The 144,179-nt window shown below is 41.7% G+C and overlaps 2 protein-coding genes across 9 annotated transcripts; one reads left to right on the plus strand and one right to left on the minus strand.

Annotated features, from left to right (window-relative positions):
- Nucleotides 1–4,836: 4,836 nt before the first annotated feature.
- spg11 (SPG11 vesicle trafficking associated, spatacsin) lies at nt 4,837–81,555 on the minus strand. Of its 8 annotated transcripts, none has more exons than XM_065022704.1 (41): nt 81,134–81,555; nt 80,789–80,976; nt 80,328–80,555; nt 79,946–80,144; nt 79,480–79,617; nt 78,919–79,301; nt 74,223–74,368; nt 73,994–74,126; nt 68,548–68,703; nt 67,130–67,308; nt 66,616–66,789; nt 64,060–64,131; nt 63,709–63,836; nt 63,189–63,364; nt 54,048–54,261; nt 43,665–43,868; nt 41,290–41,396; nt 40,622–40,767; nt 32,408–32,578; nt 31,528–31,594; nt 31,177–31,342; nt 29,837–30,045; nt 27,988–28,096; nt 27,556–27,715; nt 26,408–26,689; nt 25,959–26,159; nt 24,342–24,449; nt 22,617–22,782; nt 21,759–21,973; nt 20,032–20,764; nt 17,301–17,446; nt 16,694–16,898; nt 16,240–16,377; nt 12,774–12,907; nt 12,429–12,536; nt 11,571–11,639; nt 11,310–11,478; nt 10,762–10,838; nt 5,647–5,802; nt 5,268–5,419; nt 4,837–5,191 (listed from the first exon to the last, which is right to left on the minus strand). In XM_065022704.1, the coding sequence occupies exons 1-41, from the start codon at nt 81,361–81,363 to the stop codon at nt 5,008–5,010; spliced, it is 7,326 nt and encodes a 2,441-aa protein (XP_064878776.1). In that variant the 5' UTR covers nt 81,364–81,555; the 3' UTR covers nt 4,837–5,007. The 8 variants fall into 8 exon arrangements, with proteins under 8 accessions (XP_064878776.1, XP_064878778.1, XP_064878775.1 ...); XM_065022706.1 differs by having other exon boundaries at nt 16,240–16,374; nt 54,048–54,258; nt 66,616–66,792; XM_065022703.1 differs by having other exon boundaries at nt 54,048–54,258; nt 66,616–66,792.
- Nucleotides 81,556–82,111: 556 nt separating this feature from the next.
- ciao2a (cytosolic iron-sulfur assembly component 2A) lies at nt 82,112–86,854 on the plus strand. The gene is made up of 5 exons (XM_029668647.2): nt 82,112–82,628; nt 83,744–83,908; nt 85,315–85,364; nt 85,842–85,887; nt 86,197–86,854. The coding sequence occupies exons 1-5, from the start codon at nt 82,601–82,603 to the stop codon at nt 86,295–86,297; spliced, it is 390 nt and encodes a 129-aa protein (XP_029524507.1). The 5' UTR covers nt 82,112–82,600; the 3' UTR covers nt 86,298–86,854.
- Nucleotides 86,855–144,179: the final 57,325 nt, after the last annotated feature.

Here is a 144,179-nt window from a genome sequence, read left to right on the forward strand (position 1 = left end):
AATCAGAACCATGGACAGCTCTTAAAGTCTCCCCCAGAGATCAGCTTGTAGAACCTTTCTCTCACAGAGAAGATTCTACAACCTTTGAAGATAGGCCTGGTTCAATCTTCTCTGTACCAGAGGGACCATTTTCCAGATAATCAAACCAAGTGCGTTTGATAATTGGAAGTAGGGGGTATCCGGTTTGTTAGTCTACCCAGCAGCAGTATCCCGCTGGTTGCGAACACAGTTTCATCCTAAAAACTGAAAATTAAAACATGCTTTGAAACACTAGATCACTCTAAACTATAATACATTGTTTGCATTACTTTACATCTATTAACTGTGTTACAGCAGCATTATGAAAGCATGTTATCATACAGGTACATGTCTGAAATGATCTTATGACTGTGGTAGCTACTCTAAAATCAAACAATTAGATGGGGAACAGGTGAAATACTCTCTACTTCTGAGATAGTGGTAGCTCCAGAAGTGTTATACACTAATCCAGTATCCAGTAACAAAAAGAAAAACATCTGGATAGTTACAATCCAAATATAAATACCTTATTTATGTGCAGTTATATACTTAATATATTAAAGGTGCAAATAGATTGGTCAATGTGACTGATTTATAATTCATTAATTTACTGTCATTATTTGTATTCTAGTGAGAATGAGAAATGTGTAGCATGAAAATTTGTGAGAAAGAGTCAAGCTGATATTGTATCTACAGCCTTGCTATTGGTATTGTTGAGTTAATGCACTCAAACACATTGATAGGAACTGCAGAAAAAAATACAACATAGCTTTGGGGTATTCAAGCAATGTGTGTGATGAAAAAAGACATATGCATGGGGTTAGTGGACATGTGGGTTAATTGATCTTGAGCAGCCAAGATGATCTATAGCGTACTTAATGCATGTTTGAGGTGGTCTCACTTCTATTGCAGGGAAAGAGCCAAGAGCCTTCTGAAACACAAAGAGAAAACAGAATATCTTGCCACAATGCAAGGCTCTTCAACAAATCTGCATAGGAAAGTTTAACTTCAGGCTTCAGCAATGGCATGCACTGTCACTGACATGTCAAAATGTTACTAAGTAACAGATTAAAAAGGTTGGAATGAATGGGTGCTGTTGTTGACAACCATATTAATACAAGTGGGATTAATAACGTGGGATCCTTGGGAATGTAAAATGGCTAGGTAAGGGCTATGGTAAGGTTAGGGTTTAGGGTAGGGACATCTCAATGATCCCATATAGCATGAACCATAACATAATCATTGTCAAATAATGGGATCATCTTCTCAATGACTAATCATCACCTCAACGTCGTTAACTCACAACGCCAAAAAAATAAGCTCTTCATAGAGCGACAGATCAACACCGAACAAAATGCTCCTTTTATCTCTTCTCCATCTCGGGCTCAAGTTCACTTTTGATTCCCACCAGTCTTCCGTTCAACACATCATCAGGGGAATTTCTATAAATGTAGAGGTTCTGCAAACGTACACACATCTATACATACATACTTTGACGACTCAGCACACTGAATTATGCAGTAAGCATTGATGTAATGAGCAAATTAATTCATGAGAAAAACTTAAGTCTGAAATCGGAGCCTATTATCAATAAACCCACAGAATGCAAAGTCATTCTTTATTAAAGGAGTAACAAAAGGGTATTTTCAAATGTGAATACTGATAGCAGCTAACCTATCAGTGCATGTGGCCTAGGGTGGTCTAGCAGTCTAGGCCGCTGCCTCCAGATCACCGACAACGCTGCAGTATGGGTTCAAATCCTCCCCACTGCTAGTTCAGCACTCTCTCTCCTCCATCTTTAATCCTATCCAATAAACAAAAAATATGCTAAGTGAAAAAAATCTAGGAGCAACAATGGCTCAGCCGCGAAGTGCTAGGCAAACACAAGCTCGGGACCGCCAAGTGCTGGAGCGCATAAAAATTGTCTGTCCTCGGTTGCAACACTCACTACCTGCCTCCGGAAGCATCGTCAGCACAAGAACACACACAAGCCTAAGATCACCATGCACAATGCCAAGCATCGGCTGGGGCGGTGCAAAGCTCACGCACAATTGGACTGATGAATCTGGAGTGATGAATCGCGCTTCACCATCTGGCAGTCCGACAGAGGAACTATAAAGTTTGTTGGAGGAGGAATAATGGTCTGGGGATGTTTTTCATAGTTCGGGCTAGGCCCTTTAAATTCCATTGAAATCTTAACGCTATAGCATACAATTACATTGTAGACGATTCTGCGCTTCCAACTTTGTGGCAACAGTTTGGGGAAGACCCTTTCCTGTTTCATTATGACAATGCCCTCGTGCACAAAGTGAGGTCCATACAGAAATGGTTTGTCGAGATTGGTGTGGAAGAACATGACTGGCCTGAACAGAGCTCTGACCTCAATCCCATTGAACACCTTTGGGATGAACTGGAACGACGACTGCGAGTCAGGCCTAAATCACCCAACATCAGTGTCCGACCTCACTAATGCGCTTGTGGCTGAATGGAAGCAGGTCCCCGCAGCAATGTTCCAGCATCTAGTGGAAAGCATTCCCAGAAGAGTGCAGGATGTTAGAGCAGCAAAGGCGGGACCAACTCCATATTAATGCCCATGATTTTGGAAAGAGATGTCTGACAAGCAGGTGTCCACATACTTTTGATCATGTAGTGTATGACTTATAAGCACCATAGAGTGGCATCTAGTGAGTATGGCCAGTACTGCAACATCCATCCCCTCTCCTGGTGAATCCTGTAATTATTAATCAAACCAGACAAGGTCATTATCCAACCTTGCAGGATTTGTTGCTGGCGGCCCATTGATTCTAGTAGTTCATCAAAGCCATGCTATCGCAGTGTCTGGAGAGGACTCAGCATGTTTATTCATGAGGGGTCTTCCCCTCAGGGACCCAGACCCCAAACACTACAAACAAGGAGGGGAATTAACCCTGTATCACTGTTGGAGATTAGGGCTTCATCCCAAATGGTACACTGTGGGCCCTGGTCAAGAGTTGTGCACTGTATAGGGAATAGGGTGTCATTTGGAATGCAAACTGGAAAATCCTCTGTGGACGTTGCCGAACACAGTTTGATGACTAACATTAACTGAGTGTACAAAATATTAGGAACACCTGCTCTTTCCATGACATAGAGTGACCAGGTGAATGCTATGCCCCCTTATTGATGTCAATTGTTAAATCAACTTCAATAAGTGTAGATAAAAGGGAGGAGACAGGTTAAAGAAGGATTTTTAAGCATTAAGACATGTATTGTGTATGTGTGCCATTCAGAGGGTGAATGGGAAAAATAAAACACTTAAATGCCTTTGAACAACGTATGGTAGTAGGTGCCAGGCGCACCGGTTTGTGTCAAGAACTGCAACACTGCTGGGTTTTCACGCTCAACAGTTTTCCATGTGTATTAGGAATAGTCCACCACCCAAAGGACATCCAGCCAACTTGACAACTGTGGGAAGCATTGGAGCCAACCATGGGCCAGCATCCCTGCGGAAGGCTTTCAAGTCCAGGCCCCGACGAATTCAGGCTGAAACTGAATATTAGGAAGGTGTTCTTAATGTTTTATACACTCAGTGTACATTCCTTGATACATCCCAGATATATCGTGATATGCTTTATTGCTTTGTAAGGGCACCAAAGAGAGTCAAGTCAGAGGGAATCATGGTCATTGAAACTGACAATCTGCATTTCAGTGCGTTCTTCCCAAGTCTACGATTTGTGTACGAAAGGCTGTGAAGAAATAGTAGTTCATCATATTAGAGCTGTAGCTCTGGCTACTAGTGAAGTGGAGCAGAGCATTCAGGGTGATCTCCAGCTCAGAGTCAGCGAAAAACAAAGCTAAGGGTGTGTTCGTAAATTGCCTCCAGTGTCTCAGTGTGCACTCTGGGCCATTCGTGAATTCAGAGCTGTTCACTCTCGGAGCGTTCAGAGATCACGCTGGACGCTCTGGCCAAGGAGTAGGGCTGATCCGAGCATTCTGACCTCTCAACCGCATTCAAGCAACTAAGCTAACTGGCTAAAGTTGGCTAGTTTGCTAGCTATTTCCAGAAATAAATGAGAGAACACCTCACTCGTACCATTTCAAGTTCATGCAGTTGTGGCATTGCACTGAAGATGGCAGTGCTTTGCTTTATAGTACGTGTGCAGCGGCACGCTTTTGGTCTCTCATTATTGCAGGCACGGTCATGTTGTATACCGCTGCATAGTCTTGAATAGCATCAAGATGTTATAGCCATGTTGTTACATTCTTATTGTTTAGTATAGTGAATTGGAGATTGTCTTCAGTTTATATCTATGATTCACTATTGTGTCTTTATTTCCCCCTTGTATTTTCAGGCCACACACAACCAAGTTGGTTAATACTCAAGCTGTCAATCAAGCCATTAACATCCTACACTGTGCTGTGCTTTGCCCTATACTATGTGAATCCTCATCTTTAGTAAACCCACCACAACTGTAATCCACTTTACTGTCATCTGTGCCCCGATCAGCACCTGGGAGTGAACATATTAAGAAATACCAAACCTAAGAATATACAGTCCACCAAGTCCTCCACTTAGGGTTGCACCTTTCCGGTATCTTTCGTAAAATTCCCAGGTTTTCCAGAAATCCTGGTTAAAAGATTATTGGAATCATGTGGGGGAAAAAATGAAAGTCCTGAATACTCCAGCATTCCCAGGAATTTTGGGAATGTTACTATCATTTTGCAACCCTAACTCTATTTACTTTGTCTACCTCGGTTAGGTAGACGGATAGACATCATAATAACAGCCTCTGTGTATGACCACACAATCGTGTTTAAGTAAAGACAGAAGTCTGTAGCTTCAACCAGGGCGAGATTTATTCAGTTAGTCAGTGATTTTGCATGGAGAAAATAAAACATTATTTCGTGAAGCTATTAATCTCCATGAAAGATATTATAGAAAATAGTTTGTAAAAAATTCCACATGCGTATTTGGAGGTATTTGACAGGGGCAGTGCCGTTTCTAATCCGCTACCTAGTACCTAGCCTGTCGTTTAGGTAACTGCTTGTTTTGGAGTCCTGAAGTAACATGTTGGCCACGTCGAAGAACTTGTGTTCATACGCAAGCTTGTAGTAGGTGTAAACGTCATCACAGTGTTGCAATAGTCTCTTCAGGTTCTGGCCCGCACTGCTCGGAGGCGTGTTGTGAGTCAATCTGAAAGGTAGGACCAGACCAATGATTAATACCAGCAAGAAGATATTCCCTCCTAATTCTGGAAATCTGAAATTACTTTTGGGATATGTCTTCAAACAGGCAGGCGGGGAGTGGCCTGTGAAGTCGGAACTCCTCTAGGTAAGCAAAGTCTCCACTGAGGATGACCTTCTGGTAGAGAACCTCCGCCCAGTCTGGACTGTAGTCGTAGGCCTCCGACAACACAAAAGCCTAGAGACACGAGAAACAACACAGTTTAAAATAATAGCTTAAAAGAAGCTTAGCTACATCTCATTATGACATACTACTTGGAATCTATCTACATTTCAGTACATACTTCCCAAGTCTAGGATTGAGATAATAGATTTTTCCTCCCACTATTACAATAGCGCCGGTACCACAAGTCTAGCATTTGGATAACTGATTTAGTATACCACGGTTACATTTAGTGCCATTACCTGGTAACAGCGGGGCAGTGCCACTATGGCACCAAGGAGATCTGATTGGCGCAGGTTGATGACACGTTGGTCTTGACCGTGGTTCAGGAAGTGGAGCTGGAGTGTGGTCAGCTTTGCCATTTTGACACAACGTGATGCCTGGCGTACACACGAGTCCTGAGGGAGAACACACACGCGCATGCATATATACATGTACGCGTACGTTCAATTAACACTAGAAAGACCCAGTTAATAATGACGTGAAACGAATTTAAATGTTTTATTACTCTACTATTTCTTAAGTGATCCTTGACTTTTCCTAAATAAGTCTATATAAAAATTCTAACAACGACTGTGTGTTATATCACAAATAGAACTGGAGTCACTTTACCCATACGTATATATATGTACATCGCTAACTCAATTACCTTGTATACCTGCACATCAACTCGGTACTAGTACTCCCTGTATATAGCCATGTTATTTTTTACTCGTTATTGTTATTCATTATTCACTGTGTATTTATTCCTCCTGTCACTATTTCTATTTTATTTTTTGATCTTCAACTCTGCATTGTTGGAAAAGGACCCGTGAGTAAGCAATTCACTGTTAGTCTACACCTGTTTTCATATGACAAAAAAACATTTGATTTGAGTTATAACCAGTTTTAGGCGGACATATCATTTTTTTAAATGGCTTTCCCGACTGTTGAAGGTGCCATGACCAGTTGATAATCACCCCGATAATTGCTTCAAAACTGAACCTAAACTATACCGAAACAATTATTATTATTATTATATACATTTTACATATAACATTAAATAAATGAAGTAAAGTATGATAAAAGGGGGAGAATGGGAGAGTTTATGAGCGAGGGGAAGCGAACAATGCACAAAAAACAAGCCTGGTAGGCACCATGAACAAAGCGAGATGGGAGCTCCCTTCCTCCCTCTGCCCAAAATATGGAACCCACACAGGTCCAAACCTCATGTTCAAAAGTTATTGGAATATTTACCCTTGTAGGGTGGCCAAAATTAAGGTGACTAAATCAATGTGGGCCAGAGAAAAAAAGTTGTCAAAATAATACAAATTGCACAGCATCGCGTCAGCTAGGCTGGATGACGTGAGAGAACGATTGCTACCTCACAGGTTCACATTTCCCGCTGAAATCGTCATCTTTCTACTCGAATCCGCAGGACATAAAACAATATGTTTTGGGATAGTATTTTCACATTTTAGTATAAGCTTTTCTAATTAATGAGAAATTCCTGTTTAGAAGATTTTCTCACAAAAACAAGCGTCTCTCTGTGAAATGTCAACGGAGCACTGAACGTACCGCAATCTTTTTTTATCATCAAAGCCTTTCACAATTAATTCAGCTTGTGCCATGCTAATTTAGCTTTTGCGACTCGTCGAAACAACTTTGAAGATGACCAACACAGCATGTGCAATCCTCAAAAGTTGCTGCGAGTAAGCTGCACCGCTCGTCAACAGAATGTGTAGGTAGGTAGGAAATCAGTGTAGGTGTAGGTGGGAAATCCGATTATTTGGACCTACTGTTAGTTTGGCCCTGTCCGGGGGTGTCCTCGGATAGGGCCACAGTGTCTCCTGACCCCTCCTGTCTCAGCCTTCAGTATTTATGCTGCAGTAGTTTATGTGTCGGTGGGCTAGGGTCAGTTTGTTATATCTGGAGTACTTCTCCTGTCCTATCCGGTGTCCTGTGTGAATTTAAGTATGCCTTCTCTAATTCTCTCTTTCTCTTTTCTTTCTCTCTCTCGGAGGACCTGAGCCCTAGGACCATGCCTCAGGACTACCTGACATCATGACTCCTTGCTGTCCCCAGTCCACCTGGCCGTGCTGCTGCTCCAGTTTCAACTGTTCTGCCTGTGATTATTATTATTTGACCATGCTGGTCATTTATGAACATTTGAACATCTTGGCCATGTTCTGTTATAATCTCCACCCGGCACAGCCAGAAGAGGACTGCCCACCCCACATAGCCTGGTTCCTCTCTAGGTTTCTTCCTAGGATTTGGCCTTTCTAGGGAGTTTTTCCTAGCCACCGTGCTTCTACACATGCATTGCTTGCTGTTTGGGGTTTTAGGCTGGGTTTCTGTACAGCACTTTGAGATATCAGCTGATGTACGAAGGGCTATATAAATACATTTGATTTGTTAATGAAATGTTAGTGAAAGACCCCACTGAATGACGTAGAACATGAATCATCTTGGTCAAATGTATTTTATAACATAAAGAAGTGAAATTTCATCACCAAAGCCTGTTTTCACCCACTCTGTAGATTGGGTGGTAGTACTGAGCCATTAGTGCTTTTTCAGTTCAGTTTTGACACGATTTTTGTATATTTTTTAAATACCACGGTTTTCAATTAATATTAAATGCATTATGAATAATTACATCAAAATGATTAGAACTTTTTAATAGAAATTCCAAAGCCAAAAATAGTGGACATTCAACTGTCAAAACATTGAAAATATTCCATTGGCTCTGTCAGGTCCAAATAGAAAAATAGGAAATAATAAAATATTGCAATTCTGTAGACTATCATTTTTAATTCCTTAGTCATCATCTCATCTCTGCTCAGGCAGTCGCAGCCAGTCAGACAACCATCTAACGTTATCTCTGTTCTCCTCACACTGTACTGTCTTCGCTCAGTACTAGTGGGTGGACACCCTACTCACAGTGGATTCAGAAAGTATTCTGACCCCTTACCTTTTTCCACATTTTGTTACGTTACAGCCGTATTCTAAAGTTGATTCAATTATTATTTTTCCTCATCAATCTACACACAATATCCCATAATGTCAAAGCTAAAACAGTAAGAATTGTTTTATTTATTTACAAGGGTATTCAGGCCCATTGCTATGAGACTCGAAGTTGAGCTCAGGTGCATTCTGTTTCCATTGATCATCCTTGATGTTTCTACAACTTGATTGGAGTCCGCCTGTGGTAAATTCAATTGATTGGACTTGATTTGGAAAGGCACACACCTGTCTATATTAGAGGTTGACCGATTAATCGGAATGACCGATTAATCAGGGCCGATTTCAAGTTTTCATAACAATTCGTAATCGGTATTTTTGGACACAGATTTTTTTGTATACCTTTATTTAACTAGGCAAGTCAGTTAAGAACACATTCTTATTTTCAATGACGGCCTAGGAACGGTGGGTTATCTGCCTTGTTCAGGGGCAGAACGACAGATTTTTACCTTGTCAGCTCGGGGATTCGTTTTTGCAACCTTCCGGTTACTAGTGCAACGCTCCAACCACCTGCCTTACATTGCACTCCATGAGGAACCTGAGTGGCAGGCTGACTACCTGTTACGCGAGGGCAGCAAGAAGCTAAGGTAAGTTGCTAGCTAGCATTAAACTTATCTTATAAAAAACAATCAATCTTAACATAATCACTAGTTAACTACACACTAAGACTCTCTGGTCTGATGAAACCAAGATTGAACTCTTTGGCCTGAATGCCAAGCTTTACGTCTGGAGGAATCCTGGTACAATCCCTATGGTGAAGCATGGTAGTGGCAGCATCATGCTGTGGGGTTGTTTTTCTGAAAATAGCTGTGCAGTGACGCTCCCTATCCAACCTGACAGAGCTTGAGAGGATCTGCAGAGAAGAATGGGAGAAACTCCCAAAATACAGGTGTGCCAAGCTTCTAGCGTCATACCCAAGACTCGTGGCTGTAATCGCTGCCTAAGGTGCTTCCATTTTTTTTTAAATCATACATTTGCAATAAACATTTTTAAATACTGTTTTTGCTTTGTCATTATGGGGTATTGTGTGTGTAGATTCATGACAAAACAAAAATGTAATGTTGAAAAGTACAGTAACATAAAGTAATGAAATATTATGTTCCCTGTTAGGGAAGTTGCGAATTTTCGCAGCTTTTTGTTAAAAATCGCGCAACATTTCAGCGCCCTGCTATTCATGCCAGGAATATAGTATATGCATATGATTAGTATGTGTGGATAGAAAACACTCAGACGTTTCTAAAAACTGGTTAAATCACGGCTGTGACTATAACAGAACGTGCGTTTCATCGAAAAGTGCAGTAAAATCTGATCACTGAAAATGGAAATAAATATCCATGCACGACTTCAAGGAATTGTTCAAAGTGAATCGGATTAAATGAGGCCGAGGTTGCAGTGCATACAGCTTCCACACGATGTCTAGAGTCTTGTCATTTGATTCGGCTTTGATTCTTGGTCAAACCGACACAAGGGAACCGATTCCCTCCGGTCTCCGACCGGATGTTTTGGTTGAGATTTCACCTGACAATATTTTCCGACGGAGACCTATAGAATTTACATCGCCTCCTGATGATTTTTATCGCTTATTAACGTGTACTAATACCTAAAGTTGCATTACAAAAGTATTTCGAAGTGTTTTGTGAAAGTTTATCGTCGACTTTTTTAATTTAAAAAAATGACGTTACGTTAGAAAAAGCTATTTTTTTCCGTTGTTCACACAGTATTCTTATATCGATATCTAGGCTATATATGGACCGATTTAATCGAAAAAAGACCCTAAATGATGTTTATGGGACATCTAGGAGTGCCAAGAAAGAAGCTCGTCAAAGGTAATGAATGTTTTATATTTTATTTCTGCGTTTTGGTTTGCGCCGGCAAACGCAAAATCTGTCATGTTAGGTGACGTTGCAGTATTTTGAGGGTGCATGCTATCAGATAATAGCTTCTCATGCTTTCGCCGAAAAGCATTTTACAAATCTGACTTGGTGGATAGATTCACAACGAGTGTAGCTTTAATTCAGTACATTGTATGTCCATTTTAATGAAAGTTTGAGGTTTATCAACCACTATAGGTGGCGCACATTTCCGCTGATTGATGTTCCCACCACGGGACCATGGCCCTAACAAGAACGTGAAATCGTATTTCAAAAATCGTATTCTAATGTTAGGTAAGACCTTCATAATCACAACCAAATGATAAATTTTCGGATAGTATATATTCAATCTACGTATTAGACTGTTCGAATGTTGATGTCCAAAACATGTGTCATTGGCACAAAGGGGAGACCAAGGTGACCTTTCTAGTATTAACAAACACTAAACAGAGGACCTGTGTTTGATAGTTGGAGGGATAACAATACCTTAGAATAGCTCTCTGCAGCATCCTTCAGGAGAGTAAGAACCTTTATCAAGGCACTTCTGAGTTCAGGGGTCACTGCTGTTATGGGATGAGCAGGGAGTGAGTGAAAAACACTGTCTGCATGCCCTGTAGCTCTTCACTGAGTTTGTGTCAATGACTCATACACAGGCTACATTCATGTGCAAATAAAGTAAAAACAACAGAAAAACTTCACAACAGTCTATTTTAAGAAGTTTGCCCTCTATACAACAGGAAAGATACTACAATATTGAAAAACACATCCCTTGACACCAGGGTTGGGGTCAGTTCAGTTTTTTGACTCAAGTGATTTGACAATCAATTCATAAAATGAAAATCGTCTACTGTTTTCTATGAGGACGTTTCAATTCATGAATTGAATTTCAATTCACTTGCATAATTGAAAACTTAATTGACCTCAGCCACTATACCATGTTCTTTATATGCGTCACAAATATGTAATATGTCTGACTTCATACTGTAACTGTAGTGATCCTCATACTATAAATTGTAGGCCTTGTCATAGCTCACCCCAAGGCTGGGACTCGATCAGTTTGAGTTGGGTGCGGGCGGCTCCCTCGTGGTTCTCTCCTATCTCTCTGCACATGCTGAAGCACAGGGCCACCATGTTGTACTTCTCACTGTCACCCGGCAAACACCGCTTGATGTAGTCCAGCAGGGCCGTCTTCAGCCGGAAGTTCTGCAACACACACCGTTTAGATACTAGCGTACTATACAGTGGGGCAAAAAAGTATTTAGTCAGCCACCAATTGTGCAAGTTCTCCCACTTACAAAGATGAGAGGCCTGTAAGTCCGTGTTGCCCAGCAACAGCCCCAAAACATCACTGCTCTAGAGGAGATCTACATGGAGGAATGGGCCAAAATACCAGCAACAGTGTGTGAAAACCTTGTGAAGACTTACAGAAAACGTGACCTCTGTCATTGCCAACAAAGGGTATATAACAAAGTATTGAGATAAACTTTTGTTATTGACCAAATACTTATTTTCCACCATAATTTGCAAATAAATTCATAAAAAATCCTACAATGTGATTTTCTGGATTGTTTTTCCTAATTTTGTCTGTCATAGTTGAATTGTACCTATGATAAAAATTACAGGCCTCTCTCATCTTTTTAAGTGGGAGAACTTGCACAATTAGTGGCTGACTAAATACTTTTTAGCCCCACTGTACGTATAAACAAGTGCACTACAAAACACAAACTTTAATACCCCTTTCACATTACTGAACTGACCCAAGCAGAGCTGTACTGGGCTGGCTTGGTTATGCATCCAACAGTTGCTGGAGCTGTGCTGGAAAGGACAATGTGAAAGTAAAATATCCTTTCCTATTGTTCTAATTCTGGTACTCCGAGACACTCCTACACATCTAAAGCATGGTGTTCTCAGAAAACAGCATGTACACAACCCCTGTGATATATAGATTTCCTGTCTCAACTAAAATACAATGACTAGATGCCTCTCTCTGTCTGGCAGGTCTGTTGTGTCTCTGTGGGTGTTCTGTCAGACCTCAACGGAAACTGTTTTGGGAAGAGCGATCTCTATCTGTGTTTACACAAACACAGTGTGCAGTTTCTGCGTTTGTGTGTGTGTGTGAGAGAGAGACAGATCTGTGTGCGTGCGCCTCTTACAGACTCTACTTTTTTCCTGAGCAGCATCTCGAAGCGGTGGTTCTGGCTTAGCAGGTCGAAGATGTAGGTCATGTCATTGTATCTGCCGATGCCAGTTAGGAGACGCACCTGAAGGGGTCAACACAAGGTGAGCGCACACACACGCATACGCACGCACAGAGAAAAGAGAAAAACAGTACTCATGAACTGACACCACCATGCTTACAGTACATTCATTCGGAGCAATTAGTTCACAGTAAAAACTCACCAGGTAATCCATTGCAAAGCCTGCAACATATATTACGACGTAATTACGATACAATGACTGGGAAGGAGGCCCATGTGTGACCAGGCAGAGGGATTTACCAGCAGGCCGTAGTGTTCGCTGTGGGCCAGGTGTGCGTGGCTGAGGTGGCGGGCAGCCTGCAGCACCCTCACTATGCCCTCCATGTTACAGGTCAGACTGAAGCAGTCGTGGGCCAGGATCAACAGCTCCACCGCTATACAACAAGAGGGAGAGTTAGATATTATGCATCATTATACATGATATTATCCACCAACGCATTAAACTGCAAATTAATTAGTAACTGGTTGGCATGACTCATTTCCATTGGTAGCTCTTTACATACGTACCCGTATACAGGTAGCAGATTTTGGAAATAGCAGATTTTGGATACTGATAAGCGCCTAAATGGTAACGCAGTCGCTGTACAGTAACATGCTACACATGACGTCAGAGCTCAAGGTCTCAATATTGGTTTTTACTGACAGCGATACTGAACTTGACCACCGCACGCGACAAGATGTTGCCCCCATCCCTCCCACTACTTGGGAAACTTTTGCAAACGTTTTGTTGTCTGAGTGCGGGAAATGCTGTAAATAAAGAGGACTCTATGTATTTTGAAAGATGAGAAGTTGAGGATTATAACAAATACCGCTTTGATGTCTTACAAGCAAGCCAAACACCCGAAAGTCCAAATGTGCACTGAACGTTTCCATATCAGAAAAACTTGTCATATACAGTGTCAACGTTTATGATCACTACTGTATGCTTGATGTACAAGATGACATGGCGTCATCCCCTGGGTTGATCTGAACTGAATAAGCCTATGTTTGCCGTATTGTGAAGAAATTTGGCGGGGAACGCTCACCTGAATGCACTCGTGACTATTATATACGCACCAAAATGATGATCGGCTTCTCCGAATTTCCTTGCGAAAGCCTAACACTGTAAGATCATATTTTGTAACGTAGCTAACCATGCTGGCAATAGAGTGCGCTTTCAAATGACGCCCACCCGACCAGGTTGCGATTGATTATGGAATGTGGACATTTTGGAATGTGTAAACAACAGTAATTGTGAGAAGGTGGGGACGCAGGGCTGTGTTCCAAAGAAAACACCTACAAGTGTGCTCGCTCTAGTTCCTCAACGGCACAGCTAGGAGAGCTCAAAACAGTACCTTATAGTTGAAGACTGTTATTTGAGTCATAAAAGTGCATTGAAATTACAGTTGAAGTTTACATACACTGAGGTTGGATTCATTAAAACTAGTTTTTCAACCACTCCACAAATTCCTTGCTAACAAACTGTAGTTTTGGCAAGTCGGTTAGGGCATCTACTTTGTGCATGACACAAGTCATTTTTCCAACAATTGTTTACAGACAGATTATTTTACTTATAATTCACTGTATCACAATTCCAGTGGGTCAGACGTTTAAATACACTATATTGACTGTGCTTTAAACAGCTTGGAAAATTCCAGAAAATGACATCATGGCTTTAGAAGCTTCTGATAGGCTAACTGACATCATTTGAGTCAATTGAAGGTGTACCTGTGGATGTATTTCAAGGCCTACCTTCAAACTCAGTGCCTGTTTGCTTGACATCATGGGAAAATCTAAAGAAATCAGCCAAGACCCCAGAAAGAAAATTGTAGACCTCCATAAGTCTGGTTCATCCTTGGGAGCAATTTCCAAATGCCTGAAGTTACCACGTTCATCTGTACAAACAATAGTATGCAAGTATAAACACCATGGGACCACGCAGCCGTCATACTGCTCAGGAAGGAGACACATTCCGTTTCCTAGAGATTAACGTACTTTGGTGTGAAAAGTGCAAATCAATCCCAGAACAACAGCAAAGGACCTTGTGAAAATGCTGGAGGAAACAGGTACACAATTTCTATATCCATAGTAAAACGAGTCCTATTTCGACATAACCTGAACGGCTGCTCAGCAAGGAAGAAGCCACTACTCCAAAACCGCCTTAAAAAAGCCAGACTACGATTTGCAACTGCACATGGGGACAAAGATCGTACTTTTTGGAGAAATGTCCTCTGTTCTGATGAAACAAAAATATAACTGTTTGGCCATAATGACCATCGTTATGTTTGAAGGAAAAAGGGAGGCTTGCAAGCCGAAGATCACCATTCCAACCGTGAATCACGGGGTGGCAGCATCATGTTGTGGGGGTGCTTCGCTGCAGGAGGGACTGGTTCACTTCCCAAAATAGATGGCATCACAAGGCAGGTAAATTATATGGATATATTGAAGCAACATCTCAAGACATCAGTCAGGAAATTAAAGATTGGTCGCAAATGGGTCTTCCAAATGGACAATGACCCCAAGCATACTTCCAAAGTTGTGGCAAAATGGTTTAAGGACAACAAAGTCAAGGTATTGGAGTGGCCATCACAAAGCCCTGACCTCAATCCCATAGAAGATTTGTGGGCAGAATTGAAAAAGCGTGTGCGAGCAAGGAGGCCTACAAACCTGACTCAGTTACACCAGTTATGTCAGGAGGAATGGGCCAAAATTCATCCAACTTATTGTGGGAAGCTTGTGGAAGGTTTGACCCATGTTCAACAATTTGAAGGCAATGCTACCAAATACTAATTGAGTGTATGTAAACTTCTGACCCACTGGGAATGTGATGAAAGAAATAAAAGCTGAATTAAATCACTCTCTACTATTATTCTGACATTTCACATTCTTAAAATAAAGTGGTGATTAAATGTCAGGAATTGTGAAAAACTGAGTTTAAATGTATTTGGCTAAGGTGTATGTAAACTTCCGACTTCAACTGTACGTAGGAACTGTGTACACTTTTTGTTTTTTTTGTCTTATGTTGTACCTACCACAAAATGTCCCGTGAATATTCTTATGTTACTGAATGTATCCAGAGTATTTTCATGTTTCATATGTTCCCAACAAATGCGGTGAAAAGTACAGTAAATGTAAAATGCACATAAAATCAACAGTGTTACGTTTGGATTGAGTCAGTGTCAGTAACTGTTTTTAGTCTAATAATTTTCCCATAATCTCCAAACTGTTCCCTTTTGATTGCTACCATGGTTATGCAGATGCTTTTCATATTTCTTCTGTAAGAAACATTTCAAATGTAGGCCAATTCCCACTAGTGCAAGGGGTTTTAAAGAACTATGGCTTGACTAGCTAAATAGAGTGGAATAAATCCATGATAATACTATATTACCATTGTTTACCACTACAGTACTATGACGGAGTGTTTATCTAGTATTTAGTGTCTGAAGTAAGACTCAGCTAATAGACTGGAATGATTTCATTCCCATAAGAGAACAGCCTATGTTACTGTAGTATTGAGTAGGGCCGGGATGATATCAGCATCGCAATGTTGTCATTGTGTTGTCATCCAGAGTCACACTTATTTTCCAAGCTCTAGCACAATCTATTTTACACACAGCAGGTTTTAAAGGAGCAAAGAGTTTGATCTGCTTCGTGTTTTTATTTTTGCCATGGAAAAAAATATTGCGATACTGGTATTGTCACAGCCCTAGTACTGAGTATATCTTACTGCAGCCGAGCTCTCCCAGTGGCACAGTGGGGATGTGGTCCAGCAGTTTGATGCCCACCAGGTTGGGGTCCCCACACAGCTTGGCCAGCTGCAAGAAGGACTCTCTCCCTTCCTCTGGACTGAACATCTGCTTCTCTGCTGTGAACACACACCAATCACTACAGTCGTTGTGTCTGACTCAGGGTTTAATAAGACAGTAATAAAGTCCAATAGCAAGGATAGCGCAGGAGGTGCATATTAAAGCTTTGTAACCATTTATCTGAGCTCTTAGCTACGATTATACATTTCCTGTAACCTTAGGACTAAAAATGAATACGTCTGACTTTAGTAGGTAATAGAACCACAACATATTTAATATACGAGTAGGGATTTAAAAAAGTATGCAAAAAATCTTCTAGAGGGACAATTAGTTGCATTTAAGTAGCCATATCAATCAATCCATCATTCCTCTCACCAGTCTCTCCGTCCTGTGCAGAGGCCAACAGGCCCTGGACCACGGCGGTGGATACAAGCTGGGCCACGGTGTCAGGCTGCAGGCCCTGCACACTGATGAAGGCCTGGGCCTTCTTATAGCGCTCCGGCTGCTGGGACAGTAGCACCTTACACAGCACCGCCTGAGGCTCCTCAGCTGAGATCTCACTGTATGAACACTGCAGCTCCTAGGTAGCGGTATCAAAGGGTCAAAGGTTACCATGATCAAGGTTATGTCCATTGGGCACCAAATGGAAGAACTGATTGAAATAGTGAGCAAATACCTGCACTTGTACAATAAGAAAAGCACATTTTCATTTTACGTTTTAAAACATCTTCCTTTGTCTGCCCTAATGAACACGACATGTAGAAATGGAATACACTAGATAGTGAAATCCCTGATCCTGTATATTAAAATCTAGGGTATTAATAGAGTAAATTATAAAAAATACTACACAACAACAATGCTCTCATGAACACACAGCAATGTACATAACTTCAATTCACTTCACAAAAATAGGCTCAGTCTGTTGTTTAGGTCTGAAAAGGCAGCAACTTCGATGTTAAGGTCGGAAAAGATAGAGGAGTACCTTGGAGAGCTCGTAGAGACTCAGGACCTGCTTGCAGTAGCTCTTTCCGCGGCGACATTCGTCCACCAGCATCTGGAGCTGAGTCACTGTTTGATCCTCTGGGGAGGGCACCATCACAAAGGAGGACAGGCTGCTAAAACTGGTTGCTGGAGTGGGGTCATTCACAGAGAAACAGATGGACAGCGTTCAGAGGGGATATGTCAATAATGCAAAAGGCCATACAGAGTGAGGTCCAAAAGTGTTTTGACGGTTACACATGTTGTCGTTTTGGCTCTGTACTCCAGCACTTTGGATTTTAAATAATACAATGACCATGAGGTTAAAGTGCTGACTGTCAGCATTAATTTCAGGGTATGTAAAAAAAAAAAAAGTTTACCCCCTTTGTCTCCCCAATTTCATGATTACGATCTTGTCTCATCGCTGCAACTCCCCAACGGGCTTGGGAGAGGCGAAGGTCGAGTCACGCATCCTCTGAAACATGACCCGCCAAACCATGCTTCTTAACACCCGCTCGCTTAACCTGGAAGCTGCACCAATGTGTTGGAGGAAACACCGTTCAACTGACGACCGAAGTCAGCCCGCAGGCACCCGGCCCGCCATAAGGAGTCGCTAGAGCGCAATGAGCCAATTAAAGCCCCCCCGGCCATCCCCAAACCTGGATGACGCTGGGCCAATTGTGCTCCACCCTATGGGACTCCCGGTCACGGCCGGTTGTGACACAGCCTGGGATCGAACCCGCTGCAACACAGCGATGCAGACCGCTGCGCCACTCGAGAGGCCAATTTGAGGGTATTTTAATCCATATTGGTTAAACAGTTTAGATATTACAGATGCATTTGCAGTTTGATGTATTCATAAACGTATTCATAAACGTTGATGTATTCATTGCATGCTAGGAATATGGTACCAAATGCTAAACTTTTGACTACTTTAATAGACAGTGAATTGTTCTCTAAAATGGTGGGACTATGTACAAAAAGTGCTGTAATTTCTTAACGGTTCACCCGAGCTATCAGTCTGCACTTTAACCTCACTGTCATTGTATCAATGTGCTGGAGTACAGAGCCAAAATAACCAACAAACTATCATTGTCCAAATACCTTTGTACCTCACTATAAACTATGTAGGCGTTGTGACTGTTACTGACAATCTTTGAATTGTTGTTTGGGTGTATGTGAGTGTTGTTTTGATTCTTCAGAGGGTTGTTGAAATTTTTAGCACTGGTGTTTGGATGTGTCTGAGTGTTTTTTAACTTGTGACCTCTGCACATGAAGACTGGGATATGTTTCGGGTAGCCTCAAAGTAACATCGACGAATACACACGGTGACTGAGTTCATCAGGAAGTGTATAGGAGATTAAACCTGTTAAGAACAACCAAAACCAGAAACTGTGGATAGGCGGCAGCATTAGCGCAAAACTGAAAGCGCAAACCACCACATTTAACCATGGCAAAGTGACTGGGAATATGGCCGAATACAAACAGTGTCGTTATTCCCTCCGTAAGGCAATCACAAACAAAACGTCAGTACAGAGCCAAACACCGACGTTTTGCTCCCGGACAAGATAAACAACTTCGCCCGCTTTGAGGATAACACAGTGCCACTGACACGGCCCGCTACCAAGGACTGTGGGCTCTCCTCCTCTGTGGCCGAAGTGAGTAAGACATTTAAGCGTGTTAACCCTCGCAAGGCTGCCGGCCCAGAGAGCATCCCTAGCCACATGCCCAGAGCATGCGCAAACCAGTTGGCTGGAGTGTTAACAGATTTATTCAATCTCTCCCTATCCCAGTCTGCAGTCCCCACTTGCTTCAAGATGTCCACCATTGTTCCTGTACCCAAGAAAGCAAAGGTAACTGGACTAAATGATTATCGCTCCATAGCTCTCACTTCTGTCATCATGAAGTGCTTTGAGAGGCGAGTTAAGGATCATATCACCTCTACCTCACCTGAAACCCTAGACGCAATTCAATTTGCTTACCGCCCCAATAGATTCACAGAAGATGCAATCGCCATCGCACTGTACACTGCCCTATCCCATCTGGACAAGAGGAATACCTATGTAAGAATGCTGTTCATTGACTATAGCTCAGCATTTAACACCATAGTACCCTCCAAGCTCATCATTAAGCTCGGAGCCCTGGGTCTGAACTCAGCCCTGTGCAACTGGGTTCTGGAATTCCTGACGGGCCGCCCCTGGGTGGTGAAGGTGGGGCCGAGAGACTGAAAAACAGCTTCTATCTCAAGGCTATCAGACTGTTAAATAGCCATCACTTGCCAGCTTCCACCCAGTTTAGCAACCCTGCACCTTAGAGGCTGCTGCCCTACATACATAGACTTGGAATCACTGGCCACTTTAATAATGGAACACTAGTCACTTCAATAATGTTTAAATCATGTCTACATACGGCTTCACTCATCTCATATGCATATGCTGTATTCTATTCTACAGTATTTTAGTCTATGCCACTCCGACATTGCTCAATCTAATATTTATATATTTCTTAATTCCATTCTTTTACTTTTAGATTGGTGTGTATTGTTGTGAATTGTTAGATACTACTGCACGGATGGGGATAGGAACACAAGAATTAAGCTACACCCACAATAACATCTGCTAAATATGTGTAGGTGACCGATTTGATTTGATTTTGAACAAGTCTGACATGCGCCAAACAGTAGTTTATTGTTTGGGTGTATCTAGTAGGTTAACTGAGGGTCGTGTGGAGCTTACAGCTGGGAATGCTCTTCTTGGGCAGGCCCTCAAAGGTGAGCATGTCCTGCAGGCCAGCCTGGAGCTCGCCTGAGGCCAGGCCTCGGCAGTGCAGCACTACCCACATGTCCCGGGAGCAGAAGGAGAAGTAGCGGCACACACGGCTCGCTTCGTGGATACACCCTTCGTCCAACAGCTGCCCCACCAGGATAGCCAGAGCACCCTGCTCCTCCGACCCAGTCTTCTCCCCACCCTCTTCCTTAGGGGAGACGCTGGGCAGGCCGTCCAAGCTTAGGTACCTGGGCTCGTTGAGCACTGCCATCTTGGAGAAGGAGAACTCCCTGATCAGGGCCTCGTAGGAGTTTTCCTCGGGGGCTATGGTGGGCGCCGGGAGGGCGAACATGCTCTCCTTCTCCATGGCGGTGAGCAGGACTTGCTGGCGCACTCGGCTTGTCCACAGCTGCTTCTCCAGGTCCTCGAGACGTGCCAGGGGAGCTTGGGCGAGCCAGGACAGCCAGTGGCCGGCCAGGCTGAGGAGAAGGCACCTCTCCTGGACACACAGCAGCTCTGTCCCGGCCACGGAGCCCCGGGGAGGCTCAGAGGCACCTGCCTGGGCCAGGAAGAACTCCGAGGCGGCCCCAGGACCAGTGCTGTTAGTCCTGAACTGCTCGTGGCATTTTCTCCAGAAGGACACCCGGGTCTCCCTCCTCTCCCAGTGCCGCTTGCCCTTCAGGGCTCCGAGGTCTTGGAGTAACTTTACCAGAAGAGGGATATCAGAAGGAGCTTTATAGATAATGAAATACAGAAATATCTCATTTACAGTGCCTTTGGAAAGTATTCAGACCCCTTGACTTTTTCCACATTTTGTTACGTTACAGCCTTATTCTACAATGGATTAAATTAATTTGTTTCCTCATCAAATCTACACACAATATCCCATCATGACATAGCGAAAACAGGTTTTTCAAAATTATATTAATAATAAAAAACTGGAATAAGTATTCAGACACTTGAAATTGAGATCAGGTGCATCCTGTTTCCATTGATCATCCTTGTGATGTTTCTACAACTTGATTGGAGTCAACCTATGGTAAATTCAATTGATTGGACATGATTGGGAAAAGCACTCACTTGTCTATATAAGATCCCACAGTTGACAGTGCATGTCAGAGCAAAAAGCAAGCCATGAGGTCGAAGGAATTGTCTGTAGAGATCTGACACAGGTTCACCTTCCAACCAGACAATTACCCTAAGCATACAGCCAAGACAAGGCAGGAGTGGCTACATAATTGTATGTGTGGGGTACAGCGATGAGGTAGCCATTAAAAAAATAAATGTTAAACACTTATTTCACACAGAGTGCAACTTATGTGACTTGTTAAGTCAATTTTTACTCTTGAACTTATTAAGACTTGCCATAACAAACGGTTTGAATACTTATTGACTCAAGTCATTTCAGCTTTTCATTTTTAATTAACTTAAAACACAATTCCACTTAGACATTATGGGGCATTGTATGTAGGTCAGTGACAAAAACATCTAAATGTAATCCATTTTAAAAGCAGGCTGTAACACAACAAAATGTGGAACAAGTCAAGGGATGTGAATACTTTCTGAAGGCACTGTAGCGTCTAGACCAAATCAACTTACATTGAACATACCAAAGGTATAGGGCAGTGAGAGTTGAGTTTACACTGAACAGGCTGCACATGATCTAGTTGATGAGCATTGAGGACCCACGAGCTCACCTCGTTGATGACCAGGCTGTCAATGGGCAGCCCTGCCAGCTCGGCCACCTGGCGGGCCTTGTGGAACAGCCCGCTGTCTTGCAGCTTCTCCAACATGTTCTGGCACTCTCCCTGCAGGATGTCAGGGGAATAGCTCTCAAGCAGCCTGGGAGAGAGAGACACCGAGGTGTCCTGGAGAACCTGGCTGAGGAAGCTGAGCTTCTTGAAGTCCGGGCCTGCTCACAGAGAAAGAGACCGATGCATACATAGAAGCAAAGACTGGTCAAGTCCACGAGTCAACCAGAACATCCTGTTTACAGTATTGCATTCTCAATTCTCAATACCTCACGCAAGCAGAAGACAGTGATTAACAAGCACAGATACAGACTCAAACATGAAGTGCCTGAGTCAGACAATAAGCTACAAAAAAATAATACAGTTTTCTCAACACCTCACACAAGTGGAAGACAGTGATTTAAATCCATGGTGAAAAGGCGTTCTGCCTGCTCTCGCCAACCATACCTGGAGGGTTCCGTGGTAATTATACGGTAAAAATGTCTGTCTTCATAGTTTTAGTCATGTTAAGCGACACTTTGTTTGCACAGTGTTATGAACAGAAGTCAGGCTTAACAATAAACACAGATCGTTGCTCTGGATATAATGCAACACTAAACTCTTATGGACGTCATTTAGGTTAAGTCTCACTTACTTGACAGCTAACTAGCTAAATATGATGATCCAACACAACAGTTGAAGACTCGGTGTTACTACAGTGTTAATACTGTTAATACAATACTTAATACTGTTAATACACCAATTTGTAAGTCGCTCTGGATAAGAGCGTCTGCTAAATGACTTAAATGTAAATGTAAATGTCACCGTTAGACTTGAGCAGGCGCTCCATGTCTGCGAGCAGCTGCAGTAGTCTGCGCAGCTCGTATTGTGTGGAGCACTGTTGCATCATGGTCAACAGGAGGACTGAGGCCTGGCACTCCACCCACTGGAGAGGGATGCCCGCTGGCGCATGAGCACCACTGCTCCTCAGCTGTCAGAGAGAAAGAGAGAGAGGATAAGGGAAAGATGAAAGAATAAAGAGAATTGAGATTGGCCTACATGCAACACACACATACCTCATAGGAAGTATGGCTGTATAACCTCTCGCGTACAGAGAACACATCAAACACTCATGCTAGAAAGTCTTCCTCTCCTCATTTCTTCCATTAACTACAATAGAGGATAATGAAAAGTAACAGAAATGAGGGCATGTACCTTTCACAAGGACAGGAGATCACAGTGAATACAGGAATTAAATAAATAAATAACATCAAAGTTAACTATGGTCATCGAGAGGGAGGACTTGGTGAGACTACGGCCGCAAAAGATTGTTGAGCGCAACAATGTGAATTGGGATGGTGACCATCTCAAAACACGCAGCAAAAGACGGCAAGAGGCCCTGAACACAAGATTACAGCCAAGGTCACCGCTTTGAGGTATGAGTGCTGTTGTGCTTGACACACTAGATAAATTGGCCCTGGCCTTGTGGCTTGGCTGGCATGTGTGGCACCAAATTCATCCCTCTAATGACATCTCCAAACAGTACCGGCAAGGTCAGACACAGGCACCCCTTTAACTCCCCCTGACAACGGAGGGCATCAATTTCCCTCACAACCAACCTGTCAGACTTAAAGGGACATGACACGGACACCCTCTGCTTTTCTAATGGAACGTCATCCGCGCGGACATAGATAATAAAAACAGAACCTTCCGCCCCGGCACGACGCGTTACAGTACATGTACACAGTCCATTTCCTTTTCCATTAAAAAAACTGAATTGGTTTGCAGTCAAATACACTACCATTCAAAAGTTTGGGGTCACTTAGAAATGTCCTTGTTATTGAAAGAAAAGCTAATTAGGCTATATAATTTTGGCAATTTAATTCAATATACTTTAGGGAAAGCTTTCCCTAGCCTTATGGACCTACCGCCTATGCCTTTTAATGTGGCATAAACACAACCAGTCATCTAGACAGAGTCATCTAGACACTCTGTCCAGTGTCTGTGTTCTGTTGCCCATCTTAATCTTTTCTTTTTATTGGCCAGTTTGAGATATGGCTTTTTCTTTGCAACTCTGCCAAGAAGACCAGCGTCCCGGAGTCGCCTTTACTTTAAGACAATGTTTAATTCATCAAAGCGTTCTTGTTTATTAGTGTGCTTTTGGTGCTTCAGCACAAACACTTATGCATTCTTATTCACCGTCATAGATAGACAAATCTTTAAGTTGTACCAAGATAAACTGAACAAGTGTTTTGTATTTACTTTCGTATTTATAGAGGATATCGCTGTTGTTGGTGGTTATCATGTAAACCACAAATAAAATGTTCTTAAATAATGTTAATGTTCATATTTAGTTGAGTTTTTCATTCCGCCCTTAAAAAAAAACATATATCGGCATATTTTGTCTCCCTAAAATCGCTATCGGAACCCGAAAAACCCATTTTGGTCGGGCTCTACTTCAGAGTCAGTTGGTGTCCTTTTCGGGAGAGTTAGACAGTGAGTGTGGGAAATGGGAGTGGAAAGAAGAGGCAGAGGAGTGAAGGAGCTTACCGTGATCAGGCATTTCTGGAACTCAATGAGTTTCTTCTTGGCTTCAGGGTAGTTTTTGTAGTCGTAGCACAGCTCGTACATGAGCAGCATATGGATCAGGGGAGAGTCCTGTCACACACACATAGAGAGAGAAATGTGATAAAAGACCATCCAAACTCATGCAGAACCAGACATGACAGCCATAATACATGAGGCAGACCTCCCATGATGCCTGCTGGGTTAATGAGAGGAGCTGGTCTAAGCCTCGAAGCTGTTTGAAGATCATGCATACAGCGTAAAATTGCCGACGAGGACATATCATTCGGGTCACTTCTGAGGAGGGAAGCTGCCGTGCAGGTAGATTAGTATTCTAATAGAACGCAACACTAATGACTAGGCCTGAAGGAAACCGATAAATGAAATGCAAATAACAACGAGGGATTGGATAGGCAAGCAACCATCTATGTGCTTTCAATTGCTTGAATGAAATTAAAGTTTAAAGCCATTTCTATTGGTTTCATCGGTTAGTGATTGACAGGAAATAGTGGAAAGTACCGCCCATCTTAAGCCTGCTGCAACCTCATTTGCATGTAGTCTATTCAATATGCACTAAGAACATACATTAAGAACACCTGCTCTTTCCATGCCATAGAATGACTAGGTGAATTCAGATGAAAGCTATGACATCTTATTGGTGTCACTCTTTAAATCCACTTAAATCATTGTGGATGAAGGGGATTTTTAATCCTTCAGACAATTGAGACATGGATTGTGTACGTGTGCCATTCAGAATGGGCAAGGCAAAACACTTAAGTGACTTTGAACGTGGTATGGTAGCATGTGCCAGGCGTACCGCTTTTGTGTCAAGAACTGCAACGCTGCAGGGGTTTCACGCTCAACACTTTCCCATGTGTATGAAAAACGGTCCACTACCCAAAGGACACCAAGCCAACTTGACACAACTGTAGGAAGAATTAGAGTCAACATGGGCCAGCATCCCTGTGGAATGCTTTCGACACCTTGTAGAGTCCATGCCCTGACGAATTGAGCCTGTTTTGGGGGCAAAGGGGAAGGAAGTTGCTCTTAATGTTTTGTATACGCAGCGTATAATGGAACAGTTTTTAAAATGTTCACCCGACTGACATTGTTTTCTTCCTTTAGATTCAACACGGCACTACATTTGTGATGTAGTGCCTCGTTTCATTCTCTAGTCTCAGATACACGTCACTCTCAAATGTGCTTGAAAACTAATTATAATTGTTTTGTGACTACAGCGCCAACGATAAAACGCAATAACAAAGACGTGTTCTGATTGAGCGGAGCGTCAAAGGGGACAGAGTATTCACTGCATTACAATGCATTCTAAAATCATTTGTTGAGTTTAGGCCTATAGAATGGTAGTGCTCAGACCGCAAAATGGAATAAGGCCTGTCAGTTCAATTGCTGCCAATGAACTGCCCTTGGGGGGGAAACATTTAGATTTGGGGCAGAATCCTAACTTTATATTTGTGTGCATACTTTCGTCTAAATCATGCATGCGTGTCAATGGGAGATTTGAGATTTGTATTTTTTCCCCAAAAGGGCAGTTCATTTGCAAAACCTACAATGATATGTATCCCATATGTTCTATTGAATTACCCTCTGGAAGAGCTGGAAGCCTCGTATGAGAGGCCTGATCCTGCATTTCCTCAGAAGTGTCTTCCAGATGATTGACAGGTCGTGGAGGTTCCACTCATGACGTTGCGGGCTCTCTTCCAGGTGGGCGGTAGCCTCTGTGGCAATGACCTCACCCACAGAGGTCAGGACCCAGACGCAGAGGCACTGGAGCAGGTCGGCTTCCTGTCAATCAAAATCCACGGCACACACAGCGTACAGAGAAAGACGCACGCAATCAAACACACACACAGTCAGTTAAATAAAGTCCAGATACAAAGTAGATCATGTAAAGTGCAACTTTTATACACCCTCTTACAAAGTTCATGGATGACACAAAATGTCAATGCAAAGTCATTACACTTCAGATTTTTATACCAAGCCTTATAATACAACTTCTCATAGACAGAAAATCCTTACAGACAGAGCCCTACCTGATGACAGGCAGCTAGTATGGTGAGCGTGGGGCAGTGCTGTGCCAGGGCCTCCCCCAGGAGGTGTCTCCAGGGACTGGCCTGCTCCTGGCTCTGCAGCAGCACCTGGAACAGCTCCTTGGGGGGGTCGGAGGCTTCCTCGCTGGGCAGGGTGACTTGACCCTGGGCCTCCCTGTCTTCCACCTCCCCCACCCTCCACTGAGAGCTGAGCTGCAGGTTCTGGAAGGCCAAGGTCAGGTGGGCCTGCAAGGCTGGGCTGAACTGGGTCGCCAGGGACCTCACCTGTCAATCACAAGTAGGGAAAGAGGGAAGAACTGAAAACATACAATCGCTACAGTACCACAGACAAGGGGGTGATTGGAAACCACCAGTCTTTATTTTCCATCTAGAGAACAATTCTTACAGTTTAGGCCCCTGTAAACAATACAATTTAATTCAAATAACATATTTCCCTGATAGGGATCTTCAGAGGGAGAGAACCTGAGGGCAGTTTTCATCCCATTTTAGAGTGAACAAAGAAAGTAGGTGTGGTAGAATCCTTCAGTTGTATGGGTTATTAAAGGCCCAGTGTAGTCAAAAATTATTTTCCTGTGGTTTATATATACATTTCCACTCAACGAGGTTGGAATAATACTGTGAAATTGTGAAAATTATGATAATTGCCTTTTAGTGTAAAAGAGCGCCTGAATTTTTGGCCTGTTTCGGTGGGATGGAGTTTCAGCCTGCCTAGCAACACCACCAGACAGTGCAAGTTAATAGACCAATAATATAGACTTTCATACCGCTCTGCCAATAACAGTTAGTTTTCAGGTTGCATATCCCTCCCATTAGGCTTGTCCAATTAGGCCCCTCACCATTCTAAGAAAGTCCTAGTCAAAATTCTTGCATGAGAAAGTGCTCTTGCTAAAGAGTTATTTTTGTTTTTTGTTTCTTTGTTTTCAATTAAAATTGTCAAAACCACACTAAGGTACTTCATTGTCACCCAGAAATTATTTGAAATTGAGTTAAAAGCGGCTGCTTTGGATCTTTAAAGGGTTTTCTAGTGGGGTGTGGTGTGGTGCTGGAGATAATGAATAGGAGTTGCAAAAGTGTTCGAATGGGCCTTTAAAGATTTAGCATGTGTGTGTTTGGCAGTGGTGGAGATGTACCTGCTGAGGGGGGTAGGTGTGCAGCTGGACAAAGAGCAGGAAGTGTAGCCACTGGCTGTCGGCTGCACAGTCCTGCGGGTACACACTGCTCAGGGGCAAGGCATGTAGCTGGCAAAACTGTATGGGAAGAGCCCACTCCTGACCTGCCTCATAAGATGACCTGGAGAGGGCATTTAGAGTTGAACAGACAACAAATTGTGCATAAAACTATGGGATAAATTTCCTTGTACCAAACTGTGTATAAGAGTGTTTCTTCTTGCCCCTAGACCATATGCAATTGCTGAGACCCGACAGTATTTGACAGGTGTAAGCAATATGGTAACATCTCCACCTTGCCCTGTGACGTGCGAGATGTAAGTTTCACCATATTGCTTTTTACCCATCAAATCGTCACAATGCATAGGTCGATTTGGGATTGGGCCTGTGCCTAACCTGCTGGTGCCCTTCCTCTCCAAAATGTCCTTCACAGCTTCCTCCAAGTCAAAGAGCAGCTCTTCCGCGGTCTCCCTCTCCACCTCCACCAGCTTACTGCCTTTAGCAGCTGAAACACAGAAAAGGTCAAACAAACGTCACAGTATGATGTGTGTGTGTCTTTGCAAATAAAATACAATCGTATTGGTCACATACATACAGTTGAAGTCGGAAGTTTACATACACTTCGGTTGGAGTCATTAAAACTTGTTTTTCAACCAATCCACAAATCTGTTGTTAATAAACTATAGTTTTGGCAAGTCGGTTAGGACATCTACTTTGTGCATGACAAGACATTTTTACAGCAATTGTTTACAGACAGATTATTTCACTTATAATTCACTGTATCACAATTCCAGTGGGTCAGAAGTTTACATACACTAAGCTGACTGTGCCTTTAAACAGCTTGGAAAATTGCAGAAAATAAATGTAATGGCTCTAGAAGCTTCTGATAGGCTAACTGACAACATTTGAGTCAATATGATGTGTACCTGTGGATGTATTTCAAGGCCTACCTTTGCTTGACATCATGGGAAAATCAAAAGAAATCAGCCAAGACCTCAGAAAATAATTATAGACCTCCACAAGTCTGGTTCATCCTTGCGAGCAATTTCCAAATGCCTGAAGGTACCACGTTCATCTGTACAAATAATAGTATGCAAGAATAAACACCATGGGACCAGGCAGCCGTCATACCGCTCAGAAAAGAGACGTGTTCTGTCTCCTAGAGATGAACGTACTTTGGTGCAACAGCAAAGGACCTTGTGAAGATGCTGGAGGAAACAGGTACTAAAGTATCTATATTCACAGTAAAATGAGTCCTATATCGACATAACCTGATTGGCCGCTCAGCAAGGAAGAAGCCACTGCTCCAAAACCGCCTTAAAAAAGCCAGACGACAGTTTGCAACTGGATATGGGGGCAAAGATTGTACTTTTTGGAGAGATGTCCTCTGGTCTGATGAAACAAAAATAGAACTGTTTGGCCACAATGACTAACGTTATGTTTGGAGGAAAAAGGGGGAGGCTTGCAAGCCAAAGAACACCATCCCAACAGTCAAGCACGGGGGTGTTAGTATCATGTTGTGGGGGAGCTTTTCTGCAGGAGGGACTGGTGCACTTCACAAAAAAGATGGATTCATCATGAGGCAGGATAATGATGTGGATATATTGAAGCAACATCTCAAGACATCAGTTAAAGCTTGGTCACAAATGGGTCTTCCAAATGGACAATGACCCCAAGCATACTTCCAAAGATATGGCAAAATGGCTTAAGGACAACAACGTCAAGGTATTGGAGTGGTCATCACAAAGCCCTGACCTCAAACTTTTTTTCCCTCAAAATTCAAGACGGCAGTGCAGTAGGACGTGTATACCTGTCTCTGTCTTATCCCGTGTCTTATCCCTTGTAAATAGCCGTTTTTTTATTGTATATATCTTAATCTCACTTTCTATCTATGAATTAAAAATACTTTCCTGCAACCCGCCTCACCCAATGTGGTACGGATCTGCTATTTTTATTCCTTATAACTGGAACTTCCCTTAGGAGCTAGCCAGCTAACTAGCTACTAGTCTTTCGGTCCTCACCTTTTTTCCCCCACGGAATCAGCTAGCCGTAGCATGGACAATCATCTATTTTGAAATGTCACATTCTTAAAGTAAAGTAGTGATCCTAACTGACCTAAAAGAGGACATTTTTACTAGGATTAAATGTTAGTGATTGTGAAAAACAGAGTTTAAATGTATTTGGCTAAGGTGTTATTGCGGGTGTAGCGAAAAAACCCTACACACGTGTGTATGTGCAGGTTTACTCAGTAAGTCTTTAAGGGAGAATGTGCTGGTCCCTCCAGGCCTCTGGGTCCGGAGTCGGAGGATCAGACTGAGGGCTTTGAGGTCCACCCGCAGCTTTAGGCTACACACACCCAGGAGCTCGCAGAAACACACACATGCAGCTGCCACAGAGGGAACGCTGAAATGCAGCATGGCCAGGCTGTAGGCCTGCTGCGCCGCATGACTGAGCCTGACACAGGGAAAAGACAAACAACACATTACAACACAATGTGCACTGAGTGCACAAAACATTAGGAACACCTTTCCATGACATCGACTGACCAGGTGAATGCCATGATCCCTTATTGATGTCACCTGCTAAATCCACTTCAATCAGTGTAGATAAAAAGGAGAAAAGTTAAAGAAAGATTTTTAAGCCTTGAAACAATTGAGATATGGATTGTGTGGGTGCCATTCAGAGGGTGAATGGGCAAGACAAAATATTTAATTGCCTTTTGAACTGGGTATGGTAGTAGGTGCCAGGCGCACCGGTTTGTGTCGAACTGCAATGCTGCTGGGTTTTTCACACTCAACAGTTTCCCGTGAGTATCAAGAAATGTCCACCACCCAAAGGACATCCAACCAACTTGACACAACTATGGGAAGCATTGGAGTCAACATGGGCCAGCATCCCGGTGGAACGCTTCCGACACATTGTAGAGTCCATTCCCCAATGAATTTAGGCAGCTCTGAGGGGAAAAGTGGGTGCAACTCAATATTAGGAAGGTATTCCAAATGTTTTTTTTACACTCAGTGTACATGACTTGTATACCGGGTCATCCTATATGAACTCAATCGCTTTTTGAACGAAATCTTATATACATGTTTGCCTATGGTAGAAGAATTCAAGAGAATACTGTCTTAACCGACGACAGGCATTAAACACACAAACACCTCAGATGATGTAAAATAGTCAGAGCTACAACATATGCGAAAATGAATATAAAATGACGTGTGCCACCGAAGAGTAACAACGACAACAGAGGGAAAAATAAAACAAGGATAAGTGCTTGCCCAAAAGCCTCTTGTTTTTATGTTAAACAAGTTTCAAATAGTTTGGTTAGTGACGTTAAGGCACTGAGGAGGAAGGCGTCTGACACTTCGAAATGTAGTCCGGCCTGCTTGTCCCTGATAAACCTCAAAGATCATTGTAGACATCTGAGTGCTTCGTTTTTTGGTTCCAGGCATAGTCATCATGTCCTCAGTTAAGATGTTTTTGGGGATGTACTCCGCTTACTGCAAACCATATCGTCTTTGTCGTGTGCCGTCTATGTTACTCTGGTGTCAGTTGAAATTTCCTAACAGAGTCCGATATACTCACTGTGACTTCACTTCGTTGGAGTTGGCTAGCTGTTGGACGAGAAACGTTCCGTAGGCAAACGATGGTCGTCCGTGACGCAGATAGTACAGGAAGTCGAGGTTCTCAATGAGGGCGTATTTACTGACGAGGTGAGGACTAGAGAAATGGGGCAGCTCCACTGAGGTCTCTATTGGGGGAATTAAACATGACATATCACACAATGTTTTGAAGACACAAATTATCACCAAACAATCTACAGCCATAGTTAAACCCTAGGGTACATCATCCTATGCTAGGTGAGTTACAAGAGCATAAATTGATATTCAGAAGTGAGCTTAAAAAACGAACATGTTCTTTCCGTGAAATACCTACCGGTGGAGCCTAGTGTATTGGCAGACTGCCACCCGAACAGTCGAGATGGATCCAATGGATGTAAAGACTAAAAGGAAAGACAAGTAAAATATATTGTCAGCAAAAATACTTCCGCTGCATACAAAGTCTTTATTTTACATTGCACTTAACACCACCATGTACACAGTCCATAACAAGTGCCCGTACAAATATTCCGTTTCGGACAAACAACATTTCCTTTAAAAGCACATTGCTCAGCCTACTCCACAGGTTTCTCCATTTGAATTATGCCCTATTGAAACTGTGGGAGGATGGGCTGACATATCTTAATGTATTTTCCAGCAACATATTAGTGCACTGGTTTCATACCTCATCGGGATAAAAGTGGAGCCATGCATATCCACCACTCATTAAAGTGATTGCTCCCTGCTGTCTGTAGCCTGAGGGGAAGCTAGCTGTCCGAGCGCTGGCTGTTTAGCCTTTAAGCGGTGAAAAGGCAATTACCGTACCACAGCAAAGAAAAGTGCAGGCCAGACCAGACATAAGCTATCTGATGCAGACACATTGATGAGTTTTAAGGATGACGAGTTGCTAATACACACTCAAAGTCAAAGTTTAGCTTCGAAGCTGTGATCGTGTGTTGTGCGCCGTGCTGTGAATGCAGAGTGTGTGTGTAATGTGCTGTGAAGATGCTGTGTGGTTCTCTATAATGCTATGATTAGAGCCTAGGGCCTTTGTTTGCTCAGTGATGAGCTGAATGCTAATGGTGTACTCAGGACCAAACCCTATTATTCAGTTCCTTTATGCATGTGGTAAGTTACTGTATGATTTGTAACACAGCAAACACCCACAAGACATTTAGAAAACAGATGATCTGGACGGTATGGATGTGGCAGAGTACCTGCATGAGGTGGTAGACGGAGATATCGGATGTGGTGGCGGTGGTCCCTCGTGGTCCGCTCACAGGGAAGAGCGCTGCCTTGAGCTTGGGGTAGGGGCTCAGGGCCATCTTCAGTAGCTGGGGGTCCACCCTAGACACAGAGCTCCCAGCCCTCTCCCCCTGACTTACCACCTAAACAACACACAGACAGGAAAACTCAAATTCATATATACCAATCCTGGTGTTTGTGAGTGTGCTCGTTTCGCCCTTGGAAAATCCCTTTGGGCTGGGGTCGGGAGCTGAATTTGTATTTATTAAGGATCCTCATTACTCTTCCTGGGGTACAGATACATTAAGACAGTTATATACAGTCGTGGCCAAAAGTTTTGAGAATGACACAAATATTAATTTTCAAAGTTTGCTGCCTCAGGTTGTATGATGGCAATTTGCATATACTCCAGACCGTTATAAAGAGTGATCAGATGAATTGCAATTAATTGCACAGTCCCTCTTCGCCATGCAAATTAACTGAATCCCCAAAAAACATTCCACTGTATTTCAGCCCTGCCACAAAAAGACCAGCTGACATCATGTCAGTGATTCTCTCGTTAACACAGGTGTGAGTGTTGACGGGGACAAGGCTGGAGATCACTCTGTCATGCTGATTGAGTTTGAATAACAGACTGGAAGCTTCAAAAGGAGGGTGGTGCTTGGAATCATCGTTCTTCCTCTGTCAACCATGGTTACCTGCAAGGAAACACGTGCCGTCATCATTGCTTTGCACAAAAAGGGCTTCACAGGCAAGGATATTGCTGCCAGTAAGATTGCACCTAAATCAACCATCGGATCATCAAGAACTTCAAGGAGAGCGGTTCAATTGTTGTGAATAAGGCTTCAGGGCACCCAAGAAAGTCCAGCAAGCGCCAGGACCGTCTCCCAAAGTTGACTCCGCTGCGGGATCGGGGCACCAACAGTACAGAGCTTGCTCAGGAATGGCAGCAGGCAGGTGTGAGTGCATCTGCACGCACAGTGAGGCGAAGACTTTTGGAGGATGGCCTGGTGTCAAGAAGGGCAGCAAAGAAGCCACTTCCCTCCAGGAAAAAACATCAGGGACAGACTGATATTCTGCAAAAGGTACAGGGATTGGACTGCTGAGGACTGGGGTAAAGTCATTTTCTCTGATGAATCCTGTTTCCAATTGTTTCGGAAAAAAGCTTGTCCGGAGAAGACAAGGTGAGCGCTACCATCAGTCCTGTGTCATGCCAACAGTAAAGCATCCTGAGATCGTTCATGTGTGGGGTTGCTTCCTAGCCAAGGGAGTGGGCTCACTCACAATTTTGCCTAAGAACACAGCCATGAATAAAGAATGGTACCAACACATCCTCTGAGAGCAACTCCTCCCAACCATCCCGAAACAGTTTGGTGATGAACAATGCCTTTTCCAGCATGATGGAGCACCTTGTCATAAGGCAAAAGTGATAACTAAGTGGCTCGGGGAACAAAATATTGATATTTTGGGTCCATGGCCAGGAAACTCCCCAGAGCTTTATCCCATTGAGAACTTGTGGTCAATCCTCAAGAGGCGGGTGACAGAATGCCAGGGCGGATTGCAGAGGTCTTGAAAAAGAAGGGTCAACACTGCAAATATTGACTCTTTGCAACAACTTCAGGTAATTGTCAAGAAAAGCCTTTGACACTTATGAAATGCTTGTAATTATACTTCAGTATTCCATAGTAACATCTGACAAAAAATATCTGAAGACACCGAAGCAGCAAACTTTGTGAAAATTAATAGTGGTGTCATTCTCAAACTTTTGGCCACGACTGTACACAATAAAATTTTAAAAAGACATTACATTCCATAACACTTTTCACAACACATTAAGTGCACTCTACTACCGCATACAGGTATCTACAATACAAAATCAATGTGTATTTGTATGCGTGTGTCTGTGTGTCTCGGAGTGGGTGGGCTCAAGGAACCTACGGACAACAGTAGGCGAATGATACACTGTTTTGTTTGCACATTAATGTGCTATCTATGTGCCTGTCCGTTCTCAGGACAAAAAAACACCATGAGGTTTACTTCCGTGTCGGTTTATCTTCCTCATAACACTGGATGTTTGTTTTGTTGTTTTATAAGGGAAGAGATAAATATCAGTCAAGTGGCCAACACATAAATAGGCATTACTCTCTCCCTTTTTCCACACAGTTTTTGCTTCTTTAATTTTTTTAAATTATTAAATTAATTTAGTATACATTTTCTTTGTAAATTTAACCCATTTTGATTTTCTTTAGGAGGGGAGCGGGAACCAGGCAAACCCCAGCTACAGAGCATATGGGGTGAGAAATGCTGTTTTCATATTGTACATGGGGAGCTGTGGGTCAGGAAGTGCACAGATAGGGCTCTACCTGTGCAGAGCACAAGCCCCTTTGCTTTTCCAGTATCTAAAGTGCCCTTTTGGGTGGTGGCAGTGCTTCATTTGGTGCCAGATCCTGTTCGGCACCTCAGTTTTGGATTGTTTCGTTCTGGAATCCATTAGCCAGGATCCGGTACCTCTCATAACATAAAACATTATTTTTACTGTTTGCAAAGTAAAAATTATAATAATTATAAAAGCAATCAAAAGTTAATTCAAGTTGATCCTGTGTAATTCTCCTGGCTGCCCCCTAAAAAAACGCAATGTGAAAACAGTGCCTGATATTCTAAGAATTGATCAGTGTTGGGCTGGCCCGGGTTTATGTTTTGCACAACATTGTAGCCTATTTTGACCAACGCATGGCCATTGCTGTGGTGCGAGAGAGAAGTGTGCCTGTATTTCTCACCGAACCAGAATGAGATTCACTTTCTGTGATGTCTCTCCCTGCTCTGATAGAAATTAGCATGTAACTCTCACCTCTCCAGCGTTGCACTTCATTTATTTCCTTACAGAATCACAGCCGTGGTGAGGGTGCTGGAGCTATCACAGCACCACTGATACATTTAAATACATTTGCCAAAGTTATGGAATTACTGCTGTCAACCAATACAGGGCCTTTCGCAACATTTCATATACAACAGCAGGAAAACACAGATCCTGCTGAAAAGAGAAGACTAATCTGTCTGTAGGCTGCCAAGTTATCAACTTTCAAATAGACCTATTGAGCCGAACAGCATTGTTTTACAAAGTAAAACGAGAGAGAGATGAGCTTTTGGCATGAGCGCATTGGCCATCGCCGGTGAGTGAGCTGCGCAACATTGGGTGAGTCAGTGAAACTGGATAGCTTTTTTAGGACTATAAAATCCTCCTCATATTGTACAATGTGTGTGTCTCCATAGGCTATTGACGCATTTAAGACAAGGTTTTTTTCATTGATCTCAGATTCTCAATTTGTCCGTGTCAAAGTATAACCTGTCATTTTGTTCCTTTGTTCTAAAGTCTCTAGTCATCTAAAATTATGTAGAATTGTATGAAATGCTTTCCTAAAAGTGACCCATGACCACTAAAAATGTTCCTTTTTCCACAGTCTGAAAACCTGCTCCAGGACCTCAGACTGGGGAGAAGGTTCACCTTCCAACAGGACAACGACCCTAAGCACACACTCAAAACAGCGCAGGAGTGGCTTCGGGACAAGTCTCAGAATGTCATTGAGTGGCCCAGCCAGAGCCCGGACTTGAACCAGATCGAACATCTCTGGAAAGACGCTCCCCATCCAACCTGACAGAGCTTGAGAGGATCTGCAGAAAGAATGGGAGAAACTCCCCAAATAAAATAACCGTTTATTTCCCGTATCACTTATTTTCCTGCCTAGCAATGAAGATACAATGTTTAGCGAGGAGACGACTCCACCCAAAGTGGGGTACAAATACCACCACTAATGTAAACATGTTTTTGTCTGTTCAGCTGTTCGATCCTTTGGGAAGAATACACTTGGTTTAAGCTTTCATAGTGCCAGTCGAGTTCTTACTCTGATAATTAGAACCTAACACTACTCAACCTTTAACCAGCCGCATATGTTTAAACTTTATAAAGCCTGAATTAATGTAATAATTAACTGAATTATTGTAAACAAATACCTGCTTGCACTTTTGCAGGCTGTCCAACTACCAGGCTGTTGTCTTCCTTGTCCACAATGACAACAAAGTGAATGAATGAATCCAATGAATTCTTCCAAATTGGGGATTTCACTTGCTGTTTCCACGATGGTGTAATCCACCATCATAACCTTTCTTTTTATTTCTCTTGTTATGTTGGCTATTTTCGCATGAGCTAGGTGGCTGGTAGTCTCGGCTATTTCTGCATTATCGCTCACATAATAGAATCCGCAACACTTTTCAACACAACAAGCTCCTGGGTTTGTAAAAAATATATTATTTTAATTTAAAGGTAAATTTCACCTTTTTTCAACTTCATATTCATCATCTCCAGCACCAACATACCGTATGTGAAAATGGCGCGTTTCTATGTTTTGTAGTAAAAAAGATAAGTGTTTCCAATGGCATTATTAACCAATTAGTAGACAATTAGTAGGCAATGCCTATTCATAATTGGTTAAAATCACATGATGCACACCGATGACGTCATTCGTCTGCCTCACTCTTCACATAATAGAGCGCGCAACACTATTCAACCCAACAAGCTCCTGGGTTCATAAAAAAAAAAAGTATAATATTTAGATTTAAAATGTTTCTAAATGGCAATATAATGTTTTAGAACTGCAAGCCGACACGCTGGTTGAAATTCTTTTTTATTCCACCTGCCAGCTGATTTGTTTGCGGGTCAACCTCAAGGAAACGTAAGTATCAGAACCGATGCAAGACTAATGTGTACTGACTTTTTTCTACTTTGATATATTTTTGCTTTATACCTACGCTGAACCAGCATAGGGCCATGTACCACAAGGCGACCACAAACAATATTGAAAGCAAAGATAGCATTCCTTCAAGAGATTCATCTCTGACCATCAGGCTACACCCGTTTAAACAGTTCATGGAAAGGGCAGGGTTTCTGCCCAGGTTACCAAAGTAGGGCTTGTGGGACAGCAATTTTGATTAAGAGTAATGTCTCCTCACATGTTATTTCCGATCCAGATGGCAGGCATGTTATTGTTACGGGATAACTTTAATAATAGGCCTGTAGTGCTGGCGAATGTGTATGCTATGAATAAGGATGACAGCAACTTAATCAAAATCATTATTTACCTTATTACCAGATTTGAACTCCCGTTATGTGATTCTGTGTGGGGACTTTAATTGTTTTTTGAATCCGGTACTCCACCGTTTAACAAATAAGAATATGCCATTATCCCACAGAGCTCAGGATATTATGTCTTCTTAAGTTTGGTGTCTTTGATTTGTGGCAGCAGTTAAATCCCACAGAATCCCTACTATTTTTTTTTCCTCCCGTCCACCACTATTTTTCACATATTGACTACTTCGTTGTTGATGATAAAACTGCATCTAGTCATATCCGATCACGCCCCCCTAGTACTACCGTCAGTACTACCATGAAAAATAAGCCTCATAAAACATGGTGTTCTGTGCTGCTCCCTGAGCAGAATTTCATTAACTTTGTCTCAGAGCAGGTGGAGCTTTTCTTAGAAGTAAAAAAAAAAATCAGAAGACACTTCACCCAGCCATTTATGGGAAACATTGAAAGTGTATATTAGAGGGCAATCATTTATGTAGCCAACAGTAATAAAAAGCGATCCAAGGACTTCAAAATGGATATCAAAAGGGATACCTTTCTGACAGACCAACAGTACGTTGAGCACCCCTCACCAGAGCTACAGAACAAGAAGCTTAAATTCAAAAATGGACTTTGATCTCTTATCAACAAATCAGTTCGAGATTATGCTTCTGAAGATCTGTCATTTGGTTAACAAGCAAACAAACTTTAAGCCTGTCAACTGTGTCAAACTACTGCATCTCGATTAATTTCACAAATCTGCACGCAATCTGATGGTATATAGAGTGATCATACAGAGATGAACAATGCATTTAAGAATTTGGACTTTTTACCAATCTGAATCCAGTGGGAATGGTTCTGAAACAGATTTTTTTTCAAGATCTGACAATGTTGACTTCGGACCAAACTGTAAAATCAGGATTAGATGCTCAACAGGCAATCGCCTGTCTTAAAATGGGTCTACTAAGATAACATATGGTGTTTGTTAAAGATGGTCATATTTTTTTAAATAAAATATTGAATTTGGCCATCACTACTATTGCCCATAGAAACGCATTGAATAACACATGAAATAATAAAGAATACGGTTTTGAAGTGTCTCTCCTATATCTAGGCAATATAAGAAAGCTCAGAAACATATCTATATATTTTTAGGCACATTTAACCCCTTTTTCTGTTGGCACAAAACTAATTCCAAACATGAAAACAAAAAAGGGTACCTTCAGACGAGTCCTGTTACACTGATCGGGGTCGTAGGACAAAACGGAGAACACCATCGTGTTCGTGAGACTCATCTTTCATTTCAGTTTGTATATTAGTTTGTGCTCATATTTTGGAGGCCAAACCGTTCAGACGTTTTCAGGATGTCTCCTGGTCTGACAAACGACGCTGTAGCTCTGCCACTTTCCACCACATGTGGAAGGCCGACATAGGCGGATGAGGTGGATTGAGACACAGCCCATATATATAAAAAATTTTTTTATCTAGTTTAAACAGACAGATTTTGATGGGGATTTTTGTATTATGTTAACTTGATTGAGGCATGTGAGTGTCAATCGACTCTTAAGGATGAATCATATTGTAATAGAAGAACCGCTCTATTACGCAATACCTTTTTACAGAGACTCAAACGTAAGGGTGGCCTTGCATTGCTGAAATATCAATATTAATATTGGGCTGCAAACATCATGTCATAGTGGCTACTCTATCACTGCCAGCAGCAGTATATAACTAGGTTAAACAATGAGATTGTCACATACATACTGTCACATTCACACAGAGTAGACTATTGTATAATTACTGAGATATTACATTTACCTACAGAAATACATGTGGAGATACTGATATTAACATAGGGCAAATGCATGCTGATATTTACTCCTGCAGTTACGATAGATACCATAATAAGCAAAAAAAAAATCCACTTTAGAGAGATTCGAGGGACGCAATCTTTGGAGAGTGCTGCAAACCAGATTAGTGGAGCACAGATATGCTGTAGATCCAGACGTGGCAGAGTTGCTGAGGGAGGATGACGTTGCGGTCATAGATGAATGTCTATTGTTTGATGGCACTTGGCACAAGAGAGGATTCACTTCCAACTAATATGATTTCAGCATATTGCACCTTTAACTGACTTAATTTGATTTCAATGCACTGTTGAGTCTTCACATAGGAATGAATGGTGTCACGTTATACACGCCATATCTAGTCATTGGGCATGGTGTTATGGGATTTGTATTAATAATGACTAAATTATGTATACATTTAGCTTAGAATTATAACTAAACAGAATACTACTCTGTTACTGTACGAATGTATGAATTTTATTATAATCATAATACTGAATATAAGGTGTGTAGTTTTAGACAAGAATTAGAACAAGGACTTTCTGTTCCTTGGTAGAAACGAATGGAGCTATCGTCAGACCGCCTGGAATACTGTGTTCCTTACAGGACATTCTGTCCCTACCAAGGGAGGGGAGAGACCTTGGGCTTGTAGTAGATTGTTTAACAGGTGGCAGACAATGTGAGGAGGCTTGTGAACTATAATGCCATTGTATCTGAGAGAAGGAGGGACATTTATGACGAAATTTGAGGTATATAAACCAATGTACATGGTATTATAACCGGAGCTCTCGGGAATAAACGCTATTGATTCATTTTGAGACTGATCTTTGTCTATTTTATGCAAATAAGAACCTTACAAATGATTAGAAACAGACAAAGTGTTTTGCTTTGTTATAATTGAATTGGTTAATGAACATATAGGAATTAAATTCCTCTAACACATACCCAATAAAAACATGAGCATTGAAAGTTGGTTGTTTTGTTGTGATCATTTTACTATACTGTATGAGTCAATAGATTAGGTTTTGTCTTGCACTGATGGAGCTGTTCACCTTTGGCCAATAGCCTGGTGGAACCAGCCTGATCACCGCATTCCAAAAATGGCTTATGCATGAAATTCCTGAAGGCAGAATTATAAGGTGAGATACCCTCGTGCAGTTATCACATAGCATCACGCGGTTACCAAATATAATGCTTTTGAGGAGAGAAAAGGTCCAGACCTGGTCGATGCCACCCGGGGCAAACATGATGGTAGCGAGGGCCAGAAGACTGTGCCCTTCCAGGAGCATGCTGCTAACCATGGCCTGGCTGCCTGGGATGAGGACCTGGGCACTGGTCAGACTGGCCTGGAACACACGTTCTGGATCTACAGGACAGAGACACACAATTATTTAATGGTTATTAATGACTCGTCAAACTACATGTCAAAAACAAATACGCCTGCATGACATCAGCAGCCTGGTGTTCCAAATAGCATACCTGCTCTATACAAATAAACCCATCAGTTTAAAAAAGTATTTAGGATATGCTAATCTAGCAAGCCAGGAAACTGAAAGCAACTTTCCAACAGTGTTTTAGTTCGCTGTTTGCTTGCTAGACAGTTCAAATGATGACCGAACATATCTGTTTAGACTGGAAACTTTTATTTTAACAGAAATGTAGAACTTCTTGATGCTGTCAAAATCAGGCTATCATGGCTGTCATGGTGACTGGTACCCGACTGTCTCTTCTCCTCCCATAGGATCCCTGATGGCTAACAATAACATATCCTGACATAATGTAAACGTTATGCATTACCTCTCTCCCTCAGTGAAATTAATAAGTATATTTCAAGATTCCAAAGGTTAAGAAATCAGAACCCATCACCACATAACTAAAACTGCCATACCTGAGAGGTCTCTGGTAATCTCTTGCATTTTCACCAGCATTTCAAACCACGGGTGACTTTCATATAGACCATTATCAGCTAGAGCAGGGCAATTCCTGGGTGTCAACCTGATACAAGGAAAGAAAACAAAGATGGAGCACGAGCTATAAAAACATACAGTATATTTCACAAATGCAGTGTCATCTGAGCCACAAATAGCATCAAATGGAGATTGTTTGTTTGACAATTGAAAATACTTTCAAAACCAAGATCAGTAAGCTCCTAATACAAGAAATACAATACATTAGCTGAATCTCAAACCGAACACAAGTCAATCTCAACGGTTAGTTGTCGAGTGATCGAGGGCTCCACTGTGTCTTTCAGCAGCCTCTCTACCAAGTGGGCATCCTGTGCCAACTCGGCTCCCGAGGCAGCAAGTTCTAACCACAAATCTTAGCGTGTTACCTAGCAACAACAAAGCCACTACTAAAGAAAAATATATTTGTTTTATTGTCACATACATTGGAGCAAATTGTTTTTCCAGGGTGAGCCAAAGTAGTACGGCACCCCTGGAGCAAATTAGGGTGAAGTGCCTTGCTCAAGGGCACAAAGACAGATTTTTCACCTTGTTAGCTTGGGAATTTGAACCAGAGACCTTTTGGTTATTGGCCCAATGCTCAAACCGCTGGGCTACCTGCCGCCCCCAAAATAGTCAATGAATCATCAAGAAATCTGTAATTAATTTGAACGTTTTTGCATCATGAGGATGCTCAATACCACGCTGTCTCGCGAAAACTACGATGTGACCACATGAACAGATTGTTAACGTAGCTAGAACGAGCTGTGGCTCAAAGCTGCCTCTGCCATACAGAGATGAAATATCTAGCCAATACAATTTGAATTTAATAACAGTGCTTGTGAACTTCAGAGCTGTAACAGTTTTACAATTTGGCTTCTAAAAGTATAAACGGATTCTAGTAGTCATCGCTCCTGCTCGACAGTCTACACATTCTGGGTGATGCAAAGTCATCATCTTACTGGCGAGCTCACTGGCCATTTCCGATCACCGTTCTCAAAACTTGTCATACGTTGCACATCTCACACTACAAGAGCATTGTGCCGACGAAGACGGGATGGCTAGCCCTAAGATTGTGTCTCTGATCTGCTCTTATTAAACGAGCGTTGATGATGGCAGAGCGTTGAGTAGGCAACGACATGGGGATTTTGTCTCCGATCTCAAAAACATGTCTGGGACAGCTAAATTGGGGCCAAAAATCGTGCAGTGCACGCCCGGCTTTAGTCGCACAAGTTTACATCTAGCTAAGGAGTTGTGCTTGAAGGTGCAGTATTTCTTAAAAAAGGTATTGTAGCACCAATTTCTCATTTTCAATCAACATGTGGCAAACTTCATAAACAGCGGGATACATCTGTGAGAATGAGGTGGGCGAATTGAGCATCTTACCCTCCAACGGCAGTGTATGCAGCGGGCTATACACTCGTATCCCCCATGTACCGGTTCGTACTGAAAACATCCCCTCCTTAACTCGATTTAATAGCATGGCAGCGATGAGAAAAAACCCAGGGACTCTGATGGCACAGCTGGCGCTGCAGTACAGCGCCCTTAACCACTGCGCCACCTGGGAGGCCCTTCAGTTGTTGAATCTTATGTTCATACAAATATTGACACCTGTTAAGTTTGCTGAAAATAAACACAGTTGACAGTGAGAGGACGTTTCTTTTTTTTGCTGAGTTTATGTTATAGCCTACAATTGTCGTCTTTAAAGCCAAAAACAGGACATGTGTATTTTTGCCTAAACAGCTGACTGGCAAAGCACACTGGCACACTCTGCATTCTAAAAGTGAGAGAAAAGGAGCGATGTTCCCCATGGTCCTAAAGCCAGCCAAGCAATACTCTAAACAGCTATTGCATGTTAAATCGGGATTGGAATGATTTTAGTTCCCACAAAAAATGGCCTACTTTAAATTGTTGGTCTTGAGCTAGGGTATGGCGACTGCCATACTCAACTGACGCCCGCACCTGTGCCGCAGCAAGGCAAATTGGTGCTGTGACTTTGTTGCGGCAATGGCAAAATGTAATCTAGCGACAAATTAAGGAGCCAATAGTGATTCTCAATGAAAAATTGCGCGAATACTGCATTTATAATGGCCTCCTATCCAGACCAGCGTGTCACAGCTCTCCTTCGCTGTGAGTCGAGTGACTCGGATTAGCCAGGCTATCGTAGAAATTCTCACTGAAACATTTTTGGAAACACTGAACACATCAGCAAGTGGCCACTCAAGACAAAGGGCTCTGGGGCCAAGTGTTCGGTTTGAGATTCAGTCATAGCCTCCTCCTAGCAAATAGTCATGAAATATTGATTGTCCTTTTCCCTCACCTGTTGTGCTCCAGGTAGGTGTAGAGCAGGTAGCGAAGGCCATTGTCCAGGCAGTGGTGGATGAAGCGTGTGTGTAAGTCATGTCCTTGAGGGGAGCGGTACTGGGGAATGGGTGGGCTGGCCTGCATCACCCCACCTGCCTGGCCCAGCCTCCACAACAGCTGCTCAAAATCAGCCATCTCGGCCTGGATGAACACTCCTCTCCTGCAAAGAGAGTGGTGGGTGATGGAGGTTAGCAGCTAACATAGCTTTCTTACATATCTAGTGTAATATGCTGTATATGACTATTCATTACATGTATTCAGCAGTGTAGGGTGCAATACCAGTTTGGCAAGTGTCCTTCATTTTTTACTTTAAGGTTGCTTCTCTGCTTCTACTATGGTGGGCTCGCAAGTAAGCCTACTAATCCAGAAAGAAGCACCTCAATATAATACATTTTTTATCTTTATTTTTAAGATTTTGGCTCCAGTATTTCTTCTACTAAACATACAGTGCCTTCAGAAAGTATTCATACCCCTTGACTTATTGCACATTTTGTTGTGTTACAGCCTGAATTCAAAATTGATTATATTTAGTTTTTATCTAACCCATCTACACACAATACCTCATAATGACAAAGTGAAAACACATTTATAGATTTTTTTGCAATTTTATTTAAAAATTAGATAAAGAAATCGAATTTACATAAAGTAGTCACACCCCTGCGACAATACATGTTAGAATGACATTTGGAAGCGATGACAGCTGTGAGTCATTCTGGGTTAAGTCTCTAAAGCCTTGTTCACATTGGCAGTTTGAAGTGACTCAAATCTAAGTTTTTTGCATAACCGATTCAAATCTGTTCTTTTTCCTGCAGTCTGAACAACCAAAAAGCACATGGAATCTGATATTTCAATCGAAAGTCAAAATCTGATATTTCAATCCAAAGTCAAAATCTGATTCCTGGCCATGCGACTTGTATCTGAACAGTAAAATCTGATTTATTTGCCCTGAAGTGTTTTTTTTTTAAGACGGTTTCTTGGCATACGTTGTTGGTTGCTAGGTACTCGGTTGACAGTTTGACAGTTTGACAATAACATGTGGTAGCTAATTAGCTTGTAAATAGTTTGGAAACAAATTAGTGAATGTGCTAGAAAGCTAAACAGCTACCTAGCTAGCTAGTTGACTGTTGTGGCTAGCCAAAAATGACTCAATTTGAAAGTTGGATCATCTTATCCTTTGAGGCTTTAAACGTGTTCTTACCTTATGATTTTGAACATTCAAAACAACTGGCAAACATACATGGCAGGCATTGATGTCACCTAAGCTTGCTACATAACTTCTAAGTGATAGGAAACAGGAGAACCACCACCAATCAATCTAAATCCTTGCACACACACACACCTGTTGTCACTATGACAACTAGGGTAGCCATGTCAGCAAATTACTGCTGTCTGAACATACACAAATCCGATTTGGTCACTTGTAACTTGCTGTTTGGACAGGCAGTATTCCAAAACTGATTTTAAAAACTAAACTGATTTGAGCATTAAGGCCTGCAATGTGAACATGGTTTAAGAGCTTGGCACACCTGTATTGTACAATATTTGCACATTTTAACTCTGTCAAGTTGGTTGTTGATCAGTGCTAGACAGCCATTCAAGGTTTTCCAAAGATTTCCAAGCCGATTTAAGTGAAAACTGTAACTAGGCCACTCAGGAACATTCAATGTCATCTTGGTAAACAACTACAGTGTACAGTCATGGCCAAAAGTTTTGAGAATGACACAAATATTAATTTCCACAAAGTTTGCTGCTTCAGTGTCTTTAGATATTTTTGTCAGATGTTACTATGGAATAATAATTACAAGCATTTCAAAAGTGTCAAGGGCTTTTATTGACAATTACACAAAGTTGATGCATAGTCAATATTTGCAGTGTTGACCCTTCTTTTTCAAGACCTCTGCAATCTGCCCTGGCATGCTGTAAATTAACTTCTGGGCCACATCCGGACTGATGGCAGCTCATTCTTGCATAATCAATGCTTGGAGTTTGACAGAATTTGCGGGTTTTTGTTTGGCCACCCGCCTCTTGAGGGTTGACCACAAGTTCTCAATGGGATTAAGGTCTGTGGAGTTTCCTGGCCATGGACCCAAATATAGATGTTTTGTTTTGTTCCCCGAGCCACTTAGTTGCTTCATGGCAAGGTGCTCCATCATGCTGGAAAAGGCATTGTTCGTCACCAAACTGTTCCTGGATGGTTGGGGGAAGTAGCTCTAGGAGGATGTGTTGGTACCATTCTTTATTCATGGCTGTGTTCTTAGGCAAAATTGTGAGTGAGCCCACTCCCTTTGCTGAGAAGCAACCCCACACATGAATGGTCTAAGGATGCTTTACTGTTGGAATGACACAGGACTGATGGTAGCGTTCACCTTGTCTTCTCCGGATAAGCTTTTTTCCGGATGCCCCAAACAATCGGAAAGGGGATTCAGAGAAAATGACTTTACCCCAGTCCTCAGCAGTCCAATCCCTGTACCTTTTGCAGAATATCAGTCTGTCCCTGATGTTTTTCCTGGAGGGAAGTGGCTTCTTTGCTGCCCTTCTTGACACCAGGCCATCCTCCAAATGTCTTTGCCTCACTGTGCGTGCAGATGCACTCACACCTGCCTGCTGCCGTTCCTGAGCAAGCTCTGTACTGGTGGTGCCCCGATCCCGCAGCTGAATCAATGTTAGGAGACGGTCCTGGCGCTTACTGGACTTTCTTGGGCACCCTGAAGCCTTCTTCACAACAATTGAACCGCTCTCCTTGAAGTTCTTGATGATCCGATAAATGGTTGATTTAGGTGCAATCTTAATGGCAGCAATATCCTTACATGTGAAGCCCTTTTTGTGCAAAGCAATGATGACGGCACGTGTTTCCTTGCAGGTAACCATGGTTGACAGAGGAAGAACGATGATTCCAAGCACCACCCTCCTTTTGAAGCTTCCAGTCTGTTATTCAAACTCAATCAGCATGACAGAGTGATCTCCAGCCTTGTCCTCGTCAACACTCACACCTGTGTTAACGAGAGAATCACTGACATGATGTCAGATGGTCTTTTTGTGGCAGGGATGAAATGCAGTGGAAATATTTGGGGGGGATTCAGTTCATTTGCATGGCAAAGAGGGACTTTGCAATAATTGCAATTCATCTGATCACTCTTCATAACATTCTGGAGTATATGCAAATTGCCATCATACAAACTGAGGCAGCAGTTTAATATTAATATTCAATATTAATTTAATATTTGTGTCATTCTCAAAACCTTTGGCCACGACTGTATATCTGGCCTTCTATTTTAGGTTATTTTCCTGCTGAAAAGTGAATTTGTCTGCCAGTGTCTGTTGGAAAGCAGACTGAACCAGGTTTTCCTCTAGGGTTTACATTTTCTTTAAATGACCCAGTCCTTGCCGATCACAAGCATACCCATAACATGATGCAGCCACCACCATCCTTGAAAATATGAATAGTAGTACTCAGTGATGTGTTGTGTTGGATTTGCCCCAACCATAACACTTTCTATTCAGGACATGAAGTTAATTTATTTGCCAATTATTTTTGCAGTTTTACTTCAGTGCCTTGTTGCAAACAGGATGCATGTTTTGGATCATTTTTATTCTGTAGAGGCTTCCTTCTTTTCACTACCATTTATGTCAGTATTGTGGAGTAACTACAGTGTTGTGGATCCATCCTCAGTTGTTTTCTCATATCACACTCATTAAACTCTGTAAATGTTTTAAAGTCACCATTGGCCTCATGGTGAAATCCCTGAGCTGTTTCATTCCTCTCCTCTCCGCTGTTTCCTTCCTCTCTGGCTGTATTTATATACTATCCAAAGTGTAATTAACCTCTTGGTGACAGGGGGCAGTATTTTCACGTCCGGATGAAATGCATCCCCAAATCTAACCTCCTGCTTCTCATCCCCAGTAGATAAGATATGCATATTATTAGTATATTTGGATAGAAAACACTCTGAAGTTTCTAAAAATGTTTGAATCTGTGAGTATAACAGAACTTATTTAGCAGGCGAAACCCCGAGGACAAACCATTCCGATTGTTATTTTTTTGAGGTCACTCTCTTTTCAATGAGTTTTCATTGGAATCCAGATTTCTAAGGGACCTTCTTGCAGTTCCTACCGCTTTCACTGGATGTCACCAGTCTTTAGAAATTGGTTGACGTTTTTCCTTTGTGTAATGAAGAAGTTGCCCTGTTCAGAACGAGGGTCACTTCAAGTATACTGTTAGAGGCACTTGACCAGAAAGCTAGCTACAGTTTGTTTTCTTCCTGTATTGAACACAGATCATCGCATCTTCAATTGTATCGATTATTTACATTAAATAACTAAAGTTCTATTACAAAAGTATTTTGAAATGTTTTGGCAAAGTTTACAGGTAACTTTTGAGATATTTTGTAGTCACGTTGCGCAAGTTGGAACCGGTGTTTTTCTGGATCAAAGGCGCCAAATAAATTGACATTTTGAATATATATCGACGGAATGAATCGAACAAAAAGGACCATTTGTGATGTTTATGGGACATATTGGAGTGCCAAAAAAAGAAGCTCGTCAAAAGGTAAGGAATGAATTTGTGTCACGCCTGCAGGGTTGAAATATGTTTTTCTCTCTTTGTTTACGGAGGTGCTATCCTCAGATAATAGCATTGTTTGCTTTCGCTAAAAAGCCTTTTTGAAATCTGACATGTTGGCTGGATTCACAAGTGTAGCTTTAATTTGGTATCTTACGTGTGATTTCATGAAAGTTAGATTTTTATAGTAATTTATTTGAATTTGGCGCTCTGCATTTTCAATGGCTTTTGGCCAGATGGGACGCTAGCGTCCCATATATCCCAGAGAGGTTAATAACGTCACAATGCTCAAAGGGATATTTAATGTCTATCCTGGCTTCTGGGCCTGAGTAACAGGGTTTACTTTGGGCACATCAGTCAGGCTGAAATTCAGAAAAAAAGGACCCTAGCCCTAACAAGTTAATAACGTCACAATGCTCAAAGGGATATTTAATGTCTGCTTTTTTTCTTTCTTCCGATCTAGCAATAGGTGCCCTTCTTTGCGAGGCATTAGAAAACCTCTCTGGTCTTTGGATTGAATCTATGTTTGAAATTCACTGCTCGAACGACTGAGTAACCTTACAGATAGAATTGCCAACACGCTCTAGGAGTTACATTATGTAGCTAATTGATTGGGAACATGTGTAATTGCAATAAGACTTTAAACCGGACACATGGTTGTTCTGTCAACAAACAATAGCCACAGATTTTGTTCACTTAAAATGTTAGGTCTTGTTGGTTAGCTAGCTAAAGCTATTCAAAACAGTCAACATATAATATTAATTCCAGACAGCTACCCAGCTAACGTCCTGAGGGAAAATGCTAAGGGACCAACAGGGAACGTTGTAAGGTGCTGGGTAAGCATTTTCTGGAGTGGCAGCACACTTGACCAAAACCAGGCACAGTCATCAAGTTACTTTATGTTAATTGTCAAAATTCCTGAAAGATGTTTGACTGTTCGAATCCACATGCACTTCTTTTCATACATGGAAAGCAGGTATTCAACATTCAGTTCTGGAACATTGTTCTTGAATTTGAAAGACTAGTGATGATTTTTGTCTGTACACACAACTAGAGATTTTGGTCTTTACGTTGGAACATTAGAGGCCTTGGTTCTTTGCACTGGACAGAAAAAACTATGCAAGGTGGATTCCTATCCACATTTGAGACATGAAAGCTCTACCAGCTAACTTTAGCAAGATTCTCAGACTTCCTGGTCTTGCCAAAAACACAAAACAGGTTCTAATGCATGCCACTTGACCAAGCCCATGTGCAAAACAATTAGCTGGTAAAAGGAACAGGGGAAACCCACTAAAAGGAACAAAGAATCCTACTGCCTTCTGGAGATGGATGGTAGTAGCAGGACATACTACTGGTTGATTTTGAATCCCAGCTTTTGAATGTAGTGTCCCCTTTTATTAACACAACACCTTCAACACGAGCAAAGTTCATCACACCAGACATCAGCTTGTGCAACAATCTCAAGTAAGGGGAATCCATTCCTAGATAAATGTCCAGGGCTTCTGGTTTTGGATACATGCAATTGTGCAAGCAAAGATTTCATTACCACTGAGAAACTCGGCACTTCTCAATCTCTCAAGGAAGTCATTGTGGATAGGAACACATCCATCCACCAGAGCAATAAGAGGGAGAATGTACCACTGTTTAAAAATGTTAAGGCAAGGCCAGTCACAAAAGAGAAAAAGCTAACATCAGCATTAAAATGTGATTGTACACTTTCAACTTTACATAGCGAGCAAGTTTCGTGATGGAAACCTGAACACGTTTTTCTCTCATGAGAATAACCCCATGTCCTCCAATCCTTACAACTACCGGAATGCTTAACCTGCTAATCAAAAACTCTGATCTGCTAGGCCTGATTGCTGTAGACTCCTTCCCACCACGCCCTCTTCTTCTGACGTCAAAATCATTGACACATTTGTCGAATATGGCAGTAGTATCTTCCTGCCTTGGGTAGAGCACCAGTTGTAAAACTGCAGTAGAATCAATAGTGTGGAACACTCAACGAGAGAAAAGTGAGGGAAAGGCATCTGATAGAAAGCTTCCATGTAATTTCAGACTTTCCCAGAAATCCTACTAACAAACAGGAGCTTTTCAAAATGTTGACACATTTGGTGTGTGGGAATGAATTTGAAGAAGGAAAAGATCTGTTACAACTGATAAGTCTGTGGTGCTAAAGAGGTCTCTGACATCAATGCCAGAATGTGACCATGAAGAGTGACACTAGAGTAGGGGTGTCCAACCCTATTCCTGGAGAGCTATCATCCTGTAGGTTCACTCCAACCCACCTGATTCTATTAATTAGCTGGTTAATAAGCTGAACCAGTTTAGTTACAACTGGTGTTGGAGTGAAAACATACAGGAAGATAGCTCTCCAGGAACAGGGTTGGACACCCCTCCACTAGAGTATGCCTTCATATTAAAGATTCCCTTCAAAAGGGTGCACAGACCATTATCATTTCAACAGTGGATACAGATCTCATTACTGGGCTGTTCTTTGATCTTACCAAGGATTATCCAACCAAAAAGCTGTGGGTTGCTTTTGGTATGGCTAAAAACTAACAGAAGATTTGCATCAATACCATCTGCGAAAAGATTGGAATGCACAAGAGTTTGGCTTTGCCAGGCTTCCATGCAGTTTCATGAAAAGAGCAAAAGGGCAGCATGGAGAGCATTGAAGTCATTTCCAGAGGTGACTGATGCCTTTGTTTTCATGGCAGCTGAACCATTTAAACCATTTGATCTGGATTCGTTCACTTTCACATTGGTTGACAGATACACCTATGTTCTCTATGACAAGGTCCCATGTGGCTCAGTTGGCAGAGCATGGCGCTAGTTACGCCAGGATTAAAGGTTCGATTCCCATGAGGGACCAGTATGAAAATGTATGCAGTTGCTCTGGAAAGGGGTAAATTACTCAAATGTTTTGATTTATTAGCCAACGGCGACAGCTAGTCTTACTGGGGTCCGACATTACAGACAAAATACTTTACAATTTAAAACAACATGTAGTGCGTGTGTGTGCATCTATCAGTTACACATACATGTCAGTTCATACAGACAACAAGTAGGTCACATGGGGGAGTTGCATTGTGCCGTGAGGTGTTTATTTTGTTTATTTTTTAAAACCAGGATGCTGTTCACTTGCACTATATAAGATGAAAGGGAGTTCCACATACTCATGTCTCTATATAATACAGTACGTTTCCTTGAATTTGTTCTGGACCTGGGGACTGTGAAAAAAAAAGTTTATTTCGTTACTTGTTTTTTTCATGCATGGGTACGAGGGCTTACTGTTCGTTGTGGCATTTCATGCCTAAGTTTGCCAATTACCTAATCATTAAAATACTTGGCAACATCTAATAGTTTTGTGATGAATAAGCCATTTTGTTAGGATACAGCCTTTGCTAAAATGTATCAAGTTGTTTTCCCCCTAATCAATCTACACACAATACCCCATAATGACAAAGCAAAAAGTTTTCAAAAAATTTTGCTAATTTATATATATATATAAAAAATATCACATTTACATAAGTATTCAGTCCCTTTATGCAGTACTTTGTTGAAGCACCTTTGGAAGCAATTACAGCCTCGAGTCTTAGGTATGACGCTACTAGCTTGGCACACCTGTATTTGGGTAGTTTCTCCCATTCTTCTCTGCAGATGCTCTCAAGCGCATCTGGTGGATGGGGAGCGTTGCTGCACAGCTATTTTCAGGTCATTCCAGAGATGTTCGATAGGGTTCAAGTCTGGGCTCTGGCAGGGACACTTAAGGACATTCAGAGACTTGTCTCGAAGCCACTCCTGCATTGTCTTGGCTGTGTGCTTAGGATCGTTGTCCTGTTGGAAGGTGAACCTTCACCCCAGTCTGAGGTCCTGAGTGCTCTGGAGCAGGTTTTCATCAAGGATGCTGCCACCATCATGCTTCACCGTAGGGATGGTGAACTCAGGCCAAAGTGTTCAATCTTGGTTTCATCAGACCATAGAATCTTGTTTCTCATGGTCTGAGAGTCTTTAGGTGCCTTTTGGCAAACTCCAAGCAGGCTGTCATGTGCCTTTTATGGAGGAGTGGCTTCTGTCTGGCCACTCTACCATAAAGGCCTGATTTGTGGAGTGCTGCAGAGATGGTTGTCCTTCTATAAGTTTCTTCCATCTCCACAAAGGAACTCTGCAGCTCTGTCAGAGTGACCATCTGGTTCTTGGTCACCTCCCTGACCAAGGCCCTTCTCCCCCAATTGCTCAGCTTGGCCCAAAGCCAGCTCTAGTAAGAGTCTTGGTTGTTTTTTTATGTCCATTTCAGAATAAGGCTGTAATGTAACAAAATGTGGAAAAAGTCAAGGGGTCTCAATACTTTCTGATAGCACTGTATATCATTGATCTTGGCTTTATAATACAGTTTATTTTTATTGAGTTTAGTCACATAATTTCTCAATTTGCAGTAAGTCAGATGTCCAGCCAGATTCATTAGAAACTCCTTTTGCCCCATCTCTTTCAACTATACAGTTGTTCAATTCCTCATCAATCCATGAAGCCTTCACAGTTTTAACAGTCAGTTTTTTAACAGATGCATGTTTATCAAAAATTGGAAGAAAAAATGTCATATTCATGAAGTGCAGCATCTGGAAGCACTTAATTAATCACATCAGACCTAAAAGTATTTTTAACATCATCCACAGAAGAGTCACAGCAAAATCTTTTGTATGATCTCATACACTATTTAATGCCCAGCTTTTGGAACTTTGTCTTTCCTAGATATAGCTACTATATTGTGATCCCTGCATCCAATGGGTACGGATACAACTTTAGAACAACGTTTTACAGTATTAGTACAAACCTGATCAATACATATGAATGATATTTTTCCTGTAGTGTTTGTAAACCCCCTGGTAGGTTGATTAATAACCTGAAAGAGATTACAGGCACTGGTTCTCACACAGTGAGAAGCTTCCTCTTGAGCGGACAGCATGTTGAAAACCAGTTAATATTCAGGTCCCCAAGAAAGTAGACCTCTCTGTTTACATCACATACACTATCAAGAATTTCACACATATTATTTAGATACTGACTGTTAGCACTTGGTGACCTATATCAAGTGTGTGCAAAGCTGTCATCGAGGCAAAGGGTGGCTATTTGAAGAATCTCAAATATAAAACATTTTGATTTGTTTATTAACACTTTTTGGGTTACTACATGATTCCTTATGTGTTATTTCATAGTTTTGATGTCTTCACTATTATTCCACAATGTAGAAAATAGTAAAAAATAAAGAAAAACCCTTGAATGAGTAGGTGTTGTAAAACCTTTGACCGGTAGTGTACATTCTGTACATGTCTTATGATAAACTTGGGCAAATAAATTTTCAAATAACTTCAATTTTTTTTAGTTGATTTCACAAAAAAATTCTAGTAATGAACCAAGCTTCGGTGTACAGTGCAACACTAGTTGCCTACAAATATCTTAACTCACCATCACTTCGTGTCGACAGAGTTTGTGTCTGGTAAAACGTTTTTACATGAATGCGCATCGGGCACAAAGTTTGCCTAAGAATTTGTTCTTAACTCACTTGCCTTGTTAAATAAAGGCTAAATAAAAATGAATACAAAAAAGTGCACTGTACCCAGTATAAGCCACGCCCACTAAGATGTAACCCTGGCGAAGTGCCGTGTTTTTGAGGAGTCTTACGATACCATCCTATTTTACATGCATCCACGAGAGATGAACAGATAGTAAATACTTTACTGTCCTCAAACAGGACAAAGATGATCCCAGAATAGGGTCTACCTGGCCAACATGTAGAGGATGTGGTTCCTCATGTGGGCGCTGCACCGGGTGTTGTTGTTGACCACCTCTGCCGTGAGGGCGGGCCACTGGGGGGCGCTGGAAGGGTCACCATTCTGGGCGGCTAGGCTCTCAATCCACTCGGTGACCCTCCGCTGGTCGTGGTGGGAGGTGAGGTATGACCACAGGACCCCCGGGTCACAGGAACTGACAGCTGCTGGTCAAACATAAACACAGGTTGAAAAGTGTCAATTGCTCATTTAACTGCTCAATACAGTATTGAATTTGAATAAAAACATAATATTTCTTAAATATCACCCTTCCACACTAAAGTTGTAGTTAATGAGCGGAAGATATGAAAGTAATTAGAGACATAAGTGTACAAGCATGTAAAGTATGATTTGCATGTAAAATTTGTGACCCTTTTCAAGAATTGAGTCGTATGTCGCACGTCACTACTTCACAGGAGGCAATTTTACATTTGATTATTTATTTATTTTTTAAATCAAAATGCATTCTTTGGCAGAAATGCCATCTGGAACATGTGAACTTTCATGTGCCTTAATAAGAAATGTGTATGCCATCTGTAAATATGAATATAATTGTTTAATTATGAGCCTGGTTGGTTTAGCCATGAAAAAAATGAGGAACCTTCCTGCTAGCCATATTTGGCTGAGATAATGGATGGGCTGGACATGCTGAGAGGAGTTCGGACTGCTCTGCCATGTAGAGTGCTTCTGTCTATAACGTGAGCTGCTCAGTATGTGGAGGTAATTCTGGCTACCGCAGGTTTTTTTTAAAGACCTAACGTTGGACTGCTCTCTACAACATGGACTGCTCTCAACAACATTGCTGACCTGAATTTTTGTTGTAATGGACTACAACTACGGTGAGTGTGAACCAGAGTGACTTGACACAACGCAGGCCAAACCAGGTGTAACTACAAACAAAATGGAGTTAAAGGGGTAGCAGTCTGACTGTGATGCGTTCATCCGTGTATACGGGTAAGTGTCTAGCTACATTTTCAGATATTATACGTTTCTAATTTTGTCAGAAAGTCATTTTCATTGCAAGTTAAAGCGTACTGTTAGGTAGCTAGCGAACGTTAGCTTGCTGGTTCTCTAGCTGACTTTACGTGTATGATCTGCGTAGTAATATTATTTGTGTATCAGAAATCCATTTGCATTGCTAATTATTGGGGTGATTACGGCCATCTATTGTATTTCATTAACATGTGTACATGTTTACATGTCTAGACAATAGTGACCCATCCACTTAGCTGGGGGGTTGTTATAGTATTTCTTTCACATGACCCATCAATTTAGACAAGTGCCTGGGTAAGAATAATATACAATTATTGTATGAATATTTTATCATTGTTATCTGGACACTTTCTATTTCAGCAACCATTTAACTGTAGCGTTTACACCTTTGGTATCCTGTGCATGTGACAAATAAACATAGATTTGATTTGATTTAGTGTGTTTACCAGAGACTGGAATAAGAAGAACAGCATGACCTGCACCAAAGTCAGATTAGGATATAGGCCAAGAACTAGATAAAGTGTATTTGTGCTACTACTTTCACCACTTTTAGTCGTGAAATATTTGGTTATTTCCTACACTATTCACTCTGTTTAGCACATGGCCTCACATGTGAATCCTAAAAGAGATGGGTGGGGCTAAGGCTTAAGAGGGTGCAAACAACGCATAATGGATGTAGACAAAGAAGAGCTTTCCAGTAGGTGTACCAAAACATTCAAGGGCCATTTTCTTCAAAGTAGGGTACAAGTTTATAAACTATCAAAGCAGAATTACTTTCCCATTGTTCCTCAACTGCAGTAGATGATATACCATTTTCTAGCTCTGAGTCTCTACTTTTGTCCAATATAAAAATACAATAAAACATTTTTCTATATAAGACCGAATCGAGGCGGGGAGTCACATGTGAGTTGCACCTGTATAATCAGTTTTGTAGTTGCAAAAAATATTAGCAAGCACGTAACTTTGTGTGAATAAATACAACACTTGCAAACGTGTAACTTGAAATGTGTTGAGGATGAATGCAACTAATTTACTAAAATTGCGACTGATTCATCTTTTTCTGTGAATCAAAATGACATTTGCTGATGTTGAATCTGCGCGCTCAGAGTTTTGTAACTAACTTAGAGATGAACCTGTGCCAAAATTATTTGTAGTTGGAACAAAAGTCTGTGCTTGTAAATGTGTGCAGCGCTGGTGGGCAAAGTTCTTTATTCCTACTAATTAGGTGGTCATTCTGGAAAGTGCAGTGCCGTGTTTCAACTCAGAGACGAGAATGCCAAATCGAGGCAAAGGTAAAAATCTCAAGACTAACTATCTAATTTTAGCAACATTTTGTAATAAATACACTGGCTCCATTTTTTTAATGAACAATTATGTGAACTGTCTTGGGCAAGTTCAGGTTTACACAATACCCGTTACCTAGCGAGCTAGCTGATGATTGCTAGCTTGTAAGCAACATTAGGCTGGCTAGATGGCTACATTAGCTTACTTTGGCTTTTATAAAACAAACTGTCTAGCTTGCTAGTTAACTAGCTAGCTAACCTAGATGGTGAGGCTAAGCGTTCTTGATAATGTTTGTTTGTCTGTAGGGGAGTACTTCAAGTACTACCTGCCTTGTAGCTACCCTAGCAGCTAGCTGTATTATTTTGGTCTAGCTTTTTGAGAGGTTTCAGAGATGGACTGATTAGCATCCTTTCTCAAATCAAATCTAATTTGCTTGTGCTTCTAGCTCAGACAGGGCAGTAATATCTAACAAATTACACAACATATACCCAATACACACAAATCTAAGTACTGTAGGAATGAATTAAGACTATATACATATGGACAAGCGATGTCAGAGAGTCTGTATAGAATACAGTATATACATATGCAATGAGTAACTCAAGATATGTAAACATTAAGTGACTAAGATACCGCAGAATAGTATAGAAAACACTATATACATATGAGATGAGTAATGACAGATATGTAAACATTAAGTGACTAAGATACCATAGAATAGTATTGAATACAGTAAATACACATGAGATGAGTAATGCAAGAAAAGTCAGTGTGCCAACTTTACTAGGGGGAAAACATTGATCTGTTTGCTGTTACCCTCTGGACAGCAGATGCTTATTAGTAGTAGGCATGTTTATTTAACCTTATTTAGTCCAACCTGCTATGGTGGGGTTTACATTAATTGATATTCACACATTTGTTTTTTTTAGTTAGAATTACTGTCACGTTATTGACGCCAAATTGCAAACCTTAATTGAACCTTTTCTATTCCAGAACCAATGGGTGTCCCTGAGTCTTATCGCCTCTTAATGAGATAAGCTGTTTCAACCTGGAACAACTGTTCTCCTGCTTTGGTCTGTTTGAGTCATTGCAGAAAGTCTTGAAGAGCAAGAGTGTGTGAAGGGTTTTGTCCCAGGTCAGCTTTAACACCGGACTTAAATAATCAACATAACAAATCATGGCAATTGGGTAAGATTTGTAATCAGTTATGTGCTGGGCTGGAAGAAAAGCTTACAGACACTCTTGCCATTCAGATCTGGAGCAGTCCAGCTTTTTAAGTAATTATTCTGCACTATGGGCACAAACGGGAAGGGGCGATTGTTAATGTCCTCCATTTTGTACTTGACCTTTAAAAATGCGAAGACATTCAAGCGGAATGACATTGAGGGACACACACTGAGACAACGAGAATGACTGGATATATGATCTTGTCGCTAGAAAGTAGCAACTAACGTCAGCTAGCATAACTTGCTAGCAATGTTCAGTCCAAAGCCAGTCAGCTAATAACTTTAGCTTGCTTGCTATCAACTCAAAATCATCTAACTAATCCAATGTATTTTAAGTTATACATTTCCCAGTCAATTCATTACTACAATGCGGAGCCTTTTGGACCACATAACTTTTGAAATCCATTTTGGTATTATATCAGAAAAAGGACATGTTTTACTGTCAGAAAAATGTATTGGTCAAGCTCAGGCACTTACATTTTTAGGTGCATTTTCCAACCAGCGCATAATCCTAACAGGGTGGAACCTAGCTGGGGGAAATTTTGAGTGAGCAAGATTGAGCTAGCATAAATGGTGAAAACCTGAACATGAATTTTACTTCTCTATCAAACATAGATCAACATTTTGAAATTTGGCTAATTTCTCTATAATTTAGCCTAACAGGGTAGAAATGTAGGAGTGGAACATAGACTAACAAGATGAAACTCAATATGAGGGAGATGTGTCACGCTGCATGAGGCAAATGGTGGTCACACCAGATACTGACTGGTTTTCTGATCCACGCCCCTACTTTTTTGTGACCAACAGATGCATATCTGTATTCCCAGTCATGTGAAATCCATAGATTAGGGCCTAATGAATTCATTTCAATTGACTGATTTCCTTATTTGAACTGTAACTCAGCAAAATATTTGAAAATGTTGCATGTTGCATTTATATTTTGGTTTAAACCGCCCAGCTCTTGGTATAATCTCTTCCATTTCTCGGCATTGGGAGGCATTTGGAGGTCTTTGTGTGGTTTGGACCAATAGGATTTTTAATGAATTTATTTGCACATTATGGTGGAAAATAAGTATTTGGTCAATAACAAAAGTTTATCACAATACTTTGTTATATACCCTTTGTTGGCAATGACAGAGGTCAAACTTTTTCTGTAAGTCTTCACAAGGTTTTCACACACGGTTGCTGGTATTTTGGCCCATTCCTCCATGCAGATCTCCTCTAGAGCAGTGATGTTTTGGGGCTGTTGCTGGGCAACACAGACTTTCAACTCCATCCAAAGATTTTCTATGGGGTTGAGATCTGGATACTGGGTAAGCCACTCCAGGACCTTGAAATGCTTCTTACGAAGCCACTCCTTTGTTGCCCGGGCGGTGTGTTTGGGATCATTGTCATGCTGAAAGACCCAGCCACGTTTCATCTTCAATGCCCTTGCTGATGGAAGGAGGTTTTCACTCAATATCTCACGATACATGGCCCCATTCATTATTTCCTTTACACGGATCAGTAATCCTGGTCCCTTTGCAGAAAAACAGCCCCAAAGCATGATGTTTCCACCCCCATGCTTCACAGTAGGTATGGTGTTCTTTGGATGCAACTCAGCATTCTTTGTCCTCCAAACACGACAAGTTGAGTTTTTACCAAAAAGTTATATTTTGGTTTCATCTGACCATATGACATTCTCCCAATATTCTTCTGAATCATCCAAATGCTCTCTAGCAAACTTCAGACGGGCCTGGACATGTACTGGCTTAAGCAGGGGGACACGTCTGGCACTGCAGGATTTGAGTCCCTGGCGGCGTAGTGTGTTACTGATGGTAGGCTTGGTTACTTTGGTCCCAGCTCTCTGCAGGTCATTTACTAGGTCCCCCCGTGTGGTTCTGGGATTTTTGCTCACCGTTCTTGTGATCATTTTGACCCCACGGGGTGAGATCTTGCGTGGAGCCCCAGATCGAGGGAGATTATCAGTGGTCTTGTATGTCTTCCATTTCCTAATAATTGCTCCCACAGTTGATTTCTTCAAACCAAGCTGCTTACCTATTGCAGATTCAGTCTTCCCAGTCTGGTGTAGGTCTACAATTTTGTTTCTGGTGTCCTTTGACAGCTCTTTGGTCTTGGCCATAGTGGAGTTTGGAGTGTGACTGTTTGAGGTTGTGGACAGGTGTCTTTTATACTGATAACAAGTTCAAACAGGTGCCATTAATACAGGTAACGAGTTGAGGACAGAGGAGCCTCTTAAAGAAGAAGTTACAGGTCTGTGAGAGCCAGAAATCTTGCTTGTTTGTAGGTGACCAAATACTTATTTTCCACCATAATTTGCAAATAAATTCATAAAAAAATCCTACAATGTGATTTTCTGGATTTTCTTCTTCTCATTTTGTCTGTCATAGTTGAAGTGTATCTATGATGAAAATTACAGGCCTCTCTCATCTTTTTAAGTGGGAGAACTTGCACAATTGGTGGCTGACTAAATACTTTTTTTGCCCCACAGTATGTCAAATAACAGTCTAAAAACCACCTGAGGGCAAATAAATCCGATTTGACTGTTAAGACAAATCGCAAGGCTAGGAATCAGATTTGTATCTGATTTCTAACCACCCAAGAAGATTTCAAACCACCTACTTATCTAATCAAGGTATAACATTAATCTTTAAAAAATATATAGAATTTTTCTTCCACTTTGACAATACAGAGTAATTCTATCAATTTTAATCACACTTTGTAACACAATAAAATGTGAAGAAAACCAAGGTGAATACTTGTGATACCCTAAATTAGGTCTGATATAGTTGCTTTCAGTTGTTTCAATTGACAGGTGCTCCACTGTCATGTTGCACACTCTGCTATTATGTTGCTCAATTTGCGGCAGCATGGTAATTTAGGAGGGAGACAACACCGAATATTATACTCAAACTGTTGATGGCGTTCCATACAAAGCAAAAAAATGCTGGTTAAATGACAGTATACTCCAATGAGAAGTGATAGATTTGTATTAAACCTCTGGTAGCAGACAGTGCATGTCAATATGGATTTCTGGACAATATTGCATTTTCCATCATCACATCAATTTTTTTTTAACATCAATGTTTGGGGGGGAAAAAGTGACAGCCCGAACAGGACTTATGCCGCATTCACAACCTATCAGAGGAACGACTTGTCAACTCGGAACCATTCACTTGCTAACTAGCTACGTAAACCATAAATTAAAAGTACAGCTATTACATTTTGGGATAAATAACATTTTGCTGTTGTCCTTCAAGGAATAATACACCCAAAACCATAAATTCCTATGATTTAAAGGGTTAAATAATACTAATATGGGAGAACAATACTTTTTATAATAGAGCTCATCCTAAAAAAATAAAATTAGTTAACATTTTCTACCTCTGGTTTGTTGGCCATTCCAATTGGGGATATGAATGGGGAAAGAATGTTTTGGCATATATTGGCGAAAATAATGTATGAGGTTAACACAGGCTTAGAAGATCTTATACGTTTTGTTCTATGAGATAACATCAGTCAGTTAACATTACCTTTATGAATTATGAAGCCTTTATCTGCTTGTGTTGATTACTGTACATAAATGCTTAAAAAAAAAAAAGGTGATGTTAGCTGATGAAGATTAGCTCGTAGAACAAAGCATATAAGATCTCCACTGAAAGAAATTGTCACTCTTCGGGTCTTTGTAAGTGCGCATTGCCTCTCTCATGTGAGCATGCTCTCTCGCATATATAGCAACCAGCAGGCAGAGACAACAGCTTCAGGCACTTTGAAAACGAGCACAGGCCTCAAACAATGTTGTTTTTATCCTAATCTACTTCTTGGAAAGATGTCAGTTTGGGCTCAGAATGCTCTGAACACATTCGGGTTGTCATCAGATTTGCCCAAAATGTACAACCATTACTGTGTGTGTGGGGAAATCTGTAATATTCTGTCAAATCTTATCACTCTCACACAGCTTCAAGACCCCCCCAAGCCTATAAGGTGTCTCTGATAATACCAAAGTCAACATCAGCATGTGAAGTAGGTAGCTAACTGTAAAATCTCCAAAACAACCTGCACTATCAATTTAGGAGGTTACAATCTTCAATCTACAATGTTCAAACTGCAGGTCGTGTGGCTCTGTGGAGTCTGATGTTGATGTGGCAATGCAACAGCCCCACAGGCACAGTGCGACCGCACACACACTTGTGTTGCGTGATGGTAGTTGAAGGAAAAAATGGAGTTGAGTAATTTGGTCCACTGTTTAGATTGAGCACATCTCAGCGAAATATATACTTTGTCATGGCGAAATATAGACGGATGTCCACTACCATTCAAAAGTTTGGGGTCACTTAGAAATGTTCTTGTTTTCCATGAAAACATACATGAAATGAATGAATAGGAAATATAGTCGAGACGCTGACAAATTTATAAAGAATGATTTGTAATAATAATTATTATTATTATTGTGTCTTTCAAACTTTCGTCAAAGAATCATCCATTTGCAGCAATCCTACAGCAATTACAGCCTTGCAGACCTTTGGCTTCTAGTTGTCAATTTGTTGAGGTTGTCTGAAGAGATTTCACCCCATGATTCCTGAAGCACCTCCCACAAGTTGGATTGGCTTGATGGGCACTTCTTACGTACCATACGGTAAAGCTGCTCCCACAACAACTCAGTAGGGTTGAGATCCGGTGACTGTGCTGGCCACTCCATTATAGACAGAATACCAGCTGACTGCTTCTTCCCTAAATAGTTCTTGCATAGTTTGGAGCTGTGCTTTGGGTCATTGTCCTGTTGTAGGAGGAAATTGGCTCCAATTAAGAGCCGTCCACAGTTTCTGGCATGGCGTTGCAAAATGGAGTGAAAGTCTTCCTTCAAGATCCCTTTACCCTGTACAAATCTCCCACTTGACCACCAAAGCACCCCGAGACTATCACATTGCCTCCACCATTAACAATGTCAACACTGTATTTATGATCAATTTGATGTTATTTTAAATGGAGAAAAAACAACAACTTTTCTTTCAAAAACAAGGACATTTCTATGTGACCCCAAACTTTTGAATGGTAGTGTATGTGTTCTATACAAGTATGCCCACACCATGTAATCAAATAAAATTGTATTGGTCACATACACATAATTAGCAGATGTTATTGCGGGTGAAGCGAAATTCTTGTACAAAGTTGCTTAGGAGCTAGAAGCAGAGCTGACATGGCGATCGGGAGTGCAGGTAAAAGTTTTATGAAAATGTGATCATTTGGAATTCTGACGTGGCACAACACGATTTAATGATTGCACAGGCAGACCACTTAGAAGTTAAATCATGGTGAAAATAAATGTTTTACCCACTCATAGAACATAGACGATAACCAAATTGACAGGAGTTTAATTATAGAAGTGGATTTAGTGCAGAAAAAGCTGTCATCATATTAATTTCTGTTGTGGGTGAAGTCAGAGTTCAGCATGACGGGAAAGTCGGGGTCCATAGATGATACGAGTTTCCAACTTGTATTTACCACCTGAAAGCTGAATGTTTTTCCAAGTCAGGATCTCCTACTTACAATGACTCATATAGGGTGTGAATGCAGGGTTAAGAGAGTCCTACCCGAGTCTTGTAGGCGTGACAGCAGGATGGCTCGCTGGGTGTTGTGGTCCCAATGTCTGACCCAGTCCAGACGCAGCGAGCTCCACAGTGTCTGTTCTGACTGGGAGCCTCTCTGGTCTACCAGCTCCTCCAGCAGAATCTTAGACCCTGGGTCTGTCTGGGACATCTGAGGAACCCTGAGAAAAAGCAGTACACAGTACCGTATTGCTACATTAAAACAGGAAGTGATTGCCATAGAGCAAGACTAAAGATAAATGATTGAGCAAAAAAATAAATAATAATGTTTACCGCTAACATTTTGTCATGTCATGTAAGCAGAGAAAAACAACTACTGGCATTCAGGGCCATGTTCATTAAGGACACAAAAAGGAGGGACCACCTTCACATGTGTTTTCTTCTGTTTGGTGACTAAAGAACACGACCCAGAAGGATACAGTGTCAGAAATCCTGACAGGAGAAAAGCACACGAAGATAAAACTGAAAAACCAAATGCAGTGAATAGTCCCGTTTTATCTCGTACCGTTGTCTGCCCACAGGGTCTGTGCAGCGCGTCTCAGGCACCGCACACAAAGCCTCAATCTGTTTGATGAATTCCACCCTCTGTGTCTCTTCATCAGACAAATAGCTTTGCTTTGACAACTCCTCCACCTGCACACAGTAATTGAAAACCCCCCCAAAATCTTAAATCGCCTCTGAGGCTGGCAAAAGGTAAAGTTCATAAAGAGATGTTGATAAGGACTATGTTTTTCAACTCAATGCAGTGTACCCGCTTGTCTGGCTGGAATGAGTTTTTAAAAACAGTCAAATCATCCAAATAATGAAAGTCAATGTTCGACGCGATCGTCGCATTTGCTCAAAATGCTGGTCTTACCACAAAGTCCCTTAGGTCCCGGTCATCTGTGTAGAGGCATATGTTATGCAGTTGCTTCTTTACGTTGAAACCCTGAAAACAGAGTATGCCGGTGTTTTTTTATCCACAGTACAAACAACAACAAAACAAGGAGACTCCTGTTTCAGTTGCATGAGAAATTACCATTTAGTCATGGAGGACACACCAACATTCCTGCTGGGTCATGGGGTGTGAGTGAGATGCTAACATCATCCCTGTTTTCAGACTCTGGGCACATTGAATAGCAAAGCTCGGTCTACGTCTTGTGGGTTATGTAAAATAATCATGCAGTGTAACCACTGTCAAGTAATGTTATATGATTGATGAATTGGTTGATTATATTATAGTGTCATGAATCTTCATGATGCCCAGCCCACATGGGCTTATAAGACACCATATTTGCTGTATCCAAAGAAAAATGATCATACTTATACATGCACACAAGTACACACATGCTTACATACATACAGTTGCGGCCAAATGTATTGGCACCCTTGAATTAAAAAAGAAATCCAACATTTCTTCTAAAACAAGATGAAATTGAAAAAACTTTGGATTTTCAGTTTTATTTAAAAAAGAAATAAAGACAAATGGCATGGACAGAATTACTGGCACCCTGGAGCTAGTACAGTACTCGTTTTATCTAGTGATGATATAATGTCTTGTTTTGAGACGGATGTCACGTCTATGCTAATATAGTAAAGAAATTGCAAGCTAGCATTCCAACAACTGCAACGATGTATTTGAGAGACAACAAGTGCTCATTGTGCAAATTTATTTATGTTTTCAATAAACTTTGGAAATGAAATATAGTTCACATGTTGCCAACAATGTAAGCCAACCCCGTAGCTGCGCACACATAGGTTTTGTTGCTAAACAAACAACCAGTCAACAGTTTATAACCACTCTTCTTTATTTATGGCATTGAACTTACCCAATTCAATTACCAGAAGCACTATCCCAGTTCTCAACAAGATTCTTTGATTTCTTGTCAGGTGACATAGGGTTCTGGATCATAGGTGTTTTGGTCTGGTTATAATTTCTCAGCTTAGGTTTTAGCCATATTTAAGTTTACCATTTTTCTTTGTAGCTAAGGGTTCAACTTTTTTTGATCATGTAGACATTGCATCGTAACTTGTGTCTAAATATGTTATAGATCAGCTCCCTTAAATATGTCTGAGTTATTTTGTCCAAGGGTAATTGTGAGATTTATCCAAGTTGAAAAACTTTTTTTAGGGGTTCACAGCAAAGCTGTTGTTATTCTTAGATGAAAAATACATATTTTTGATATAGTCAAATAACTGAAGCATAGATTGGTACCTTTTTTTCTAATTTGGCACACAGAACTAGAGGCCATGAATAACTTGGTGAAAAAGAATGGCGCGATTGGCCTATAGGTGGCTCTGTTATAAGTAATCTCACTTAAACCCTCCTATTCACCACCCTGTTTGACCTAGAGACTTGAAACTTTGTATGTAAGTGTCTTTTCTAATGCTGACCACATTTCTTAAGGTCTATCAGGAAAGATTCTCCTCCATCTTGGGAAAACGTATTCTCATGAAGGATAAGTAACAGGTCCATGGTACATCTCTTAACTTAGTTTGAGAAAAGCCAAGGGATTGGCTAAGTTGACAAATCCAAATTGGATTTTACGTGTCAATTTAAACCACTGGAAATCCACTCCACGGTGGCCTATCAACTTGAAACTTGTCATCGCTATCATGGACATCCCTAAGATGAAGCCCACTGAATTTTGTATTGATATCTACAAAAACAAGGAAACTACTAATAACTAATTACTGCATATGTAACGCTAATGCTAAAAATGATCTGCAATCATCTTCTCCTCATGAACCGTTCATCAGATTCACTTCACATGTTGTATTTAAACTTATGATTGCACATAAAGGAAGATTGTTCCTACATGATAGAGTGCTTGCTTTGCTATTCAACTGATCTTGTGTCCTTTCTATCATCCTCTGAACCCCGTTCATTGCTGCTCGCTGCTATATTGTTTATTTAGTTTTATCTTATATTGTTACCATTGTTCATCATTGTCTAACTACAAATATAAAGATTACCCCAGAGGTAATACTTGGAAGCCCTTTTGGCAGCCATTACAGCTGTGAATAATTTAGAATAAGATTCTACCAACTTTGAACAACTCTAAGGGCAACCAACAGTGGGGTCTGAAAAAAAAAATTACTGTATAAAATAAATTCAAATACTGGGCTATTATATTGTATGCTACATTTTTTGGGGAAATTAAATTATTTTATACTAATACAATTGCTCAGAGAAAGAGATTTTGTTAAACAAGTAATATTTTTTTCTCTCAAAAAGGTAGAAGACAACATTATTGACACCTGAGTTTTCAATACCCTTCGATACCTCACCTTGTGAGGATAACGACAATGAGCCTTTTTCTAAAAGGTTTTATGGAGTTGGAGAACGCATCCGGAGGGATCTTAGACCATTCTTCCATACAGAATCCTTCCAGACTTAGTGAAAACAAACCGAACATAGCCATAGTCTCACCATGTTCCTGAGCAGTGCAGTGGCCTGCTCCAGGTCTTTGTGTGTGAGGCAGTTGAAGGCCAGACGCAGCCCCGTACTCCTCAACTCCTCCAGTCGCTGATCTGGCCTGTTCTGGCTCCTCAGGTAGGCCTGGGCCCGGGGAATCTGCTTGGTCAGCACTGCCCGCTCGACCACCTCCTTGACGCACACACAGTATCAGAAATCGGATATCTGGTCATTACTGTAGATAATTATTTAATGAAAGCCAATTGGGGAGAACCATTCTGGTGCAAAATGGCTGTTGTGGATGAGAAGAGTTACCCTAGCACAAGGTCAAGCGCTTTGAGGCCTATGGTTAAAAAGTGTGACATAAATTCAAGCCATTATCATGACATCTAGGATGTCGCTGAGGATTCATGCCCACTCTGCTTCTTGTGTGTGTGTATGTGTGTGTGATTGTGACAGCAAATCAATTAATTTGAGTGGAAGAATCGACAATAAAGTAGCTATTCTGAAAGCTTCACTGTGTTTGTACCTCAGAAGAGAGGGAACTCCAGTCATCATTCTCCACCTCCTCAGGTACAGGTATGGGGGATGGGACAAGGGTGGAAGTGTCGCCACCTGTTGGCCAGGGAAACCTCTTCATGAAGGTACGCAGATCCGAGACGTAACTATCCAAGATCTCCACACACTCCTGCAGGTTCTCATCCAGCTCTGTGAAGAAAGAAATTAGAGAATAGGGAGAAACCTCTGTGTTATTGAAAGTTTGAAACACCCACCATCATCATCAGACCTTATCATGATTCAACATAGACCATACAAACTCAAGTTTGGTCCTGATCTCCTAACAACATGTAAAGTATTAGTCCCATGTCTCAAGAGCTGCAATAAAATATTTAAAAAATGTGAAGTTTTGTCACACAACACAATGCCACAGATGTCTCAAGTTCTGAGGGAGTGTGCAATTGGCTTGGTGACTGCAGGAACGTCCATCAGAGCTGTAGCCAGAGAATTTAATGTTCATTTCTCTACCATATGCCACCTTCAATGTCGTTTTAAAGAATTTGGCAATATGTCCAACCGTCCTCACAACCACAGACCACGTGTAACCACACCAGCCCAGGACCTCCACATCCGGGTTTCTTCACCTGTGTAATCGTCTGAGACCAGCCACCCGGAGAGCTGATGAAACTGAGGAGTATTTATGTCTGTAATAATGCCCTTTTGTGGGTAAAAAAACTATTCTGATTGGCTGGGCTCCCAAGTGGGTGGGCCTATGCCCTCCCGGGCTCACCCACAGCTGCGCCCCTGCCCTGTCATGTGAAATCCATAGATTAAGGCCTAATGAATTAATTTCAATTCACTGTTGCATGTGGAAGCAAACAAAATTCTAATGTCAACTTGATTTTTTGTTATACAGTTGGCAACTAAGCAGGTTGATGCAATCTCCCACAGATGTGTTCGTGCCAGCCATGGCTGATTGCTTGAGATAGCAGTATTTTTTTTATTTTAAAGTGAGTGGATTTCAAATTTGATTGATTTCATTTCAGAGAGGTGAGAAACAGAGTGGGAAATGGATCAGGCATAGTAGAGTAGTGTGAAGGGTTTGAACCCCAGTCTCCAGAGTTGTAGTACATGAGCCTAGAGCCGGGAGGGTTACCACTCAACCATGACTCTGCTCAGTGAGGCAGCACTCCTAATGCATCATGCTTACAGCAACTGGATTCTGTAGCTAAGCAGGTTGATGCAGTGTCCCCTCAAAAATCTTAAAGGGATTGTTCACGGTTTTTAAACGGTTTTTAAAATGTACATGTGGTCATTTTATCCAAAATGTTTTTTGAAAGTTTGTTAGCAACCTCCAGAATCTACTGGCGTGTGTAGCAATGAACATGGGTTTAACCTGCAAGCAGTGCATGCAAAAGCATGGGGAACGCGGCGAGAGAAGTGTCTTACCCTCTGTGGCGGAGAGGACAGCCCTGACTTGTGTGTTGAGGAAGGCCAGGGTGATGCTGAGCAGCTGTTCTGAAAATTGTCGGCTCTGGGCCTCAGTATGATTGTCTCTGATGGCACAACGCAGAAGGTCCAGAGCCGGACAAAGATCCTGGACATCTACAGGAACAGAGAAACACTCATATTGTCATATCTGCAGTAGGATGAAGTTGCTTCCAGAAGCTGATCTTTATTCAGTTGTGCATGTTCCCCACTAATGGTTAAGGTTAGGATTGGGGGAGTGGAAGCTGATCCTAGATCTGTACCTAGGTCATATGTGTAGGGGAAAATTTTGCCATTGTAATGGTTGTGTTTGCTACAGTTATATTCATTACATTCTGGTAATTACACTGTCCTACCCATTGAAGGCACCCATACATTAAAAAAAAATGTTTTTTACATATACACTCCATAAATATTAATTTGAAGCTCATAATACACTACAGAGGTTGAACATATTTATTCTAGTCAGTATGAGAAAACATCAACCACACACACATACACAAACAAATTAAAGGCATGGGAGCGCATGCACACAATTTCAATTACTAGGCTGTGATGAGACTACAGTGAGACATCATGTGAGAAGGCAATTACTATTAGGAGCGGTAATTCATCGCATGAGGTATCTTTATTTAACCAGGCAAGTCAGTTAAGAACACATTCTTATTTTCAATGACGGCCTGGGTTAACTGCCTGTTCAGGGGCAGTGGGTTAACTGCCTGTTCAGGGGCAGAACGACAGATTTGTACCTTGTCAGCTCGGGGGTTTGAACTCGCAACCTTCCGGTTACTAGTCCAACGCTCTAACCACTAGGCTACGCTGCCGCCCATAGTATAGTCCCCTCCCTTCCTCTCTCACAAACTGTATGCTCACAGTTAGGGCTGGGCGATAGGGCCAAAATATCATATCATGGTATTTTTCAAATTGTTGATGATATTTTATGTTTTTGATTAGAGAATAGGGAGAAACCTCTGTGTTATTGAAAGTTTGAAACACCCACCATCAGACCTAATCATGATTCAACATAGACCATACAAAGAAGTTTGGTCCTGATCTCCTAATAACATCAGTAGAAATCCCTGATGAAGGCCTATTGAGACTGAAATATAAGATTTGTTACATTTTTGGAGCATTAAGCTCACCAGTGTGCTGGAGTTTATATTTCTACAGACTTTAAAATAAAAGTTCTACATTTCCTTTATGAGTAGTTCGTGACCCTAGGGTGGCAACACATATATTCTAAATTATTTTAAATGAGTCTTTCCCAATTGTGATTGTTTTATAATGTTCAATTCAACTTTAACCTAAAATAGTTTCCTGCACTCATTTGAGATCATTTCCACACTGCCACATATGGGCAAAAATACTAGGCCTTATTTTTAACCAAATGCTTCAATTGCGATTTAGATCGGTGAATTTTTCGAATCATGGAAATAGAATGTTTATTATAATTCTATAGTTAGAATATAAATAATAGTGGGCACTTTGAATACAGTGCTTAACATGACAACGAATGAAAATGACATGGGCGAGTTATTGTGACAGGGTAGGAACCAAAGTGATGTTCAGTGTTTCCTAGGGAACCCTATAATCTCTGGCTATATTACATTTTTATTCATATAGCCAACATATTCATGCTTCGCATATTCCTCTTTGATTAAGAAGATACTGTTGCACAAAAACATGCTGATTTAAGCCTCCACCAGTACTGGGATCAGGCTGTATTAGCTAGCTACGTTTGCTCTGACTCAGTACTTCTAATAGCTCGTTGACTAGCCAGCTAACTAGCCATTAGCATTAGTGGTTAACACGATTTAGCTTAACTTGCTAAGAAATTACATACTAGCGGTTTGCAGATGTAAGAAACACAAACTAATATTGTAATTATAGAACGCTTGTGGATTTATATTAAGATCAAAGTGGAAACAACATTGTTGTCATCAACATTGTTGCCTGTGCTGCATTGACCCTGCAGACTGAACGAAAGTGTCTCGTGGTCAAGCAACAACAAATGCGCTCCTTGAGTGACGGGGTGGGACCAGGTCTGTGTGGATAGCAGCATGGAGAGAGAGAGAGAGAGCGGAGAGGGATGACTCAAGTAGCAAAGTAAATTATAAAAATAGATGTTACACACGGCGGATCACATTTAACAAACCAAACATTAAAAATACCGTTATAGAAGGTAAAGTAAAAACCCAAACCGGTCCGTGCATAAATACCGGTGTATAGTAAAATACGGTATACCGCCCGGAACAACATACTAGTACACACACATACAGGAACGCAGACACATTTAAATACATATTTGTGTGTGTGTGTTTGTGATATTTATTTAATGTATGTAGTTCTGTCTTTGAGCTGGTCTTGTTTATACATTTTTTGTATTATGTCATGTTTTATGTTGTGTGGACCCCAGGAAGAGTGGCTGCTGCTTTCACAACAGCTAATGGGAATCCTGATAAAATACCAAATACTTGTTCCTTTCTGTTTGTCAGCCACTCCCAGTGGGCTAGATTAAGGGGCTCCAAAGCTTTACCTACTATACAACGATCCAAGCAGGACTCAGGAGGCAAGGCTGATACGACAGACTGTCGGCCCAATAGCTCCAATGTGTCAATGCACAATATGAATCATTACCATCGTAACTCTCCCCGTGTGTGTGCTGTTCGTGTTTCTGTTCCCCCAAGCATTTAATTGTCATGCATGGTATAGGATTTGCAGATTACTTGCATTTACAACCTAGAGTGTCCTCACAGTGATAACCATTACATTGTAGCTTTCAATTTAATTATCAATGTATGCCTTATTTTCAGCCTGATTTAAAACTCAGTAAAGTGTATTGACCTTGCAACACAATACTACATTACATAAACACGACAAATGGATGTAAGGTGTCACTTGAACTGTACACTATTTGCAAAATGCAAAATTTGAAAAGGTACAGTTGAAGTCGGAAGTTTACAAACACATTTAAACTCAGTTTTCACAATTCCTGACATTTAATCCTAGTAACAATTCCCTGTCTTAGGTCAGTTTTGATCACCACTTTATTTAATAATGTGAAATGTCAGAATAATAGTAGAGAGAATGATTTATTTCAGCTTTAATTTCTTTCATCACATTCCCAGTGGGTCAGAAGTGTACATATACTCAATTAGTATTTGGTAGCATTGCCTTTACAATTGCTTAACTTGGGTCAAACCTTTCGGGTAGCCTTCCACAAGCTTCCCACAATAAGTTGGGTGAATTTTGGCCCATTCCTCCTGACAGAGCTGGTGTAACGGAGTCAGGTTTGTAGGCCTCCTTGCTCGCACACACTTCTTCAGTTCTGCCCACAAATGTTCTATAGGATTGAGGTCAGGGCTTTGTGATGATCATTCCAATACCTTGACTTTGTTGTCCTTAAACCATTTTGCCACATGTTTGGAAATATGCTTGGGGTCATTGCTCATTTGGAAGATCCATTTGCGACCAAGCTTTCACTTCCTGACTGATGTCTTGAGATGTTGCTTCAATATATCCTCATAATTTTCCTTTCTCATGACGCCATCTATTTTGTGAAGTGTACCAGTCCCTCCTGCAGCAAAGCACCCCCACAACATGATACTGCCAACCTGTGCTTCACAGTTGGGATGGTGTTCTTCAGCTTGCAAGCCTCCCCCTTATTCCTCCAAAACAATGGTCATTAGGGCCAAACAATTATATTTTTGTTTCATCAGACCAAAGGACATTTCTTCAAAAAGTACGATCTTTGTCCTCTTTTTTTATGGCGGATTTGGAGCAGAGGCTTCTTCCTTGCTGAGCGGCCTTTAAGGTTATGTTGATATAGGACTCGTTTTACTGTGGATATAGATACTTTTGTACCTGTTTCCTCCAGCATCTTCACAAGGTCCTTTGCTGTTGTTCTGGGATTGATTTGCACTTTTTGCACCAAAGTACGTTCATTTCTAGGAGACAGAAGGCGTCTCCTTCCTGAGCGGTATGACAGCTGCGTGGTACCATTGTGTTTATACTCTCATCACGCACTAGCGACTCTTGTGGTGGGCCGGGCGCAGTGCACGCTGACCAGGTGTTTCCTCCGACACACTGGCTGGCTTCCGGGTTGGATGTGCATTGTGTCAAAAAGCAGTGTGGCTTGGTTGGGTTGTGTTTCGGAGGACGCATGGCTCTCGACTTTCGCCTCTCCCGAGTCCGTACGGGAGTTGCAGCGACGAGAAAAGACTAACTACTACCAATTGGATACCTCAAAATTGGGGAGAAAAAAAGTTGTAAAATGTATTTTTTTTAAAGTGTATGTAAACTTCTGACCCACTGGAATTGTACAGTGAATTACAAGTGAAATAATCTGTCTGTAAACAATTGCTTGTGTCATGCAAAGTAGATGTCCTAACCGACTTGCCAAAACTATAGTTTTTTTTGTGGAGTGGTTGAAAAATTAGTTTTAATGACTCCAACCTAAGCGAGTTAATAATTATTGAAAAATAAACAAACATGAAATTCATAAAGCATGTAATGAAATCTTAAAGATGCCTGGGCCACTGATAATCCCTTAAAATAACATGGAGGTGGCGCCCCTGCACAAAGACATAAAATAGTGTAGCATCAACATCATGGTCCAAACACACCAAGACAGTCGTGAAGAGGGTACGACAACACATTTTCCCCCTCAGGAGACTGAAACGATTTGGCCTGGGTCCCCAGATCTTCCAAAAGTTCTACAGACTATTTACATTGACCCCCCTGTTCTTACACTGCTGTTACTCGCTGTTATTCATCTTATCATCTATACATTACATTTACATTACATTTACATTTAAGTCATTTAGCAGACGCTCTTATCCAGAGCGACTTACAAATTGGTGCGTTCACCTTAAGACATCCAGTGGAACAGCCACTTTACAATAGTGCATCTAAATCTTTTAAGGGGGGGGGGGGTGAGAAGGATTACTTTATCCTATCCTAGGTATTCCTGAAAGAGGTGGGGTTTCAGGTGTCTCCGGAAGGTGGTGATTGACTCCGCTGTCCTGGCGTCGTGAGGGAGTTTGTTCCACCATTGGGGGGCCAGAGCAGCGAACAGTTTTGACACAGTTTATACATAGTCACTTCACCCCTACCTACATATAGCCTTGTTATGCAATTCTACTGTGTTACTTTTTATTTTTTTACTTAATTTAAATGTAATAAATATTTTCTTAACTCTATTTCTTGAAGTGCACTATTGGTTAAGGGCTGTAAGTAAGCTCTATGTTGTATTCAGCGCATGTGACAAATAATGTTAGATTTGATGCATGTCAAATTTGTACTTAGTATTAATTACTATGGCATACAATTACAATAATACTAAGTATTTATATTAGGATTCTAGGGCTTTGTGTGATTAATATGAAATTGATTGTAAAGGCCTTACTCTTCAGCTGGCTCTGGGTTGAGATGGCAGCTGATTGGTCAGGTAGAATATACCCAGAGGGTGGAGTCAGGACATTCTTTTTGCTCTTCAGGAAGAAGTCCACTGTGTCCAACTGGTGGTTCTTTAGACCAGCCTACAAATACAAGACAAAGGCATGTGTCGTTCAGTACGTACTGTTGTGAAATTAAGCAAACCATTTAGCCAACTGAATGGGCCCCAGGCCTCCTACCTGCAAGGCGTGAATGGGGATGGCGCAGCGGCCCCATTCATTAAGGTGGCACAGAGAGTCCACTGTGCCAGCACTGCCAAATACCATTAGTCTGTTGAGCAGCTCCTCCTGTGACACAGCAAATAGCACCAGGGACAGGCCTGACGCTGCAACACACAAGAGCTACACTCAACATCCATACACACATGAATAACAAAAACATACAGTGCCTAGTGAAAGTCTACTCACACTTTTTACAGAAGAAAAGTGTGCAAGTGGTATCTAAAAAAGCATTGCATTTGATTTTTTTCTTACCGATCTACACAACCTAATCCACATTTTGAAAGTGAAAGAATATTATAGAACATTTCCCAAATTAATAAAAAAGACACAAAAAAATGGTATAATAATAATGATTGCATATGTCTTCACAACCCAGAGGTAATACTGGGTAGAAGCACTTTTGGCAGCCATTACAGCTGTGAATCAGATTACAGCTTAGAATAAGATCCAACCAACTTTGCACAACTCTAAGGGCAACCTAAAGTGGGGTCTAAAATTACTGACACCCTTGATAAAGATGAGCAAAAATTACTGTATAAAATAAATAAAAATACTGAGCTATATTTTACACACACAAAAAAAATTGAAATTATATTATTTTATTCTACCAGTAAAACAATTGCTCAGAGAAAGAGATTTTAGTTTAACAATACCTCACCTAGCGAGGAGAAAGGCACTGAGCCTTACTCTCCCTTGTTTTATGAGTTGGAGAACTCATGTGGAAGGATCTTAGACGATTCCTCCATACAGAATCCTTCCAGATCATTGATATCCTTAGTCTGCGCTTATGGACTGCCCTTTTTCATTCAAACTGCAGGTTTTCAAGTCCGGAGACTGAGATGGCCATTGCAAAATGTTGATTTTTCTGGCCAATTAATCATTTATTTGTGGATTTTGATGTATGCTTGGGGTTATTGTCTTGCTAGAAGATCCATTTACGGCCAAGTATCAGCCTCCTGGCAGAGGTAACCAGGTTTTTGGCTAAAATCTCCTGGTACTGGGAAAAAGTTTGTGATGCCGTTGACCTTAACAATAGCCCCAGGACCTGTGGAAACAAAATAGCCCCATAACATCAAAGACCCACCATCAAAATGGCAACTGCAGGATTCCGACAAAAAACCTGCAGCAACCTGTAAACTGTGTAGTCACGCGCTGCCGTAGCCCAAGGTTCAAACCCACAGAAAACTGTGGTAACCCTGATAAAACACACTCTGCACGCTGCTACGCATCAAGGCAGACCAAGGCTCAAATCAGGGAAACCAGGACAAAAAGCTGTCTAACATCGACCACAGCGGCCCAAGTCTACAAGCCCCACCTTGGCAAGAACAACACTTACCTTGGGACCCTGAAAAGTTAGATCTCATACAAGGAACCGCAAGTCCAAAACAACAGGGCACCTGCTGTGACTTGATAATGCGTGCCACTTCATTGACGAACCACGGCAGCCCAAGGCTCAAACCCACAGGGAAACTGTGGTAACCCAGATAAATGCTCCATCTGTGCACTGCCGGACATCCACTCCCGGAACCAGCCATAAGAACACTATGAGCCACACCGGGAGCAGTTACATCCAATCAATACAATTTCACAAAAGGTATGTGGGGAACCCCAACTCGCTGCAGCACAAATATCACCAATCTTCATGCCCATGAACAATGCCCAAGAAGCCGCCACACACCAGGGAGATAGCCTCCACAATCCAACAAGACAGACGCTGCTTAGAAAGCACCCTATCCCGAGTTGGATTAGCGAAACAGACAAAAAAGCTGGTCACAATACGGATATCCTTGTTCCTATCCATATAGGATACAGGCCATGCTGCCTTCGTGGTTCACTGGAAACAAACGGTGGGGGTGAGAAAGAGACTGCTCAAAAGCCAGCGACCCCCCCCCCCCCCTCATAGGCATAACCTTGAGAGCAACTGGATTAGGATGTAGTTTCACTTTGCCAGGTGCAAACTTCAAACAGGAAGTGCGTGGAGATGCCCAACGCGTTTTGCCGACACCATGAGCAGTGCACATTTCTAGGAAAGGAACTTCAGGTCCACAGACTCCAACGGTTCAAACGGAGGCTCACACAGAGCGTCCAGGACCAACGCCAGGTCCCAGGTCGGGGCTATAGGCTTAGACCCTGGTCCGAGCCAATGTACGCCTTTCAGGAACCGCACCAACAGAGGATGAGACTCTGGGGTCGAGCCGTCCATCCGTACATGACACGCCCCGAAATGGCTGCCATATAAAACTTCAATGTGGAAAAAAGAAAGGCTCTGCTCAAAAAGCTATTGCAAGAACATCAAAATGTCAACCAAAGAGCTCTGAAAAGGAGAGACTCCCTCAACCTACGGGTCCCCGGCCAACAGGTGGATGATCTCCAGGAACCAGGGTTGTCATTTTGTTTTCATATCCACCACTTTTGAAAACCGTGTGTCTGGACATGAGGAAGGAACTGCGCGTTCTGATTCCCGGCCCAAGGAACCTCTGAGCTAGGACTAGCCCCCTTATTATACTCTGTAGTTAAGTAACTCGCCACTAAATCAGCAAGATCTTTAAACTGGGTTAAGTAACGCTTCACCGCTGCAGGGACAAGAAATACCTTCCCCAAATCTGGAGGAACTCTGCTGCAGGGGAGAAAAACGCCATCAAAGGCACATTCACCACCAATGGTTCACTCTCCCCCGCCGAATCCAAAGCAAGGGCTTCAGGCTGCCCCGGACTGATTGTCAGCCAATTCATACTCTGAAAACTATCCAGAGCCAATCAAGGATAGTAAACTCAGCAAAAAAAGAAACATCCCTTTTTCAGGACCCTGCCTTTCAAAGATAATTCATAAAAATCCAAATAACTTCACAGATCTTCATTGTAAATGTTTAAACACTGTTTACCATGCTTTTTCAATTAACCATAAACAATTCATGAACATGCACCTGTGGAATGGTCGTTAAGACACGAAGAGCTTACAGACAGTAGGCAATTAAGGTCACAGTAATGACAACTTAAGACACTAAGAGGCCTTTCTACTGACTCTGAAAAACACCAAAAGAAAGATGCCCAGGGTCCCTGCTCAACTGTGTGAACGTGCCTTAGGAATGCTGCAAGGAGGCATGAGGACTGCAGACGTGGCCAGGGCAATAAATGTCAATGTCCGTACTGTGAGAAACCTAAGACAGCACTACAGGGAGAAAGGACGGACAGCTGATCGTCCTCGCAGTGGCAGACCATGTATAACAACACTTGCAGAAGATCGGTACATTCAAACATCCCACCTGCGGGACAGGTACAGGATGGCAACAACAACTGCCGAGTTACACCAGGAACACACAATCCCTCAATCAGTGCTCAGACTGTCCGCAATAGGCTGAGAGAGGATGGACTGAGGGCTTGTAAGCCTGTTGTAAGGCAGGTCGTCACCAGACATCACCGGCAACAACGTCGCCTATGGGCACAAACCCACCATCACTGGACCAGACAGGACTGGCAAAAAGTGCTCTTCACTGACGAGTTGTGGTTTTGTCTCACCAGGGGTGATGGTCAGATTCGTGTTTATCGTCGAAGGAATGAGCGTTACACCGAGGCCTGTACTCTGGAGCGGGATCGATTTGGAGGTGGAGGGTCCGTCATGGTCTGGGGAGGTGTGTCACAGCATCATCGGACTGAGCTTGTTGTCATTGCAGGCCAACTCAACGCTGTGCGTTACAGGGAAGACATCCTCCTCCCTCATGTGGTACCCTTCCTGCAGGCTCATCCTGAAATGTCCCTGGTTTCATCAACTGTGCAAACGTATCAACTGCATGTCTGTCATTTGCCATTATACACCAGTGCCTGTGGAGTTATTTTAGGACATCAGACATGACAATAATACATGCTAATAGCTAAATAGTTAACTAGCGAGACAGCCAATTCAAAACATTGTGTAGTTTGGCTGGTAATCTTGCTAGTTTGTTGTATGTCATTATTTTATCTTCTGCGCAAATGTCTCTTTTGCTCCTTTGGCAGCAACCCAATGCCACATGCAGGTGATGCACACAACATTCATTTTCCAGGATTTTAATTCTGACAAAAAATGTGCTATAAATGGGCTCACTAACTAGCAATGAATATCAACAAATGTGTACACTCCACTACACACGCTTTGATCACGAAAACATATTCTTCTGCATGATTGAATCACCGCTCGTCCCTGTCAATGCAGGCCTACAATATTATAGTCCGATGCGCTCTGCAGAAATTTGGAGGACAGTGTGCAACACATTGCGTGGTTGTAAGATGTTTTTTTTACTTGTCCAATCGAACAACTTTAACCCATTTTCTTCTTGTCTGACCCATGGTTCTTGTCTGATCAATCTGTCTTCTTGTCCGACCCATGGTATTCTTGTCTGACCCATGGTTTTCTTGTCTGACCCATCTGTCTTCTTGTCTAACCCATGGTTTTATACTTGTCCTGGCAAGCGGATAATACGTTATACTGATCGACAAACTGAAAAGTTTCCTTTTTTTTCGTCAAAATTGAACTAGCTCAGTAAATTTGGTTGGGAATCATTGATGGACAGCAATATTCAAACCTTGTCTCTGATTTTCAAGCAGATTTTAGTCATGGCTGAGACTGGACCACTCAGGAACACTAAACACCTCTCATATGTGTGCAGTAGCAGACTCACTCTTCAGAAGCAGGCTCAGCTGCTCCTCTGCGGTACGCTGGATAGGCACGGTGGGCGAGGTGGGCCGGTGGTAGGTAACACTCTGGGACTGCAGATCCCAGAAGGCCACAGTTGTCTCGCTGTTGCCAGGGGAGACAAAGGTCAACACAGTGGAGAATTCAGAGACAGAGAGGAGCACTGGGGCAGTTGTGTCAGGCACAGAGAATTGCATGGTGGCTCCCCCTGATGGGACTCTGCTCTGGGAGAGCTTGGCAGCGATAGCTGCCCGCCCACACTCGATGTGGGGGAAATCCTTAAACCAAGGAGCCCCCAGAGTCTGAGGAGAAGAGGGAGGGGTAGCCTTGGCCTTGTTGTACAGAGAAGTCAGCCTAGCTTCCCAGGAGCTGGAGATAACAGGAAGGGGGAGAGGGGAAAACAAATAATTATTTTCCTCATTTAACTTTCAGGGCATTAAAGATAAAAACAAAAAATGGTATGCAATACACTCCCCTTTAACTAAAATGCAATGTACAACACTGACAGATAATTATATTCTGTTCTATTCTATGCTCTTCCTCTTACCGGTCAGTGCTGAAGGAGGTGCCCAGCACAGTGTGGCTGTAGATGGAGCTGGAGAGGCTGTCCTCGTCACAGGGACCCTGGGGCCTGAGGGGAGGGCGACTGGGGACCACTCGACACATCAGATGCTCTGGGTACATCCTACCAGGACGACAGAAAAAAATCCACAACAACTTCTGTCAATTAAAGGAAGAAGGGGCTCATAGGAAACCCTTCTCAATTTGCCTTTCCTTTATGGCTCGTGTCCTCTCTCCTCGCCTCCTAAAAACGCATTGAAGAAAAAGGTACCAAAGGCGGAACCAAGGATGTTCTCCTTGAATGCTTTTGGGAAAGAGCCAAAGAAAAGGGAAGCAAGGAATCAAGAAAAGACCAATTGTGAGACATCCAGGTGGACTGAACAGATTGAATCACAAGTAAACCATCTTGGCGAGTCTCAGTGATAGTTCTTCCCTGTTTACTGCTGAAATACCTGAAATAGTGGTTGAGGTCGACAGCAAAGGCAGTGTTAGACTGAGTGGCAGCAACAGCAGTACCCAGGTCAGGAGACACCTGGAGGAGACAGAAGGAGTCCAGGTAGGGGGTCGGCTCATCTTCCCCCAGCCCAGCAGTGTGGTACAAGGGCAGGTCTACACTGGCCAGCTTCCTCCCCTCAGCACTGTCAAACACATCTGGAGCACTCTGTTAAAGATAGAGCAGTATACTGAAAGACAATCAGGATCAGAGTAAGATACTACGACTTAGTTGTGAGAGATGCCTGTAGACTCCTATGGCAGTTATGGCTAGACACCATAGAAGTCTGCACAGCCATGTGTCTCGGGGCTAACTACTACACATGAAATTGCTAAGGATACATATGACTCCAGCTGTGGTCAACACAAAGAGTATGCCTCTGCAGAGCTGGTAGTCGGTGCATGTGTCCAGGGGGGCCTTTGGGGGCAGAACGATGCTGCAGCAGGACAGGGTCTCCGGTTCAGCCCCCTGCTGCCACTGCAGCTGCACCACAACACTGGAGTTGAGCAGGAGAAAGCTTCTGGCATCCACAAAGGACAGCAGCCTCAAGGACACCACCTCAGCCACACCTGCAGAATCAAAATGCAAGCAGTGCAGTTTAGTATAGGTTACGAATTCATATGGATAAATTAAAGTTAGAATGTATGTAAAATAACCCTCAAAGCTATGAAAATAACAATGAGTACAACGTCAGGCACAACTGCTAATTCTGTGTACCCGAATGTGGTCTCTAAAACAAATATAATCCACTACTTTCAATCTGAATTAAACTGATAATGATAAAGACATTGGCGTCACATACTCGGGGCTTTCTCCTTGACCAGCTGCAGTAGCTTCTCTGCTGTGAACTCAGAGGCAGAGACAAGAAGGCCAGAGGTAGGGCCCTCTGCTTCCAGTTCATACAGTGTCAGCTCACACTCAGAGCTCACAGCCAGAAGTCTAGGGTTGCCACGGGCTCCATTGTAAACTGTCACCTCCTCCCAGGCAAAGCTACAGACAACGAGGAATTCATTCAATTAGAGAACTTTTTGAAGATATAGCACGCACCCACAGCCAGACAGACACGAGATGTGTGAACCAATCCCGTCATCAATGTGGAAGCAAATGCATATGGCAGTTTCCATTTCTTTTAGCTCACTTTACTCACTCTGTATATGTGCCATCCACCGTTCTCCCCGGTGCCTTGCTCTCTGAAATGTCGCCGACTGTCAGCACCCCAGCACCACTCAAGCAGCAGAGCAAGGAACAGCCTTGGGCCATTTTAGCTTTTGCTGTATCCACAACATTTTCACAGAGGTTGCTCTCCGGGATGAGAGCGACTTCTAATGCACAGTTATCTCTAGTTTCAGATCTGTGCAACATATTTATCATAATCATGTCGAATTTGATGCAGATGCCTTACAACTGATACAATCTCATATGTAATTTAGCTATTTACAGTTGTATATACTCAGCTGTCGACTTGTCGTCAAATGAGAGAACAATTCAAATAGAATTTGGACATTATCGTTTTCTTTTTCGTGGATGTGTGTTCCTCTTTCACGTAAACATTCTTACCTACATCCTGACACAAATCACATGACATGCGTTCTCTGTATCAGCTGATTAACTATTGCCCAATAGGAAAACGAAAAAATATATACATAAAAGACAGTAATAATCAAGCAAGGATAGCGCTCATATATTTTTCTCCAGAGGCATTTACAAGGAATCCTGTCGATGAATGCTCCTTGCTCACAGCCACCTGAGCCTGTGCGGTGGTGTGCTTTGAACTGTGACTGAAGTAGTGTGATGATTGTTTAATTTGTTTTTTATATGTCTGCAATGAAATACGTTTTGTTTTTTCCCCAATACCCCATACAGCAGGTGTAGTCTTCCATAAAACTTAAAAGAAAAGCAGAAGCAAGGATAGCACCACTGTTGAAACCTTGATATTTTACACCCTAAATTGCCGTTTAAAGGCAAATTATTGAAAATATTAATGAATTAATGAATACACCAAATAATAATTCCTAAATCATTATGCATGCAGAGCAGAAAACTGAACTTGTATAGATCTTGCAGCGTTTGCTTTCGCCTGAATCTAAAGGAGGAAGTAAACAGCCAGCACAGGCTTTCGTTTTGCTTCCCACTAGATAACACAGCCACAACGAACTTGTTTGCTAACGTAAAAATGTATGTAAACAAACATGTACTTTTGGGGATTCATTTAAGGTTAGGGTTATGCATGTTTAAGCATTGTGGTTAAGGTTAGCGTTATGTTTAAAATTAAGATAGCATTGTTTTTTAAATGGGCGGGGTTTATAACTTTGTTACTGTGTTAACTAGTGACGACTTTTTGTTTGTCACAACCTACGCAGATGTCAAAGCTTAAGTCTTCTTATAAAAACCGCGTTGATGAGCCAATCCATATGCTAGTATGTTTTATTAAACGGTGAACATACTGTCTAGTTTAGGGGAGCGCGAAAACACTGATGTCAAAGTCTCTCAGAAAGCTCGAGTACATGAAAAATTCAAATAGTGTCTAGCTTTGTCTCACTTAGTTACATTGAGTCACAGAGTATTGCAGTTCACCGGATTGCCAGACAACACGAATGCACCAAGGACCCAAAAGATGGAAGAGAAAGCATTAGAAGTATACGGTAAATTGGTTTATTTGCATCTTGATACAGCTAGTTCGAGAGCTAGTTTGCTAACGTTATAGACAGGTTTTCTAGGCTGCGTGCTAGTATTTATTGATTTGATTGAACCTTTATTGAACTAGGCCAGTTATGGTTATCTAGCCTGGTCCCAGAACAGTTTGTGTTGACAAGTCTGGTCGTTGTTTTTTAAAATGTTTTTATTTAAACTTTATTTAACAAGGTAGGCAAGTTGAGAACAAGTTCTCATTTACAATTGAGACCTGGCCAAGATAAAGTAAAGCAGTTCGACACATACAACAACAGAGTTCCACATGGAGTAAAACAAACATACAGTCAATAATACAGTAGAAAAATAAGTCTATATACAATGTGAGCAAATGAGGTGAGATAAGAGAGGTAAAGGCAAAAAAGGCCATGGTGGCGAAGTAAATACAATATAGCAAGTAAAACACTGGAATGGTAGATTTGCAGTGGAAGAATGTGCAAGATTGTAATAGAAATAATGGGGTGCAAAGGAGCTAAATAAATAAATACAGTAGGGGGAGAGGTAGTTGTTTGGGCTAAATTATAGATGGGCTATGTGCAGTAATCTGTGAGCTGCTCTGACAGTTGGTGCTTAAAACTAGTGAGGGGGATAAGTGTTTCCAGTTTCAGAGATTTTTTGTAGTTCGTTCCAGTCATTGGCAGCAGAGAACTGGAAGGAGAGGCGGCCAAAGAAAGAATTGGTTTTGGGGGTGACCAGAGAGATATACCTGCTGGAGAGCGTGCTATAGGTGGGTGATGCGATGGTGAGCTGAGATAAGGGGGGACTTTACCTAGCAGGGTCTTGTAGATGACATGGAGTCAGTGGGTTTGGCGACGAGTATGAAGCGAGGGCCAGCCAACGAGAGCGTACAGGTCACAATGGTTGTAACGCCTAAGTGACCAACGGAGAGACCGCACTAAAAGATCTGCGATTGTCTTACAATTTCTTATTTTCTCTATGATAATGAAACATTCGGACAACTGCTAATTTCAACTGATAGCTAGCTAGTTGTCAGTATAAACAGCTGAAATGGTTAACATTTCTAAGTGATGTGCTTGTTCACCACCTCAACCCCAATTTCTTTCCCCAGATGTCATACGCACTATTCGAGACCCAGAGAAACCTAACACGTTGGAGGAATTGGATGTCGTGTCAGAAGAATGTGTTGAAGTCCAAGAGCTTGGAGAGGACGAGTATCTCATAATTATCAAGTTCTCCCCAACTGTCCCACACTGCTCTCTGGCAACACTAATCGGTGTGTCTCTGTTTCAACTGATAAGAAACAACTGTTCATAACTGACATGAACAGAAATAGATATTTAGCCTCTTGCATCCATACTGATACAATGTTTTATGTGGCAACACTACAGTGGCATTCTCATAGTCTGGTCGCAGATCTGTTTGTGCTGTTGACATCTCCATTGCTGTTGCTGTCAAGCCTAACATAACGAGTGACAAGGAGTTGGCATGATAGCATAAACAGACTGACACTCAGGCTACCATTCTTATAGAGCTACAACTATCTCTACTACATTCTTGTCTACCTCAAAGTTGGCAGCACAGGCAGAGAATGTAAGAGTCTGTGAGGCCCCTTTTCCTTTTAATAAATAGGGATATGATAAAGTGCCATGCAATGGGCAATGTTGTCTTTGAAGCTATAGTGGCATCGGTGGCCATTGACCGATAACTGGAGCACAAGCAGGCACCTCTCCAACCATACTCTGGCGTATTAGTGCATTCAGACTGGCATGACTGAAATGCAACAGACTTTGCATTTTATACTTCCACTAGTTTCAGTTTCTACTTCCAAGGTTGTCAAGTAACTCGACATAGGTGGTCTGACTTAATGTAGCATTGATCTACTTTGTCTAGACCTACTGAGTGTAAGAAACATTAGGAACAGCTGCTCATTCCATGACAGACCGACCAGGTGATTCTAGGTGAAAGCTATGATCCATTATTGATTCCACTTGTTAAATCCACTTCAATCAGTGTAGATGAAGGGGAGGAGGCAGGTAAAATAAGGAATTGCAAGCCTGGAGATAATTGAGACGTGGCTTGTATATGTATGCCATTCAGAGGGTGAATTGGCAGCAGAAAATATATGTAAGTGCCTTTTGAGCGGGGTATGGTAGTATGTGCCAGGCGCACTGATTTGTGTGTCAAGAACTGCAACGCTGCTGGGTTTCACAACCGTTTCCCATGTGTGTCAAGAATAGTACTCCACCCAAAGAACATCCAGCCAACCGCTTTCAACACCTTGTAGAGTCCATGCCCTGGCGAATTGAGGCTGTTCTGTGGGGAAAAGGGTGTGAAATTCAATATTAGGAAGGTGTTCCTAATGTTTTTAACGCTCAGTGAATGTTCCCAATCATTCTCTGAAGGGGACGAATGTTAAATGGCAGTCTCATGAGAAACCCCCGCTTTTCACTCTTTGTAACATGACCTTCTTCCCACAGGGTCAATTAACTCTGTTCTATGGATATATTTATTTTTTTAATCTGTTTCCCCTATATGTGTTCAGCAGCGGGTATAAGAAATATAATATAGATGTATACCCCCCCTAACTCTGCCACCGCTGCTTAAAAGAAACCCTAGGGGAAACACAGAAATTGCCTACTTCAGACATCAATGTAAGTTATTCTGTAACGTGTGTTTCAGGCCTGTGCTTACAAGTTAAACTGCAAAGATGCTTGCCGTTTAAACACAAGGTAAGCAGCGAGGGGATTACACCCATCAGAGGAATAATGTTATCATACAACTAATCCCTAAATCAATGTTGATGCACAAAATGTTAGTCTGTTTAGTAAGGACACGTTCTCTCATCCAGTGATTTATCACTGCGAAAAGTCCTATTTTCCAAACCTTTGATGCATAGCGCTTTGTCTTATTTGCAAGGGTAGTCTCTGAAGCCAATCATTTAAATGGAAAACAGTCAAATCTTCTCCCCTTTTGTGCTGCCTTGGTTTATAATGCGGTGCCTCTGGAACAAAGGGGCTCCTATGAAAATGCAGTGTGGTGGTTTTCTGGCTCTGGTTGTATCTCTGGTGAACTAACCTCCAACCCTTCTCCCTGATTAGACCTGTCTGTGGGAACACACATACACTTATTTTTTTCCAACTTCATGCAGATGAATTGCTTATTTATTGTTATTTTAAAGTGGAAATGTATCTGTTCTCGTTCAACAGTTGGACATTTTCATTTCTGAGGGAACCCATTCTACCGAGGAAGATAGTAAGTGTTATTACTTACAAACACCACCTTATCCATATCTCCAGAAAATGTATTTTGAATAAAAGAGAAATGTCAGACATTGGATATATTTTGTATTTACACACGAAAAGCCCAACTATAATTTGTCTTATGAAACCAGTAATTCTGTGAACCCCTATTGGTAATATTTTACAGACCTTCAGGCTTTAGCTCAGCGGGAATAACATTACTTGTGGTGCTCAGACAATCCAGGTTCAAACCCATTTGGTCCCATTTATGCAGTTGGACAATAGAAGGAAACCTATTGTGATTTTATCCATTTCCCTCCAGTTAACAAACAGATCAACGACAAGGAGAGAGTAGCAGCTGCTATGGAGAACCCAAACCTGCGGGACATTGTGGAGCAGTGCGTTACTGAACCTGATGACTGAGCCAATGGACTGACATCTCAGTTACTTTAGACCAAGGTATTCAATAGGCACCAAATGGAAGAAAATGGACTGAAACAGGGGGGGTACTAGCTGAAGTTGTCCATTTAGAAATGCTAGTTTTTGCTTTCCGTTGTAAAACATTTTGCTACTGTGTACCCTAATGAATGCGACCCAGCCATCAACTCAAAATCGTAGCCATCATGGAATGTGTGTGTTTTTTTTATACAAGTGCCTGGAGGATCTGTCGGAGATTACCTGATCGGAACTGTTCACATTTCTTAAATCCTTTTGTGAATAACCACCATGGTAAAAAAAAAAGTCCAAATCCGTAACAGAATTCCAACTTCAAGTTTATTGTCATCATGAAAGAATCACTAAGGGATAAGATGAAGAGTTGCAGGAAAATGTGAGAACTTCCCAGTTAGTTTTTAGACTTCTGAGCAATGTCCCTCGAACAATCGCCACAGAATGGACAGCAGTGTATATGGCTTTGTCTTGTTTCATCTTTTTCTAACATGCTTGAAATGGGAAATAAAAAGTATTCCTAAAAAAGCTGATTTTTGTTTTGAGGTGAATTTGTATTTTTTTATCTTTTCTGCTTGGGTTATTTTTCACCTGAAATGGCTAAATGCATCATTTTCTGCCGAAGGGGGCAGAGTTAGCTTTAGAGTTCTGTCTTACTATCCAGGTCTGTACCCAAACAGTTCGAGCTTCTACTTTTAAAAATCCACCTATCCAGAAATTAGTCTCACTGTTGCTGCTTGTTATAGCCCCCAGCTGTGCCCTGGACACCATATGTGAATTGGTGTCTTCAGAGTTCGTACTGTTAGGTGACCTAAACTGGGATATGCTTAACACCCCGGCTGTCCTACAATCTAAGCTAGATGCCCTCAATCTCTCGCAAATTATCACGGAACCTAGCAGGTACAACCCTACATCCGTAAACACGGGCACCATCATAGATATCATCCTGACCAAAGTGCCCTTCAAATACACCTTTGCTGTCTTCAACCAGGATCTCAGCAATCATTGCCTGCGTCCGTAATGGGTCTGCGGTCAAACGACCACCCCTCACCACTGTCAAACGCTCCCTAAAATACTTCAGCGAGCAGGCCTTTCTAATTGACATGCCCCGGGTATCCTGGAAGGGTATTGACCTAGTCCCGTCAGTAGAGGATGCCTGGTTGTTCTTTAAAGGTGCCTTCCTCACCATCTTAATAAGCATGCCCCTTTTAAAAAATGTAGAACTAAGAACAGATAGCCCCTTGTTCTCTCGTGACTTGACTGCCCTTGACTAGCACAAACATCCTGTGGAGTACTGCATTCGCATAGAATAGCCCCCGCGATATGCAATTTTTCAGGGAAGTCAGGAACCAAGATAGACAGTCATTTAGGAAAGCAAAGGCTAGCTTTTTCAAACAGAAATTTGCATCCTGTAGCACTAATTTCAAAAGGTTTTGGGACACAAGTCCATGGAGAATAAAAGCACCTCCTCCCAGCTTCCCACTGCACTGAGGCTAGGAAACACTCATCACCGATAAATCCACGATAATTAAAAATTCCATTTTTATACGGCTGGCCATGCTTTCCACCTGGCTGCCCCCCCACGTCTCCTTCACCCGAATCCAGGCAGCTGATGTTCTGAAAGCGTTGCAAAATCTGGGACCCAAAGGGGTGCACAATGTTGTTTTTGCCATAGCACTACACAGCTGATTCAAATTATAAACTCATCAAAAGGCTTTGATTTGAATCAGGTGTGTACTGTTGGGGCAAAAACAAAAATGTGCACCACTTTGGGTCCCCAGGACCAGGATTGAGAACCACTGCTCTAGCCCCAAACTGTTAGTCCTATATCCGCCCTGCCTTTCTAAAATCTTCAAAAGCGAAGTTAACAAACAGATCACCGGCCATTTCGAATCCCACCATACCTTCCCTGCAATGTAATCTGGTTTCCAAGCTGGTCATGGATGCATTTCAGCCACGCTCAAGGTCCTAAATGATATCATAAACTCCAACGATAAGACCGTACTGTGCAGCCGTATTCATCGCTCTGGCCAAGGCTTTCGACTCATTCATTATCGGCAGACTCAATAGCCTTGGTTTCTCAAACGACTGCCTCGCCTGGTTCACCAACTACTAACGACAGAGTTCAATGTGTCAAATTGGAGGGCCTGTTGTCCAGACCTCTGGCAGTCTCTATGGGAGTCCCACAGGGTTCAATTCCCGGGCCGATTCTCTTCTCTGTATATATTAATGATGTCGCTCTTGCTGCTGGTGATTCTCTGATCCACCTCTATGCAGACGACACCATTCTGTATACATCTGGCCCTTCTTTGGACACTTAACAAACCTCCAAATGTGCTTCAATTCCATACAACACTCCTTCCGTGGCCTCCAACTGCTCTTAAATGTTAGTAAAACTAAATGCATGCTCTTTAACAGATCGCTGCCTCTCTGACTAACATCACTACTCTAGACAGTTCTGACTTAGAATATGTGGACAACTGCAAATACCTAGGTGTCTGGTTAGACTGTAAACTCTCCTTCCAGACTCTCATTAAACATCTCAATCCAAAATGAAATCTATAATCAGCTTCCTATTTCTCAAAGCATTCTTCATTCATGCTACCAAACATACCCTAGTAAAACTGACTATCCAACCGTCGCTGTAATTGACAAAATAGCCTCCAACACTCTACTCAGCAAATTGGATGTAGTCTATCACAGTGCCATTCGTTTTGTCACCAAATCCCCATATACTACCCACCACTGCGACCTGTATGCACTCGTTGGCTGGCCCGCTCTACATATCCGTCGCCAAACCCGCTGGCTCCAGGTCATCTAAGTCTTTGCTATTTATAGCTCTGCCTTATCTCAGCTCACTGGTCACCATAGCAACACCCACCCGTAGGACTCGCTCCAGCATGTATATTGCACTGGTCATCCCCAAAGCCAACACCTTTGGCTGCCTTTCCTTCCAGTTCTCTGCTGTCAATGACTGGAACAAATTGCAAGAGTCACTGATGCTGGAGACTCATATCTCCCTCACCAACTATAAGCATCAGCTGTCAGAGCAGCTTACCGATCACTGCACCTGTACACAGCCCATCTGTAAATAGCCCACCCAACTACCTAATCCCGTATTGTTTTTGCCCTTTTGCACCCCAGTATCTCTACTTGCACAACTCACTCCAGTGTTAATGCTAAACTGTAATTATTTTGCCACTATGGCCTATTTATTGCCTAACCTCCCGACTCTTCCTACATCTGCACACACTGTATATAGATGTTTCTATTGTTATTGACTAAGTTTGTTTATCCCATGTGTAACTTGTTTTTGTCGCATTGCTTTGCTTTATCTTGGCCAGGTTGCAGTTGTAATTGAGAACTTGTTCTCAACTGGCCTACCTGGTGAAATAAATAAACATTCACCACGCAAAAAGTATAATGAGTCTCTTGGCCACATAAAGTGAGTAATTTTGCTGGAAAATTATTTTAGCATATGTTTTTCCTGCCTATGGTATAAATGGGCTCACTGGACAACAATGCTCTAACAGTTACATAGAGGGATATATAGAAATGTAGTGCAGGTAACGTTTCAAAAGTTGTCCCTTCTGTAATGAAGGTACCATTCCAGTGGAGGGCACTGTTGATCTGATCACCGTACTTTATCTGGAAGTGAAGCTTAAACTGGACATAGTAGGATAACAGGTGTGAAACTTCACATGTAAGATGTTTTTAATAGAAAATTATTTTGAATCATACACATTTCCCTCGCCATGACACTACACAATGACAAACATTTGACAGGTAGCCTGATCCACCATTCTGATCACTGCGCTCTCGTTTCATGCGAATCAGAACGTAAGCTCTCGAACAGCATAGTCGAAAAAGGTTTGTTGAGTCACTGAAGTGGGACAATAGTCAAACCTCAATTAGCAATACTCTTCTGTTTTTCTGCCATGTCCACCAATATGAAAGAATATCCAATGCAGGTGAACCATGATATACACTGCGTGTACAAAACATTAGAAACACCTGCACTTTCACATGACCGGCTGACCAGGTGAAAGCTATGATCCCTTACTGATGTCACCTGTTAAATCCATTTCAATCTGTGTTGATGAAGGGGAGGAGACTGGTTAACTAAGTTATTTTAAGCCTCGCCATGATTGGGCACGTGGGCGGTAAGAAAAAAAGGAAGCGTGCAACGTATAAAAAAAAATATGGACTGGGATTGCGCAAGCCTTCTGGATGATCTGGAGAAGGAGAATATGGTGGACTATACTAAATAAATGAGATGAGTAGGATGTTTGAATATCGAATAGAGGATCTCACAGAACTTTTGGAAGAGCTTGAGGAGGAAATTGAACATGAGTGAGAATGAATTAACTGCAGTGGCAGGTTGAGTGATGACTGCTAAGAAGATAGAGTGTAGAGGGAAGTAGTGTGACAACGAAGATTGGCAAAAAAAAAAAGGTATACTTGCTCCAGTAGTTCAGAGATGGAACCTGGCGGGAGTGAGGATGAAGTACCTGGGGTGAGGACCGCCAAGTTCTGACCTCATCCCGAGGATGTTAAGAATGATTCTGGCCCAGTGGGAGTGAGATTCGTAGAGAGAATGGATCGTTGAAATTTGGCTGATCCATATGTGGTATCAGGTTGGGTGGAGAAGAGGCTGGGGACTGCTGAGTTGGTGAAGGTAACTCGGAGTGGACTTCTGATGATTTATTGTGTTTACTCTGCCCAGAGGGACCGGGCGCTCCGGATTATGCGATAAGGGACAAGAATTGTGACCTGCTTTAACGAGGTGGCATTAAGTGTTGAGCAATTGAAATGGAAAAGCCAGCCAACTTGACACAAATGTAGGAAGAATTGGAGTCCACATGGGCCTGACGAATTGAGGCTGTTCTGAGGGCAAAGGGGAGGGATGGTGATGTTATTGCGGGTGTAGCGAAATGCTTGTGCTTCTAGCTCCGACAGTGCAGTAATATTTAACAGTTTCACAACATATACCCAAAACAAATACATAAATCTAAGTAAGGAATGAATAAAGTATACATACATACATACACGCACACATGTCAGAGCGGCATTAGACTAACATATTATAGAGTACAGTTTACACATATGAGATGACTAATGCAAGATCCGGAGACATTAAAGTGGCTAGTGTTTCATTTCCTGAAAGTGGCCAGTGATTCCTAATCTATGTCTATAGGCAGCAGCCTCTGATGTGCTGGAGATGGCTATTTAACAGGTGGTGGTGTAGTATAGAATACAATACAGTATATACATATGAAATGGGTGATGCAATATGTAAACACAATTTAAAAGTGACTAAAATACCGTAGAATAGTGTGGAGTGCAGTTTACACATATGAGATGAGTAATGCTAGATACGGAACTTTATTACAGTGGCTAGTGATCCATTTCTAAAAGTGGCCTGTGATTCCTAATCTATGTCTATAGGCAGCCGCCTCTGATGTGCTAGTGATAACTGTTTAGCAGTCTGATGGCCTTGATAGAAGCTGTTTTTCAGTCTCTCGGTCCCAGCTTTGATGCACCTGTACTGACCTCGCCTTCTGGATGATAGCGAGGTGAACAGACAGTGGCTCGGGTAGTTGATCTTTTTGGCCTTCCTATGGCATCGGGTGCTGTAGGTGTCAGGGAGGGTGGGAAGTTTGCCCCTGGTAATGTGTTGGGCAGACCTTACCATCCTCTGGAGAGCTTTGTGGTTGTGGGCGGTGCAATTGCCGTACCAGGCGGTGATACAGCCTGACAGGATGCTCTGTGAATCAGGTTTTAAGCCACATTTCATTAGCTTTCTGAGGTTGTAGAGGCACTGTTGCACCTTCACCACACTGTCTGTGTGGATGGACCATTTTAGTTTGTTTGTGATGTGTACGCCAAGGAACTTAAAGCTTTCCACCTTCTCCACTGCGGTCCCATTGATGTGGATAGGGGGGTGCTCCCTCTGCTGTTTCCTGAAGTCCACGATAATCTCCTTAGTTTTGTTGACGTTGAGTGAGAGGTTATTTTCCTGGCACCACACTCCCAGAGCCCTCAGCTCCTCCCTGTAGGCTCTCATAGTTGTTGGTAATCAAACCTACTACTGTTGTCTGCGAACTTGATGATTGAGTTGGAAGCGTGCGCACCCTTGTGGGGCCCCAGTGTTGAGGATCAGCGAAGCTGTGTTTCCTACCTTCACCACCTGGGGACGACCCGTCAGGAAGTACAGAACCCAGTTGCACAGGGCGGGGTTCAGACCCAAGCCTCAAGCTTGATGATGAGCTTGGATGGTATTGTTGTGTTGAATGCTGAGCTATAGTCACTGAACAGCATTCTTACGTAGGTATGCCACTTGTCCAGATGGGATAGGGCAGTGTGCAGTGTGGTGACGATTGCATCGTTTGTGGATCTATTTGGGCGGTAAGCAAATTGAAGAGCCCGGCAGCCTTGCAAGGGTTAACATGTTTAAATGTCTTACTCACGGCGGAAACGGAGAAGGAGAGCCCGCCGCGTCGGTGGCACTATGTTATCCTCATTATGGATTATGGAAAAGCTTAATGGGAAGAAGATTAAAATCTGTCCCTGGTGCTCATGCTAGATTGAGGGAAGTCATCACTGGGGCCCCAATATCTATGTCCACAGATGAAGTTAAAGAAAATGTGAAGGGAGGCAGAGTGAGCCCAAAATGTTGATCAGTAGGAGAGTCAAAGAGAGAGCTTATCAGTGGTCCTGAGGTTTGCAAAAGTCTTGCCGGGAAAAATTTGCCCCAAAAGTAGCTGCTCGGTGTGAAGGGAAGAAAAGATGTGTGGAGAGGCACATGATTACGGTAAATGTGGAAGCAGTGTGAAGGTTAAGTGCTGTAATTGGGGGTAGAACACAGTGCAGAATTTGGTGGATGCCAGGTACAGAGAGCGGCTTAGAAATATAGGATCAGTCATGATGCATCACATGCAGGGGCCGTAAAAACAAATTGGTAGAACTACAGTGAGGACTGATGGCGCTTACATGGATATACCTGTTGTAAGAGGACTTAATGTCTGTCGGGGCTGGCGCTTCTGATGGTCCTGGCATGGTTTTGAGGCCTGTTTTCAAAAATGTTGTACTCATGAATGTGCTGTGTCAAAGGACACTGATAATGAATAAAGGTGACTTCATAGTTTTTGTTGGTAAGGTTATCAATACAATGCGGGTTGTGGCAAACAAATGCCAGGTTGAAGGTTATTGTGTAGATGGCTCAAGAGCTATTTGAGGTAACAAATGTTACTGTTGAAATGTTTGACATGCTGAACAATCCTGACATGGAACCCAAACCGGCGCCATTGTGCATAAATGTATTTTGTCCCCCCATACCAAACGCTATCACGACACGCAGGTTAAAATATCAAAACAAACTCTGAACCAATTATATTAATTTGGGGTCAGGTTGAAACAAACATTTATGGCAATTTAGCTAGCTAGGATATAAACATTGAGTTATTTTACCTGAAATGCACAAGGTCCTCTACTCCGCCAATTAATCCACACATACAACTGTCAACCGAATCATTTCTAGTCATCTCTTCATAAATTAGGTGCATTACCGCCACTGACCTCGTTCGTCTTTCAGTCACCCACGTGAGTATAACCAATGAGGAGATGGCACGTGGGTACCGCCTTCCATAAACCAATGAGGAGATGGGAGAGGCAGGACTTGCAGCGTGATCTGCGTCAGAAATAGAACCGATTTCTATTTTAGCCCTTGGCAACGCAGACGCTCTTTGGCGCGCACGCAGTGTGGGTGCAGTAATTGAATAACAGATTTCTATATTTATTTTGCAACACTCGCGCACGCGACGAGAGTGGTGTGGTCAGCCTGTAAAGGTGCAGTGTTTCTGCATGATATAAAGTTTAATGGGGAGAGGGAAGAAGTAGTTAGGGATTTATTTAGTTTAGTACTGTATTTTCATGGTAGGTTTGGATTTGGCAGTTCATGATTGATCATACATTCCAGCACAGTATGTGGCGGCATGCGCTTGAAAAGTGTGTTTGCAGACCGCCATGATATAAAAGATGACATATGGAAATGTCACTCGTTCGTCCCACTGTTTTCAGTCATCATGGAACCACCGGTAGCTGTTGTGTGCTTTATATGCACTACTGTCAATAAAGGTTGCATTTGATATCTTGACTAGAAGACAGCGCATCCGCAGACATCGAATGCTAGCCATCCGACGGTGTCAGGTAAAGGGAAAATAACAATGTGTGTGTAAGTGTAATGTCAGGGAAAGTTATGCGCTAGCTAAAGTTTCTAAAAGCTAACCAAAAACATTACTTTTAAGAAACATGTTCGTGCTGTAATGTGCATTAGTAGCACAATTTCTGACTTATTTACATTAATTTTTACTTACACTTGTATGTTGACTTCTTCATATACAGTAGATGGTAGTTTAGTTCTGACTTCTTAGTGAATGTAAAATCACAAATGGAATTATGGCGTGTTCCAGAATGGTACACTCGCAAACGAGGGCATAGCGGTTTACATTGCCAACTTCCCTTGCTTGGCTAATTGTTTAATGTGATGCTTTACTAAAAGTTTTGCGATTATGCTGCAGGATTTAGAGGTAATTTGTGGTTTAGCACGGTATTCTGCGTCACCACTTCATTGCTCCAGACCAGCGCAAACGGGAGTTACTGTGTCTCGAACTGGCAATGAATGGGTGACATAAACCTAAATGGAAACCGATAATTGTGCAGGACTTCAGTATTACTTACTAAAACTGTTCTTACACGAAGCTTTTTATTTGATTTTGTTAGGATTATTTTTCCTCTTACTGTGGTACTGTAGGCCTCTCCCGACCGGTCACGTTAAACAGCGCCTGAGTGGCGCAACCGTCTAAGACACTGCATAGCCGTGCAAGCTGTGTTGCTACAGATGCTGGTTTAATACTGTTACGAATCCCTTTTGGCCCGACAGTCTAGGGGGGGATGGTAATGAGACCCGTAACATAACTCATGCAAATTATAATTGTGACAAAGTAAAAGTGAGAACGAAATAACCACGACTACTGAAATCTACCGTCAAACTCAGGGTTTATTAATAAACACACGGTAATGGGGGGAGCAGGAAAAGGGGCTGAGCTGGACTCAAGGAAAGAAACAATAAGTATTCAAAAACACCCCTAAGCTAGACTAGCCTACTTTAACAACAGCTAACTAACCAAAAATACAGTGGGTGGTCCGCCCAGTTCTAACTAGTGTATTTAACAAAGTCTACCTACGGGTAGTGTATGCCCATGGGCGACTTGTCTTGGTTTCCCCTTTTCCCACCAGCAATCAAACACAAACACCATAACCAAAACAATACTCACAGGTGATGACAAAGTGCTATGGAGGTGCTCAAACAAAAGATAGGTTAATACACAACGAGCGAGTGAAACACAGAGACCTACAGACATGGCATTTACAGAGAGATTGAGCTCTAGAGCAAACAACTGATGGGGTTTTTAAACCAAGGGAACGGAACTGTGATTGGGTAGGAAACAGGAGGAGGTGTGTCTTCTGATTGATGATTGGATTGGTGACTGATTGGGGAGTGATGATTTTCACCTGTGAGGGGAGAAGGAGAGAAAAGAACACAGGATACACACACACACACACAGGATACTGGTATCCGTAACAAATACCCATGCCACCCTCGACTGGGAGACCTATGAGATGATTGTTACTAATTTGTGAATACCAAAAACCTACAATGTCTCACCCCATGTTCAAGAATGGACTTTTTCTCGCTCATTTTACGTTATTTGAAAACTAAATATCCAAACTAAAATTTTAACAAACGATTTATTATTCATTTAGAATCATATAAAAGCCGGTTGGATATTCTCACAGATATATTATAAACCCTGTTGTTAGCAGGACTTATATATATATTGGTCGTGGCTCCCGAGTGGCGCACAATGGGATTGCCTTGCAGTTCTCTATCTGTATCCACTGAAAGCGTGCAAGGCACAAGAGCTGGGGGCACGGGATGGGCCCCAGAGCCACCTGCGCACAGAAGACTTCACAAAATAGATGGCATCATGATGGAGGAAAATGATGTGTATATATTGAAGCAACAACTCAAGACATCAGTCAGGAAGTTAAAGCTTGGTCATAAATTGGTCTTCCAATTTGACAATGACCCCAAGCATACTTCCAAAGTTGTGGCTACCCAAAACGTTTGACCCAATTTAAAGGCAATGCTACCAAATAGAAATTGAGTGTATGTAAACTTCTGACCCACTGGGAATGTGATGAAAGAAATAAAAGCTGAAATAAATCATTCTCTCTACTATTATTCTGACATTTCACATTGTTAAAATAAAGTGGTGATCCTAACTGACCTAAAACAGGGAATTTTTACTGGGATTAAATGTCAGGAATTGTGAAACTGAGTTTAAGTGTATTTGCTGATTTTGCAGATTTTCCTACTTACAAAGCATGTAGAGATCTGTCATTTTTATCATAGGTGCACTTCAACTGTGAGAGACGGAATCTAAAACAAAAATCCAGAAAATCACATATGATGTTGAATTTATTCATTTTCATTTTATTGCATGACATTAGTATTTGACGCATCAGAAAAGCAGAACTTAACTGCATAAAATGCAAATTAATTACTTAAAAATCATACAATGTTATTTTTGTTTTAGATTCCGTCTCTCACAGTTGAAGTGTACCTATGATAAAAAATTACAGACCTCTACATGCTTTGTAAGTAGGAAAACCTGCAACATCGGCAGTGTATCAAATACTTGTTCTCCCCACTGTATATGGGGATTGGAAGTAATGCAGACAATTAGATTGTGGCTTCCATCAATGTATCTGCAATATTAAAGCTGATCTAATCCCTAAAAATGATCAAATAAAAAAATCTCCCTTGTTATTATTTTTGTTACTATTTACTTTTTTATTGAGCAAATATTAGTTGTTGTTTTTTTACTTTGCACTGTTGGTAATGTGCCCGTAAATTAGTGTTTCACTGTAAAATATACACTTGTTGTATTCCGTACACATTTTATTTGATTACATTCAAGCTTGTGACTACAAATTTGTTGGATGCATTTGCTATTTTGTGTTTCAGATGTTTAATGTGGATGCTACCATGACTATGGATAATCCTGAATGAATCGTGAATAATAATGAGTCAAAGTTAGTTAGAGGCATAAATATCATACCCCCCCACAAATGTGAACCCCTGCTATTGTAATGGTGAGGTTATCATGTCTTGGATGTATAATATTTGTGCGTCTAACTTTCTCACTCATTATTCCAGATTAATTCAGGATTATCTGAAATCATGGTACCATCCACGTTAAGGTAGAAGTGTTGAGAAACATTCTATTTTTATTTACAATAAAAGTGACTCTAAAATGACTAATTTTCCATAGATTTTCATTGGACACTGGGCAGTGTGGAGTGCACTTGAGATTGAATCTGTTGGGGCGGTATGCAAATTGGATTGGGTCTGGGATGATGGATTTGATGTGTGCCATTGCAAGCCTTTCAAAGCACTTCATGATTACAGATGTTAGTGCTATAGGGCGGTAGTCATTAGTGTTCTTTTGAACATGAATGATATTGGTCAGCTTGTGGGGATGACCGACTGGGACAAGGAGAGGTTGAACATGACTGTGAATGCGTCTGCCAGCTGTTCTGCACATGCTCTAAGAATTCCATCTTGTTCCTATTTTTGGGATTTGGTATTTTATTAGGATCCCCATTAGCTGTAGCAAAAGCAGCAGCTACTCTTCCCGAGGTCCAATCAAAACACGAAACATGACATAATACAGAACATTAATAGACAAGAACAGCTCAAGGACAGAACTACATACCTTTAATTTCAAAGGCACACGTAGCCTACGTGCATGCAAAAACTATTTAGGTGCATAGGTGCATACACAAACTATTTGGGTCAAATAGGAAAAGTCCTTTTGCTTGTTTGATGGCTTTGCCGAGGATATCACAATTCCTCTCTGGTTTACACCATATGTGTTAGAAACCTCCCCTTGCCCAAAGGATGAACGGCACCAACTGGACATAATAAACACTGAAGCCACCGCTTGAGAGCAGAGCATACGGTTCCAGCATGTTCGAGCAGATGGAAGAGATGAGCAGAAATGACAATTCTTCACTCAGACAAACACCCTGTGATTGCCTTTGTCTTCGAGGGACTTTGAGATGAAGCGCGTCTGTGGTGAAAAGTCATCGGTAAATACAGATGGAAGAAAGAAAGCGCTTTAGTCTTTACAGAACCAGAAAATACATTTGACATGGCGTAAACAATAGAATTCTAGGAATTGATAGACAAGTCAGATGAAATGTGAGTTCGCTACTGCTTGAGTACTGTTCAGAGTGGTCTGCGTAGTTAAAATACAATTTTAAAAAAGAAGCATAACCCTCTGAATACACATTCACTATCACAAGTGTTGGAAAAGGGTGATCAAATCTGTCTGTTTTTGCAGGTACCTTTTCACTAATGCTGTCCATATTTGAGGCTCTGAAGTTGGACAATCAGCCAGCGAGTTTACAGCCAGCTGTAAACTTTCCAAATGATGACAAAACAAAATACGCTAGACAAGGTGGTGTCTTTTAGTTTAGGTAAAATTAAGTATGCGAGAAATGGCAGTGGAAATTCCTTTATGCGCAAATATTGATATAATATGGAAACCCATTTATCTTGTATTTTTTTTATTGTGTACTTGTAACCGTAAAAGTTATATTTGTGCACTACTGTATATCATCAAGCACTGACTGTTATCCATAAGTCAAGTTGATGGAAACACATCTCTGGTGGGACAATTTGCATTATGTTATGCAGATTGAAGAATATTTGTGTGATAATCTGTTGCCAATTGGATAGAAACCTAGCTAATGTCTGTTTTTGAAGCCCATAGAAAATGAGCTACTTTTCCTGGTAAATTACCATTAAGAATAATGCGTAGGCTTTTCCAAAAGGCTCTCACAAAAGTTTGGAAACTCTTTTATGTCATGTATTGTCATGTTATGTCTTGTCCCTGTGCTTTCTCTTCTCTTCGTTTCCCCCTGCTGGTCGTATTAGGTTACTTTCTCTCTCTCTATCTCTCTCTCTCTCTATCGTTCCGTTCCTGCTCCCAGCTGTTCCTCATTCTCCTAACGACCTCGTTTACTCTCTCACACCTGTCCCCTCTTTTGCCCTCTGATTAAGTCTCTATTTCTCTCTCTGTTTCTGCTTCTGTCCTTGTCGGATTCTTGTTTGCTTTGCCCTTGTCCCGTCCTGTCGTAATCTGCCTCTTCATCAGATGCTGCGTGTGAGCAGGTGTCTCTGTCCTCTACGGCCCGCGCCTACCCGGAGGGACCAGCAGTCTGTTGCCGCTAGCCCTGCTATTCTCCTCTACTACTAGAAGGGGGACTCTCCTGTAAAGATAGAGGATTTATGTTTTCCCTGTTTGGACATCTCCTGTAAAGATTGAGGATTTATGTTTTCCCTGTTTGGATATTAAAAGACTCTGTTTCTGTTAAATCGCTTTTGGGTCCTCACTCACCTGCATAACATTTTATATATGGCTCTGACGTAACAAACAGCTTGAATTGAATTGATGGAAGTTTATGATTTATTTGAACGCAGCCCGCAATGTGGTTAGCCATTGTGGCTGGGACTGCGGATTGTCCCATGTTTGTGGCTGTCTAGATCCCTGCTTTGTTGTTTTCAATCTTCCTTGTGACCTGCCCTGTCTGGAACTGTGAAGAGTAACAGTGTAACCTACGTTGCTTGCTACCATGACAAAGACAAAGCCGGCGGGAGTACTGTTGTGGACAGTGGTGTCTATCACACATGAAGGCTCTTCTAAACAAACAAAAAAAACAGTTCTACAAGCAGTTGTTACAACACCAAGAAAATAGCTTAATGTGTTTTGTCCAAATACTGGTGGATTCAACTAATAAAAGAATGGAGGACCTAACCAGAGAGGTCCAGGACCTGAAGAACAGATTGCACCTCTCCCAGGGTCAGCTCGATGAGTTGAAACAGGAGAACGGTAAGATGACAGTCATTGAGAGAGGACATCAGTTCTGTGTGAATCCATGATAACAATGATGGATAAATCGGGGGACAATAAAGGTGGAACAACATGGTTGTGGACGGTATTTCAGAATCTCCACAAGACCTGAATTGAGTCTGAGGACAAAGTGAGGGAAATGATCTCTGAGAAATTGAAGATGGACCACAGGAAGATTGAGGTGGAGCGTGCCCACAGGACTGGAATACCCACCACCAGCCCAGGTGACAGGCCCAGGCCGATAGTGGTCAAGTTCCCCCCCATTCCTCCCCTGTGTGCTTGTCCTTCTGGCAGCTTTATGGGCCTCGCACAGCTGGTGAGCAATCCGCCCTTGATTACTCACCAGCTCCCAATCAGCCCCAATCAGTCCTGGCTGGAGAGCCCGTGGAGACCTGGCACGTCCAACAGATGGAGACATCGCCTCGTGATGTATACTCCAGGCCTCGACGAGTCTCCCCATGGTGGCTGACCTGCTGTACGCCACAGTGCATAACTATGCACCCACCCCAAAGTCAGTACTTTGTAGAGCCACCTTTTGCAGCAATTACAGCTGCAAGTCTCTTAAGGGTGTGTCTCTATAAAACTTGGCACATCTAGCCATTGGGATTTTTACCCATTCTTCAAGGAAAAACTTCTCCAGCTCCTTCAAATTGGATGGGTTCCACTGGTGTACAGCAATCTGTAAATCATACCACAGATTCTCGATTGGATTGAGGTCTGGGCTTTGACTAGACCATTCCAAGACATTTAAATGTTTCCCCTTATACCACTCGAGTGTTGCTTTAGCAGTATGCTTAGGGTCATTGGCCTGCTGGAAGGTGAACCTCCGTCCCAGTCTCAAATCTCTGGAAGACTGAAATTGGTTTCCCTCAAGAATTTCCCTGTATTTAGCTCCATCCATCATTCCTTCAATTCTGACCACTTTCCCAGTCCCTGCCGATGGGAAAAACATCCCCACAGCATTATGCTGCCACCACAATGCTTCACTGTGGGGATGGTTTCTCAGAGTGATGAGAGGTGTTGGGTTTGAGCCAGATGTAGCATATTCCTTGATAGCCAAAAAACTCGGACCAGAGTACCTTCTTACATATGTTTGGGGAGTCTCCCACATGCCTTTTGGCAAATACCAAAGGTGTTATCTTGTTTGTTTTCTTTAAGCAATGGCTTTTTTCTGCCCACTCTTCTGTAAGCCCAGCTCTGTGGAGTGTTCTATGGACAGATACTCCAATCTCCACTGTGGAGCTTTGCAGTTCCTTCAGGGTTATCTTTTGTCTCTTTGTTGCCTCTCTGATTATTGCCCCCCTTGCGTGGTCCGTGAGTTTTGGTGGACGGCCCTCTCTTGGCAAGTTTGTTGGGGTGCCATATTCTTTCCATTTTTTTAATAATGGATTTGATGGTGCTCTGTGGGATATTCAAAGTTTTAAAAAAATGTATAACCCAACCCTGATCTGCACTTCTCCACAACTTTGTCCTTGACCTGTTTGGAGACACCTTTGGTCTTCATGGTGCTGCTTGCTTGGTGGTGTTGCAGAATCTGGGGCCTTTCAGAACAGGTGTGTGTGTTTATTTATTTATATATATATATACCTCCTCCCAACTGCACTGAGGCACCACCGATAAATCCATGATAATCTAAAGTTTCAGCTCGGCACCCCCCGCAGCTACTTGCCCGAGCCTCCCAGCTACTCCTTCACCCAAATCCAGATCACAGATGTTCTGAAAGAGCTGCAAAACCTGGACCCGTACAAATCAGCTGGGCTAGACAATCTGGACCCTCTCTTTCTAAAATTATCCGCCTCCATTGTTGCAACCCCTATTACCAGTCTGTTCAACATCTTTTTCGTATCATCCGAGATCCCTAAAGATTGGAAAGCTGCCTCTTCAAAGGGGGTGACACTCTAGATCCAAACTGTTATAGACCTATATCCATCCTGCCCTGACTTTCTAAAGTCTTTGAAAGCCAAGTTAATAAACAGATCACTGACCATTTCAAATCCCACCGTAGCTTCTCCACTGTGCAATCCGGTTTCCAAGCTGGTCATGGGTGCACCTCAGCCACGCTCAAGGTACTAAATGATATCATAACCACCATCGATGAGAGACATTACTGTGCAACCGTATTCATCGACCTGGCCAAGGCATTCGACTCTGTAAATCACTGTATTCTTATCGGCAAACTCAATAGCCTTGGTTTCTCAAATGACTGCCTCGCATGGTTCACCAACTACTTCGCAGACAGAGTTCAAGGTGTCAAATCGGAGGGCCTGTTGTCCGGACCTCTGGCAGTCTCTATGGGGGTACCACAGGTTTCAATTCTCGGGTCGACTCTTTTCTCTGTATATATCAACGATGTCGCTCTTGCTGCTGGTGATTCTCTGATCCACCTCTACGCAGACGACACCATTCTGTATATACAGTGCCTTGCGAAAGTATTCGGCCCCCTTGAACTTTGCGACCTTTTGCCACATTTCAGGCTTCAAACATAAAGATATAAAACTGTATTTTTTTGTGAAGAATCAACAACAAGTGGGACACAATCATGAAGTGGAACGACATTTATTGGATATTTCAAACTTTTTTAACAAATCAAAAACTGAAAAATTGGGCGTGCAAAATTATTCAGCCCCTTTACTTTCAGTGCAGCAAACTCTCTCCAGAAGTTCAGTGAGGATCTCTGAATGATCCAATGTTGACCTAAATGACTAATGATGATAAATACAATCCACCTGTGTGTAATCAAGTCTCCGTATAAATGCACCTGCACTGTGATAGTCTCAGAGGTCCGTTAAAAGCGCAGAGAGCATCATGAAGAACAAGGAACACACCAGGCAGGTCCGAGATACTGTTGTGAAGAAGTTTAAAGCCGGATTTGGATACAAAAAGATTTCCCAAGCTTTAAACATCCCAAGGAGCACTGTGCAAGCGATAATATTGAAATGGAAGGAGTATCAGAGCACTGCAAATCTACCCAGACCTGGCCGTCCCTCTAAACTTTCAGCTCATACAAGGAGAAGACTGATCAGAGATGCAGCCAAGAGGCCCATGATCACTCTGGATGAACTGCAGAGATCTACAGCTGAGGTGGGAGACTCTGTCCATAAGACAACAATCAGTCGTATATTGCACAAATCTGGCCTTTATGGAAGAGTGGCAAGAAAGCCATTTCTTAAAGATATCCATAAAAAGTGTTGTTTAAAGTTTTCCACAAGCCACCTGGGAGACACACCAAACATGAGTCTGCAAAATACCTGAGACTGGGACGGAGATTTGTCTTCCAACAAGACAATGATCCAAAACATAAAGCAAAATCTACAATGGAATGGTTCAAAAATAAACATATCCAGGTGTTAGAATGGCCAAGTCAAAGTCCAGACCTGAATCCAATCGAGAATCTGTGGAAAGAACTGAAAACTGCTGTTCACAAATGCTCTCCATCCAACCTCACTGAGCTCGAGCTGTTTTACAAGGAGGAATGGGAAAAAAAATTCAGTCTCTCGATGTGCAAAACTGATGGAGACATACCCCAAGCGACTTACAGCTGTAATCGCAGCAAAAGGTGGTGCTACAAAGTATTGACTTAAGGGGGCTGAATAATTTTGCACGCCCAATTTTTCAGTTTTTGATTTGTTAAAAAAGTTTGAGTGTCCCACTTGTTGTTGATTCTTCACAAAAAAAAAACAGTTTTATATCTTTATGTTTGAAGCCTGAAATGTGGCAAAAGGTCGCAAAGTTCAAGGGGGCCGAATACTTTCGCAAGGCACTGTATCTGACCATTCTTTGGACACTGTTAACTAACCTCCAAACAAGCTTCAATGCCATACAACACTCCTTCCGTGGCCTCCGACTTCTCTTAAACGCTAGTAAAACCAAATGCATGCTTTTCAACCGTTCGCTGCCCACACCGCCTGCCCGCACCGCCTGCCCGACTAGCATCACTACTCTGGACGGTTCTGACCTAGAATACGTGGACAACTACAAATACCTAGGTGTCTCATATCAAACATCTCCAATGCAAAATCAAATCTAGAATCGGATTTCTATTTCGCAAAAAAAGCCTCCTTCACTCACGCCGCCAAACTTACCCTAGTAAAACTGACTATCCTACCTATCCTCGACTTCGGCGATGTCATCTACAAAATAGCTTCCAATACTCTACTCAGCAAATTGGATGTAGTCTATTACAGTGCCATCCGTTTTGTTACCAAAGTACCTTATGCCACCCACCACTCCGACCTGTATGCTCTAGTCGGCTGGCCCTCGCTACATATTCATCGCCAGACCCACTGGCTCCAGGTCATCTACAGTGTGGCAAAAAAGTACTTAGTCAGCCACCAATTGTGCAAGTTCTCCCACTTAAAAAGATGAGAGAGGCCTGTAATTTTTATCATAGGTACACTTAAACTATGACAGACAAAATGAGGGGAAAAAATCCAGAAAATCACATTGTAGGATTTTTTATGAATTTATTTGCAAATTATGGTGGAAAATAAGTATTTGGTCACCTACAAACAAGCAAGATTTCTGGCTCTCACAGATCTGTAACTTCTTCTTTACGAGGCTCCTCTGTCCTCCACTCGTTACCTGTATTAATAGCACCTGTTTGAACTTGTTATCAGGTACACTTCATAGTTGAAGTGTACCTATGATGAAAATTACAGGCCTCTCTCGTCTTTTTGAGTGGGAGAACTTGCACAACTGGTGGCTGACTAAATACTTTTTTGCCCCACTGTATATATTTTCAAACAGTGGAAACCTACGCCTTTTGGCCTATGCATGCAAAGCCCTGATTCATTTTGTAACCAAATCTCAGACAACTAAACCATGAGGTTGTCACGTTCGTCATAAGGATCAGACCAAGGCGCATCGAGAATAGAGTTCCACGTATTTTGAATGAACTGAAACTCACCAAAACAAACCAACAAACAAACAAACGAACCATGAAACTACTAGTGTGCAGGCACCTAACTGTAGACAAGATCCCACACCAGAAAGTGGGAAAAAGGGCTGCCTAAATATGATCCCATATCAGAGACAACGATTAACAGCTGTCTCTGATTGGGAACCATATCAGGCCAACATAGACATACAAAACCCCTAGACATACAAAATTCCAAGACATACAAAAACCTAGAGTACCCACCCTAGTCACACCCTGACCTAACCAAAATATATAGAAAACAGAGATATCTAAGGTCAGGGCATGAAAGAGGTGGACAATTATTGTTTTAAGAAAGTAGCCTAAAAACCAATAAATAAAATAGGCTATTAAGTTTTGCAATTGCTACACATAAAAATCCAAGGGATAATGTTTTTGTAATTTGTTAAATGTTGTTTTTAAGGACAGGTAAATGTGGCTTATTTGCCCAATATTCCTTGTTGATTGATGGCGCTGGCTGTGCCAGGTCAGATCTTAATAGATGTCTGGTAAGTTTCAAATGTTCGGTAAAACAAAAACCTTCACGGTCAAAGGAAACTCTGAAATGCGTATACTGTTTTTATACAGATTTTTTTAATATACAGATTTTTAAAATCTGCAAGTGTGCTTAGTCCAGTGTCACCAGCAGCCCCAAACATCTGAAGAATTAGCTACAGACCAACCAAGCAAGCTTGTAAGATTTATACTTTAAAACATATTTTTCTGCTTTAAATGTAACCTTTACTTAACTAGGCAAGTCACTTAAAGAACAAATTAATATTTACAATGACAGCCTACCAGGGAACAGTGGGTCCATGGGCAGAGCGACAGATTTATAGCTTGGGGATTCGATCCAGCAACCTTTTGGTTACTGGCCCAACGCTCTAACCACTAGGCTACCTGCCGGTATACTCCTCCTTATACTAATCTGGAGGTTTGGGCCAGAGGTTGAGCATCTCTCTAATGTGTCTGTATCTATGTAGCCTAATTGTATGTATGCCTAGTTATGTAAAAAAAAAAATAGCGACCACAATGTATATAAGTTACCGACTTTATTGTGCCACCCCGTTCACTTTTTATTCTTTGTGTAGTTTATATAGAGTTGATTCAGACCCCTTTACTTTATCAACATTTGTTACGTTACAGCCTTATTCAAAAATGGATTGAATTGTTTTTTCTCCTCATCAATCTACACACAATACCCCATAATGACAAAGCAAAAACAGGTTTTTAGATTGTTTTGCAAATGTATTTATAAAATGTATTAACTATCAGATTTACATAAGTATTCAGACCCTTTACTCAGTACTTTGTTGAAGCACCTTTGGCAGTGATTACATCCTAAAATCCTCGTTGGGTATGACACTGCAAGCTTGGCAAACCTGTATTTGGGGAGTTTCTCCCATTCTTCTCTGCAGATCCTCTCACTCCTGCATTGTCTTGGCTGTGTGTTTAGGATCGTTGTCCTGCTGGAAGGTGAACCTGCACCCCAGTCTGAGGTCCTGAGCGCTCTGGAGCAGGTTTTCATTAAGGAAAAATATTAGGAAATCTAGAGTGTCTCTTCTTTCGACCAATCAAAATGTAAAACGTGTATTTTTCCATATAAAAAAACACTCAATGTGTTTTAATAAAAACCAACTATATGTGCTGCGCTTGTCTGATACTCTAAGCACACTCTTTGATGAAATAATGAAGACACAAATGAGTCAAGAGGGAGCCTGACAGCTAGTACTTGTGTGACTGGCGTATGTTGTCTCTCCCTCCCTGCTGCAGCGACCATGGACCATACATTGCATAGCAACAGTTTTATTGTGCTATCCGTGGTGCTGAAGCTGCAACATAATTACAGCCATTTCTAGTTTCTTACTTGAAAAGTTCTGTTACCGAAATCCCTCATTTGTTTAGGAAAAACATATCCTATTCCCTCAGCCCTTGCTGTCTTTACCTGCCATGTATGCATTGCAGTAACAAAAGACTAGAAACGTAGACTGACTGAGCAGAGATTACAATCTGGCAGTGTAAAAGTGGCAGGACTGAGTATTTGTAGAGGTCTTGATTATGGAACAGATTGTAGCTGGTGGCGATCTGCTCTGACTCCAGCACACCTGTCTCTACACACACACACACACACAAACACACACACACACACACACAGAGAGGGAGAGTGCACTGGGGGAGTAGCGGCAGGTCAAGGAGACACCGGATGAGCACTAGAGGGCGTGGCAGGAGCAGATGTGACAATAGAAGCAGAGTTATGTTATCTTTTCACCAGGAGATTATATCTATTTACATTACTTAGTCTGGATCAGTGGAACAATTTTCATTCTTATCAATGGGCTAAAATATAGGGTAATTACTGTGTGTGTCAGCAAGAACACTACTGTTATCCCCGCACTTATTCTATTAATCCACTTCACAATTTTGCCAGAGTAATCACATATCTGAATGACCAACTTGTGTCTTTGAAAATGATTTATATGAGGATATGTATTTTGCAGAACAGTTTTGAATAAGTCATACAAATAAGAATAGGATATTAAATGCTCCAGGAATCAAATATAATTGACATTTTACTATTATACACTGTCACGTTCTGACCTTTATTTTCTTTGTTTTGTCATTATTTAGTATGGTCAGGGCGTGAGTTGGGTGGGCAGTCTATGTTTGTTTTTCTATGTTTTGGGGTATTTCTATATTTCGGCCTAGTATGGTTCTCAATCAGAGGCAGGTGTCATTAGTTGTCTCTGATTGAGAATCATACTTAGGTAGCCTGGGTTTCACTGTGTGTTTGTGGGTGATTGTTCCTGTCTCTGCCTCTGCACCAGATAGGACTGTTTAGGTTTTCCATGTTTATTGTTTTGTAGTGTTCATGTGTACATTTACGTATTAAAAGAACCATGGACACTTACCACGCCGCATATTGGTCCTCTGATCCTTTTCGCCTCTCCTCTTCGGAAGAAGAAGAGGAAATCCCTGACATACACATGCTAGGCAGAGATGATAAGGGGACTTATAACTAATAAACACATCATATTTTGTCCATGTAGAGTAAGATGATGGCAAAGACCTAATAGGCCTTAACCACCTGAAAAGTCTAAAAGTATTTGTTGTTAAATATAATTTTATATTCCTTATATTAAGCAAACCAGATGGTGCCATTTTCTAGTTTTTTTTACGGATAGCAAGGGGCTATCTACAACTCTCAGACATAATTTACAAACTGTCACGTGTGCTCCCTCTCCAGCCTCTAGGTCACCAGGCTGCTCGTTATGGCGCAACCCTATCGCCATCGTTATGTGCATCTGCGCGGCATCAGACTCACCTGGACTCCATCACTTCCCTGTTTACCTTCCTTATATATATCACTCCCTTTGGTTACTTTGCCAGGCGTTATTGTTTCTGTTTCATGTCTGTGCGTTGTCCGTGTTTCTTGTTTTGTATTATGTTTCGTTCATTCATTAAATGTATTCACTCCCTGTACTTGCTTCCCGACTCCCAGCGCACACCGTTACAGAATAAAGAAAAGGAAGTGTGTTTTTTTTCTTTTTCGGTGGGAATGACATCGGGTCCGGGAGCCGCTACAGGCTCTCATGCCTCAGACAGATCGCCAGGTTCCCCTGCCTCAGCCAGATCGCCAGGCTCTCCTGCCTCAGCCAGTCTGTCAGGTTCCCGCACTCCAGCCAGTGACAAGTTCATGGATTGCTTTCATATCTTGTCCATAGACTGCTAAAATGGTAAGGAAACCAATATGTCATTTGGGTGAACTATCCCTTTAAACTTTGGGGGGATATTTAGTTTTTTTTTCACCTAATAGCAGGAACAACACCATCTTGTTGTCGGAATTTGATAATATCGCTATGTATGATGGGACATAAACCTAACAACTTCAATTACTAATTTATCATCTTAACGGGAAAATAATCATCACCATGAAACATACTACTTGTCAGACATAGAGAACTGATACTGTATACTGGTTGTTGGGGTTAGATTGGTGTGGGGGTGTCTGTGGGTGGCTTTTGACCATTTTGGGGATTTCTCATGTGTTACACATTGGTAGGAAAAAGTTTGGTCCAAATGGATATTATATGAATCTTATGAATTAAAATGTCTAATTTGGGTGCAATCAATTAGCTTACTTTCTCAGAGATTAAATTATATTTAAGCAAAATAATGGTGGAGGATAGCTTATCTTATCTGTTTCTAACTGCAGAAACAATTTCAGAACAATCAGAGATACTGGGTGTCACTGCTTGCTGAAATTACGTGTCACATTCTGACCATAGTTCTGTTATTTTATTCTTTGTTTTGGTATGGTCAGGGCGTGAGTTGGGGTGGGCAGTCTATGTTTGTTTTTCTATGTTGGTTTTTGTGTTCGGCCTAGTATGGTTCTTAAAACTTCTTGTGACTCTCAAACCCGGATCCGGGAGCGTAATCATAGCCTCAAACTAATTAGCATAACGCAGCGGACATAAATCTTCCTAGAAAATCTTCCTATTCATGAAAATCACAAATTATATATATTGAGACTCAGCTTAGCCTTTTGTTAATCACATTGTCATCTCAGATTTTCAAAATATGCTTTACAGCCAACGCTAGACAAGCATTTGTGTAAGTTTATCATGGCATAATGCTATGGCTAGGCTCTGCTAGCAGCAGGCAACATTTTCAAATAAGAAAAGCAATCAAATTAAATCATTTACCTTTGAATAACTTCAGATTTATTCACTCAGGAGACTCCCAGTTAGATAGCAAATGTTCCTTTTTTCCCCAAAAATTATTTTTGTAGGCGAAATAGCTCCCGTTTGTTCTTCACATTTGGCTGAAAAATCGACCGGAAAATGCAGTCACTACAACGCCAAACTTTTTTCCAAATTAGCTCCATAATATCGACAGAAACATGGCAAACGTTGTTTAGAATCAATCCTCAAGGTGTTTTTCACATATCTATTCGATAATATATCCGTCGGGACAATTGGTTTCTCATTAGAAGCGATTGGAATAATGGCTCCCTCAGTACTTTACGCAAGATTTTCTGCGGGAGCCATCATGTGACCACTTGCTCAATGTGGTCCCTTACGACTATTCTTCAACATGAATGCGTAAAAAGACGTCACAATGCTGTAGACACCTTGGGGAATACGTAGAAAGCGTAAGCTCATTCATAGCCCATTCACAGCAATATAAGGAGTCATTGGCATGAAGCGCTTTCAAAAAATGCGGCACTTCCTGGTTGGATTTTTATCTGGGTTTCGCCTGTAACATCACTTCTGTTGCACTCACAGACAATATCTTTGCAGTTTTGGAAACGTCAGAGTGTATTCTATCCAAAGCTGTCAATTATATGCATAGTCGAGCATCTTGTCGTGACAAATTATCCCGTTTTAAAACGGGAACGTTTTTTGATCCAAAAATGAAAATACTGCCCCTAGAGTCGCAACAGGTTCAGAGGCAGGTGCCGTTAGTTGTCTCTGATTGAGAATCATACATAGGTAGCCTGGGTTTCGCTTTTGGTTTGTGGGTGTTTGTTTCCGTGTGAGTGTTTGGTCCACACGGTACTGTTTCGGTTTTCGTTCGTTCACTTTATTGTTTTGTATTTCAGTGTTCAGTTCGTTTCATTAAATATTACATCATGAACACTTACCATGTTGCGCTTTGGTCCTCCTCTCTATCTCCAGACGACATCCGTTACAGAAACACCCACCACAAAAGGACCAAGCAGCGTGGTAACGGGCAGCAACAGCAGCAGCAGCGATGTCAGGACTCCTGGACATGGGAGGATGTTTTGGACGGCAAGGGTTGCTACACATGGGAGGAGATCCTGGCTGGAAGGGATCGCCTCCCATGGGAACAGGTGGAGGCAGATAGGAGAGCAGAGGCAGCTGGAGAGAGGAGCCAGCGATACAAGGGAACACGGCTGGCAAGGAAGCCCGAGAGGCAGCCCCAAAAATGTTTTGGGGGAGCACACAGGGAGTGTGGCTATGTCAGGTAGGAGACCTGAGCCAACTCCCCGTGCTTACCGGAGAGCGAGAGGGGCCGGGTTATGCGGTGGAGCGCACCGCATAACACGGTGTCCCCAGTGCGTGTGCATAGCCCGGTGCGGTACATTCCAGCTCCTCGTATCGGCCGGGCTAGAGTGGGCATCGAGTCAGGTGCCATGAAGCCGGCTCTACGAATCTGGTCTCCAGTGCGTCTCCTCGGGCCGGCGTACATGGCAACAGCCTTACGCATGGTGTCCCCGGTTTGCCAGCACAGCCAGTGCAGGCTATTCCACCTCGCCGCACTGGCCTGGCTACGGGGAGCATTCAACCAGGTAGTATAATTTACCACTTTTGTTCTTGGAGAGTCACTCACCAAATTGTGAGTCTTTGACTCCTGAACATTGGATACATTTGTAATTTTAGTGAACTGTCCTTTAATGCATAATTTACACTTTGGTTGGGTGGTTGGCAATGTCTATGGGCCTGTCGTGTCGTGACGTGACTATCATTAATCTGATGACTGTTATTTATTTTATCAACTAAATATGTTTCATTGTTACTCGATGAAATGAATCATGTAACAATTAACTCATTAGGAATTTGGAGCACCACGGGAAAAGTTGTTTAACAAGTTACTTTCTCCCTACTTAAACTCTAAAGATATATAGATATATCTTACATCAATAACAGTTAATTATTACCTCATCAAGTCTCATTCTGAATGTTGCATAATCCTTGATATCTGCAAGAACCCTAGCCCTTCTGAATATTCAGTCCTACACAAATTGATTTAATCATGTATTTATTAACTAACCAAATAATAACACAGAATACACATACACACTTACATGAGAGAAAAGTCCCTAGTGGTGGCTTGTTACACAATGGAAAGTGGGTAGGGAAAGATAAAGAGAGGGAGAGACAAAGAGTCAATTTATCGTACATACATTTGGAAATTAAGCTCACAGTAACCAAAATACTTAGCACCCTAACCACCGCTCATTCGGATTTTAATGCAATATACATTTACGAGTAGCTGTCTTTCTCTGTCGTCTCTCTGTTGAGACCAATCAATCCATCTATGGTTAGTGGCTCTATGTAAGGCTCTGATTGTCCACCAGAAGTTACAATGTTTCTTTTGTAGTGGAGTGGTTGTTAGAACAAATACTTCAGATGTACCCATGGTTGACTGTGGGGATTCTCCTTCCAATCTTGTGTCTTTAGATAAAGTTCTAAGGCCACTTTTACATGCACAGCTGCAGACTGTGAAGATTTCTGGTCTCCTAGGTGAGGATATCTTCTCTTCTAGTGTTGAGGTTGAGAGCTTCAAAGTTTCTCACCATTTCAACGTGTAGACTAACGTCTAACTTATTTTGGTATCAATGGTTGATTATTCAGGGTTCAGCTCCTGAACCACTTTACACGCCAGCAGCAACCTGGCATGTTTTGGTCTTGTCGTTTTAACCATTTGTGATGTCCGGTTTACACCGTCCGTCTGCTTGGTGTGTAGTCTAAACAATTTGTCACATTCATCTCGCGCTCTGCGTTGGCTGGTCTAATGTACATTTCGTTAGCGAGTCCTTTTAAGCACTCTGGCCAAAAGGGGGCATTCCATCACGCTGACACAATGTCTGTGCTCACGTGGGTGTGGTTACTGACTGGGCACAAGTTTATATGAAAATCAATTATGTCATTTAGAAGGCTAAAATCACATTGCTATCTTCACAAAGTATTTTCATATTTAATCATATATTTTACACAACATTTAGATGCAAACTTGAAAAACCTCTTGTGTGGGAGGGAGGAGGTCTGGCTATTTTCAAACATTTGCCTAGCTGATGGGTCTTTGATTATTAGAAAGCAAATTACGGACTCCTCTTTAAACCTGTGTATTCCTCCAAACCTCAGTTGTCCTGAGTCTGCACAACTCTGCCAGGACCTAGGATCAAGAGAGACGCTCAAGTGTTTTAGTACTATATCTCTTGACACAATGATGAAAATAATCATGGCCTCTAAACCTTCAAGCTGCATACTGGACCCTATTCCAACTAAACTACTGAAAGAGCTGCTTCCTGTGCTTGGCCCTCCTATGTTGAACATAATAAACGGCTCTCTATCCACTGGATGTGTACCAAACTCACTAAAAGTGGCAGTAATAAAGCCTCTCTTGAAAAAGCCAAACCTTGACCCAGAAAATATAAAAAACTATCGGCCTATATCGAATCTTCCATTCCTCTCAAAAATTTTAGAGAAGGCTGTTGCGCAGCAACTCACTGCCTTCCTGAAGACAAACAATGTATACGAAATGCTTCAGTCTGGTTTTAGACCACATCATAGCACTGAGACGGCACTTGTGAAGGTGGTAAATGACATTTTAATGGCATCGGACCGAGGCTCTGCATCTGTCCTCGTGCTCCTAGACCTTAGTGCTGCTTTTGATACCATCGATCACCACATTCTTTTGGAGAGATTGGAAACCCAAATTGGTCTACACGGACATGTTCTGGCCTGATTTAGATCTTATCTGTCGGAAAGATATCAGTTTCTCTCTGTGAATGGTTTGTTCTCTGACAAATCAACTGTACATTTCGGTGTTCCTCAAGGTTCCGTTTTAGGACCACTATTGTTTTCACTATATGTTTTACCTCTTGGGGATGTTATTCGAAAACATAATGTAAACTTTCACTGCTATGCGGATGACACACAGCTGTACATTTCAATGAAACATGGTGAAGCCCCAAAATTGCCGTCGCTAGAAGCATGTGTTTCAGACATAAGGAAGTGGATGGCTGCAAACTTTCTACTATTAAACTCGGACAAAACAGAGATGCTTGTTCTAGGTCCCAAGAAACAAAGAGATCTTCTGTTGAATCTGACAATTAATCTTAATGGTTGTACAGTCGTCTCAAATAAAACTGTGAAGGACCTCGGCGTTACTCTGGACCCTGATCTCTCTTTTGAAGAACATATCAAGACCATTTCGAGGACAGCTTTTTTCCATCTACGTAACATTGCAAAAATCAGAAACTTTCTGCCCAAAAATGATGCAGAAAAATTCATCCATGCTTTTGTCACTTCTAGGTTAGACTACTGCAATGCTCTACTTTCCGGCTACCCGGATAAAGCACTAAATAAACTTCAGTTAGTGCTAAATACGGCTGCTAGAATCCTGACTAGAACCAAAAAATTTGATCATATTACTCCAGTGCTAGCCTCTCTACACTGGCTTCCTGTCAAAGCCAGGGCTGATTTCAAGGTTTTACTGCTAACCTACAAAGCATTACATGGGCTTGCTCCTACCTATCTCTCTGATTTGGTCCTGCCGTACATACCTACACGTACGCTACGGTTACAAGACGCAGGCCTCCTAATTGTCCCTAGAATTTCTAAGCAAACAGCTGGAGGCAGGGCTTTCTCCTATAGAGCTCCATTTTTATGGAACGGTCTGCCTACCCATGTCAGAGACGCAAACTCGGTCTCAACCTTTAAGTCTTTACTGAAGACTCATCTCTTCAGTGGGTCATATGATTGAGTGTAGTCTGGCCCAGGAGTGGGAAGGTGAACGGAAAGGCTCTGGAGCAACGAACCGCCCTTGCTGTCTCTGCCTGGCCGGTTCCCCTCTTTCCACTGGGATTCTCTGCCTCTAACCCTATTACAGGGGCTGAGTCACTGGCTTACTGGGGCTCTCTCATGCCGTCCCTGGAGGGGGGTGCGTCACCTGAGTGGGTTGATTCACTGTTGTGGTCATCCTGTCTGGGTTGGCGCCCCCCTTGGGTTGTGCCGTGGCGGAGATCTTTGTGGGCTATACTCAGCCTTGTCTCAGGATGGTAAGTTGCTGGTTGAAGATATCCCTCTAGTGGTGTGGGGGCTGTGCTTTGGCAAAGTGGGTGGGGTTATATCCTTCCTGTTTGGCCCTGTCCGGGGGTGTCCTCGGATGGGGCCACAGTGTCTCCTGACCCCTCCTGTCTCAGCCTCCAGTATTTATGCTGCAGTAGTTTATGTGTCGGGGGGCTAGGGTCAGTTTGTTATATCTGGAGTACTTCTCCTGTCCTATTCGGTGTCCTGTGTGAATCTAAGTGTGCGTTCTCTAATTCTCTCCTTCTCTCTTTCTTTCTCTCTCTCGGAGGACCTGAGCCCTAGGACCATGCCCCAGGACTACCTGACATGATGACTCCTTGCTGTCCCCAGTCCACCTGGCCATGCTGCTGCTCCAGTTTCAACTTCCACCTGACTGCTGCTGCTCCAGTTTCAACTGTTCTGTCTGTGATTATTATTATTTGACCATGCTGGTCATTTATGAACATTTGAACATCTTGGCCATGTTCTGTTATAATCTCCACCCGGCACAGCCAGAAGAGGACTGGCCACCCCACATAGCCTGGTTCCTCTCTAGGTTTTGGCCTTTCTAGGGAGTTTTTCCTAGCCACCGTGCTTCTACACCTGCATTGCTTGCTGTTTGGGGTTTTAGGCTGGGTTTCTGTACAGCACTTTGAGATATCAGCTGATGTACGAAGGGCTATATAAATACATTTGATTTGATTTGATTTTGATCCACTGTCAGGAGAATCATGACAGGCCGATGCAGTCATTTGTGCTGTGTTTGGAGAAGCTGGTACCATTTCAACCTTTACTCACAGCCCGCGCAGGGATTCTCACACAAACAGCATGGCTTTTCAATTCCACCACTTCAGATCTGATATGACAAATATATAATATCAGAGTAGATATTACACACATATTACACACATATTACATTAAAGTACATCTATTTTTCCAAATTAATTGAGGAAAATAAGAACGATCCAAAATGCCTTTTTGATACTGTCGCAAAGCTAACTAAAAAGCAGCATTCCCCAAGAGAGGATGGCTTTCAATTCAGCAGTAATAAATTCATGAACTTCTTTGAGGAAAAGATCATGATTATTAGAAAGCAAATTACGGACTCCTCTTTAAATCTGCATATTCCTTCAAAGCTCAGTTGTCCTGAGTCTGCACAACACTGCCAGGACCTAGGATCAAGAGAGAGGCTATTGCACAGCAATTCACTGCCTTCCTGAAGATAAACAATGTATATGAAATGCTTCAGTCTGGTTTTAGACCCCATCATAGCACTGAGACTGCACTTGTGAAGGTGGTAAATGACCTTTTAATGGCATCAGACCGAGGCTCTGCATCTGTCCTCGTGCTCCTAGACCTTAGTGCTGCTTTTGATACCATCGACCACCACATTCTTTTGGAGAGATTGGAAACGCAAATTGGTCTACACGGACAAGTTCTGGCCCGGTTTAGATCTTATCTGTCAGAAAGATATCAGTTTGTCTCTGTGAATGGTTTGTCCTCTGACAAATCAACTGTAAATTTCGGTGTTCCTCAAGGTTCCGTTGTAGGACCACTATTGTTTTCACTATATATTTTACCTCTTGGAGATGTCATTCGAAAACATAATGTTAACTTTCACTGCTATGCGGATGACACACAGCTGTACATTTCAATGAAACATGGTGAAGCCCCAAAATGGCCCTCGCTAGAAGCATGTGTGTCAGATATAATGAAGTGGATTGCTGCAAAATTTCTACTTTTAAACTCGGACAAAACAGAGTTGCTTGTTCTAGGTCCCAAGAAACAAAGAGATCTTCTGTTGAATCTGACAATCAATCTTAATGGTTGTACAGTCGTCTCAAATAAAACTGCGAAGGACCTCGACGTTACTCTGGACCCTGATCTCTCTTTTGAAGAACATATCAAGACTGTTTCAAGGACATCTTTTTTCCATCTACGTAACATTGCAAAAATCAGAAACTTTCTGTCCAAAAATGATGCAGAAAAGTTAATCCATGCTTTTGTCACTTCTAGGTTAGACTACTTCAATGCTCTACTTTCCGGCTACCCGGATAAAGCACTAAATAAACTTCAGTTAGTGCTAAATACGGCTGCTAGAATCCTGACTAGAACCAAAAAAATTGATCATATTACTCCAGCGCTAGCCTCCCTACACTGGTTTCCTGTCAAGGCAAGGGCAGATTTCAAGGTTTTACTGCTAACCTACAAAGCATTACATGGGCTTGCTCCTACCTATCTCTCTGATTTGGTCCTGCCGTACATACCTACACGTACACTACGGTCACAAGACGCAGGCCTCCTAATTGTCCCTAGAATTTCAAAGCAAACAGCTGGAGGCAGGGCTTTCTCCTATAGAGCTCCATTTTTATGGAATGGTCTGCCTACCATTGTCAGAGACGCAAACTTGGTCTCAACCTTTAAGTCTTTACTGAAAACTCATCTCTTCAGTGGGTCATATGATTGAGTGTAGTCTGGCCCAGGTGTGGGAAGGTGAACGGAAAGGCTCTGGAGCAACGAACCGCCCTTGCTGTCTCTGCCTTCCCCTCTTTCCACTGGGATTCTCTGCCTCTAACCCTATTACAGGGGCTGAGTCACTGGCTTACTAGGGCTCTTTCATACCGTCCCTAGGAGGGGTGCATCACTTGAGTGGGTTGAGTCACTGATGTGATCTTCCTGTCTGGGTTGGCGCCCCCCTTGGGTTGTGCCGTGGCGGAGATCTTTGTGGGCTATACTCAGCCTTGTCTCAGAATGGTAAGTTGGTGGTTGAAGATATCCCTCTTGTGGTGTGGGGGCTGTGCTTTGGCAAAGTGGGTGGGGTTATATCCTTCCTGTTTGGCCCTGTCCGGGGGTGTCATCGGATGGGGCCACAGTGTCTCCTGACCCCTCTTGTCTCAGCCTCCAGTATTTATGCTGCAGTAGTTTATGTGTCGGGGGGCTAGGGTCAGTTTGTTATATCTGGAGTACTTCTCCTGTCCTATCCGGTGTCCTGTGTGAATTGAAGTATGCTCTCTCTAATTCTCTGTTTCTTTCTCTCTCTCGGAGGACCTGAGCCCTAGGACCATGCCTCAGGACTACCTGACATGATGACTCCTTGCTGTCCCCAGTCCACCTGGCCGTGCTGCTGCTCCAGTTTCAACTGTTCTGTCTGTGATTATTATTATTTGACCATGCTGGTCATTTATGAACATTTGAACATCTTGGCCATGTTCTGTTATAATCTCCACCCGGCACAGCCAGAAGAGGACTGGCCACCCCACATAGCCTGGTTCCTCTCTAGGTTTCTTCCTAGGTTTTGGCCTTTCTAGGGAGTTTTTCCTAGCCACCGTGCTTCTACACCTGCATTGCTTGCTGTTTGGGGTTTTAGGCTGGGTTTCTGTACAGCACTTTGAGATATCAGCTGATGCACGAAGGACTATATAAATACATTTGATTTGATTTGATCTAAAACACATATTACAAATACATCAGAGCAGATACAGTGCATTCGGAAAGTACTCAGACCCCTTTCCTAAAAAACAGAAAAACTTTAATTACATACGTTTTAAGACCCTTTGCTATGAGACTCGAAATTGAGCTCAGGTGCATCCTGTTTCCATTGATCAACCTTGAGATGTTTCTACAACTTGATTGGAGTCCACCTGTGGTAAATTCAATTGATTGGACATTATTTGGAAAGGCACACACTTGTCTATTTAATAAGGTCCCACAGTTGACAGTGCATGTCAGAGCAAAAACCAAGCCATGATGGTCGAAGGAATTGTCCGTAGAGCTCTGAAACAGGATTGTGTCGAGGCCCAGATCTGGGGAAGGGTGCCAAAAAATGTTTGCAGCATTGAAGGTCCCCAACAACACAGTGGCCTCCATCATTCTTAAATGGAAGAAGTTTGGAACCACCAAGACTCTTTCTAGAACTGGCCGCCCAGCCAAACTGAGCAATCGGGGGAGAAGGGCCTTGGTCAGGGAGGTGACCAAGAACCCAATGGTCACTCTGACAGAGCTCCAAAGTTCCTCTGTGGACATGGGAGAACCTTCCAGAAGGACAACCATCTCTGCAGCACTCCACCAATCAGGCCTTTATGGTAGAGTGGCCAGACGGAAGCCACTCCTCAGTAAAAGGCACACGACAGTCCGTTAGGAATTTGCCAAAAGACACTTGAAGGACTCAGACCATGAGAAGCAAGATTCTCTGGTCTGATGAAACCAAGATTGAACTTTTTGGCCTGAATGCCAAATGTCATGTCTGGAGGAAACCTGGCAGCCAGAGCCCGGACTTGAACCCACTCGAATATTTCTGGAGAGACCTGAAAATAGCTCTGCAGCGACGCTCCCCAACCAACCTGACAGAGAATGAGAGGATCTACAGAGACAAATGGGAGATGATGATCATTATTATTATTTTTATTTTACCTGTTTTTGTTTTGTCAGTATGGGCTATTGTGTGTAGATTGATGAGGGGAAAAAACAATTTCATAAATTTTAGAATAAAGCTGTAACGTCACAAAATGTGATAAAAGTCAAGGGGTCTGAATACCTTCTGAAGGCACTGTCTGTATGTATTCCCAGTCATGTGAAATATATTAGGGACTAATTTATTTGATTTGAATTGACTGACTTCCTTTTATGAACTGTATAACTCAAAATCTTTGAAATTGGTGCATGTTGCGTTTATATTTTTGTTCAGTATACATTTAGGCTTTTGTTTAAAAACGGCAAAAAAAAAAAAAAACAGTTTTTGCTTTGTCACTATGGGGTATTCTGTGTAGATGAGGGGGGATAATTTTTTATCAATTGTAGAATGTAACGTAACAAAATGTGGAAAATATTAATGGGCCTGAATACTTTCAGAATGCAATGTATGCCCACAAGCCTATAGCATACAGTGCATAGTGAAAGTCTACACACCCCTTGCACAGTCTTCACATATTTGATTTTTTTTATCATAACATTTTATTTTTCTCCTATCGATGTACACAAGCTACTCCAAAGTGAAATCAATATGTTCACTGTATTTTCAAATATTGTGGCAGCGTCATGTTATCGGCATGTTTGTCACCGGCAGGGACTGGGGAGTTTGTCAGAATAAAAATACATTTGAAAGGAGCAAAGTTCAGGGAGAAGTTGGAGGAAAACTCACCTTAGTCTTCTGAAAACTTAACCCTGGGATAGTTGTAATTTCAGCGGGACAATTACACAAATGTTTATGGAAAAGATACACCAGAATGGCTTCACCAGGGGTGGTGAGTGTTACTGAGTGGTCGAGTCTTAGTCCTGACTTAAATTTGCTTTGAAAATCAGAGGTTTAAATTTTGCTATCCATTAATGATTCCTCACCAAATTTAGTTGGCTTGAGCAATTTTTGACAAAAAAATTGATAAATGTTGCCTTAACTTCTTGCGTCGAGCCATCCCGGATCCGGTATCGTGACTACAGCCTCAAGCTCATTACCATAACGCAACGTTAACTATTCATGAAAATCGCAAATGAAATGAAATGAATCTATTTGCTCTCAAGCTTAGCCTTTTGTTAACAACACTGTCATCTCAGATTTTCAAAATATGCTTCTCAACCATTGCAAAACAAGCATTTGTGTAACAGTATTGATAGCTAGCGTAGCATTTAGCGTAGCATTTAGCGTTAGCATTCAGCAGGCAACATTTTCACAAAAACCAGAAAAGGATTCAAATAAAATAATTTACATTTGAAGAACTTCAGATGGTTTCAATGAGGAGACTCTCAGTTAGATAGCAAATGTTCCATTTAAAAAAAAATATTATTTGTGTTGACAAATCGCTCCGTTTTCTGCGTCACGTTTAGCTACGAAAAAAACCTGTATCCAGGATTGTGTAAATCTATCCGCAAGCTCATTAGCATAACACAACGTTAACTATTCATGAAAATCGCAAATGAAATGAAATTAATCTATTTGCTCTCAAGCTTAGCCTTTTGTTAACAACACTGTCATCTCAGATTTTCAAAATATGCTTTTGAATCATAGCTAAACAAGCATTTGTGTAACAGTATTGATAGCCTAGCATAGTATTAGTCCTGGCTTTCAGCATGCAACATTTTCACAAAAACCAGAAAAGGATTCAAATAAAATAATTTACCTTTGAAGAACTTCAGATGTTTTCAATGAGGAGACTCTCAGTTAGATAGCAAATGTTCCGTTTTTCAAAAAATATTATTTGTGTTGACAAATCGCTCCGTTTTGTTCATCATTCTTCATCACGTTTGGGTAAGAAAAAAAACGAAAATTAAGTTATTAAAACGCTAACTTTTTTCCAAATGAACTCCATAATATCGACAGAAACATGGCAAACCGATGTTTAGAATCAATCCTCAAGATGTTTTTCACATATCTATCGACGATAAATCCTTCGTGGCAGTTGACTTTCTCTTCTGAAGAAATGGAACGCGCATGGACCTACAGATTACGCAATAATTTTGACACAGGACACCGGGTGGACACCAGGGAAATGTAGTCTCTTATGGTCAATCTTCCAATGATATGCCTACAAACACGTCACAATGCTGCAGACACCATGGAGAAACGACACAAAGGGCAGGCTCATTCCTGGCGCATTAACAGCCATATAAGGAGACATTGGAACACAGCGCCTTCAGAATCTGGGGCATTTCCAGTATGAAACTTCATCTTGGTTTCGCCTGTAGCATTAGTTCTGGGGCACTCACAGATAATATCTTTGCAGTTTTGGAAACGTCAGAGTTTTGTCTTTCCAAAGCTGTCAATTCCATGCATAGTCGAGCATCTTTTCGTGACAAAATATCTTGTTTAACCTCGTAGTCTTCTAGGGGCATTATTTCATTTTTGGATAAAAAGACGTGCCCGTTTTAAGCGCAATATTTTGTCACGAAAAGATGCTCGACTATGCATGGAATTGATAGCTTTGGAAAGAAAACACTCTGACGTTTCCAGAACTGCAAAGATTTTCACTGTGAGTGCCCTAGAACAAAACCTTCAGGCAAAACCAAGATGTTTCAGCAACCAGGAAATGAACAGGATTTCCGAAGCTACGTTTTCCATGATCTCCTTATATGGCTGTGAATGCGCCAGGAATGAGCCTGCACTTTCTGTCGTTTCCCCAAGGTGTCTGCAGCATTGTGACGTATTTGCAGGCATATCATTGGAAGATTGACCATAAGAGACTACAATTGCCAAGTGTCCGCACGGTGTCCTGCGTGGAAATTGGTGCGCAAAACTCAGCTACTGGTATTTTTCCATGCGATTCTGTGAAGAAAGCATGCTTCAACGAACGGCATTTCAATGAAGAGATATATGACAAAACACCTTGAGGATTGATTCAAACAACGTTTGCCATGTTTCAGTCGATATTATGGAGTTAATTCGGAAAAAAGTTTGACGTGTAGGTGACTGAATTTTCGGTTAGTTTCGGTAGCCAAATGCATAGTAACAAAACGGAGCGATTTGTCCTACACAAAGAATCTTTCAGGAAAAACTGGACATCTGCTATGTAACTGAGAGTCTCCTCATTGAAACATCTGAAGTTCTTCAAAGGTAAATTATTTTATTTGATTCCTTTGCTGGTTTTTGTGAATATGTTGCGTGCTAAATGCTACGCTAAATGCTAAGCTAGCTATCAACACTCTTACACAAATGATTGATTTTCTCTGGTTCAAAAGCATATTTTGAAAATCTGAGATGACAGTGTTGTTAAGAAAAGGATAAGCTTGAGAGCAGGCATATTTATTTAATTTCATTTGCGATTTTTAGAAATCGCTAACGTTGCGTTATGGTAATGAGCTTGAGGCTGTAGTCAGGAACCCGCATGCGGGGTGGGGCGGACTATGAAGTTAAAACGGGAACGTTTTTTATACAAAAATTAAAAGAGCGCCCCCTATCTCGAAGAGGTTAAGAGTTGTGCAAAGTTGGTAGAATCTTATTCAGTGATGTATAGGTGTAATGGCTGCCAAAGGTGCTTCCACCAAATATTAACTCTGGGGTGTGAAGACATACGCAAGCAATCTTCCTTTTTAAAAAGTTTATTAAATCTGGAAAGTTTTACTTTTACTTTCAAAATGTGGAGTAGGTTGTGTAAATCTGCAGAACAGTATCGAATTGAATGTGTATATATATATATATATATATATATATATATATATATATATATATATATTTTTTTTTTAAGAGAGCATAATGCGAAGACTGTGCAAGGGTTGTGAAGACTTTCACTAGCGATTGTACATCAATAACCCATCAGTCACGCAAACACTTGGCTCACATAGCTGCTCTCCCTTTGGCCGGCCCTCTTTTTGGCAAAGACACACAGGGATGAGAGCAGAAACTTTGCAGAGCACACTACAGGCTTATATAGATCCTATACACAGGGTTGTTTGGCAGAATTGAGAGAAGAACCACAGTGACGTCTGTGGTGTACAGAACTCGCCAGTTTGTAGTCCTAAAAATGGAAATAAGTTACCTCTAGTTCGTTCAGTCACTCATATGGGGAAAATGAATCAGGAAAAATAAGGTTTTGGAATGAACACTGAAAATAAGGCCTGAGATGTCAACACAGGCTTAGGAGATATTATACGTTTTGTTCAAGGATATTATATCAGTCAGTTAACATGATCTTTAGAAATTATAAAGCCTTTATGTGCTTTTTCTGATTACATAAATGCTTCAAAATTAACAGAAAGTGATGTTAGAGGATGAAGATTCTCATAGGTCGCAGTTGCAAATGAGAACTTGTTCTCAACTAGCCTACCTGGTTAAATAAAGGTGAAATAAAAAATATAACAAATGTATAAGATCTCTTACGCCTTTGTTAACCACCAACCTATTTTCGGCGTTAATCTAAAAACCGTACAAAACATTTTGTTCATACGCTTTGTCCAACGAACCATGGTGGTGTTAGTGCCGACAAAAAGTCACTGTTACTATTGCTCTCTATTCAGGTAGCCTAGCCATTAAGAGCGTTGGGCCAGTAACTGAAATTCCGCTGGTTTGAATCCCTGAGCCGACTATGTGAAAAATCTGTATGTGCCATTGAGCAAGGCACTTACCCCTTGTTGCTCCTTCCTGTAAGTCGCTCTGGGTAATGTTAAATGACTAAAATGTTAAATGTATTCACTTGGAAGCCAACAAAGCAAATGGGGAGGGATATACCTGAATTTGTCCAATAAGAAACATTTGTTTTCACTGCAAAATATTTTAAGTTGCAATATTTTTTGCTCCGGTATGGCTTTTGCATCTACTCACCCAATAGCAGAGGACAGCTATGGTGTTTTTTAAACACTTTAATCGTGTCATTTGAAATATCATCTGTAAAGTGTTGGCAAGGAAGCAGAACTTTTTTCATTTGGCAGAACAGACACCTTCACACACATGCATACACAAACATTATCACACCTCAGTCAAACATCTTTGAAAACTCAGAACACAGTGGCATGACTCTCCTGTGAGGATCCAAAGAGCAGGTTACAATGGATCAATGTCTACAAATCCCTCTCACCCGCAGAGGGGAGGAGGGATTGGTGTGAGGGTTTATGACACCACACGCCAATCGTAAATTGTATGCAGCAGACAACTCCTTTTGGTCTCTAGTATCACGATTGGAATGTCTTTGTTGCAGAGACATTTTGCCGCCCAAAAACTCTAATGTCCAAAGAGTGAACTTTGGAACAATATTTCGAAGATAGAAATGCTACGAATGGTCAGTGGGGATGTAAAGAATAATCATGTCATATTGCTTTTCATGTTGTGATATTATTGAAAACTGTATGAACCAAATACTGTTACTTAGGAAGGAAACCCTCTTCAGCTGTTAAGTTTCCATCCAATATGATGTTAATACAATATGAATAACGATTAAACTATTTTGTTTTCTAACAAGATCATAGTTTTCATGTCTTTTTCACATTAACTAAGCCATGCCCCGAATGATGTCAGAAGCACGTGTCAGTGTGATGGAACCACCCTTTTCGACCTGAGTGCTTAAAAGGACTCGCTAAGAAATAACATACCAGGCCAGCAGACGTGAAGCGTGAGCTAAACTTTACAAATGGTTGAAACTCTAAGAACAGAAAATGTGTAGCTGTGGCTCAACGGCTGAAAATGCTTAGAACTTTGAATCTCCACGCAAGGTGTAGACTAAAAGAAGGAGCAAGAAACAGGCAGGAGCAGGGGAACAAATGCTGGCAAGTTTCACGAACAAAACGAACTGGCAACAGACAAACAGAGAACACAGGTATAAATACATGGGGTAATGGGGAAGAGACAAAGGGCTGTGAGACATGGGTTTAACTCTGGACACATGAATGGTGGGATGTATACGAAGGGTTCGGGGCAACAGAAGACGAACAGCAGAGGGGCTAATAATTTTGGAGATGGAAAACAGGCTGATAAACCGGGGGGAGACTTTGCGGGATTCTACCCAGAGTGGCAGATCCTGGGTGGATAGCCATACCTTCTGCCCGAGACGTTACCGGGGACGATCCGCTTGTCATCGAAACATCTGGGCAGAAGGTATGCCGACCTCTTCCTCCTGCTCAGTGAAGAGCGGGGGCTGATACCCCAGTGGTGATATCCCCATGGCAGAGCATGGAAGGGTGTTGCGGGCGTATTCGACCCATACAAGCTGCTGGCTCCAGGTGGTGGTGTTGGTGGAGACCAGGCAGAACAGAGTAGTCTCAAGGTCCTGGTTGGCTCGTTCCGACTGGCCGTTAGACTGTGGGTGGAACCCGGAGGACAGGCTGGCCGATGACCCAATGAGGGCGCAGAACGCTTTCCAGAACCGGGACGAGAACTGAGGACCCCAGTCGGAGACCATGTCAATGGGCAGACTATAGATCTGGAAGAGGTGCTGCACCATGAACTCCTTAGCAGAGGGTAGCTTGGGAGGATGAATGAAGGGGGCGACTTTGGAAAACCAATCCACAATGGTCAGGATGGTGGTGTTGCCATCAAACGGAGGGAGACTCGTGACAAAGTCCAGGAAGATGTGACACCAAGGACGGTGAGGGATATGCAGAGGTTGGAGGAGACCAGCCGGAGCTTGCCGAGGAGTCTTGTTCTGTGCACAGACCGTGCAAGCGGCGACAAATGTGGAGATGTCAGGAACCATGGTAGGCCACCAAAAGCATTGTCACACAAAAGCCAGGTTCTGCCAGGAGGCAGGGTGGCAGGCAAGCCTGGAGGAGTGGGCCCACTCCAGGACTTCGGAGAGGACCGCATCAGGCACCAACATCTGGTTATCTGGACATCCTTGGATCCCGGCCGGTAGGTTGAACAGTACGGGCCATCTAGCCTGTCTGTATTTGAGGCGCTTGGCAGTGCGAAGATATTCCAGGTTCTTGTGGTTGTTCCACATGATGAATGGATGTTCCACCCCCTCCATCCAGTGCCTCCACTCCTCCAACGCCATCTTCACTGCGAGAAGCTCACGATTCCCCACATCGTAGTTCCTCTCCGTGGCATTGAGGTAAGAAGGCGCAGAGATGCACTTGAGATGGAGAAAATTTGGAAAAGTGGTGAACCTTCCCAGGAGTAGCCGGCCTACCAAAATTACCTCAAGAGCGCAGCGACGACTCATCCAAGAGGTCACAAAAGAACCCACAACAACATCTAAAGAACTGCAGGCCTCACTTGCCGCAGTTAAGGTCAGTGTTCATGACTCAACCATAAGAAAGAGACAGGGCAAAAATGGCATCCATGGAAAAGTTAAGGCAAAAACCACTGCTGACCAAAAAGAACATAAAGGCTCGTCTCAGTTTTGGCAAAAAACATCTTGATGATCCCCAAGACTTTTGGGAAATTGTTCGGTGGACTGACGAGACAAAGTTGAACTTTTTGGAAGGTGTGTGTCCCATTACATCTGGCGTAAAAGTAACACAGCATTTCAGAAAAAGAACATCATACCAACAGTCAAATATGGTGGTGGTAGTGTGATGGTCTGGGGCTGCTTTGCTGCTTCAGGACCTGGACGACTTGCTGTGATTGATGGAATCATGAATTCTGCTCTCTACCAAAATACCCTGAAGGAGAATGTTCGGCCATCAGTTCATGACCTCAAGCTGAAGCGCAGTAGGACAATGATCCAAAACACACCAGCAAGTCCACCTCTGAATGGCTTTAAAAAAAAATATGAAGGTTTTGGAGTGGCCTAGTCATCTGGACTTGAATCCGATTGAGATGCTGTGGCGTGACCTTAAAAAAGCAGTTCATGCTCGAAAACCCTCCAATGTGGATGAATTCAAACAAATCTGCAAAGAAGAGTGGGCCAAAATTCCTCCACAGCGATGTGAAAGACTCATTGCCAGTTATTGCAAACACTTGATAGCAGTTGTTGCTGCTGAGGGTGGCACAACCAGTTATTAGGTTCAGGGGGCAATTACTTTTTCACATAGGGCCATGAAAGTTCCGATAGCTTTTTTTCCCTTAATAAATAAAATGATCACTTAAAAACTGAATTTTGTGTTTACTTCGTTTATCTTTGTGTAATATTTAAATTTGTTTGTGGATCTGAAACATTTAAGTGTGGCAAATGTGTGTCATGCCCTGACCATAGTAAGCTGTTTATTCTCTGTGTTGGTTGGGGCGTGATGGTGACTTGGGTGGGTCATCTAGGTGATGTTGTATTTCTATGGTGGCCTGAGATGGTTCCCAATCAGAGGCAGCTGTTTATCGTTGTCTCTGATTGGGGATCATATTTAGGTAGCCATTTTCCTCATTTGTGTTTGGGGATCATGTCTACATTTAGTTGCCTGTGGCCACACCAGTAGCTTCACGTTTTGTTTGGTAGTTTGTTGTTTTTGTTCGGTGTTCATTTTTTTAAAAGGAATATGTATGCCTACAACACTGCACCTTGGTCCATCCCTTTCAACGATCGACAATGTGCAAAAAAATAAGAAATCAGGAAGGGGGCAAATACTTTTTCACAGCACTGTACATATCATCTCGAGTTAAAACAACTTATTCCGTGGTGCCCCGAATTCCTAATGAGTTCATTGTTACATGGTTAATTTGACCGGGTAACATAGTTAGTTGATTAATGAATGACAGTCATCACATTAATGAAAGTCACGTCACAACAACAGAAATCTCAAATGTATTCCCAGAAACTAGAAACCCTGAGACACACGTGTATATATGTGTTTCAGAATGCGCTGCCTGAGCAGGGGCAATTTTATATATCGGGCACAACCTTAGATATGATGCAATTTACACAATAGTATTCCAGAAATACACAGTACAGTAGTATTCCCAGCTGTACCAAACAACCCCCCCACACACACACACACACACACATGGGACGCATGCACACACTGTGCTCTTGTTTTCCCTCCAACACCCTGGGGAATCAAATCCCCCTTAGCTTACAGTACATGCCAGGAAAACGTGACAAATATGGCAACGGGTCTAAATCTTCTCCTCAAGCTATTTATTGTTATTCCTGTGGGAGTGTGATTTGGGCCGTGGATAGAGGATTAATATGAGTTGGATATGTCTTATTGAATTTCCCCACTACTCAATATCAATATTTTGATTTGGATTTTTTATAATAAGACCTTACGTGAGTCATCTTGTTTATCTCTGTGCTTTCGTAAATGTCAACAGCCTGTTGTGCTATTTCAAGTGATCATCCAACTGCCGGGGATTTTGTGAACGTCTTGTCACGGCAGCATGAAATGAGGTCATCAGTCGGGCTAAGTGCTGCCTGAGTGGTTCTGAGTGGTCCCTATGGCGCCTAAACTTCACTGCCTTTCAGTTTGGTGTCAGCTCAGCTGCCACATTGACTATCTCTTATGTCAGAGAGAAAGTCAGTTGTAAATTGAATAAGTATGTTTTCTCTTCAAGTACATATCCTACTGACAGCAACATGTTTGGTTTAAAAAGTCATATTATAAAGTATGTCTCCTTACGTATATGGAAAATCTAAATTGCAATGCCGTGTGTGCATGCATTCGTTTGTCTGTGCATGTGTTTGTCTGTGTGCATTCGTGCCTGTGTGTTTGTGCACATGCCCTTTGATGTGTGCATGCATCCTGAAAGATCCACATCTGGACAGCTCATATTTCCATGGTAACGTTGCACTCCCAGGTCACCAAAGTGACTTTGGGTGTCAGGGTGACATTCAGGATATTTTTCATCCAGTAGGCTCTAATTTACACTCAATAGCAGCTAGGAATAAATAGTACCAATAGCACCAATTAAATGCCTCAATACAGAAAATTGGGTTATGCTTTATTATCTCTTATGCAATACATAAAAGGTCCATTATGTAGCTTTGTGTACCTGGCAGATTTCAGATAGAAATACAAATTAGTTTGAGATGTTACCAAATGGCCAAGTCAGTCCCCCATCATCTCTTGTTCTGAAATGATGCCGCTAAGTGGTCTTCCTCTTTTAGGTTTAAGGGTTTCAAGTAAGAGCCTGTTTTGCAATGATTAATGTGATCCATGTTCTTTCATGATCTTTTTATAACCTAGTGCAAGCTGTTCTTCTCATTGCTTTCATTTGGAACAACAATGTAAATACTTAAAAAATACAAATGTAAGTCCGAGTGGAGAGAGAACTATTAAATGACCTTTTATTGTGTTTACTTTGTGGTTTACTGACAAAGGCACAGTCAGTTAGTAGCAGATTGAAAATGGTTTGTTCTAATTAACCATTACCATTTTCATTGTGTTTACCTTGTGATTTCATAGCAATGGCGCAGTCAAAGAAGTCATAGAAAATGTTTTGTTTGTACAGCCTGTTTTTGGCAACATAATCCTGTGTCCACTGAATGCCAATGGCAACAGGTGTTTAAGTCGTTCCATCATTTCAGCAAGCCATGACACCCACCATCTCAGATTGTTCTGAAATCATTTCTGAAGTTAGAAACAGGTAAGAGTGGCATCCCTGAAACATTTTGAAATGAAGCTAATAGATTCCAACCAAATTGGCCATTTTAATTTATAGGATTCAGGTAATATTAAAAACATATAGTACCAAACATCTGATTTGGACAGAACTTCATCCTACCAGTGAGTAAGTCATGGGGAATCCAATAAAATTGCCAAAAGCCTCCCACGGACCCCACCACGCCAATCCCACCACAACAACCAGTATACAGTATCAGTAATCTATGTCTGACAAGTAATATGAAGCTGCAATTTGGCGTATTGCTTCTTCATAATATGTCATGTATTCTCTGTGAATCTGGTGCTGGTTATTTTTCCCTGTTCAGAGAAATTAGTCATTGAAGTCGCATGCATTATTTACCATGAATTAGTGTGAAAGTATCAGGTTTTGACCACTAGATGCCGCTCTTACTTCTACACTGCCACACTCTGTTGGAAGTAGTGTGCCATTTGGGACACATATCTCTGTTTATGCTTGGGCAGAGGGACGGGAATATGGAGGAGCACATGGGCCCCTTCCCGATGATAGGAGAGACAAAGCTTTAAAAGTGTTTCTACATAAAACACGTCTACAGATAGACACAGTAAATGTTATTGGAATGAGATGCTTTCATTGTTCACTCTTGCTCAGTTGGTAGAGAGGACTGTCATAACCACTGACATAGATAACATCAGATTATCTCTGATGTTAAAAAGACTGAATATAATAGGATATTTGTGATGCCTATGAAGGTCTGTTTCTACACAGTGGATTGGGGCGGCAGGGTAGCCTAGTGGTTAGAGCGTTGGACTAGTACCCGGCAGGTTGCAAGTTCAAACCCCTGTGCTGACAAGGTACAAATCTGTCGTTCTGCCCCTGAACAGAACCCACTGTTCCTAGGCTGTCTTTGAAAATAAGATTTTTTTCTTAACTGACTTGCCTAGTTAAATAAAGATAAAAATAAATAAATTAACAGCCCTTGTATACCCTTTAATAAATAACACTTAAATCAAATAAATACCCTTGCGAGCCTTAAAAAAAAAGTAGCTGTAACAAAGTGCTTTACAGTAACTGTTTTATACCGTTAAATAACGTTTCTCCAGAGCCCTTGCACAGCCCAATGTATTCATCACGAGTAGCCAAGCCAGCAACAAAAATATTCAGTATGCGTTCAGCATCAGTGTCTCATGTGGGATCAAACTGCGAAGCCTTGGGACTCACTCTAACCCTGTCCTGACCTGATGGTAATGCCCCCCACCCCCACACTGAGAAACACTGACGTGGAGGCACAGAGGTGGAACAAAGAGTAGCTTTTGCCCTCCAGTCTCCTTCAAGTCTCTGCTCGGTTGCCTTTCTGAATGCATCCTTTTAAATGGGTTGTGCGCTTGTATTTACAGGGCTGTTTCAATTCATCACCATCTTCCTTCTGGTCTTTACTGAATTAAAAGTGTCTTTACTGAATAAAAAATAAAAAAAGAGTCTTGGCTGATAGTTGATGGGAATGCTGCCTCTAGGAAACGCTTAACTCCCTTGATTGAGTGACAAAAGCGTGTGCCCTTCGATTCTCTTCAGAAAACTGTAGAAAGCACTATATTGTTTCCATGTCACGGTGACCATATATAGCCACACACACAAAGTATAAAAAACATTAAGAACATGCTCTTTCCATGACACAGACTGACCAGGTGAATCCAGGTGAAAGCTATGATCCCTTACGGATATTACTTTGTTGGATCCACTTCAATCAGTGTAGATGAAGGGGAGGAAACAGGTTAAAGAAGGATTTTTAAGCCTTGAGACAATTGAGACATGGATTGTGTATGTTTGTCATTCAGAGGGTGTGGTAGTAAATGCCTTTGAACGGGGTATGGTAGTATGTGCCAGGCGCACCGGTTTGCGTCAAGAACTGCATACTCAGTGTATAGGCTCTGAGGATGACCTGTAATTTTACCACAGTTCGTTGTCACTAAGGAGAGTATACTTGTATGTGGTGTAACAGATGCAGTAAAGAGGTCAATGAAACGCAGACCACGGGGGATGGAAGGAGGACTCCGGGTTGGCGCGCATTCAACAAATCTGATCTTTCAAAGATGGATATTCATCAAATCCGTCATGATTTATGTATTGCAACAGGCTCACAATGTGGCTACTAAAGTCAGACTCCTGTTTGTATGAGCAGGTAGCTTAGCTAGTATAAAGAAATCAGTGGTGGTAGTCAAACTCGTTTTAAACTGCAATGCCATTGATTGGTGAAGATGACATGAACATGTATTGGGGTTGACATCCATACAAGCAAGGTAGGGGAGTAATTTATTACATGTAACCTGGTTACATAAATAAATAAATAAACTGTTACCAGTTATGTTACAAGCAGATATATTGTAATCAGATTACAGATTTTTTTTATTTTAAATGTGGATGTTGGATTACTTAAAGATTCAGAAGGAATGTTTGCGAAGATAACAAAAAGGTGTCATGATGTATTTTCTCAATGACATCCAATTCAGCATTGAAAAAAGGCGCAAATTTAAACTTGTTCCACCTGAGCGAGTCTGACCACAAGTCAGAGACCAATATGACACCAAAAGTGTTTCATGGACCTTTTTAATCTTCTTCCAATGCTTGTTAAAGGGAAAGTAATCCAAAATAGGTGTGTGCCGACATGGCCATTCTCGTCCATAAATTGACAGTCGGAGAGGATGATACTTGTGATCGGAAAAAAACACAAGTGTTTTAATATGCCTAAATAGATGTTGGCAAAATACATCACTGCAAAAAAAAGCTGCAGATTAGGAGCGGAGGGGTCGTATGGGTGTGTGTCTATGTGTCCTCAACATGCAGCGGCAGCTAAATTTGCTGTCAATCAGTCAGAATGCGCAGTAGCGTTTTTTTTTTCTCCCCTTACCCTTGCCCCACTTGTTAGATATTATGCACATTGATAGTTTGATAGCAAACGTCCTCACCATGTGAATTATCATAGTAGCAGGCAGCAGCAATCTAAATCAGACTGAAAACATGCAAGGAAGAGTGATCGGGTGAAATTATGAAGCGAGTGGATTGAGGAATACAGCTTCACTCTATCCAATCAGAGCAGAAGGATCTATGTACAGCCCGCAATTCTTTTTACAAACAGGCAAGCTAGCCAGTTGAGTTATTTAGACCACGTAGAACCTCACACGACTGACTCAAAGACAGTACAGTATGGTATATTAACTTTGTGACTGACTGACATGAAAAACATGCTTGCTGACATCCCAAGAAAAAAACTGACCAAACATAATTGACCATATCCGTTGTTGTGTCTCTGACTTGTCATTAAATGTGAAGACTGTTATTTTATCAAATCAATTCTCTATATGTAATCATTATGACGTGATTAAACTAATCATGTACACTTTCATTAACTAGGAAGTCGGGACACCACGGGAAAATGCTTTATAGAGTCTATTTCACGAAACGACTCTAAAGATATTTTCATATCTTATCGAGTACAGTCTTCTATTAATGAATTATTACCTCATCAGTTCTCATTCCAAATGTCGTAAAATGATTGGTTATCTGCACGAATCCAGCCCTTACTTATGAATCAGCAACATACAAATTGGCTTGACATGCACTGTCAACTGTGGGACCTTATATAAACAGGTGTGTGCCTTTCCAAATTATGTCCAATCAGTTGAATTTAACACAAGTGGACACTAATCAAGTTGTATAAACGTCTCAAGGATGATCAATGGAAACAGGATGCACCTGAGCTCAATTTCAAGTCTGATAGCAAAGGGTCTGAATACTTATGTAAATAAGGTGTTTCAGTTTTTTTTACTTTCCACAAATCTGTTTTTACTTTGTCGTTGTGAGGTATTGTGTGTAGATTGCTGTGGATTTGTATGTATTTTTAATCCATTTTAGAATAAGGCTGTAGTGATTTTACCCACTCACCGCTACTGGGTGGACATTCCTGCAGTTCGCATGCCAATTGCACGCTCCCCCGAAAATTGAGGCATCTGTGGCATTGTGTTGTGTGACAAAACTGCACATTTTAAAGCGGCCTTGTATTGTCCCCAGCACCTGTGTAATGATCATGCTGTATAATCAGCTTCTTGATATGCCACAGCTGTCAGGTGGATGGATTATCTTGGCAAAGGAGTAACGTTCACTAACAGGGATATAAACAAATTTGTGCACAAAATTTGAGAGAAATACGATTTTTGTGCATATGGAACATTTCTGGGATCTTTTCTTTCAGCTCTTGAAACATGGGACCAATACTTTACATGTTGTGTTTATATTTTTGTTTAGTGTAGAATCATTTTGCTAGGGGGAAATAAGGAGATTTGCTATCTTTCTCCTTCGCGTTTCCATGGCATTTCCATTGCTTAGGTCCAGTTCAATTACCTCTTTGCCGCATCTATTGCTTCTATCCACTTATAGACAGGTCAATGCACAATCTGAATGCTATAACAGCCAGACCATCCTCTCACAAAACACTTTTCCACAATCATTACAAAATGTACGAGGTCATAAAATACACTTTGGTTGGGGTTAAAGACCCCCAAATACTGACATGTAACCCCATAACATCACAAATCCAGGCATTAGGGTTATAACTGGGATTCTTAACGATAACAAAATCCCCACAATTAAAATCACAGTGCAGTTATCATAAAACATATTATTTTCCGTGGTATAGCCTAACTAGACGATGGGCTACAAAGGATTGGGGAAAGTTGTGTAATTGAAAGAAAACCAGAGAGGAAGAGGCACACTTTAGGCTACTTTGGTGTATTTGCGAAGCATGCAAGAGAACAGATCGAGATTACCAAGAACTATGCGTACCATGGTTTGTTCTGCATGCCCCCTCCTCTGTCCTCCTTGTTCTGCCATCATCGCATTAGTGGAAACTACTACAGTTCTTTTCACTAATGGATGCAGCCTTTCGTAAATTGTCCGCAACAGTGAAATGGGATACTTGTACGTTAATTAATGAGAAGGCGGAACACACCTCAATTCAAATTGTTGTTGAAAGTTGAAACATAGCCTATAGATAATTAGCAGGCAGCGTGCCTTGGTTTGAGCGCAGCACGGGTTAACGGTCCTGTTGCGTAACAATCACATTTTGGAACAGTAAGTGCATTCTGACATCATGCGCATAAGAAGATCACGCTGGGGCGACCGTGAAGAACATTTGTCACATCCCTAGTAGGTATGTTTTCTCTTCTGCTTATGCATTCTCATTTAGATGGTGGTGAATCTTTGATGTTATGGGGCTATTTTGCTTCCACTGGTCCTGGGGCCCTTGTTAAGGTCAACGGCATAATGAACTTTACCAGTATCAGGATATTTGATCCAAAAACCCGGTTGCCTCTGCCAGGAGGCTGAGACTTGGCCACAAGTAGATCCTCCAGCAAGACACATCAAAATCCACAAAGAAATGGTTAATTAGCCACAAAATCAGTCTCCGGACTTGAAACCCATTGAAAGCATGTGGTTTGAATTGAGGAGAGCAGATTAAAAATATCAAGGATCTGGAAGGATTCTGAATGGCAATTCCCAATGTGTTCTCCAACTCATAAAACATTTCTGAAAAAGTTTCTGTGCGTTATCTTCGCAAGGTGAGGTATTAAAAGGTATTGAAAACAGGAGTGTCAATCCTTTTGACTACTACCTTTTTGAAATAAAAAAAGTATTACTTGTTGAACATAATCTCTTTCCCTGACCATTTTTATTAGTATAAAATAATACAATTTCCAAAAATGTTTGCTAATACAAGACAGTCATTTTTGCTAATCTTTATCAAGGGTGTCAATAATTTCGAACCCCACTGTACTTGATGTGACTTTTCAACATTACCTTGGGGATTCATCTCTAATGAAAAGCTGGACATCATTCGGATCCATATATCAATATGGTATGTGTATGTATACAGCAAAAATGTTCCAAGAATTTTTGAGCAAAAATTTTCAACAATTCATTAAAAGTTACTTTTAATGATTGAGTTGCTTGGCTCCTCACTTTCACAGACAGACAGTTGGATACAATAAAGTTTTATGAGAAAAAAAAACTGTACCCGGTTTTGAATGCTTGTCTTGCTCTCCATCTTGGAGAAGAAGCACTGCAGATTGCAGCATGTGGAGGGTTGGAGAGGCCTGATAAGGATGGCTGTCAATATGTACTCGGAAGTGGACATTAATTGAGGCGCAACACCATCCGATTCTCAGCATAATTCACCATCCATCTCATTTTCACTTCCACTGTTGCCAAACTCTCTCGACGTGTCAGATGATGACACTAAGATTTTTAATTATGAGCTGTTCTCTACTGTGAGAATTTGTTAGTTGGCTACAGTGTTCTAATTGGACCTCCTACAGCTAAACATCAATGGGGTACTGCCTGCTTGTTCATTACAGGCTCATTTATTTATTTTTTCTTCCTTTCATTCTTAGTTTTAGCTTGCTTTCTCTTTCCTCCAAATGTTGCCGTCTTTGTCTTTCCTTCTTTACCTTCTGAAGGTAAAAAAGGTTAAGTGATTTATGTTTGAGCGGTCTTAAACATGATGGCACATTTCATTTTCCTCCTGTGTTCCATCATGATGAGCTCCTGTGCCATTTGAATCTGTCTGCCAGTGTGACATTTCATGAACTGGCCGTGGATGGCTGTGAATTCCAGATAGTGAATCTCATCTCCATCTCTGCTGTGTGACCACGTGCCATATGCAAAGCTAGAAACAGTCAGACATTGTACTTCATTTTCCGAAGCTCATTCACAATGCAAACCATCTCTGAGGCTGAACAACAGTTTGGGCCACGTCACTCGCATAGTTTTGGCCTCTGTCTTTGAGGGAGCATTAGGATAAGTTCATTCAAGCAATTGGTTGCTTTCAGTTTCTCTGAATTAGGAACATTCAGCCCTTTCAATACCTCATGGGTGAATAGTATCTTTTCAAAGGTTCAAGTTATTTTCATTCACATGGCAGAGGACCTATGAATTTTGTTAAGGAACAAAATATGAAATGCACATCCACTTCCTGGAATCAACTTCCCCAAAAGCCAATTATAATCTGTTGATGGATGAGTTTGCCAATGCTCGCTTGAAAATAGGAGCTAAATCAACGTTTAGTCAATTGACTGTACTGTCATCCTCAGAGATGGAACCCATTGAGATTCCTCATTGATTCCATTGCCGATATTCAATAGATTGCAAATAGCAATTGACACCCTGTGTTATCCACCCTCATTCGTCAGCAACCCAACTAGCAAATCAGATGGGATTTTGAGCTGGCTGAATTTGCTTTCAATCTCTGGCTGACAATCCTGTTTATTTTTGTCTAGAAACATTTTCTGGTTCCTCAAGCTTGAAGGGCTGTGATTTGCAGTGAGCAAAATGTCAATCCCATTCATACCAGTACACTAGTTTGGTACATGTAGCAACAAGGACGTACAATGTGATGCTGACCATGCCAGAACCCTATGTGAGATTAATTGGTCTTCCATTGTGTCTGTGTAATACCTGTGTAACACATACCTTCAAAACAACCTCCGCTATAATCAAAAACGGTTGATTTTTCTTATTTTGCTTATAATATCATTTTACCTTATTTCTGCATCCATGACGTTTGTGATGTACAAACACTACATTCATGGCTTTTAATTTAAGTATTAAAAGAGTGAAATGCACCAAAAGCCGTCGTTGATTTAGAACAGGTTAGGTCTGGTCAAAATCTGTTGGGCCCACACTAGTTCATTAGGGTTTTTTGCTTTGAATGTTTGAAATGCAACTCAGTGTGCTCAAGGCGGGAGACTAGGTCAAGTGAAACAAAAACATTTCGCAGCTCCAATTATCTGAAGAGGTTGAATAGGGTAGCAAACAACCGACTTCTTTAGGCTCATCATTATAATTCCAAACACAGAAATTCAGTACAAGCTAAACAAATGATAGTTTTTACCAAAAGCCTGGATTTTGTGTAATTAGTAGTCTTTGTAAAAAATCATAACAGTGCTATCTTGTGGAATTGCTCTTTAGGCTCTTTGTGTTAATCATGAAATGTCTTCTAAACTGAAATATTACTTATTTTTCACTGTGATGACAAAAAATTGTGGGTAACATTTTACAGTACGTGTCCTTATTCATGCATTCATAAAGCCTTTATAACAGCTACAGTGGTTACTCAACTAAAGGTTTTGCAATTATGCTGCGGGATTTAGAGGTTATTTGTGGTTTTGTATGGTACCCTGCGTCACTACTTCATTGCTCCAGACCAGCGGGGGAGTTAGAGCACTGATTATGCTTTTGGGCCCCATGGCCCTACTGTGTCTCTAAAAATACACTTATTTTTTTGTTATTACTCATCAGTATTACTTACTAAAACTGTTGTTACACTACAGTTTTTATTCTAAGAGAAACTTAGACTACAATTAGGGTGTGGAAATGTTAGGATTATTTTGCTCTTACTGTAGTACTGTAGCCTACTCCTGACCGGGTTTGCTACAGATGCTGGTTCAATACCTGTACCGGCTGTGACTGAGAGAACCATGAGGTGATGATGGGCTTGATGGTGGGCTTTTTTCCCTCTAAAAACATAAATAAATAATTCTAAATAACAAACTGGCTTTATTTACAAATTAGTAACAATGTCTCACCCCATGTTCAAGAATGGCCTTTTTCTCGCTCACTTTACGTTCTTTGAAAAATGAATTATCTCTAAAATATAATTATTTAAATAAAAATCTATTATTATTAATTCATTTAGAATTATATAAAAGCCGCTAAGATATTCTCACGGATATATTATTAACCCTGTTTTTCACAGGCGTAGCAGGCTGTGAGTTCTACAAACAACGTTTCTAGCAGGACAATATATATTGGTCATATTGGTCATGGCTCCCGAATGGCACACAATGGGATTGCCTTGCAGTTCTCCAGCTTTAGCCACTGAGATAGCGGTAGGCGCACGAGGTTCAAGGCACGAGGTGGACCCCCACCTCACCCACTGGGTAGCACAGAGCAGCACATTAAAGGGCATTGCATTAATAATGGCGATGACTAGGGAAATGTTCCCGCTGTTCTTAGTGCCTGTGCACGTTCAAACTAAAACAATGTAACTAATAATGGCGTGAAAAATGCCCCTTAGATATGAATTCGGAGGGCAGAAATTATTTAATATTACACTACCGGTCAAACGTTTTAGGACACCTACTCATTCAAGGGTTTTTCTTTATTTTTACTATTTTCTACATTGTAGAATAATAGTGAAGACATCAAAACTATGAAATAACACATATGGAATCACGTAGTGACCAAAAAGGTGTTAAACAAATCAAATATATTTGAGATTTGAGATTGTTTAAATAGCCACCCTTTGCCTTGATGACAGCTTTGCACACTCTTGCCATTCTCTCAACCAGCTTCATGAGGTAGTCCATATCATGGCAAGAACAGCTCAAAGAGAAACGATAGTTCATCACTACTTTAAGACATGAAGGTCAGTCAATATGGAACATTTCAAGAACTTTGAAAGTGCAGTCGCAAAATCCATCAAGCGCTATGATGAAACTGGCTCTCATGAGGACCGCCACAGCAATGGAAGACCCAGAGTTACCTCTGCTGCAGAGGATACGTTCATTAGAGTTACCAGCCTCAGAAATTGCAGCCCAAATAAATGCTTCACAGAGTTCAAGTAACAGACACATCTCAACATCAACTGTTCAGAGGAGACTGTGTGAATCAGGCCTTCATCGTCGAATTGCTACAAGGAAACCACTACAAAAGGACACCACTAATAAGAAGAGACATGCTTGGGCCAAGATACACAAGTAATGGACATTAGATTGGGGGAAATGTGTCCTTTGGTCTGGAGTACAAATTTGAGATTTTTGGTTCTAACCGCCCTGTCTTTGTGAGACTCGGTGTGGGTGAACGGATGATCTCTGCATGTCTATTTCCCACCATGAAGCATGGAGGAGGAGATATTATGGTGTGTGGGAGCTTAGCTGGTGACCCTGTCAGTGATTTATTTAGAATTCAAGGCACACTTAACCAGCATGGCTACCACAGCATTCTGCAGCGATACACCATCCTATCTGTTTGGGCTTAGTGGGACTATAATTTGTTTTTCAACAGGACAATGACCCAAAACACACCTTCAGGCTGTGTAAGGGCTATTTTACCAAGTAGGAGAGTGATGGAGTGCTGCATCAGATGACCTGGCCACCACAATCCCGACCAAAACCAAATTGAGATGGTTTGGGATGAGTCGGACCGCAGAGTGAAGGAAAAGCTGCCAATAAGTGCTCAGAATATGTGGGAATTCCTTCAAGACTGCTGGAAAAGCATTCTTCATGAAGCTGATTGAGAGAATGCCAAGAGTGTGCAAAGCTGTCATCAAGGCAAAGGGTGGCTATTTGAAGACTCTCAATTATAAAATATATGAATATTTCCGGGGTTACTACATGATTCCGTATGTGTTACTTAATAGTTTTGATGTTTTCACTATTATTCTACAATGTAGAAAATATCACAAATAAAGAAAAACCTTTGAATGAGAAGGTGTTCTAAAACATTTGACCGGTAGTGTCGAGCATTAGACCTCTTACTAAAGGCGTCAGTCAAAAGTGACTGGATTTAACGAAACATGACATGAAATGTAATTGAAAAGGTAGATACAAATGATTTGTGCCATTGTAGTTACAATGAAGAATGTAAACAGGATGTAATCAAGATGCTGTGTTTTTATTTACAGTGGTGATGGACAACTGGAGGCATTTTGAAAACAGGTTTTCTAACACTTGTTTTTCACAAGGGTACTGTAGTACTGTCCATGACTGATGCAACCCAAAAAAAGACAGAGATAATGAGTACTTGAGTTCACCGAGAAAGTCTGGACATGGCCTGCTCTCCCTTGTGTAAGGAATTAGGCACTTTACCATGTTTACTACAGTATGTACTGTAGGCTATGTTTACTTGTCAGACTGCACAGTAGCCTAATAAACAAATACAGGCGGCTTCTATCTTCAAAATGCTTTAAATGCTTTATTATCCAAATGTTTAAAGTGCGCGTGGGCGACCTCATGCAACCGCAAAATGTCAGATAAAGCATATACTGTACAGTACTGCATTTCTTCATCAGCATCGTTATGTTTTCGTCAATAAAATAATAATAAAAATACTCTTTCAAAATGCAGATGTTTATTTAGTTATGGATCCATAACAAATTACTATGGGAATAAATATCACTGAATGACAGAAATATTGGAACAAAGTAGGCTAATGAGGGTAAACAAATGGTTGCTTACTGGAAAATACTCTTTCAAACCAACACGTTCACGCTGTACAGTGGCATTATGGCTATTAGCAGGACAATAGACATGCCTAGAATGAGGGTAGGGGGAGAATTCTATCTTAAATGTATTTCTTAGTTAGGTTGGCTGTATATTCCATGATATTCCTCAAATATATGTGTTGACTGAATATAAGCAAGTGATGTCTGCTAAAAAATCAAGTTGATGGCACAATCATGTAGCCTCGGCACCGACATAAAGCTGAGTGACTCACTAATTCATGGCTTTGGATCAAAATAAATAAGTACCAACATTCATTCTGATAGTCTTTAATAAAGAAATGCTTTGGTTATCCTGACCTGGACACCATGTACAGTATTATAATAGCTCTTTCCGGGCTATTAGCAGGATTATTTACGCTTACCAACACCTCTCTGTATTTTGATACTTTGTGCAAGGCTATTGATCAGCATTAAAAACGTTGTGAATAGGGCCTCCCGAGTGGTGCAGCGGTCTAAGTTGCTACCGATGCTGGTTCGATACCTGTGCCGGCTGCCACTGGGAGACCCATGAGGCGGCTTTTGGTTTCTCTCCCTCTAAAAACAGAAATAAATCATTATAAATAGCAAACTGGTTTTATTTACAAATTAGTGTGAATTTAAAAGAAAATGAAATCATCACGAAAAGATAGTCTTTTTAGTCAAAGCGATAATTATTATTATTATTAGGAATTAATTTAGAATGATATAAAAGCCCCTTAGATATTCACACAGATCAGATTTTCTCTAACGAAAAATGCCCCTTAGATATTAATTTAGAATCCTCCAATCCTCTAAATGTAATTATTGGCGGAGAGTCACGTCATTGAAAAACATTTTTTTAGATATACTGTCGGTCTACCGTAGGCTAAATGAGACACACTAGTGTTGAGTAATGTGCTGTTAAAAGTGGTGTAGGTCTTATTTATTTAAAAAGCATATTGAAGTTAGAAGCAATAGGATTTGAAGCTATAACTATTTCAGCATCGTTTCGCGCTGCTCTGAGACAAGCATGGGGACTGGTTTTGATAAATCAATGATATTTTTATTTTCACGGAATCTCCGTTTGGGTATTGGTTACACTACAATTAGGGTGTGGAAATGTTATGCTCTTAGTACTGAAGCCTACCCCCGACCATCACATTGTACAGCACCATATTTTCCTAATGGAGTGACGCAGTGGTCTAAGACACTGCATTGCAGTGAGGCTTCACCTGGATTCACCTGGTCAGGCTGTCATGGAAAGAGCAGGTGTAGGGTTGTAAGGGAACATTTTATTGCCTGAAGAAATAGCCTTGAATTGTGCACAGTATGCGTCTTCTCTCACCCAGTCTTCGTTTGTGCAGGTGACTCATTTAAAAAAATAAATAAAAAATACAGCTTAACACATCACACTCACACAACTCTCACACCGGGGCTAAACCCTCGTTTAGTCAATCACACAACACTCACATCCACATTGCTTAGTACTATTCCCAAACACACTCAGTAATCTCCCTTGTTACTCCTTATGCGTCTTCAACGATTCTGTCATTACCTCCTATGCATACATATTGTGTCAAGGTTCTCTTGCTGCTGCTTCCTATACACAGTGGGGCAAAAAAGTATTTAGTCAGCCACCAATTGTGCAAGTTCTCCCACTTAAAAAGACGAGAGAGGCCTGTAATTTTCATCATAGGTACACTTCAACTATGACAGACAAATGAGAAATACAATCCAGAAAATCACATTGTAGGATTTTTAATGAATTTATTTGCAAATTATGGTGGAAAAAAAGTATTTGGTCACCTACAAACAAGCAAGATTTCTGGCTCTCACAGACCTGTAACTTCTTCTTTAAGAGGCTCCTCTGTCCTCCACTCGTTACCTGTATTATGGTACCTTTCTTAATTTTTATGTTTAATTTTATTGGTTTTATTATAATTTTTTTATTTGTATAAACATTTATTTAAATTGACTTACTGAAATTCAGTAAACGTGTCCCTCAGAGGTTTGTGGATCAGGTGTCTTCCCCCGGGCAGCTCACAGTAAACGTCTGGTCTGGGCGGGTTCACGTCGTCTTTGATCAGATGGGAATTTCCCTCATGCCTTTACATGGAATGCACCACCGGTGTTCCCTTGCAGACCTTCCCTGGGATGCTCTGATGGTGTAATCACTGATTCCGTTTGTGACATCAAGATTGTGGTGGAAATTCAACACCAGGGACACCTGAAGTCAATATTATATTAATCACTCTTTATAGTACTATGTTGAATTTCCATCACAGGGTCAATACAGATAGTCCAGTTAAACATTTAATTAACAATTTAGCAATCTTATGGTTATTTAGCAGACTTGGGAGTAGAGGCTGTCTCGGAGCCTGTTGGTCCGAGAGCCGATGCTCCGGTATCATTTGCCGGTCCGTAACAAAGTGAACAGTCTATTGCTTGGGTGGCTGAAGTCTTGGGCAATTTTTTGGGCCTTCCTCTGACACCACCTGATATAGAGGCCATGGATGGCCATACCATACCAAGCGGTGATGCAGACAGTCAAGATGCTCGCGAGGATGCAGCGCTATAACATTTTGTGGATCCGAGGGCCCATGCCAAATCTTTTCAGCCTCATGAGGGACTGTGCGGGGGTGTGTGGACCATGTTATTTTTTATTTTGTAATTTTATTTAAATTTAATTTAACTTAAAAAAATATATATATACAGTACACTACTATTCAAAAGTTTGGGGTCAATTAGAAATGTCCTTGTTTTTGAAAGGATTTATTTTTGGCCATTAAAATAACATAAACTTCATCAGAAATAAAGTGTGGACATTGTTAATGTTGTAAATGACTATTGTAGCTGGAAAACGGCAGACTTTTTACGGAATATCTACATAGGCGTACAGAGGCCCATTATCAGCAACC

This window comes from Oncorhynchus nerka, linkage group LG9a (assembly GCF_034236695.1).
Source record: "Oncorhynchus nerka isolate Pitt River linkage group LG9a, Oner_Uvic_2.0, whole genome shotgun sequence".
Lineage (NCBI taxonomy): Eukaryota > Metazoa > Chordata > Actinopteri > Salmoniformes > Salmonidae > Oncorhynchus > Oncorhynchus nerka.

Coding starts and splice junctions, on each gene's coding strand:
- ciao2a (XM_029668647.2), top strand. CDS start 82,601: ATGGAAGAGAAAGCATTAGAAGTATACG. Junction 82,629..83,743: donor GAAAGCATTAGAAGTATACG/GTAAATTGGTTT, acceptor TTCTTTCCCCAG/ATGTCATACGCACTATTCGA. Junction 83,909..85,314: donor CTCTCTGGCAACACTAATCG/GTGTGTCTCTGT, acceptor CGTGTGTTTCAG/GCCTGTGCTTACAAGTTAAA.
- spg11 (XM_065022702.1), bottom strand. CDS start 81,363: ATGATTATGATAAATATGTTGCACAGATCTGAAACTAGAGATAACTGT. Junction 30,046..31,176: donor TCCAACGAAGTGAAGTCACA/GTGAGTATATCG, acceptor TCCCTGTGTCAG/GCTCAGTCATGCGGCGCAGC. Junction 27,716..27,987: donor GAGAGGAAGGGCACCAGCAG/GTTAGGCACAGG, acceptor TGCCCTCTCCAG/GTCATCTTATGAGGCAGGTC.